This window comes from Mus caroli, unplaced genomic scaffold, assembly GCF_978045245.1.
Source record: "Mus caroli unplaced genomic scaffold, Mus_caroli_1 scaffold_1, whole genome shotgun sequence".
NCBI lineage: Eukaryota > Metazoa > Chordata > Mammalia > Rodentia > Muridae > Mus > Mus caroli.
In genome coordinates this window covers 33026429-33170292 of record NW_028227256.1, presented here as the reverse complement: position 1 = coordinate 33170292, position 143864 = coordinate 33026429, and the positions used below count along the sequence as shown (strand labels likewise).

Here is a 143864-nt window from a genome sequence, read left to right as displayed (position 1 = left end):
TTGGTTTTTTTTCTCGTCTGAAGGTTGGGTCTATGCCACCACCCTGCTGCCCTTTAGGACTCCAAATGTAGATATCTAAATAGTAATGAGATAAGTTTCTCTGAGACACCAGTACCTGTGGTCACGTGTCCCTTAGCAGAGGGGCCTGGTGAGTGAACAGGAGATAGCATGCCACCCCTTAGAACAGAGACCCGGACCAGGTACCCTAGACCTGCCCCCCAAGCCAATCAGTGCCCCTGTGTAGGGCCCATGGCAAGCACCCAAGGCTTGCTCACAGTGGGCAGCCACGCCCAGAGCCACCTCTGCTGTGGCAGCTGTGTTTGGATTCAAGGCAGGGCAGTAACAATGCCAAAAGGGATGGGGTGTAACAGGTACAGATGTGGGGAGGGGGAGAGGGAAAGGGAGAGGGGGGAGTGGGAGAGCGGGAGAGGGAGTGGGAGAGGGAGAGGGACTGAAACTGTGTAGCTGAGCCCACAGTCTCCTTGGGGCTGGGAGGACAGGAAGGGGCCTTTCTTGAGCTTCCCCAAGCTCTGCGTGCTTTTAAATGGGGTGCAGAGGGGAGAACAGGATACTGCAAAGGGCTGACTGGGTGCCTGGCATCCCAAAGACCTTGTTGCTGAAGGTGCTGGCAGTTGGGAGGCCATCACGGAGCAGGTGGCTGAGCATCCATCACTAAAATCCCCAGAGCCTTGCAGCAGAGACTATAATTTGTCTTCATCTGCCCAGGCCTGGAGATGACCCTACAGACATGGCTTGCCTGTCCCAACTTCCTAGCAGTCTAGATCTAGGCCAGCCTCCGTCAGTGGGTAGCACAAAGGTGGGGGTCGCTGGAGAAGGACTACCTCTCTATTGTATGGAACCTCAGGACCTGGCTTAAAAATGGGGTCTAGAACAGGAATTCTCTAGTTCTTGATAGACAGTACTCTGAACCCTGTGCCAACCCTGCCGACCAGGACACACCCAATTAGAGAGCCACGTTTAGCTTGTGCCCGCCTCTGCCATAGCCCAGCCCAGCAGTGGGGTCTGTCAGGTTGCTCAGTCAAAGGGCCAAGATTCCTGCAAGTCTCTGCAGGAGGAGGAAGGCAGAAGAAAAGTGTCCACCCCTTTCGTGCCACTGTGACCCAGCTCTAAAGCCAGGAAGCGGTGTTCAGTGTAAAGGGAAGGTGCGGCTTCTGTGGGGGACAAAGTCCTGCAGGCCTTTGAGAGACTGGCAGGGTAAGGGTGGCCTTCAGCTCTACTCCATCTGGGTCGTGTGCTCAGTGAATAACCAAACAAGCCATATGAGAGAGTGTGCGTAGCAAGGCCAGGCCTCAAGAGGCCCCTTGTGGCTTGCCAGTGGTGGTACCTCCTGGGAGCCACACCCAGAGAGGGACACAAGGCCTGAGCATGCAGAAGAGAGAAGGTGGTTTAAGTGCTCACCTAGGGACCCACGGGGGAGGGGGGGCAGCAGCGTGTCTCTTCAGCTTCTTCCCTGTGACACAGGACATGGCTCCCAAAGATCTCTGGGAAGGCTCCTAAGTGGGGATGGAGCTTTGCCCACGCAAGCTGCCAACCAGGCCAAGGCTTTCTTTTCCTGGGACTCTTGTACCCTCAGAGGCCATTCCTGGGGCAGTCCCCCTTCTTCTGAACTGATATCCATCAGCCACCCTCCTGCCTCTCTTCTGGGAAGTAGATGGGGGCAGTGAACTGAAGGTCTCTCTCTCCCAGAGCAATCCTTCCAGTCCTCTATCCTCCTGGAGATGGAACGCAGCCAGGTGAACACCCTGCCTGCAGCCAGGGAGGACTGGCCACCATTTTAAGATGAGCAGTCCAAAGCCTCCAGACCGGAAGGGGATTTGAACTCTTTCCGTGGAGGCTGTAGTGGCTGAGGCCCGGGGCTCCCGCTTGCTCCATTTCTGCTTTTGAGGTGGACCAGCAGGGTTGTGAGGGATTGTTTCCAGCATCTGCTCTTGTCCAGGATTATTGCTCAAGCCCCTAGCCCACAGCCTCACTTGAGACCTTCACATCAGTGATGGCTATGACCCAGCTGAGGGATGGGGAGGGCTCTGGCCAGTAGCACCAGGACCAGTCTTATGTTTGGCTCTGCAGGCAGGCCTGTGATCAGGGGTCAGTCAGCTGGTGGGGGTGGGGTTCCTCTGGAGTCTGGCTCAAGTTCAGCTTGAGTTCATCTTCCTTTTTCAGCCAGCTTCCTCTTCTAACCCTCCTCCCCACCCCCTTCTTAAAGAGGAAAGGCAAACACAGGTCTCTGGGATCTGATCAACCCAGCCTGGAAACTCCAGCTTTCTCCCAGCCCTGAGATGAAGGGCTGCCCAGCAGGGGACTTTCCCTCCTGGCTGCCAGGTGCCTTTCAGAAGTCCCTTGGTTCCAAAGCTCACTTGGGTCCTTGGGGGAACATAGGCATCTCCTGTTCTCAGCTTGCACTCCTGTCCTGTGGGAAACTGCTGTGTCCCCCTCTCTTCCAGGATCAGTGGGAGAGGGCTGATATAGCTCACCTATGGGAGAAGGAGGTCAGAGGAGCCGAGAGGAAAGCAGAGCTATTGTGGACCACCTGGGAGGCATGCACAGTCAGTAAAGGCCTGGCTCCTTCAGGCTAGGCACTACATCTAGGGGCTGGCGAAAGGGCTCAGTGAGTGAAGGTGCTTGCGGACAAGCTGGAGGGATAGATAGTTCAGACCCCCAAACCAGAAGGTAGAAGGAGAGAACTGACTCCTGTAAGTTGTCCTCTGACTTCCACCCATGCATCCCAGTACTTGTGCACTCAATAAAGAAGTGTTAAAAAAAAAAAATTCATCGGAGTTCACATGTCTAAGTCTTTGACTTCACATGTAGGTTCTTAAATTTTTCATGCTAGGCATCCCAGGGAACTGAGGTCAGGGGAGGTTAATAGACACAGCAGGTAGAGTGTGCTGCCCAACGGGGCTTTAAGCAGATCCCTGGGGCTTGTAAGACGAGGTCTGGTTTGGTTTGGGAACTGGGGGCGATGGAAATGGCAGTGGAGGAGACCAGGGTATGCTGGGCGTTTCCTGGAGAGCCGGTGGATTAGAATGGACCCTCACTGACTGCTCACCTCCCTGCTCTGCTCCATAGATGCCGAGGTGCCCCGCGAGGCCCTTAGTTTCCACGGGGACGCCACGGGCGCACAGGTGCATCTGGATGATCAGCGGAGCACAGCACGCAGGCGCTCGACGTTCCACGATGGTATCGTGTTCAGCCAGAGGCCCGTCTGGCCGGGTGAGCGTGTTGCTCTGCGCGTCCTGCGACGTGAAGAAGGTTGGTGCGGTGGCCTCCGCGTGGGCTTCACGCGCCTGGACCCTGCGCAAGTGACCGCGTCCTGCCTGCCACCCTTCGTGTGCCCGGACCTGGAGGAGCAGAGTCCCACGTGGGCAGCGTTGCTTCCAGAGGGCTTCGTTCGTGCGGGGAATGTGGTCTGCTTCTGGGTGAACCGTAGAGGGTGGCTCTTCGCCAAGGTCAACGCTGGCCGTCCCCTCTTGCTGCGCAAAGACGTGCTGGTCCAGGGCGCCCCGCTCTGGGCGGTGATGGATGTGTACGGGACCACGAAAGCCATTGAGCTGCTGGGTGAGACTCCTTGGGTTCCCCATACTGAGTGTGGCATGGAGACAAAGGTCCAAGTGACTTCATGTGCCTGACTAGAGGCCGTAATAGAACCGTTCATTTCTTTATTCTCAGTATGCCATCAGCCCCTGACCAGTCCTCTAAACGCTGTTAGAAGGCTGGTCACGGTTCACAAAGGAGGAAGCATTTGGATAGAACCTTGCACCTTAAGTAGTTCATCCATACTAAGGTGAAGAGAAAAAAAAAGTCAACAAAAACAAAAACAACCAAAACAAACAAAAACAAACCAAAACCTACAAAAATGTGAGAGCGCAAAAAGATTCTTAACACTACCAGGAGACCAGCCTTGAAGAAGGGAGAGTGATGCCTCAGGGTAGCAAGTGTGCATGTATGTGTGTGTGTGTGTGTGTGTGTGCGTGTGTGTACCTGCATGTACATACACGTGTGTGGATTCCTGGCCCTGAACTTCCCTTTCTGCCTTAGATCCCAAAGCCAACGCCTGGATTACTAGTGGTGAGCCTGTGCCAGAGTCTGAAGGTGAGTGCACACCCCGGGGACCCCATCACTCAGTGGCTGGGAAGTCTGGCTGTTCAAAGTCATCCTTCTAGGTCACACAGACAAGTCTCCCACAGTTTACTGACCACTAGAGATCCAGAAACAATGTAATGTTTCCTGCCTTCTAGAACATAGGACATTTTCCAAATTAGGAGAGTATATTCATGAACCACACCCCTCTCCCACAAGTCTCATATAGCCTAATCTACCCTCAAACTTATTCTAAACACTCTTCCAAATGCTGGGATTACAGCCTAGTTTAAGTTTTTTTCTTTAAAAACAAAAAAACAAAAAACAAAACATCATCTATGTGCCTGGAAGCTCTAAGAAGGAGTTAAGCTGCCACATGGTTGCTGGGAATCAAACTTGGTTCCTCCACCAAGAGTAAGCACCTGAAACCGCAGAGCCGACTCTTTCTGGCCCCTCTTTTGTTTTTCTTTTTAAAGCATAGTGATAGAGTGCCGGTTCCATTGGGGAAGCGCCTGCTTGGTCTGAACTGAGTCCTCAGAACCCACTTGGACAGACAGGTGCATGCTGGGAACAAGGAGATAAAGAATCCCTGAGACTCGATGTCCAGCCAGGCTAGCCAATTAATGAGCTCCAGGTTCAGTGAGAGAACCTGTATCCAAACCAAGGTGGAGCATGATGGAGGGAAGCTCCTGACATCTATTAGACAGATATGAACACACACACACACACAAACATGTACACATACAAAACACACATGCACATACAGATAAATGTGTACATATACAGACACATGTACACACACACTCACACACACATGCACAGTACATACACACACATACTGCATGGACACACATGCACACTCACACACATGCATACTCATGTACAAGTACACACACATGCATGCGCATACACAAACATGAACACACTCACACACACATGCACACATGCATACACACGCACATGCATGGATACATACACATGCACACACAAGGCATGCACACACAGGCTTGCATGCACACATACACATGCACACTAGGCTGATGATACAGTTCAGCTGGTAGAGTGTTTGCTTAGCGTGCACAAAGCTCTTGGTTTGACTCACAGCACTGAATAATATCATAGTGATAAGAGTGGGTGTGAGGGGATCAGAATTTCAAGGTTATCTTCAGTTACATATAGTGAGTGGGTTTGGGGCCAGCCTAGGCTAAATGAGTCCTTTGTCTCCAAAAAGAAAGAAAGAAAGAAGAAAGAAAGAAAGAAAGAAAGAAAGAAAGAAAGAAACAAACAAACAAAAAAGTCAAGTGGGTATACCGCTTAGATGTAGAGGCTTGCCTTGTGTATGCCAAGTCCTGGCTCTGGATTCGGTTCCCAGTATGAGGAAAAAAAAAAAAAAAAAGGCAAGACCAAACGAGACCAAAATCCACCCCTAATCACAAAGCTTCATAGGCAGTAGCCACACCTTTATCACAGCGTCTGGGAGGCAGAGGCGGGCACATCTGTATGAGTCTGAGTTGGCCAGCCAGTTCCAGGTCAGCCAGAGCTACACAAAGAAATCAAAATAAAATAAAAAATTAAATAAAATAAAGCTTCACCAGCTAAGCAGACTATAAGCATGTAAGCAAAGGGGGAAAAAAAAACTTGCTAGACTCACTTGTTATTTATGAGTGTGTATGAGCTTGTGTAGAGAAAATGTGTGGGCTTTATTTTTCTTGTATAGAAGCTAGAGCTTTGCTGGATCCCTGGACCTTCTGAGGATGTGTTCCGAGAGGCTAACAACGCCCAGATCTCAGTCTCCCGTGAGCTGTTGTTGAGGCTGAACTTGGATTTATAAATTCATCATAGGAATAGATCAGCAATAATAACTTGTCACAAAATAGAACCATAACAACTACAGTAAAGCAATTACTTAGTACTCTTGGTGTTTTTTTCTAGATCTTTCCATGTGATAGTTTCAGAAAACAGATGGGAAACTGGGAAGCAACAGCCTAGATTTGGGGCTGTGGGTATGTTGCCGATTTTCCTGCAGTTGCATTGAGTGGCTTGTCACAGGGTATCCTGTCCCTCGGGACACTGGGCTTTCCCACCCTGTGCTAAGAGATGAGACACACCCTCCATGTGTACCCCTGACCTATGCTTTCTTGTTTTCCAGTCATATCAGGAGAGGAGTGTGTCATCTGCTTTCACAACACTGCCAACACTCGCCTCATGCCCTGCGGCCACTCACACTTCTGTGGCTCCTGTGCCTGGCACGTCTTCAAAGACACGGCCAGGTGCCCCATATGTCGCTGGCAGATCGAGGAGGTGGCTGTAGTGTCTTCATTGAAGGCTGGGGAAGGCTCCTGAGAAGATGACTTCTTGGGCAGATGGGACCTGGCTCTGACCACACTGGTCTTACAGTAAGGACTGGATGGGGCTCTGGCAGGTCCCTGGACTCTAGTTACTGAACACGGCAGGGATTCAGTCAACACTCCCAGCTCTGAGTCTTAACAAGACTTTGCCCTTCCAGTTGAATTCTGGGGACTTCAGGAGGCTCTGACATGGGTGGAAGGCAGGTATTATAGTCAAGGAAGCCCCAACTTGGGGCTTTTCTATGTAGGAACCCCTATGCCCAACATATTTGTCAAATGTAATCAGTTTATAGTGTTTAAACTGAGACTGGGGAACCAAAAACCTTTATCCTTGATGTAGGTGATGGCTATGTTCCATTCTATTTGTGGGAGCTCAATCTCACAGTCCAACAAGATTGGTTCATTGGTGTGAAGGGGAAGGTCGGGGGCTGAGTCCTTGCCAGGCAAAGTGGTAGAACAAAAGCCTTGTGACAGAGCATGACCCCCACCTACGTCTAACTGGCAGAAGCTGAGAGTTTGCTGGCTATGGTTGGGGGTTCCTGGCCACTTGAAGAACTCTTTATACCCAGTTTTATAAACCTGTGGCCAGAGGAGGTCAGAGAATCTCCAGCCAAACAGTGAGTCCTGGAAGGGTCCCCCTGGGGGTGAGGGGCAGAGAACTTGGCCCAGAGAAGCAAGGCAAAGCTACCAGCCTGATGGAGGTTCGGAGCAGGAAGCCTCTGTATCCAGAAGCTGTGTGTGGCCGCCTTCACCCAGCAACCACTGTGGCGATTGGTGATTGGCTGCAATCATCAGCTTGCAGAATCTCGGATCACCTGGAAATGGATACTCAGTAAGGGAGTGTCTACTGCCGGTTGGCCTTTGGGGATGCCTATGAGGAATCTCCTGATTGGGTTAATTGAGTTGTAAACCCACCTTGAATGTGGCTGGCACCATTTCATGAGCTGGGCCTCTACCTTCTACTCACTGGTTCTCAACCTTCCTAATGCTGTGACCCTTTCATACAGTTCCTTATGTTGCGGTGACCCCCAACTATAAAATTATTTTGTTCCCTACTTCATAACTGTAATTTTGCTACTGTTATGAATCCTAATGTAAATATCTGATACTCAGGACAGCTGGTATGTGGCCCCTGTTGAGAAACACTGCTCTAGACTGAGAGGGACAGAGAGCCCAGGGCACAGGCATTCAGTGGTCTAGACAATGGGCACACTTTGATCAGTTTTGTCTCAAGCTCTGACTTCCTGGAAATGATGGACTGGAACTCGGAATTGTGGGGTAAAATAAGCTCTTGCTTCCTTAAGTTGCTTTGGTTGAGATATTTTGTCACAGGGTTAGGAATATTTCTGAGATCACAAAAAAGAGACCGCCATTATAATTGTGATGGTTTGTATATGCTCAGCCCAGGGAGTGGCACTATTAGAAGGTTTGGCCTCGTTGGAGTAGGTGTGGCCTTGTTGGAGTAGGTGTGACCTTGTTGGAATAGGTGTATCACTGTAGGTGTGGGCTATAAGACCCTCATCCTAACTGCCTGGAAGTCAGTCTTCCACTAGCCGACTTCAGATGAAGATGTAGAACTCTCAGCTCCCCCTGCACCATGCCTGCCTGGATGCTGTCGTTTTCCTGCTTTGATGATAATGGACTGAACCTCTCACCCTGTAAGCCAGCCCCAATTAAATGTTGGCCTTATAAGAGTTGCCTTGGTCATGGTGTCTGTTCACAGCAGTAAAATCCTAACTAAGGCAATAAGTAAAGTGTCTTATCTGTGTCCTTACTTTTGCACGAGTTGTTACCCACCTGCAAAAGAGGTGGCCTAAGCTCGGGGACGGGGACGTCCTTCTGGTTTTTATCCCTGATGCAAAAGGGAAGCTGAACTGTACTTCACTGATGGAGGCCCAGCCACAAGATCCAGTCTTTAATGTAAGGTGGGAAAAAAAATTAAAGCACAGTGGGGTTTTTTTTTTTTTTTTTCTTCTGTATGACTAAGGAGGAAGTAGGGTCAGGAAATGGTGGCTTAGAGCCAGACAGAAGCTGAAAAACAGCTTGCGGTTTGGTAAGGAGGAAGTGGGGCGTACTGTGAAAGAAAAGATAATTGTTTGTTGCATGTGAAAGGGCAACTGGAAAAGAAAATGAGCTGAACACTGCACCAGAGTGTAGCTACAAGTTTCCCTTTCCCATCTTGCGAGGAGTCCCCAGACTAACAAAGAATCTACCTCAGATGCAAGCATAAGCTCACAAACAGGAGAAGCCCAGAGTCTGGGAAACACGATGTCATGGGTGGAAAAGGCACTCAGTTACACAGAAGCCATGACTATCTGAAGAAACAGATAGCAGGGCAGACGGACCTGAGTGCTCCCACAGCTATGATCGCATACAGAGAGTGCTCTGAAAAATCTCGACGTCTTGGGAATTAAAGACATGATTACTGAAAATAGTGTAAATATCTGATTGTCTGATTGATATATATATCCATACACACACACATGTGTATATATATATATATATGATCAGTTGATGTGAGGAGCCGAGGGTCACAGCTGGATGATGGAACGGTCTGGAATCACCTAGATTGTCCTGTGGAGTTACTAGGAGATAAAAAATAGATCGAATGGGAGAATAATGCAGAAGTTCAAAAGCCTGTCCACCAGGAACCACAGAAGATAAAAAAAAGAAAGAAAGAAAGAAAGAAAGAAAGAAAGAAAGAAAGAAAGAAAGAAAGAAAGAAAGAAAGAAAGAAAGAAAGAAAGGGGGAGGGCTGCCCCGTGGAAGACTGGAGAAGCATGGCTCATCTGAGAGGCTAAAACAGAAGGTTGTTGGTTTGGAAGGTTCTAGTTGGACACAGAACATGTGTATAAGTCAGGGTTCATGCCTAAAATCTTAGGATTTGAGAAACTGAGGCAGGAGGATTGCTATAAGTTCAAAGAGAGTCTGGGGTACATAATGGGTACCAGGTCAGTCAGGGATATTTAACAAGATCTTGTCTCAAAAATGCCCAACTCTTTACTTGACTCTGATACGTGAATGAATAAATGAAGGAATAAAGGAGGAAGAGGAGGGATGGAACCTATATAAAGTCGTCAAATTGGTGAACTTATATATTGACTGTTGGGGCTCAGTCATTTTTCTTCCACCTTCTTCAGGCTGAGATGCCCAGTCTAAGGGCTGAAGAGATGGATCAGCAGTTAAGAGCATTTGCTGCTCTTGCAGAGGACCTGTGCTTGATACCTATCACCCTCATGGTGACACAACTGTCACTTATTGTCATTTGCAACTGCACACACCTACACACACACACAGTACATCCATGTAATCAAAACACTAATATAGATAAAATAAAATAAGCCTTTATAAAAAGACTTGGATGTCTGGCTGTAATTATAACCCTGAGTAGAAGACTGAAAGAGTATTTTCTAGAACCCAAGCAGTCTAAAAGAGACAATCTAAAGATGTTGACCCCTAGTCATTCCCAGAGACTGCCTAGCCGGCTCTCTTCAAGTCCTCTGCCTTGCTTCACAGGGCTTAGAGCTGAGGTGGCTTATGTATGCTTTAGTCTTACATCTGAACACATGTCTGAGACTTCCCAGACATCTCAGGAAACCTCTGAAAGAGAAGTAACAAAGTCTGAGTTGAAGCCAGTCGCTGTGGTGGCTCATACCAGGGATACCAACAAGGCTACAGTGGGAGGGTTGTGAGCTTGAGGCAAGCCTAGGCCGTGCAGTGAGCGCTTGTCTCAAAAACAGAAGTAAAACGAAGCAGGTTACAGTAGAAGAAAGAGGGAGAGAACAGACAGAGGACCTGGCCACCCAAGCCAGAGCTGATGTGTTCCCCTCGAGACGCTCCTTCACTGTGATGAGGCTTTCACCCAGTAACCCAGATTGGGTTAAAAACACTGTAAGTCAAAAATGCATTGAGTCTAGCTGGCCTACTAAACGTCCTAGCTTGCTACACAGTCTACAAGTGGGGACAGACTCTTATGAGAACCAATCTACCTCCCAAGGGAGGCATTAATTCATTCCCAGCCCCCATGGCCTAGCATCTCCCACAAGGCCCCACCTCCAGATGCCAATCTATTTCTTATGAGCGTTGGAGGGACAAACCACATTCACCCCATAGCAACCTACAAATGGCCCACAGGGATATGAAGGAGAGTTTAAACTTCACTAATGACAGGAAGATGCAAACCGAAACCACGAAACCAATTAAAGATGGCCATTATCAAAGACATCGAGGGAGGGGAGTTTATGAGGGCGTAAAGAAATGAGAATCTTCGTCATTGTCACTGGGGTGTAAATAGTGTAGGGGTCCTCAAAGGGTGGACAGTAAAGCCGCCACATGATCCAGCAGTTCTGTGGGGCTTGCATTCATTTCCCCCATCCTCCTCATTTACTTCGAGCATTCAGTAAGCCCAAGCCCCACCCCCCACCCCCATTGCCATGCTTGCCACAGCACCATTCATAGTAGCCAAAATCCAGGGACAACTTCAATGCCCAGGTAACAGGTGAGTGGATGAGCTAAATGTGAAGGGGGTGGAATGTTATTCAGCCTTGGTAAAGGAGTAATCCATTCGCACGCTAAGTGAAATAAGCCAGGCTGAGCAGAGTAACTCTGGAGCAAGAGGTCTCTGGAAGGCTGATGCCCAGCAGGAGACTACAGTCCGTAATGGGGGACTGTGTGATTGGGGTTTGCCAAGGGACTACAGATCCTCCATCTTCCCATTCCAACCACAAACTGGCAACTCTGAGAAACAAGAGAGATGCTGATTGGCTTGATATATCCACATTCCAAAACATCACACTGAGTAACTTAAACTTTTTGCCTGTCAATCATAGTTCAGTAAGCTTGAAACAAAATAAAGATACATAGTTTCAGTGGCTGAGTGAGGGGTCTGGCCTGAGACCCAAGATACTGTAGCCTGCTGGTCCTGGGGGGAGGGGTCAACATCTCAGGGCCTTGGTTAGTCAGTGTGGAGGTGGGGTTGGGCTAAGGTAACGAAGTACTATGAGGTGCCAGGATTAAAAAGATAATAGAAAAAAAAAAAAAAAAGGACAACAGCATCTGAAACCCAGTGTTAAAAACACAGAATTGCAGTAGTAATATTGAGTAATATTGATCATCTTTCCAGAAAGATGATCCCTAAGAACCTGAACCCCTCCATGGTTGGCTTCTTAGATAAGGATGAGGGCCAATTCCAGCACACTGCAGACAGTGGTGGTCCACTGAAGCAAGTTCATCACCCTCCCCAGAGATTTGTTATGGAAACAAAGCCCCTGGAAGTGGGGCCCGTGACAGGGAAAATAAAGACAGTGAATGGGCCTGTGCACTTGTGTGCCACAAGAAGGGTAGATGTGGCTAATTCCAGCCACTCCATTTCTTTCAGACAGAAACCCTGTCATAGAAACACTGGCTTTTCTTTCTGAGGCTTCTCAACTGTGAAACAAAGGCTCAAGTTTGGTTCAGTGGGAATGTGAGACTGAATGAAGCTTTAGCTGCCTGGAAAAGGAGGAATGGAAATGAGCTTATAGCTTGTTTGGCTTCAGGCTGCCTTTTTAATTGATAGTTTACAGGAAGAAAAATGATCTGTCTTGCTTGGCTACAGCAGAGACCTGGTACCTCTAATGATGTCATCACTGGAGAGCAGATCTGAAGATGATATATATTCATTGTTGTTTTGTGGTTCTTCAAGACAGATTTTTTCTGTGTAGCCCTGATTGTTCTGGAACTTGCTCTGTAGACCAGGCTGGCCTTGAACTCACAGAGAACCTGTCTCTGCCTCCTGAGTGCTGGTGTTAAAGGCATGTACCACCACTGCCCAGCATTTCTTTTGTTGCTGTTATTTTTGTTTGTTTGGTTTTAATGTTAACAGTTTAAACCAGAAGGCGATGTAATGACTTAAAATGGCTTCAAGCCTCAGCTTCCATAAGCATTACCGGATACACTACCACATTCAGGGTTGCTTGTGAGTATTTTCTTCTGGATTTCTATGTTTCCTTCGAGTTCTTATTTTCTCCTGTTGTTGTTGTTGTTGCTCTCCTCCTCCTCTTCCTCGTCTTCTTCTTCTTCCTTCTTCCTCTTCTTCCTTCTCTTCCTCTTCCTCCTCCTCCTCTTCTTCTTCCTCTTCCTCCTTCACAGTAAAAGTATTTCTTAAGAAAATGGAAGCCGAGGCAGTAAGGTGGAGTGGGTAAGAGCACTTGCCTTGAAGCCTGGTGACCTGAGATTGATCCCCAATTCCATGGTGGAAGGAAAGCACTGACTCATGAAAGTTGTCCTCAGACTTTCAAATGTCTACCATGACCCTCTCCCCTCCCACATGTGCACGCATGCACACACACACACAAACACACACACACACACACACTGACAATAAATAAAAGTTAGAAAGGACATTAATGGAACAAAGAAAAACTTGTAAACCTTACCCAATACAACACAAATTTAGCACGCACTGTGGCCTAGCAGATCTGGAGAGTTGCTATGGTGAGGAGGTTATGAGGGTAAAGCAAATGAGAGCATGCATAAGAATATCTGCTAGAATGTTCCAGAAGAGGCTCTTGTGACAGGGATGCACTTGGGAACAAACTGGTTATGCTCACCAGAAGGCAAATGCTGTTGATATAACTGCAGTTTCCTACAGTGTTCGTAGTGAAAATTTTGGTTTCTCTAAAGACCCAGTTATGTTATGAGAATGTGTTTTTGCTTTAACTCCGGGTGTGAGATGAGAGGCTGCTCACAGCAGGTGATTGTGATTTGCCTACAGCTCTAGCAGGGGCCTGTTTTTGCCAGCTGCAAAAAAATTAATTCTGGGGACTCTGGAGGGGGTGTATGTAATTGGGAAAATCCTGAGAGGGCCTGAGGAGGCTGCTGTTCCCTTTCTGCTCCCCCTGCTCCTCTTCCCTCTGCTCCTCCCCCTGCTCCTCTTCCCTCTGCTCCTCCCCCTGCTCCTCTTCTCTCTGCTCCTCCCCTTGCTGCCCCCTGCTGCTCCCCCTGCTCCTCCCCCTGCTGCTCTTCCTGTTCCTCCCCCTATTGCTCCCCCTGCTCCTCTTCCCTCTGCTCCTGCCCCTGCTGCTTCACCTGTTCCTCTTCCCTCTGCTCCTCTCCCTGTTGCCCCCTTACTGCTCCCCCTGCTCCTCCCCCTGCTCCTCCCCATTCCTGCTGTTGCAGTTTGTCAAGAGATGAGAAGAGGTTGTAGGAATCCTGATGCAGATTAGACTTGCCCCAAGAAACCCAATACCCTTCGTCAGCAGGAAGTAGTTTAAAGAGGTTTCTGCCTCTTCCCCCTCTAGCCTTCTTTCTCTCCTACTTAGTTTCTGCAGGTTGGAAGGGATCAGGGTGGAATAAGGTTTGGTAGGGAGATAGAAGTATAAGAACCTAATAAAACAGCTAAGCAGATGTTCCAAAAGTGTGCACGGTGCTTACAAGGACTAACATATCTCTCCCCTTCACCTCTTCCTTTCTCTGTTTTTGCTTCCTTCCTTTCTATTCTTTTTTCCCTCTGGCATTGATGATAAAGTCTTCATGTGCAAAGTCCTCTACTACTGAGCAAACCCCTGCTTTGATTTTTATAAGTCAGGGTCTTACTATGTAGCCCAGGATGGCCTTGAACTTTAAATCCTTTTGTCTTAGACTCCCAACTAGCGCCATGAGATCTGGCTTCCCTGTTTCAGGCATCCTGAATATGATATATAGTCAATGTCATGTAGATTAAGATACATAGAGTAATGCATGCAGGTACACTTGCAGGTACGTGTTAATGTGTGACAAAGTGAAAGGTGACACTGGGAAAAGAGAGGAGAGTGGCTGAATGGTCATGTGCATTTTACTGCAATGTCATTTTTCTTATGATGAGAATGCATTTATATTTTGTTTAAGAAATAAAATTATTCGCTCTGGAAGACACTCTGCTGATTCCTCAAAAAGTGTAGTTAGCATATACGCCAGCCGTTCTGCTCTTGGTGTATGCTAATCATTCTGAAACCACATACCCACGCAGAGCAGAGTTCAGAGAAGAACCATCCTCACAGTATCCCAGAGATGGAAACACCCAAATGTGAACCAGCTGATAAAGAGACGGTGGAGCAGTGCCGGATTCACAGCAGTGGGGTATTGCTTGACCAACACAACTGTGGGAACAACTGACTCGTGCTCTGAGGATAAGCCCTGGGCACACACTGAGAGAAGGAAGTCTGTCACCAAGGGCCACATGGGGGCTGGAGAGATGCAGCTGCAGTTTAAAGCACACTCAGTTCTCAGCACCTATGTCAAGTGGCTCATAACCGCTTTAACTTTTGCTCTAGGGGATTGACAGCTCCCTCTGGCACCCACATATGTGTCACACATAAGCAACAACAACAACAAAAATAAATGAGGCTGGAGAGATGGCTCCAAAGGTTGAGAACGTTTGCTCTTGCAGAGAGCCCACATTTGATTGGCAGAATTGACATGGTGGTACACATCCATCTGTAACTCCACATATAGAAGACAACTGACATCTTTGACCTCCTTGAGCACCAGGCAGGCACACACACACACACACACACACACACATACACACACACACACACACACACACACACGGTGTACATACATGCAGCAAAACACACAGAGAAATCTTAAAATATAGAAATAAAAAACAAAGGGTCAGGTGTTCCATGACTCCATGCACATAAATACCTATAATAGGAAGCACAGACACAGAAACTAGTGGTGGCCAGGGCTGGGTTTGAGGGAAACATGGGCAATAAAAACTAAACAGCATTCACTACGGCGCTTGCCTAGCATACATGAGGCTCTGGGTCCAGTCCTCAGCGCTATAGAATCCAGGCGTGGTGCTGCACTCCTGCAAACCCAGCAAGGGAGGTGGAGACAGGGGGACAAGAAGTTCACAGTCACGAAGTAAGTTGGAGATCCACATGGGTTAGAGACCTTGTCTCAAAAGAACAAAACCATGGGTTTAGGTCTCACAATGAGACAAGGAACAGTGGCGGTTCAAATTTAATGGCACTGAAGCCACTTAATTGTTACTTTAAAATTTTGTTTCTGTGGTCTGGAGGGATGGCTCAGAAGTTAAAAGCACTGGATGCACTTCCAGAGGTTCTGAGTTCAATTCCCAGCAACCATGTGGTGGCTCACAACCATCTGTAGTGTAATCTGGTGCCCTCTTCTGGCCACAAGCATACATTCAGGCAGAACACTATATAAATAAATAAATCTTTAAAATATTTTTGTTATTTTTTTGTTTTTGTTTTTGTTTTTTGTTTTTTGTTTTTTGTTTTTTTTTTTTTTGAGGCAGGGTCTTACTGTGTATCCTAGGCTGGCCTCAAACTTATGGCTATCCCCTTGCCTAAGCCTCCAAGTGCTGGGATCGCAAGTGCGAACCACCACAGTGAACTGCCATTGGCACATTTTTATGACGATGATTATGGTCTGTGAGTTATATCTCAAGGGAAAAAAATGTATCAACCAAACTAAAGCCTCCACATTACTCTGAAGAAAGAGCAAGGGGAGCAGAAACAAACGCGAGCCCGCGAACGAAATCAGGAAGGCAATACGGATCCCGGAGTGGGAGCAACGGAGTGGCGGTCCTGGCTGCCAGGAAGATGGAGAGGGGAGGAAAGGCTATCTCAGAGAGTCAGGGCAGGGCAGCAAGTGTGGAGATGGAGAGGGGCCATGTGGGAGTCGCAAGGCGGGAGGGAGGTCAGCCTGTAATCAGTGTGGCCGAAATGAAGGTATTTTAATTTTAAAGAGACCCTTGCGTCTCTGTGTCTGAGCATCAGAGTCTTGAAACAAAGGATCTGCAAGCTGGGAATTTCCTCAGGAAAGAGACAAGGGGCAGAGAGGTGGGGCTTTTATCCTAGAGATTCCACACAATTCTAACAATCTGTCAGACCATTATACAGAATGAGACCGAAGCCCAGACATGTTGGGGGTCGATGGTAGGCAGGACCACACTAAACTGCCTAGATATGTACACCCCTAGCCTTTTATTTAAACTTTAATAAAATTTCAGGACCCCCAAAATGGACCTGAGGCCCCTCTTCCCAGTGTGACTACGTTGAATAAATCTCCCTTTTCAGCCTTTTACTATTAATTTGGCTGTTCTAATTGCGTTCTTAAGGATAGGTGGCTGAACTTGGATTCTTGAAGTAAGGACTGTGGCCCCCAAATTCTGTAACAAACCTAACCAAAGCAGGACCAGGAGGCTCGCTGTTCTCTGTCTTCAGAAGAGCTTCGAGACTGTGCCTCAGTTGGGTGCTAATCCCATTCCAGGCCTGGTGTCTCATTGTGCGTGCTAGGTGACAGGCAAACCACTGGTTAAGGCTCATTTTCCTGAAAGCGGCTTGATTTCTAGGTTGCAGGGTTGGATGGGCAGCGGATCAAAGCAAACAGGGGTGTTTCGTTAATCATCCTTTAGAGGATACTTGGCAGGGAGAAAGGAAAGCAAAATCCCGGTGCAGGACTCTCAGTGTGGCGTGAACAGGAAACGGCCAGGTGGGGTCCGGGACTGCCGAGGGGCTTTCCTTGAGACTGAGGAAGTTCCCATGGCTTGATTAGGTGTCTGGCAGAGATGCTTGAAAACCCCTTCTCTCCTCACAACCTAGCCTCATGTGGTGTTCGGCGCCAGCTGGATCCCCGCACTACAGCGCGCGTTGGCATCCTGCTTCAGAGAAGCTGCTTGGAAATTTCAGCTCAGAAGTCCACAAGAAAAGGATAGACGCGGAAAGCCAGATTCCTGCGTCTGACTGAAGGGGACCACCGTCATGCTACTGTCGCATCCATTCCCAGTTCGTCACCACTGACCAGTGTCCCTGCACCTCCCTTTGAAGGAATGGGAGGAGTTCCCTCGTGAGCCAGGAGGCGGCGCCTTCTCTGTGCTCCTCTGCGGCAGAAGGAGCAGAGAAGGTCCCATTGGCTCAGAGGCTGTGTCTGACCTGCCTGAGGCCACACAGCCGTCCTCAGTACCTTTGAGATCTGGAGTCCCAGCTAAGACTCCAGACCCTTTGCCTCAGGATAAACCCGTTATAGTTTTGAGACAGGATGGATGATAGGCTGGGAACGTGGGAAGAGAAAGGAGGTGCTTCTGGGTGACCTTTCTCGCCACCTGAGAATCAAGGATTGCAGTATGCCTTACACCTTTCTCGTTCCTCACATGTAAACCTGGCAATTTCTAGGAATCCATCAGAAACCCCATTTGCAACAAAATACACATACCAACTTTTGTACCAACTTAGGTATCCTGATTTTATTTCATCAGATTGGAATCCTACCCAAGGTGCCTCCAGAGTCATCCTATAATCTTATTTATGAGAGGGGAGGGGATGATTCTGGCACTCAGGAGGCAGAAGCAGAGAGAGGTGAGTATCTGTGAGTTTGAGGCCAGCCTGGTCTACATAGTGAATTCCATGCTAGCCAAAGCTAACAGTAAGGCCCTGTCTCAAAAGTAAACCAAAGAAAAACAGGCTTAAAGATCTCCATGTGCCAGCATGTGGGCCTGAGTTCAATCCCCAGGATCCAGGTGAAAATCAAACATGGCTGCCCACACTTGTAATCCTGGTGCTGATGGGAGCAGGGAGCCAAGACAGGAGCATCAGTGAAGCTTGCCGGCCAGCCAGCCTAGCCAATATGGTAGCCCCTGGTTCAGTTAGAGACCCTCCCTATGAATACACACACACACACACACACACACACACACACACACACCTTTTAATAAACTTCAGCTCTGCTTCATGCTGTCTTGTCCTGAAGTTCTTCCCTGTGGTGACTCCGGGGATCCAATTTTAGTGGAGCTGAAGTCCCTAGAACTTCACGCTGCTGCAGTGTCAGAATGGAGCTGTGCCTCTGTCCCAGCCGCCACTGAGAGTTTGTCATGGATGTGGAGGCTGGGGAAATGCTCAGCGGGTAAAACACTTGTCTCCCTGTGATGACCTGAGTTCCTTTCCCTAGAATCTACATAAAGCTGGCTGCAGGAGCGCACTGCCCCATGGGAGAATGGGAGGTGGGCATGGAAGAATCCCCAGAAACTAATAAGCTGGCGAGCCTGGTCCACAAAGTGGAAAACAATAAAGACACTGTCTCAAAAAGTGTTAGTTGGCTGGTGAGATGGCTCAGTGGGTAAGAGCACCCAACTGCTCTTCTGAAGGTCCAGAGTTCAAATCCCAGCAACCACATGGTGGCTCACAACCATCCGTAATGAGATCTGGCGCCCTCTTCTGGAGTATCTGAATAAAATAAAAAGTGTTAGTTGAGTTGTCCACATGTGCACATCCTCTGACTTCTAGACACAGACAGACAGACAGACAGAGAGAGAGAGAGAGAGGGAGAGAGAGAGAGAGGGAGAGAGGGAGAGAGAGAGAGGGAGAGAGGGAGAGAGGGAGAGGGGGAGAGGGAGAGGGGGAGGGAGAGAGAGAGAATGAACGAATGTTTGAATGAATGAATGAATGAATGAATGAATGAATGTGAATTCTGGAATTCTGGCTCAGGAACAGACTCTGCAGTCTCACACAAAGTCCTCAATATAGAAGATACCTTTTCACCTTTCTAGTATCTACTTTGCCCTGTTGATGGCCACACAGAATCTCTCGTGTGCCACTGCACACCTATGCACACCCACTTGCCTTTCACACCAAAGATGGTCAGTTCTTTGACTTCCTCATGTACACAGTACTTTCCTTTAGGTACCTGAACACCTGGAGGAGTTACAAACTCTCATGAGAACAGAAAATATTGCTTTCAGGTGTCAGGGTAAGGACTACTACGAAATCTTCCCCAAACAACCCAACTCAGGGCTTAGCCAGGAAGAACCCCGTGCTGGGTTCTCCACTAGCCCTGTGTCAGTTACTCACTCTGGCCTCTAGGGGGCTCCCCAGGAACACAGACAAGAAGCCATCGTATCTGTTCCTTCAGACAAGATTCTAAATGTGAACGAAAGGACGTGGTTTGGTAACCCACAAAAGTAACACCACACATCATGGAGGAGGAGAAGCCGTATCTCATCAGAGGATGATAATCCGTGAGCCATGAGGATCAATGGGAACCCCCAGTGACCAGCAGTCCTTGAGAACAAGCTTCATACATCATCTCTGGTCACCTCTGGGTAAGACTGTCCATTTTAATTAATCAATCAATCAATCAATCAATCAATTTGGTTTGCACGTGGATATGTGCACACTGGTGTGGTCATGCATGTGTAGAGGCCGGGGGTGGACTTCAGGGCGTTGTCTTCACTCACTTTCCACTTCCATTTTTTATTTTATTTTATTATTTGAGACTGTCTCACTAAATCTAAAACGGGCTGTTTAGTTAGACTGACTGGCCAGCAAGTCCCCAGGAAATGCTTGTCTCTTCCCTTAGTGCTGGGGTTACAGGCATACAACATGCCTGACTCTTAACTGCGTGCTGGGACCCAAGCTCAGGACTCCACACTTGTGTGTCAAGCATCTTACACATGGAGCCATCTCCTAGCCGGGAAGACTGGGATGCAGGCCAACTGGACCCCTCAAGCTTCATCACCGCCAGTATTCATCTAGTTGATGGTCACAATCAGATAGACTTCTGACTGCTGAAACTGTATTTTTGCCCCACCCTAGAACCATCTCACCAATCACAGAGTCAGTAATTTAAAAACAGATTTTGCACGCCTGCTTTCTTTTCTTTTCCAATTGCTTTGTTAGTTCCATGACAGGGTCTGGCCTCATAGCACTATCTAAATTGGTCAGTCAGTCAGTCAGTCAGTCAGTCAGTCAATGGCTTAGGAAGTAAAGGCACTTGCCACCAAACCTGCTATCTGAGTTAGATCCCACTGACCAAATTAGGAGGTGGACAGCTGAGCCCCATGAGTGGTCCTCTGACCTCCACACATGTGCAGGTTGCATGGACAAGCACATACACAAAATAAAGAAAGAAATGTCAAAAGAAACCCTTGTATAACGTTTCATGCAAGTTAACAATTTTGTGTTGGATCAAATTCATAGCTCCCCTCAGCTGCTTCCGTTTTCCAGAGAAACCACACTTTACCGCCACCCATAGTACGGGGGGGGGGGGCTTCACGGAGGCTAAGCAAGCCCTGTGCTCTTTAGCTGTACCCAGAAGTCCAAACACACATAATTTTAATATCACTGAGTTGCTATAGCAAACTTTGGTGTCTCAGAGGACCTGGGTCCTTTGCTATTCAGTAACCACGCCCCCTGCTGTGGCTTTTCCCAGCAGACACAGCAATCTCTTCTGGCACCAGGTGTGAGGCCAACAGTTCCAGCTGTGTCCAAGGTCCAGCTGTGGAGCCTCCCTTCCCATAGCTTATTTAACAGGGCCGTATCCAAGTTCTAATTAGGAGGCCAGACAGCGAGCTCGTTTCCCAGGCAAGAATCCAGCTTCCCTGTGACTTTGTTTCCAATGTTGTTTCTTAGAATATGGCCCGTGTACTGGCTGGGTTTGTGTGTCAACTTGACACAAGCTAGAGTCAAGGAGAGGAAGGAGCCTCAGGTGACGAAAGGCCTCTATAAGTTCCAGCTATAAGGCATTTTCTCAATTAGTGATCAATGGGGGAGGGCCCAGGCCATGGTGGGTGGTGCCATCCCTGGGCTGGTGGTCCTGTGTTCTCTAAGAAAGCAGGCTGAGCAAGCTAGTAAGTAACACATGTGTGTGGCCCCTGCCTCAGCTCCTGCCTCTTGTCCTGTTTGAGTTTCTGTCCTGGCTTCCTTTGATGAGTGATATGGAAGTGTGAGTCAAATAAACTCTTTCCTCCCCAATTTGCTTTTTGGTCATGCTGTTTCATAGGAACCCTGACTAAGACAAGCTGCAGTCACCAATGTAAATAAAGCACAGAGTTGAGACTCCTGCCTCTCAGGGCTTCTGTTCTCTGTCATGAACGAGACCTTCTGTTTTACATCCAAGATTGCCCGAGTGTTTACAAAAGATGCACGAGGCACTCACTGTCCTGCCTGTTTCCATCCAAACTGCCCAGGCAGAACTAGACAGAAAACAGTGTCTTAATCCGGTAGCTGAGGTGGGCAAAGGTGTGCCTTCCTTCAATCACAGCTCTTGATGGGCTGCAGCAGGACTTTAAGTTTGACTTTGTGGGAAAAAAAGTAAGACAGTCTATAGGGCATAGTACTGACCTTCTCATTCCATTTATTATTTATTTATTTATTTAGAGACAGGGTTTCTCTGTGTCGAACTGGATGTCCTAGAACTTGCTCTGTAGACCAGAGATCTGCCTGCCTCTGACTCTCAGTCGCTGGGATTAAAGGAGTGTACCACCACCTCCTGGCTTCTTTTCATTGTTCTTAAGATTTATTTTTATTTTATGTGTTTTGTGTGCTTTGACTGGGTGGTTTGTATGTGAACCACTTGCATGTATGGTGCCTGCAAAACAAAACAAAACAAAACAAAACCCCCCAAAACAAAACAAAACAGAACAGATTAAAAACAACAACAACAACAACAACCCAGAAGAAGCCCTCAGATCTGCTCTCCAGGAAATGGACAGCTGTGAGCAGCCTTGGGTGCTGGGAAAACCTGTTCTTGCTGTGAGCATTGAACAGCGAGTGCTCTTCACTGCTTGAGCAGTCTCCCTAGCTCCCTATTTTAGTTTTTGAGACAAGGTCTCTTATGTATCAGGCTGACCTCAAACTCACTACATAACCAAGGCTGACTTTGAACTCCAATCCTCCTGCCTCCAGATCCGGAGTACTGTATTATACATAGCTTGTAGCACCAATCTGTTTAGGTGGTGGGTGGATCCTAGGCTTGGAGCTAAGGGCTGAAGAGCTAAAAGCCTCAGGTGAGCTTGGAAACTCTGATAACATCTGCAAACACTGTGCGTCAGGGAGCTCCTGATAAGAAGACAGCAGACCAACCTCCCATGGTATTTACAGCTTTGAAACCAGAGAAACAGACCTGCAGATGAAATCTCCTACCTCCAAAATTCCCCTTTCTGCCCTATAAAAACCCCAAGTCCTCTGCACCCTGGCACACACTCTCCACTCCCTTGAAGAGACTGGAGGACTCCATTGCTCTTTTCCTCTCTCTCTTTTTAAGGCAGCTGTGGTGGGGTGGGGTGGGTGTATCTGACTATGTATATCTGGCTGTCCTAGATCTCCCTGTGAGGCCAGGCTGGCCTTGAACTCAGGGAGATCTGCCTGCCTCTGCCTCCTAGGTGTTGGGATGAACCATCATCAATTCCACACTTTGCTCTCTATATTTCTAGCCTTTCTTAAAGTCTCCTATAATACATTTGAAGTCATCATTATAGAATTATCTCAACAGAGAATCCAGGACCCTTCAGGGCCCCACCCCCTTTTAAAAAATTTATGCATATGAGTAGAGACACACCAGAAGAGGGCATCAAAGCCCATTACAGATGGTTGTGAGCCACCATGTGGTTGCTGGAAATTAAACTCAGGACCTCTGGAAGAAGTTGGTGTTCTTAACCACTGAGCCATCTCTCCAGCCCCCAGGTCCCTTTGTTGAGTATAACTTCTGTTGTCATGACAAAATGTCCAGGACTAGGTATTTTATGAGAAAAGAGGCTTTTTTTTTTTTTTTTTTTTGCCAGTTTTGGAATTTGGAAGCAATCACATGGTGTGACAGGCAGCAGGCTTCGGGGGCCATGTTTACTCTTTTTATAACTCACTCTTGGCAGAACAAATACACTTTTCGAGGCAGTAAAAATTCTTTCCAAGGGCAGTGACTTCAAGGATCTAATCCTGCTTCACTAGGCGTCACGTCTCCAAAGTTAACCATCTCAAAATCACTGGCTTTGGCAGTGGGGGTGCTGGAGAGATGGCTCAGCAATCAAGAACACAACAGTCTAGACCTCTGGTGTGTGTGTGGTGTGTGACGACATCTAATCCCATCTTCTAACTGCCATGGGCACCTGTACACATGATGCATACACTCAGATGTAAAAGGAGCTTTTATTCATCTGAGGTAATTGTCGTCCTCAGGTTTAATGCCGCTGTCTGCTAACACAGGCCCATTACTGGAAGCTTCTACCCTCCGTGCAATTGTATGTAGTCTTAGAATGTTTCGGCCTCTGCAACTTGTTTCTGGCTAAGTTTATCGTTTCCTAATCCTTTCTCACCTTTGACTGGCTGGCTCAACTCAACTGTAATGGCTCAAACTCCTTTCCACACTGATTCAATCGAGCTTCTCTGGGCTTCTCCTGAATTTCTCTCTCTCTCTGTCTTTCTCTCTGTCTCTGTCTCTCTCTGACTCTCACTCTGTCTCTCTCTCTCTCTGTGTCTCTCTGTCTCTCTCTCTGTCTCTCTCTCTCAGATTATTTATTTTATGTATGAGTCTCCTATCTGCATGTACATTTGCACACCAGAAGAGGGCATCAGATAGATGACACTATAAATGGTTGTGAGCCACCATGTGGGTGATGGGAACTGAACTTAGGCCCTCTAGAAGAGCAGCCAGTGCTCTGGACCACTGACTCATCTCTCCAGCTCCCTGAATTGCTCCTTTCGACCTCCAACTTCTTCTGTCAATCTGTTCTAATCTCCTGGCTCCTCATTTTCTGGGTCATTCTGTCTTCACCTGTGTCTAGCTTGTTTTCTCTTGAACTTGTCTCTGGACCACTGTCCCAGTTAAAACCATCTCTTGCTCTCTGCACTGCCTCACACTCCTGCAAACAACCCTAATTAAGCTGGTCACAAAAAATACAAAACAAAGACAAGACTTGAAAATAGGAGGGGTGCTTGGTCATGGGAAGAGAAGGATGGAGGATAACAGAGGGTGAAGCAATGTATGTACATGAATGAAATTGCCAAAGAATAATAAATAAATAAATAAATAAATAGCCTCAACAGTCATGGCAGTATGCACCTTTTATCCCAACATTCAGGAGGTAGAAATAGCAGGTTTCTATGTTTGAAGCCAGCCAGGTTGACATAGCCAGTTCCAGGCCAGCCATAGTTACATAGTGAGACCCTTTCTCAATGAATGAACACATGAATGAAAATATATAAGAACCTAATTTCTGGTCTTAACATCTACCTGAGTATACCTCCCTTCTATTTTTCTAGAGTGTTCCTTTCTCCTCTCCTGTTTTCTTTTAGTACCAGCAATACCCTCTCCCCCTTTTCTGGGAGCCAGGATCTCACTATTGGCTTAGGCTCGTCCCCAACTCCTGTAGCTGAAGATGACCTTGAACTTGAAAAATAGCAATACAGCAGGTTGCAGAGTCTGGCTATTGAGCACTGAATCCTGGATCAGAGTTCAAATGTGTATAATGTGAGCACTAGATTTCAAACACACACACACACACACACACACACACACACACACACACACACATACAGAGAACTTGGAAGAAAGAATAAAATATCACAATGACATTTCATATTTACATTTAAAATTATATCGATTTTTAAATATTTTTATATGTATGTGTGTGATTGCATGCATTTATGTGCAGAAGCCCACAAAAGCTCCGAGAGGTTCTTATATTCTCCAGGACTGGAGTAATGGATGGCTATAAACTGTTAGGTCCTCTGCAAGAGCAACAAATGCTTTTAATCGCAGAGCCATTTCTCCAGCCCTGTCGTAATTACTTGTAGCTAGTAACTTTCTTAGTATACGCAGCAGAATAAATTATCAAAGTGAATTTTAACTTTTCTCTTGTACTTTGTGTGTTTGTTCACTATTGGGCAGGTGCATATACGAGTGTGTGTGTGTGAGTGTGTGTGTGTGTGTGTGTGTGTGTGTGTGTGTATGTGTGCATGTAGAGGCCAGAGGTCAAACTTTGTTGTTCCTTAGAAACTACCTACCTTGTTTTTTGAGACAGGATATCTCACTGGGACCTAAGACTTACCAATTAGTTTAAACTGGCTGGTCTGTGATTTCAGGGATCCTCCTGTGTCTGCCCTCTACACACCAGACTTCATATACATATATGTGGTGGTTTGAATAATAGGAATGGTCCCTGTAGATTCATGGGTTTGGATGCTTGGTCATAGGGAGTAGCGCAATTAGGAAGTGTGGCCTTGTTGGAGTAGGTGGAGTCACTGTGGAGGCAGGGCTTTGAGGTCTTAAGTGCTCAATCTATGCCCAGCATAAAACACAGCCAGTCTTCTGGCTGTCCTTGAAGATGTAGAACTCTTAGCTCCTCCAGCACCATGCCTGCATGTTGCCATGCTTTCTGCCATGATCTTAATAAACTAAACCTTTGAAACTGTCAGCCAGCCTCAATTAAACAATTTTCTTTATAAGAGTTGTCTTGGTCATGGTATCTCTTTGCAGCAATGGACATCCTAACTGAGATAATCTACAATACTTTTATTAAGTCTTTGAGAATTTCATATATGTATACAATGTATTCTGATCATATTCACCTCTACTCTTCCCAGACCCTCTTGCCTACCCTCTGCCTTCTCTTGATGACTTTTTGTGTTTTTTTTCTTTTAATAGTTCACTGATTTCATTTTGCATTGTCCATATAACCATACTGCGGCGGGGGGGGGGGGGGCTGCTCACTAAGACATAGTCAACGCACTAAGACCCACACCCTTAAAGAAAACTGACTCTCTCTTCCTCCAGAAGCCATCTGCTGTCAAATGCTCCTCAGCTAGGGTAGGGGGCCTGAGGTCTGCTCCCCACTCCAGGCCAGAACATCGTCTCACTTGATCTTGGGCATGCGACTGTATAATTCAATATTTAATAAACAATAAATCAATCCCAGTGGCACAGTCGCTATCTGCCCCACTGGTTTACATTCACGAATAAAGTACACACGCACAGCCTTTATATTTTATTTATTTATTTGTTTGTTTGTTTATTTATTTATTGATTGATTGTAAGTACACTGTAGCTGTCTTCAGACACTCCAGAAGAGGGCATCAGATCTCAGTACAGATGGTTGTGAGCCAGCTGGGATTTGAACTCAGGACCTTCAGAAGAGCAGTCAGTGCTCTTAACCGCTGAGCCATCTCTCCAGCCCCACCTTTATATTTTAATATGCCTTATGTAGCACAATAGCTGGGCCACTATCTAACCTCCACTGCTGATTGAATGTACCTCCTGCCGATAATTCCAAGTTACTACTTAATACCGTGTTCTATCTTTTGCTGCCCTGGACCCAGCTGGGCGCCCTCTTGGGCTGAGCGCTCTCCCGGCATCTTCACATGGTGGCCATGCCTCTCTGTCCTCCACTCTTCTCAGGCATGGCGGCTCTCCTCTCCTCCACACTCTCCCCACAAGGCAGATCTCCTTTCTCCTCCTCCTGGTCTCAAGCCCCGGAATCCTTAAGTTCCACTCTGTCTTCCCTGCCCAGCCATTAGCTGCCAGTATCTTTATTTACTATTCAGAACCAACTGGGGGCAGGCTCCCTCAAGGTCTTACGTGCAAACAATTTTGGGGACTCAAATTAACATTAGAATACAAGCAGCATTAGGCCAAACCCACTACATGCAACCACAGTTGCAATGAGCTCGTGGGGAGAGCATCCCTGCATGTCTGGAAGACAGTTTTGCTTCACTCTTCCTCACTGTCTGGCCCTTATAATCTGTCCCTTCTTCAATGGTTCCTAAGTCTTTAGGGGACAAGGTGTTATATGTATGTCCCGCTCATGGCTGAGTGTTACAGACATTTATTCTCTGTACTTTGACCAGCTGTGAGTTTCAGCATTAACCACTGTCCATTTGAGACAAAGCAAGTCCCAGATCCAGGCTTGGTGGTACACACCTTTAATCTGGGCCACACCTTCTGCTGGAGACTTACATAGGGACACGGGAAGAAGGAAGGTTCCCTATCTTTGCCTGCTTGCCTTGTGGGACTGAGAGGGACTGAGAAACTACTGGATCCTTGGACTTCCATTCACAGATGACCATTGTTGGGGAGTTGGGTTTCAGACTGTAAGTCATCATAATAGATTCCCTTACTGTATAGAGACTACCCGTAAGTTCTGTGGCTCTAGGGAACCCTGACTAAGACAGTGAGTGTTTTGCCTGCCTGCATGCATGTGGACCATATACATGCCTGGTGCCTGTGGAGGTCAGAAGAGGCTGCTAGGTCCTCTGGAACTGGAATTAAGGATGGGTATGAGCCACCATGTGGGTGCTGGGAACTGAATGTGGGTCTTCTGCAAGAGCGGCAAGTGCTCTCAGCTGCTGACCCATCTCTGTCAGCTCCTGGAGTATTTTAAATTTCACAAGAGCTAGGGCATAGTGACTCAGTGGTAAGGTGTATACATTGAATGCATGAAGCCATGGGTTTAATCACCACCATCAGGAAGTATACTGCTAACAAGGGGAAATGAAATTGCTTACGTAGCCCACACTTTACTTGTTTGTGGGTATGTGTGTAACTCCAGTCCATAGACTTGACTTGTTGCCAGCCACTCTTACCTGCTGAGCCATCTCACCTGCCCTGGCTGACACTTAATGTCTGTTGAACAGCGCTGGTCATGTAGAGACTTGAATCCTGCCACTAACTCACCTCAAGTGTTCCAAGTTGTAGACTCATTGTTTCTGTTCTACCTATAAGAGGCACAGATGTCGCTCCTGCCCTCACAACATTAAACAGATAAATAATAATAATAAAACCTACAGAGCACTGATTTCAGAGGACAAATGTGCCACTCCAAAAGTTGGAGAGACGATTCGGAGTAACGATCAGTGCTTGCGTTCTCTCTCTTTCTTCTTTGTGTGAGTATCTCCAGGTTGGCACACATGTGTGCAAGTCAGTGTCTCCAATTTGGCACACATGTGTGTGCATGGGTGTGCAAGTGCAAGCTAAAGATTAGTCTCAGCTGTCATTTCTCAGTTTGGTTTTCTGAGAGTGTCTCTCACTAGTCTGAACCACACCCATTTGGCTGGTAGCTTGCTGGCCAGTAAGCCCCAAAGTTCTGCCTGTCTCTACCTCCAGAGTTTACTTGGCTAGTGTGTTATGTGTGTATGTATGTGTGTGTGCATGTATGTGTGTGTATGTGTGTGAGTGCATGCACGTATGTGTGTGTATGAATATATATGTGTGCCTGCGCACAAGCTCAATTGACACTTCATATTTTCCCCAGTCACTAGGTATTTATTGAGGTAGAATTCTTTTTTTTTTTTTTTTTTTTTTTTTAAGATTTATTTATTTATTATATGTAAGTACACTGTAGCTGTCTTCAGACACTCCAGAAGAGGGCGCCAGATCTCGTTACAGATGGTTGTGAGCCACCATGTGGTTGCTGGGAATTGAACTCTGGACCTTCGGAAGAGCAGTCGGGTGCTCTTACCCACTGAGCCATCTGACCAGCCCCGAGGTAGAATTCTTGAGCTCAAGAATTCTGGCTAGTGTGGCTAGCCACTTTGCCAGAGGAATTGTCTCTGCCTTCTGAGAACTGAGATTACAGGCAGCTATTACTACAATTTCTACAAGGGTCCTGGAGATCTGAACTGTAGTCTTCACATCTGGGCAGCAAATACTTTGTTTACTGAGTCATCTCCGCAGCCCGTGCCTGGCGTTTGTGGTGTATTCTGGGAACTGAGCTTAGGTTTCCAGTTTAGCAGCAAGAACCTTTGTCTTTTCTGCTTTCTTTTCCCCTGATGCTGCTTGGGTCTTGGAGGTGGTGATATAGGTGTTTCAGTCAGAGCTGAGATCATTTAGTCTCAGCCAGTTTGACCAGTTATGGATCTCTGCATTAAACAACATCACATACTCTAAAACAAACTTATAACTTTTCCTTCCTTTTGAGATAGGGTCTTGAACTCACAGAGATTCTTCTGCTTTTTTTTTTTTTTTTTTTTTTTTTTTTTTTTTTCCGAGACAGGGTTTCTCTGTATAGCCCTGGCTGCCCTGGAACTCACTTTGTAGACCACACTGGCCTCGAACTTGGAAATCTGCCTGCCTCTGCCTCCCGAGTGCTGGGATTAAAGGTGTGTGACACCACGCCCAGCATGAGCTCCTTCTGCTTTTTGTGTATTGAGTTTGTGTACGTTTATTTAACTTGAGAGGAATAAATAATAAAAAGGGAGAAAAAGGTTGAAATAACTATCTGCCGGGCGGTTGGACTGCGCCTTGAAGCTCACCTGCTTGAACTGGGTCTTCTAGGATCTTAAATTCAGGAGGCGGGCTGGCTCGACCAGGAAAGGGGAGGAGCCGAGAGAGGGGCGGGGCTTATGCCGGTTTCAAGGCCGCTGCGGGACTCTCTGGCAAACCCCCGCCGCACTCGATAGCCGGAAGTCATCCTGCCTTCGCCTCTAGGAAGCGGAAGTGCAGGGGCAGCTGGCAACTGGGTTATTGCTTTGAGAAACCGGCTTGTGAGGAGCGGCGGGAAAGGCGCGTGTCGGCTTCTCACTGGCGCAGCCTCTCCGGCGATCGCCGGTGCCCCGCCCTGCCCAGGCGTCATTGCAGACACCGGAGTGGACGAAGTGCGGCCCGGGCATGTGCAGCCGGGGGGATGCGAACACTGCGGATGCCGCGGCTGCGCGGCGGGTGACAGGTACCTCGGGTGGCGTGGGGAGGCCTCGGGAACAGGAGAGGGGCCAGGGCGGGAGGCGACCGTGAGTCCGAGTCACCTTGGGCTTCCTCTTGTACTCTGACTCGGTTTTCCCTCCAGTGTTCTCTCCGCGAGCACCTCAAGATGTCCCCAGCGGTCTTCTGGGGACAGAGTGGCAGCGGGCTCACTCCAGCAGTCCTGACTCTGTTTGAAGTGTAGGAGGAGGAAGCGCCCCCAGGACTTTAGACCAAGTCTGACCCTAAGTAGGTTGAGAATCAGCATTTTGCATGACTCTGGAGAAACGAGTTGGCGTTTTTTATAGGTTTCTGACTTCAGGTGATACATCTGTGGGTGATAAGATCTCTTGGCGTGAAATTGGACGGTTCACTTCACTTTTAGCTTGTGATCTGCGTGCATCTCCAAAACATTGTGGTCGTGAGCTCTTCTTGCTGCTAGGCTGAAAGCTCTCTTGTTCTGCATTTGTTGCCAGGTTTGAGATGGAGAGTGTTTTGTTTGTTCTGAGACCTGTGATCTTGCCCTTGCAGTGCCTTGGAAACATCTGTGCCCGTGCAAGCTTATTGTATAAAGTTATTTATTTCCTAGTAATACCTTGTACACTGCCAAACGCATGAAGACATATTCATGCCTGTTTGTTTCCCCTACCCCTTTGGAGGTAGGGTCTCAGGATCATAGGCTACCCTTGGAATCCCGGCCACCACCAGATCTGCTTGGAGACATTTTAAAAAGCTAGTTAACACTACAAAACTGGAGCAGATTGTAGCCTTTCCACTTGACTTGCTTTTGGTAAACTTAGCTGAAACTTTTCTTTCTTAAATAAAAAATTTTATTTTGTTTACTTAGATTTTGTTGTGTATATACAGGACAACTTAGTGGAGTTAGCTTTCTCCATCCACCTCTGTGTGGCTTTTCAGGGCTCAATCTCAGGTCACCAGGCTTTCATGGCAAGAGCCTTTACCCACAGAGCCATCTTGCTAAAACTTTCTTTTTTGCTTTCTTGAGGGAGGAGGAGAAAGGGAGAGAGGATCTAGATATAAAGACACAAACTAAATGTCTGTCTGTCTTTCTGATTGTTTGTCTATCTATATCAAGAGGTGGGAGAGAGAATTTGAATTTGTCATGTAGAGACCAGAAGACAACTTTAAAGGATGGTTCTCTCCTTCCACCATGGGGGTCTGGGGATTGAATTCAAGTTTTCAGGCTTTGTAGCTATTGCCTTTATCCATTGAGCCATCTCCCCGGACCCAAAATTTTCTTAAAAGAGGTAAACAATACATTGTATAGTAGCACGGTATCTTAGTGTGCATTTAACTATTGGGGAATAGATGGAGCTAAGGAGAAACCTTAGTTAGAACGTCTCTGGTGGGAGCCAATCCTTTGCAGTCATATGAATAGTAACTTGTTGGAGTGGAAATCAAATGTATGTTTCACAGAGAAGAGCTATTAGGGATGAATGTATCAAGTTTAGCTAATTTCTTCTCACTTGGATTGGGTGTTTCCTGTTATTTTTCTTTGCTATACACCACACACACACACACACACACACACACACACACACACACATACACACATGTTGAAACTCAGTCTGGTAGATTTTATAGTTGCAGATTTGTTTTGTCTTTTTTTATTTTTTGCCTTTTTTCTTTTTAAGAGTTCTTTAACTTTTCTTTAAAAATAACAAGGCAGCTGGGTCTGTGGTGGTGCCTCCTGTAGCCCCAGCACTTGGGAGGGAGGTAGAGGCAGTAGGATTTGGAGTTCAAGGTTGTCCCGTGCTACATAACAAGGTGGCAGCATAGGTCATGACAAGAACCCGTTTTGAAAGAGAAAGGAGGAGTTTGGTGGTAACTTAAGAATCAGGGAGCCTGCTCTGCTTTCCGGAAAGTGAAAGCGTTTGTTGCACACACCTGTCATTTCGGTTTTAATATTTTATTGTGGATCAGCCAACGGGCCTTAGTTTAAATGCTCTAGGGGCTCATGGTTGGTTGCTCGTAGACTCGGGCCTAGAACTTGTTAGAATGCCCGCTGGTTGTCCGCCATGCTGGCCAGCATTGCCCTTTCAGTTGCTGTCAACTCAGAACATTTATCTTTATAAGCAGCACAAAAGGCCCACTCGAGTCAGAGTGCTAGTGGAGCTTATATAATGAAAGAGAGCATTCTCAAACAGCGCTCTCTGCTTCAGAGAGGGCCTTCCCTGGTTCTCTGGATAGGTCACTTAGGAGGTGGAGTGTGGGGTCTGATTTGAAAAGCTGCTCTTTACTGCATAGCTTTCATCTTGTTCCCATCTGCAGTGGTGCTGACATAGCATACTTTCTCTGTAAAATATTGCAAGGTGGGGCAGGAGACATGGTGCAGCTGTTGAGAGCGTGTACTGTTCTTGCAGGGAACTGATTTCTGTCCTCTGCACCCACAACAGATAGTTTACAGCTCCCGGAACTCTAACTCCAGGAGATCCAATGCTCTCGGCCTGTTTGGGTACCTGTACATACGTGGTGTATATAAATTCACTCAGCTTCACATACAGACATATTAGTAGTACTAATAAATAAATCTTTAAAATATTGCAAGAGTACCTCTTGGTATGTAGCTTCTCCCTTATATCCTTCTTACAGTATTAATCTTGTGTGTGAGTGTGTGCTTTTCCTTGTGTGTTCGGGAGGTGCATTCCTGGGTGTGTGAAGGCCTGAGGTCATTGTTGACAGTCCTCCTCATGGGCCTGGAGAGATGGCTCAGTGGTTAAGAGCACTGGCTGCTCTTCCATCCTTGATTCCCAGCATCCACAAGTCAGCTCACAACTGTCCATAACTTCAGTTTTGGGGGGACCTGACACCCTATTCTGGCCTCCACAGATTCAGATACAAATGGGGCACACATACCTACAGACAAGTAAAACAACAAAACACATAAGAAAAAACAAATCTTTAAAATAAAAATATTATTAGAAATCTATCTACCTACCTATTAAAAGAGTCTTCCTTACTCTCTACTTTATTTAATTACTTTTAAAGCGATGTTTTTGAGATAGGGTCTCACCATGTGTCCTTGGCTGGCCTTGGAACGCACCATGTAGTCCAGGTTATCTTTTTTTTTTTTTTAAAGATTTATTTATTATTATATGTAGTACACTGTAGCTGTCTTCAGACACCCCAGAAGAGGGAGTCAGATCTCGTTATGGATGGTTATGAGCCACCATGTGGTTGCTGGGATTTGAACTCCGGACCTTTGGAAGAGCAGTCGGGTGCTCTTACCCACTGAGCCATCTCTCCAGCCCCAGGTTATCTTTGAACTCATAGAGATCTTAGTGTACAACAAGAATGTTGTCAAGGGGATTTTCAGATTCATTTTCTGACATTAAGTGACCAAGTCTGGAGGAAAGTCACAGTAACCACTTTATTCCTTTGGGATGGGAGAGGCCCTAAGACTGAGGTCTGTTTGGTTACTGCTGGCTTAGGTATTTACAGGTCCCCTGGGTCCTCTTCTTTCTCTTATTGGTTCTCTTAAGATACCTGCCCCAATGCCTTCCAGCTGTTTCCCCCTGAAATGTCTTCCAGAAACCAGAAGCCACCATGCCAGTGGCTTCCCTCTGTTTCTTGCCCTGCCCATCTGTATACTGTCACACCCTTTGAGTGCTGCTGTGCACTAGCCCTGAGGTCCTGGTCTTTGTAAATCATAGTGAATCTTGGCCCACACTCCTTCTCTGTTGTCTTCTTAATCCCTTCATGAATGAGCCAGTGTCTATTCCATTGTTAGTGCCTCCTGTGTTCATCCTAGGCACGAAGCCCACAGCAGGCACAACTCCCTGCGCTTGAGGAGGTCATGCTTAGCTTCAGAAATCAGCCTAAGTGTGAACCTGTCAGGGGGGTTGGGTGGATTGCCCTGTGCCGGTTTTAGTGCCTGTTCCCTTCAGATTGACACAGTTCCTTCCAAGATATGCCCATAAAAAACCAAACCAAACCAAACAAAACCAAAAACTTCTTCTTGGGGGGAGGGGTTTGATTCAGGGACTCTCTACCATAGCCCTAGCTGTTCAGGAAGTCACTTTATAGAGCAGGCTGGCTTCTGACTCAGATCTACCTGTCTCTGCTGCCCTAGTGCTAGGACCAAGGGCATCCACCACACCTGACTCAGAAAAACCTGAACCTGCCTTTGTTCTTGAGAGAATGTAGTTTGCTCAGTTTGAGTCTGCAGAGAAAGCACCATCTCTTCCCCTAAAACGGATAGGAAATGGATAGCATGACACTGTAGACTATGAACACTGAGACATAGCGGTGTGCCCTTAAAATCAAATCCCAGGAAGCACCCCAGCTCCAAGCAGCCTGTGTTCCTGAGTAAGACTTAAAAAGCATACAAACCAGGGCCGGGCGTGGTGGCGCACACCTTTAATCCCAGCACTTGGGAGGCAGGGGCAGGTGGATTTCTGAGGTCAAGGCCAGCCTGGTCTACAAAGTGAGTTCCAGGACAGCCAGAGCTATACAGAGAAACCCTGTCTTGAAAAACCAAAAAAAAAAAAAAAAAGCATACAAACCTACTAATGGAACAAAGCAAGGCTCTGATCTCTGCCACTTAGTTCCCGAATCTTGAAGGTGAACTGCTCTGGACTTCCCTCGTCTTATTTCTCAAATGGGGATGGTGGTGTTTCCTTTGTAAGGCGCATCTGTGGGCTGACTACTGATGTGCCAAGTACCACGCTGTGTAACAAGCAGACACAGCTGCTCCCGTCCAAAGTTTTGACCCTTTGGTCATTGTGTAGAGAGAGGGACCAGGTAACAGGGTGCATGCGTGTGAGACGCTTGGACTTTTATACCCACGTCATAGCTCCTACCTGTGCCTGCACCGAGTCCTTCCTCACCCCAAAGCTTAGCCTTCCTTGTTCTCTGTCTACTGTTACACTATACCCACACGTGCATTTGTTGACAGATATACTCTAGTTTTTTGTCTAGGCTTTGCATATTAGAAAGACCATGCAGGTTGGTTTTTTTTTGTTTGTTTGTTTCTGTCTGATTGTGTGATCTTAGTTAATATTATACATCTAAGTCCACCTATTTTCCTGAAAATTGATTGTTTTTCTTTAGAGCTGAATAGTATTCGTGTATGTGTGTAAAATTTTCCTTTTCTGTGTATTGATGGACGACGAGGCCAATTCTAATACTTTGCTGTATGAACACTGCAGTAGTAATCATGGAGGCACATGCATTTCTATGCCAGGGTGTGGGGGTTTGTGGATATCTACCTAGGAGAGAGGTAGCTAGGCCATAGAGTGGCTCTGCTTTGAATTTATTGGGAGATCTCCCATGTCATCTCCACAATGGCTGTATTACAAAGGCTGTATTACTTTGTGTCCTCACCAACAGGGACTAAGAATTCCTCTCTCTGCACATCTCTGCAGCATTGGTTGTCAGTTTGGCTGCTGACAGTCATCCTGACTGGGGTGCGGTGTTACCTTAAAGGAGTTTTAATTTGCCTGATGGGCAGTAATATTGAAAGACTTACTGGCCATTTGTGTTTCTTCTTTTGAAGCCTATTCGTTTTATTGGCCCCTTTGTTGGTTGTCAGTTTTATGTCCTTGCTACTGAATTTCTGCAGTTCTTTCTGAATTCTAGATATTCTTCCCCTGCCTGCAGCATAGCTGAGACCATCTCCCATTCTGTGAGCTGGTTGCTCTGTTGATTGTTTCTGTTGCTGTACAGAAAGTCTTTGGTTTTGTCTCGTCCAATACTTGGGGTTAGTTTCTGTGCTACTGGTATTCCTTTAAAAAAGCTCTTGCCTATCAGTATCAAACAGTATCCTCTGTTTTCTTACAGGAGTTCCAGGCTTTATTTATTTATTTAAATTGTTTTTAAAAATTAATTAATTAATTAATTTTACATTTTTATTTATTAGTGTGCACCAGAAGTGGGCATCTGATCCCATCACAGATAGCTGTGAGCCACCACATAGTTGCTGGGAATTGAACTCAGGACCTCTGGAAGAACATCCAGTGCTCTCACCAGCTTACTTAGCCATCTTTCCAGCCCTGAAGTTTCAGGTTTTAAATTAAGGTCCTTAACGCATGTTGAATGGTTTTTGTACAAGATGAAAGGTAATCTGATGTCATCTTCTGCAGGTAGAAACTCAGCATTCCAGCGCTGTTCACTGAGTTCTTTTTCTCAGTATATGTCTTTGGCTCTTTGTAACTTTGTCATTTTGTGTCAGGGCCTCTGTTCTACTGATCTGCCTGTCTGTCCGTGTGGCAGGACCAGCCTCTCTTTTTTTTTTTTTTTTTTTTTTTTTTTGGTTTTTCGAGACAGGGTTTCTCTGTGTAGCCTTGGCTGTCCTGGAACTCACTTTGTAGACCAGGTTGGCCTCGAACTCAGAAATCCGCCTGCCTCTGCCTCCCGAGTGCTGGGATTAAAGGCGTGCACCACCACGCCCGGCTTAGGACCAGCCTCTCTTTATCACTGTAGCTCTGTGCTGTAATTTGAGGTTGGGTCTTATAAGACCTGTAGCCACGTTCTTTCCTCTTTTTTTGAAAAATATTTTTCCTACAGTATATTCTGATTATTCTTTTCTTCTCCCCAATTCCTCCCAGATACCCCCTACCTTCCTACCCACCCAACTCCATATCCTTTTTTTCTGACTCTCTTTAAAAAAAACAAAGCCGGGTGGTGGTGGCGCACACCTTTAATCCCAGCACTTGGGAGGCAGAGGCAGGCGGATTTCTGAGTTCAAGGCCTGCCTGGTCTACAGAGTGAGTTCCAGGACAGCCAGGGCTATACAGAGAAACCCTGTCTCGAAAAACCAAACCAAACCAAACCAAAACAAACCAAACCAAACCAAACCAAACCAAAAAAACCAAAAACCCAAAACCAAACAAACAAAGCCCCCCAAACGAGAAGCATACACTCCCCAACAGGCAAAACCTAAAAATGAAAGAAAATGGAAACCAAGTTATACAAGTAAAAGACCAATAAGACAGAAATGACCCACATAAAGCAGTTCGAAACAAACAAGCAAACAAACAATCTATAGAAATACAGTGCATTTGTATTGTGTTGGCCGTTTATTGCTGGGCGTGGGGCCTGCCCTGGCGTGGTTAATATGCCCAGGTAGGCTCCATGTTTTTCTTTGCAAGTGGGCACCAGGTGCAGGTAGCTTCTTGGTTAGGGATGAGAGCCTGTGTCCACTTCCCTTCTCGGTGCTGAGCCTGTACAGACCCATGCGTGCTGCTCTTGTCACTGAGTTCATATGTGCCTTAGTCCTGCTGTGTCTGGGGGACACTTTCTGAGGTGCCAGCCATCACCTCTGGCTCTTACAATCTCTACCAGGCTCTCTGAGCCTGAGGAGAGGATTTGATGAAGATGTCATATTTAGGACTGAGTGCTTCATTAACACATGAGTGTTCAGTGTTTGTTTGGTTTGTTTGTTTATTGTAGAGAAAGGTGGCTGGGCTTGAACTTAACAGTCTTCTAAAAGACATACTTTGTATTTCTTTTTTTCTTTTTAAAGATTTATTATATGTAAGTACACTGTAGCTGTCTTCAGACACTCCAGAAGAGGGCGCCAGATCTCGTTACGGATGGTTGTGAGCCACCATGTGGTTGCTGGGAGTTGAACTCTGGACCTTCAGAAGAGCAGTCGGGTGCTCTTACCCACTGAGCCATCTCACCAGCCCATACTTTGTATTTCTATACTTTATTTTGTTTCACTTATGTTTTAGACTTGTACATTGTATAAAGTAGGCTTTAAAAAAAAGATTTATTTATTTTATTTATATGATTACACTGTAGCTGCCTTCAGACAGACCAGAAGAGGGCATTAGATCCCATTACAGATGGTTGTGAGCCACCATGTGGTTGCTGGGAATTGAACTCAGGACCTCTGGAGAGCAGTCAGTGCTCTTAACCACTGAGCCATCTCCCCAGTCCTAAAGTAGGCTCTTAATATAAATAGTATCAGTTAAAAAAAAAGTAGATCCTAATTATCTCACGCAATATCTTTTTTTCCCCCCTTTGGCTTTTGAGAAAGGGTTTCTCTGTGTAGCCCTGGCTGTCCTGGAACTCTGTGGACCAGGCTGGCCTTGAACGCAGATCTGCCTGCCCCTGCCTCCGAGTGCTGGGCCTAAACATGTGCAGCTCGCTCAATGTCTTTTGTGTCTGTCTCCATTAGGAGGTTTTAACCTGTGTCAAGGAATGGATGTAGCCAGGAGGAACCCACCATAGCCTAACATAGCCTAACCAAGCACCAAATTGTTTAGTACTGGCATCTTCTCATCCTCACGGCCCCACCCAGAATTAAATGCTAACCTCCCCCCCCCCCCCCCGCACCCCCAAACAGGGTTTCTGTGTGTACCAGCACTGGCTGTCCTGGAACTGGCTTTGTAGGCCAGGTTGGCCTGGAACTTACTGAGACCCACCTCCCTTTGCCTCCTGAGTGCTGGGTTAAAGGTGTGCATCACCCTGGCCTTTTTATTATTTATTTTTTATTTTTGGTTGTCCAGGCTAGTAAATCTGCTTTCAGCCCAGCTTCCTAAGCAGCTAAGATTACAGGGTTGAGTCACCTGGCCTGAATTTCACTTTTCTTTGTGAGGCACTGGTGAGGAGTGGGCACGCTGCGGTAGGCAAGGGTTTCACCCCTGAGCCACTCTTAGATGGGCTCAGGATGCTGACTTGTATGTAGCTCTGTGGTGGGGGTGGGGTGGGGTGGGGTGGGGTATCTGATTTAGGAAGTTCTTTGACTTTGGACAGTGGTCTGGATGCAGATGTCAGTTTGCTTGGAGAGGCTGCGAATGGGAGGCTCTGTGCCACTTCCCAAGGAACTTGTATTCCCTCCTTTGTAGGTGGGGGCTGATGGCATGACAAACTACTGAACTCTTGGCAGATTGCAAATCCAGGCTTTGAGTTGTTACTCTTGAAACACACTACATTGTTTTCTAGAGCTTAAACTGCTGCGGCTTCTGACAGTTGAGTTCATTGTCTTCCAGTTTTTCGGCTACAAGTCCTCAGTTGAGGTGTGGCAGCTCTGTATTCCCCTCGCCTCCTGAAACTCCGAGGGAGGACTTAGGCTTGCATCTTTCAGTTTCTGATAGCATCAGAGCCCCAGGTACTCCTCGACTTGGGGTGTAGTTCAGTGTTTGCTTCTCTGCTCACAGGTACTCTCTCTGGGTCTGTTCACAATTTCTTTCTCCTTTTCTTAACACTAGTGGTACTGGATAACTGTCCCGATGACCAAAATGTTACCTATCACCTTGTAAACACTCTGTCTCCAAGTCTGTTTCCATTCTGAGGTAGCGGGATTATGACTGTAACGCACCCCTCCTCCACTGGAGAGCACGATTCAGCCTCCAGTATGACTAGTCATTTACAGTCAGTCTTGGTGTTGTTTACCCTCGGACTTTATGAAGTGGCATGCAGCCTGCTGTGTGACCAACATCACCCTTCAGAAAGGGAAGTGGTACCCTTGCAGGAAAGGCTGTAGCTGACCAGCCAGCTTTAACTCCCGATTTTCTGACTTTCCTCTGCACAGGCCATCCTGGTGTTACGTGCTGTTGGTCTCAGAAGTATATGTTTCTGTTACCCGTGTCTCTAAGTAACAACATTTTGTGCTTCCTCGTGGCATTTGAACGATACCTTCTTTTCTTTTTCCCTGTGTAGGGCTCGGTTACAACATGGGACTCCTGATTGCACTGGCCTTACTGTGCCTGTTTTCCTTAGCAGAAGCCAATTCAAAAGCCATTACCACCTCTCTCACCACAAAGTGGTTTTCTGCTCCACTGCTGCTGGAAGCCAGGTAAGGAGGATTCTTTTCTCAGGATGGAATTCTGTAGACCTTGGGTCTGCAGTAAAGGGATACTCTGTTCATTCGCATGTGTTAACTGTCCGTAACCGTACCCACTGTGCTCCGTACGTGCGCGAGGATGCAGACTCTGCCTGTCAGCTGCATAGGCAGGGTTAGGGACATTGCACACAAGAACAAGACTCTAGGAGAGGAAAATGGGGGTGGAGGAGGAAGGGGCTGAAGAACCCACCAGGTCTTCCTGTTTAAAGACGCTCCTGTTCTGCTTCGTAATCCCCCAAATCTGGACACTTCCTTAAGTTTAGAGGTTTTATTATTATTACTTTATTTTTTACTTATTTTTGTAGTAAGTCAGATCTTACTAATTTATATCAGCATATATATAAATTTTAGGTTTTTTTGTACCACATAGTATTCTATTCCCTTGCATAGCTATGTTTGTCCTTGACGCTACATAAGCCAATAGGGTGAAGATCACACGCCTGTAATCCCAGCACTTGAGATGTTGAGGTAGGAGGATCAGGGGTTCAGGGTCATCCTTTGATTATATATAGAGTTCAGAATCAGCCTGTGATACATGAGACAATGCTAAAAAAAAGTTACCATGAAGCTGGGAGTGGTAACGCATCTGTAGCAGCAGCTAAGATGGGAGGATGGGTAAGTTATGCAAGCACTATCTGAAGACATCAGCAGCACCCAGCAGCATGGCAGTGAGAAATCGGGGATATAACTCAGTGGTAGAATGCTTGCTTGCCTGCCAGGTGTGAGCCTGTGTTCAGTCCTGAATGCTGCCCTGCCCCCTCCTCCAAAGATAGATATAGCCACGAGTGATGGTATACACTTCTAAATCCAGCACATGGAGGGGCTTAGGTAGGAGAATTGTGTGCTTGAGGCTGGACTGGACCACATAGTGATCCTTTGACACAAACAAATAGGCTATAAATTAATTATATAAAATAATTAAGTCTTAAATTGATAAAATATGTGTTGAGTGATTTTTTTTTTTTTTTAATTCTTGGGTTTTTGTTTTCTTTTGTCTTTAAAGACCAGGGTCTCATGCATCACAGACTTGGCTCAAACTTACTTTGTAGCCAAGGATGACCTTGAACTTGTGATCGTCTTGCTCCTATCTACTCAGTGTTGGGATTGTAGCCATGTGCTATCAAGCCTGATCATGCCTGGTTTATGTGATATTGGGGATAGTGAACCCAGAATTTCAGCCATGCTAGGAAAGCACTCTTAACATCTGAGCTGCATCCCTGGCCTCTGGAGATATCTTAGGACAGACACACGCCCACAGAGTTGAGAAAGCACGTCTGAAACTGTCAGCTCTAATTTCTCAATTTTTTTCTCCGGTTTCTTTGATCACAATTGATTAAGTAGGCTATGATGTTTGCTTCACCAGGTTCCTTATTACAACATCTCCCCATTTCAGGGCATCTCTGGCAGTTTACCATTTTGAGCTGTTACTTTCAGGCCCCTTCTCCAGTAGGTGTTGGCAAACAGGTTGTCAAGGTGATGGCCCATCTGAAGGAGCTCCCTGTATTTGAAATCACTACAGTTACCGCTACAGTTTGCTGAGGGCACCGTTCTTCCCTCCTGTCTCTGATGGTGGATTCCACACTGTCTCTGTGGATGAGGATGTACCAGGGCATGTGGCTGTTCAAGATCTTGTTTTCCTTCTGTCTAGCCCTAAGGGACCTACAACATTCGTGTGTATAATTTTAGATGTGCCTGATAATTATGAAGGGATTTTAGCGTCATGATTGTTCATGAAATGATATATACATTTAGTTGAAGTAAAATCTTGAATATTTTGAGCAGCTATAGTTACTATTAGAAGTATGTAAATAAGTATTATTATTAAAATTGAGAGCAACAAACATTTATTGTCAGATATTATAATGGCCAAAGGCTATTGAATGATAGAGTTACTAATGAGTTACAAATCAAGTCTACTTGAATTTATATTGACTACTAGTCTAAGAAAATAAGCTTACCACCAGATTCACAGATTCTGGAGGACAATCAGGTTGCTTGTAGGAATACACAAGTCACCCTGCTCACAGCTCTCTCTCTCTCACTCCTCGCTCACAGTATGTGAGGGACAGAGTCTTGCTATATAGAGACTAGGCTAACCTCAAACTTGTGATCCTCCTGCCTCTGTCTCCTAATAATACTTATTGGGATTGTAGGCATGAGCTGCCAAGCCCAACTAGCTCCCTTTTTATTTTGTCCATAGATGAAGACTTTAGCAAGTTCCTAGCAGCTTGCTCATTTGGACCATGGTTGTAATCAGGGTGGTTGTGAGCAGATGGCTGTAGTCAGGGTGACTCTGATCAGGGTGGCTGTAGTCAGGGTGGCTGTGAGCAGGGTGGCTGTGAGCAGGGTGGCTGTGAGCAGGGTGGCTGTAATCAGGGTGGCTGTGAGCAGGGTGTCTGTAGTCAGGGTGGCTGTGACCAGGTTGGCTATGATCAGGGTGGCTGTGAGGACTTGCACCTGAGTAAGGGTTCTAGGTGCACTGAGAACAGACCCACTATGGGTGTCTTTCTTACTCTTCCATTCCTGTGTTAGACTCATCCTGATTGATCTCCACAATAGCAAAGGAGACAGAGAGGTTTGGGGTATTTTTTCCCCTTAGTTTTCTGTATATGAGGACTTTGTGTTATGATGTTTTAAAGGTATTTGTCAATAAAGAAATGGTGTGTGTTCTTTGCACGTCACTCTTGTAATTCATGATTAGGACTGGAGGTGGCTTTCTTTCCTAGGTGCTTCTGTAGATTGTTGGGGCCCTAAGGTGCACACCCAGTGCCAGAGAGCATTAAGGTCCCATCCTCTTCTTCTCCAACTGAAAAGCAAATCCACAGATACTTTTACTCACTGGCATAGGAATACAAAGCTAAATACAACAAAAGAAAAGGCAGATTTAATTGTACTACACAAAGGATACCATTATATGTAATAGCACCTTCTCTTCTTTTCTGGATTACTTCAATGGCTTTAACAGTATTAATGAGACGATTGCGATGTTAAACCTTTGCAGTGGGATAGAAAATGTGTTTCAGGAAGCTTGCTTGTGATTGTGTGAGAAGGGTTTAGCCCGTGTGAGTGCTTGCATTGTTTGTTTGTTTGTTTTTAAAGATTTATTTATTTTATGTATATGAATACACTGTAGCTATTATCAGACACACCAGAAGAGGGCACCAGACCCCATTACAGCAACCATGTGGTTGCTGGGAATTGAACTCAGGACCTCTGGAAGAGCAGACAGTGCTCTTAACCACTGAGCCACCTCTCCGCCCGAGTGCTTGCATTGTTATTGCTGTTGAGTATTGTATTTTTCTTTTAGCTCATGAGTTGGTGGCCATGTGCATATTGTGACTGACTTCTTATTATCTGTTTTTTTAGAGTATAAGCTATTCTAAGGCCACTCTGTTTATATCAGTTATCAGACAGCCTAGAAAAATATAAGTCTCATGGAGGCACTGAATTATCTGTTAATAATAATGGGCAAGTCTTGAAACCCATTTTCAGAGAAGCTGTGCATTGCCAGTAACTGTTTCTAACTTTCCCATATTTCTGTGGCTAGCCGTGGCTAGAGTGAGAGCTGTACATCCCGGTGTTGGGACGGGTTAATGGGCGGGCCTTGCTGTGGCTGGGGACACTGAGATCTAGGTCACCACCACACTGGGACTGGGCTTCAGAGTGATCTTCCCCAGTTTACAGGAGTAGTTCAGGCGTGATGTGCATTTCACTTCAGGAACTTGAAGCCTCTTGAAGGAAAGGAAAGTCAGAAACTTTAAGGTCATAGTGTAATAGTAAAAGAGGTTCTTACATTTGCTTTCGTTAGATGTGTACTGACTTTAAGCTAAAATTTGATGATCTTGAAAATTTGTTGTTTTAGATGTTAAAAGCTTAACAAACTGCCTTTATCCTTCCAGAAATTGTTCTGGGGTTCATGTTTGCTTGGGAGAACCTCTAGCTAACACATTTGTTCTTCATAAGATCTCTCAGAAAGGATGTGAGTGGAACTGCACTAGAATGGCCAGTTCCTAATTCTGCTGTCATGGCTGATGAGTTCTGCTAATGGCTTTCATATAAGTCATTTGTACATTAGGGCTTCCCTATTATCATAGCATTTTTATTGTTCTTAAGAAATAGCTACTGAGTGAACACATTATTATGCTGCTACTAATAGCTAAGGAAATAATGAAGCGTACTTCCCATTAAGAAAATTCACATTATGTATAAAGATGCATACTATATATATATATATATACACGTGTGTGTGTGTGTGTGTGTGTGTGTGTAAAAGCGAAAGTTCAGACATTTGGGAATGTAAATCTCCTTTTATTCTCTCTAGTAATATAGTTTGTGTTGAAAGATTTTATCGTTTCATTGCTGACATGTCCCACTTTTCTCCCAGTGAGTTCTTAGCAGAAGACAGTCAAGAGAAATTTTGGAGTTTTGTAGAAGCCACTCAAAACATTGGATCATCAGATCATCACGGTAAAATTGAAGCCAATACTTGTTTGACTTTGTGGTCTGGGGAAATGTTATAAGAAAATGGTTTTCTGTATATAATACATGTAACATGGCAGCTAATAGAACACTTTTTCTTTAATGACTACAGTTGCCATGGTAGGAAGATTGATTTTAGCCCAGTGCATGGGAAACCCATGCTTTGCCAGTGGGCTATTCCCAAACCCTCCTTCCTGATTTAGACCAACACATTATTTATTTTCCTTTTGAAGAGATGAGGTCTCGCTTTGTGAACTGGCTGATTATACAGTCTTACTGCTTCAACCTTTTGAATAGCTGGGGTTATTGGCAGATACCATTGTGTGAGCCACAAATCATTTTGTATGTGCACACAGTTTGTAACTGTGACTGCAAACCATTCTTTTTTTCCATTGCCTTTGCTCTGTTGTGCTCTTTTGTTAATGTGCTTTGGGACTACTTAATGGAAATACATTTTATTGTAGATCATTTAGTATTAAGTTTATCTGTCTGTTTTGGTATGAACTAATTACACAACTGGTCTGTTTGTGTTAAGTGTGTTATCACATGTTTTTTGAATGCCTCCCGGTCACTGAATACTGGAGAGTCAAGATATCAAATTAAGATGTATCTTATATTGCTCAGTTTTAGTTTATGGTGTGCTTTCTTGAACATTTCTAACACAAAAGATGTAGTGTAGGCTATAGACATTGCTAGCCAAAGATGCTGATAGAGGAGATATTCACACCACCTAATGGTGTTCTGGTCAGGGATGGGCCACGTACACGAGAGTGGTGCCATAAGATGCCACAAGATGCCACCCAGTGAGCTCTTAGTTGTCATGATTTGGGTAAGTGTACTTTATTGATTTACCTAGTACCAGAGTCACCTGATGGTGTATTGCTCTGAGCATATCTTCCTTCAGTGACATATGACTGTCATTAAAATATTGAACACCACACGGACAAGTCTTGCTTCTTACAGGATCAGAAATGGTTGGGAACTGACTACTGTTAAGTTAAGTGGAATGGGTTACTTTGACATTTTTGCTAAAATAGCATTTCAATAGCCATCTGAATTTTATAACAGGAGCACACACAGATTTTGATCAGCATTCGTAAGTTTTAGACACCTAGTCATGTAACTTAGAATGAACGAGAATTGTTTATAACAAATTATTTCACAGAGCTGGAAACACAGCTCAGTGGTGATGAGTGGGCGTGGTCTTCAAGTGACCTGAGTTTAATTCCCAGCTCTCATTTCCAGCAGCTTGCTGCTACCTGTGACTCCAGCTCCAAGGGGATTTGATGCCTCTGGTTCTGAGAGCAGTCATGTGCATGTTCCAACACACACACAGACAAACACATTACTAAAAACAATAAGACAAATCTAAAAACATATTTAACTTTTATGATTTCATGTAATAAATGGGTTAAAACCTCAAGTCTTAAAATGAAAAAAAAATTTTTTTTTAAGATTTATTTATTATTACACATAAGTACACTGTAGCTGTCTTTGAACACACCAGAAGAGGGCACCAGATGTCATTACAGGTGGTTGTGAGCCACCATGTGGTTGCTGGGATTTGAACTCAGGACCTTTGGAAGAACAGTCAGTGCTCTTAACCGCTGAGCCATCTCTCCAGCCCAAAAAAATTTTTTTAAAGATTTATTTATTATTATATCTAAGTACACTGGAGCTGACTTCAGATGCACCCGGAGAGGGCATCAGATCTCTTTACGGGTGGTTGTGGGCCACCATGTGGTTGCTAGGATTTGAACTCAGGACCTTTGGAAGAGCAGTCAGTGCTCTTACCTGCTGAGCCATCTCGCCAGCCCTAAAATGAAATTTTAGTATAAATATTCTGGATAATGTTACAGGGATGTGAATTGATAAGAGCACGTTCATTGTTTCATTATTCATAGTTCTACAATCTAAAGATTGACATTAATTTCTGTGAATATTTTGAGGTATTTCTTTTTCTTTTTTTCACATATGATGATGCTAATGTGATATGGAAACTTTTATATTCTGCTTTTAAAATGTAAATACTGGGTCTAGGAAGATAACTCAGAGACTTAGGCACTTGCTGTGTGAGTGAGCCTGATGGCCAGCGTTCAGATCCTGGATCCCTGCAGAGCCAGACAGACACGATAGCTACCTGTCACCTTAGCACTCGGGAGGCCTGAGAAAGGGATCACCAGAGCCAGCTGGCTGGCAGCTGCACTTGGCAAGTTCCCGGGGTCATGGAGAGAGCTTGCCTCAACACGTAGGTGAAGAGAGGTTGAGAAAGATGCTTGGTTTTGGGCCTGCATACACATGTAGACGTGTTCATGTCTCCTTGAAACAAGTGTGTCCATACACATACATGCGTGTACAGCACACTCAACATGCCAACTCAATGTTTTTCCAATTGAAGACTTTAATTATTTTAATTACTCATATAGCTCATACTGCAGTCAAAGCTATATAAAAACTTAGGTGTCTGTTTCTTGTATTTTCTTGCTTGCTTTTGAAAGCCATTTAAAACATTTTATTGTATTTATTTTTTTATACTACACTAACACCGCACATGTACACACATGCACACACATCTTTATGTCACAGTCTTGGCACAAATAACTACTTGTTATGTAACAAGTGTTGTACCTCTGCTTTTCATTTACTGGAGGATTCATGTTTGCACACAGGTGTCTTTTTCTTCTAAACAACTTTGCCTAGCTTTTTTGATTAAATGCTTACTATCATTTTATGACACTATCGATATCTTATAAATCTTGTTGGGCTCCTTAGTGTTTCAGAGCACAGATAGATGTCGTCGCCCCTGCCCATGGCGTTCAGTCAGTAATAGGCACTTTGATAAATGATGTGGTAGACAAAGACATATTCTGGGATCCGAGCAGTGATGTAGCTGGTCTGTGCAGGCCGAGTAGAGAAGTCTACTTTCTCGAGTGAGCGATCTCACAGCTGAGCTCTTCACAGGACTAGGTCATCTCCGTGAGTAGGGAAACAGCAGTCCAGGAAGACAGCTTAACACAGAGGGAAGAAAGAAGTGTCTGTCTGTTCTGGGCCTCAGTGAATTCTTGTCACTTGACACAAGTTCATGGTGGTACACTGAAAACAGTTCACCCTCTGCGCCTTCACAGCACTGGCTTGTGCTTTATGGCTGTGGTGGTCATGCCTGTCTTCCGGTCGCTGTGCTTCTTCCACAGATACTGATCATTCCTATTACGATGCCGTGTTGGAAGCTGCGTTTCGCTTCCTGTCCCCTCTGCAGCAGAATTTGTTGAAGTTTTGTCTCTCTCTCCGTTCCTACTCAGCCTCAATTCAAGCCTTCCAGCAGGTAAGAAGACCTCACGTGTCTAGGGGACAGTCTTGTAGGGGCTTGGCATGGTGATTTCGTTGCGTGTCAGACATTTTTTTTTAAATAATGAGCAAAACTGATGTTTTTAAAACATTAAAGTCAACCGGGTGGTGGTGGCGCACACCTTTAATCCCAGCACTTGGGAGGCAGAAGCAGGTGGATTTCTGAGTTCGAGGCCAGCCTGGTCTACAAAGTGAGTTCCAGGACAGCCAGGGCTACACAGAGAAACCCTGTCTTGAAAAACCAAACCAAACCAAACCAAACCAAACCCAAAAACATTAAAGTCTTTAAATCTTAGATGTTTCCTTCCCTCTCTGGTTTGGGGATGGAACACAGGCCCTTGGACATGTAGACAAATTAAGAAATCTGACTACTGAGTCACATCTCCTCATCAATCACAATCACAGGTAAATAAATTTTATTTGACTTTTCTTGCTTTGGGACTGGACTTGGATATAAAATTTTTAAGGAATGATTTATACTTATTTTTATGTAAGAAATGAAAAGAAAATTGTTACAAGAAGGACAACCAAGTACTGTTAGGCAAGACTGTCTTGAAGATGTAATCTTGCTAGACGGTGAACCTGAATCTAGTCAGAGCCTCTGGATGTAAAAGCAGAAGTTTCAAGAGATAGGAAGTATTAGGCAATGTCAAGGGGATGTAGTACAAACATGTAGGATCAGAGAGCCATTTTAGTAAAGTGATCTGGTTTACTCTGGATAAATGAAAAGGCAAAAGAAAAAGACTTCAAAATGTCAGTGCAAGGATCTTGTTTGAAGAGAGGGGCAGGAGAGGACCAGATGTATATATATTAACTAGATATTTGTATGAAAGAAATGTGGATTTTTTAAAGCTATCCTATATTATAAAGCAAAACAGGGAGAGAAGCCCACTCAGGGCACACAGAGCGCATCACTGTGAGGTGAGCACCTTTGTATCGTTCACCAGGCTAAGATGTGCATCGGCTGCTGCCGTTTACGCCCTCCATGTACACTGTCAGAGCCACTGTTGGCCTCCAAAAGGAGCCATGTGGCCATTTCCTGTCAGAATCACCTCTTAGAGTTTTGTTTTTATATTGTTTTATTGTCCAAGAATTTACTATATAGACCAGGCTGGCCTTGAACTCACAGAGATCCGCCTGCATCTGTCTCCTGAGTGCTAGGATTAAAGGCATGCACCACTGTTTTTAAACTGGGTTATTTGTTTTCTTGATGCCCAGTTTTTTTAGTTCTTCTATATTGTAGTTTCTGTTCTCTACCAGGTTATATACTTGGTAAAGACTTTGCCCATTGTGTAGGCTGCCACGTTGCTCTCGGTTGATGCTGTCTCTCTGTTTCTGCTTGTGGATCAAGATGTGAGCTCACAGCCGTTCCTGCCACTGTACCTTTGCTTCTCCATCACAGGCTCTCAGTCTAAGCCCAGTGAGACACTTCCTTCATAAGTTGCATTGGTTGTGGTAGTTTGTCACAGAAATACAAAAGTAACGAATTCACTGGCCCTGACCTTGGTCGGCTGTGTAGCTGCTGCTGACCTTGCCTATGCTAAGCAGTACTCCATGCTTGAGCTACATCCTTGGGCTCCTATATTAATATTATAGGGAACCACAAACTGCTTTGCATAGTGACTGCCCCATTTTTACTTTACACCCACAAAGTTCTAGTTTCTCTGTCTTCCTCACTACTTCCTTAGTTTTTATCTTGGACACTAAGGGTGAGATGTGTAGTCACATCTTGGTTCTTCTATTTCTTTCCCTTTTTTCCTTTCTCCTCTTTCTTTTTAAACAGGTTCGCTTATACAGCCCAAACCATCCCAGAATGGTAGATGTCGTGCCTCAGCCACTAAAACCTGGGTCCTCTGCAAGAGCAGTAAACTCTTTTGACTCCAGTGACCCATCTTTCCAGCCCACAGATTGCATTTTTTCTCTTTACTCCGGCTGTATATTTATGAAATGGTTTCATTGACTGTAGCAGTATGCTTTACTGTGTTAGTAAGTATTAGCCTCCTGGAGAGGTGAGGCTATTTAGATTTAAGTCAAATCAAGCTAAAGACAGACTTTACTCCCTCATTTGCACCGGCCATGTTCACCTGCCCAGAAGCCACATGTGGCACGTGGCTGTGAATTTCCGCAGTTGATGCAGGTGACTTCTGTGCCTAAAGTAACCACCTGGATGTGCAGTTGGTGTGAGCTCCCTTTTATTTCTTATAGTAATTAGTTGGTTTAGTCTGGGCTTTGAATTAGAGACACGTGTGTGTATGTGTGTGTGTGTGTGTGTGTGTGTCTAAAGCAGATGTCAGGTGTCCTTAGACCTTCTGTATAGAAGTAGACAGTCTTCCTGACCTTGGAGCTGGCCTTTTGGCTAGTCTGATTGGCTGGCTTGTTCTGGGGCTCTCCTACTGTGTTGGGCTTAGGTGGGGGCCGTGCTCACATGGCTTGTTAGCCATGTTGTTGTTTTGGAATCTCAACTCTGGCCCTCATGTTTTACTCACTGAGACATTTGTTCGCCCTATAGAGATTTACATTCATTTTGATGTGTGCTTAATTTTTCTTACCTTTTAGAGATTAGCCTAGCTCCCTCTTCGGTTGGATTTCTGTAGTGCTAAGGAAATACCTTAGTGTGTTCCTGAGAGTTCCTGCTTGTTCTCTTGCATCTAAAAGTGGTGTTAGTGGCACACGTCTCGACACTCTTAACCCCAGAGCTGCCTCTCCAGCTCCAGCCTTCTGTGCTTTTGTGTGGATTTTTCTCCATTACCTCTGTCCTGCTGAATTTTCTACTTCAGAAGTTTCTCCTTAACATGGGGCCGTGTCTTAGAAGGGAGTCCTGGCTTGGGATTTCTGTAAGAAACTGAACAAGTTTACTGTCTCAGCACCTCTGACCTTTCTGTGGGAGCCTGCTCCCTGCCTGATGCTAAGAGTGGACAGAAGGTGTTGGCCTTCAGTGAAAACTGTTGTCTCTTCTTTGGCTTGGCTGTTTCAGGATCCTTACCTCTTGGTTTCTGTGCTAGTCCTAGACTGGCAATATTCTCTCCTCTGCCTTCTGATTATTGAAGTTACAGGTGTGATGAGCCACTGCGCCTGGCTTGTCTCTCTCTCTATAGAATTTGTACTTAAATCAGGAGCTTCCTATTATTTTGTATTTCACCTTTAATTAGGACAGCATAGTTTTACCTTGGCATTTTACTTTTGACATTTATTTTATATATATGAGTGTTTTGCTCATTTCTGTGTCTGTGTACCATGTGTGTCAGGGTCCTGTAGATGTCAGAGGAGCTGTCAGGTTTCCTGGAACTTAATTTGTGCATGGTTATGGACTGCCATGTGGGTCCTGAGAGTTGAGCCTGAGTGTTCTGCAGGTGTAAGAGCTCTTAACCTCTGAACTGTCTCTCAGGCACCAGTTTCATACTTTTATTATGAATTTTAGGTTTTTTTTTTTTTAACCTTCATTTCCCCTTTTTGTCCTCTTCTCTTCATGGAACACTTTTCAACAAATCTCTGCTACTTCTGTGTCTCTTTGAGTGTGGTGCACTGAGTTCTATTAGAGCTTCTTCCCAGAGCGTAGGTAGGAAGTGATTTATTGGAGCAGGGAAACTTCATAGTCCGTCCATCATTAAAGAAAATGTCACCCCTCCACCAGCAGCCCCTAACTGCCAGTAGTCCTGGGAGTTGGGGGTGAGACCTTGTGGCTCTTCCTTTGTCCATGACAAAGTCTGAAGGATGTAATCATGTATAGATGTGTGCAGACAGCCACAGCTGCAGTTAGTTTGAAACTGCCGTCTGTCCAGAAGAAAGACTTCTTTTTCTGCACATTCCCTGACTTCTGGCTCTGACATTCTTTCCGCCCTTCTGCTTCAGTGTTCTCTGACCCTTGGGAGAGGTGGTAATAGTTGTCCCATTTTGGGCTGAGTCCTCTGACATCACCTATCTTTGGCACTTTTGCCAGTGATGGGTTTCTGTGGGAAGTGCTACTCACTGCAGTCAGAAGCATCTCCAGCGATGGCATGCGCACACACTGACCTGCGGCTATAAACATGCATGAATATTTAGAATGTAGTCTGATCCCACAAAGTAGTAATAGTAGGTTGGCTCCTAGGATTCTCCCAGATTTACAGAACCAGACACAAGTTACTTTAACCTTTGGAGTGGCCTCAGGTCCAGTCATTGAGAAAGTGGTTGGTCACTGCCGTGACATCCATGTCACTAGTAGGACATCTTGCCCCACAGGTCATCATTGTAGCCAAAAAAATTCACATCTGAGCAAGACTGTTGATAATTTTCTTTCTCAGTAGGCTGCATAGCATATTCTAGCAGTGTGAAGGCTAGCCTGTAGGGAGAAAGCTGCTAGCTTAGCTCCAGTTTGATTCTCTTTGTCCTGTGATCAACATGTGTAGTACCTGTAGAAATAGAATTTTTTTTTTTATAATTTTAAATTATATGTGCATACATGCATGTGTACGTGTGTGTGTGTGTGTGTGTGTGTGTGTGTGTGTGCGCGCGCGCGCATGCACATGAATATAGGTTTCCACAGTGGCCACAGTTGTCAGATCCTTGTGCTTAGAAATTGAACTTGAATCCTCGGCAAGAGCAGTATGTCTGTCCTAACCATGGAGCCATCTTTTTAGCCCCAGCAATGGGATGCTACCATCAAGACCTGGTGGCACCACGCTCAATGGCAGTAGCTTCTATTGTTTTGAGGGAGAGACTCTTATGCTTCTCTGCTCGGCAGTTCAGAGGGAAACAGTCCACAACCTGCACTGGAATTTTTCTTTAATAACCCAAGACTTCTGGTAGAACTGCCCGACTCTTTCAAAAAGAAATGCAGTTTTTAAATAAGCTTGTATGATCATAGGTTTCCATTCTCCTTTCCTGCCCGCCTCCCTGTGTAGATCTCTCTCCCCAGGGTCTCAACCCTGCCCCTTCACCTCTGACCCATCCTACTATCTCACCTCTCTCTCTTGGCCCCTTCCATTGCTCTGCCATTTCTCAACACTCACTGTCAAACAGAACTTTTTTTTTTAAGATTTATTTATTTATTATATGTAAGTACACTGTAGCTGTCCTCAGATACTCCAGATTTTGTTACGGATGGTCGTGAGCCACCATGTGGTTGCTGGGATTTGAACTTGGGACCTTTGGAAGAGCAGTCGGCGCTCTTAACCACTGAGCCATCTTGCCAGCCCCCAAACAGAACTTTTAACAATTGACATTGAAAATTTTATTATGTATTTACTTATTATTTATTTAGTGTACATGTGTGTGTGTGTGTGTGTGTGTGTGTATGTATGTATGTATGTGTGTGTGCTCGCGCATACACTGTGGAGGTCAGAAGACAGCTTGTAGCAGTCAGGGGACCCCTTCTTCCATGTGGATCCCAGGGATTGAACTTAGGTGGTTAGTTGGCATTTTAAGGGGCTGAAGAGATAGTTTAGTTGGCAAAATGCCTTTATATTGGGGTATAGTGGCCTACACTTGTAACCCCAGGGCTAGGAGTTAGGGGGACAAACAGGGAGATCCCTGAAGTTCATCATCTGTTCATTTTAGATGAGCTGGTTCAGCTGAGCTTCAGGTTCAGTGAAGGAGGGTATCTCAAAAATGAAGTTGAAGAATTAATCTAGAAAAGATACTCCAGGTTAACTTCTGACCTCAGCATGCATATCCACATAGACAGGTGCACACACAGACAGACAGACAGACAGACACACACACACACACCCTGACATTTTGAGCCAAGGGTTTTTGAAGGTACAAGCTGGATTCCTAGATGTCTTTTGATAAGTGTGAGAAAAGATTGACATGTAACCTTGTCTTGCGGGATTTTAACACTAGTACTGAGCTGGGGTGATACAGGAGGAACTGAGTAACAACTGGAGCTCTGGCTTGGAATGCCCTCACCACCTTGGCCCACAGTGGGAGTTCAGCAGGTGATCGTTTCTGCTTTATCGATGGTGGACTGTCATTTAACTGCATGTTCATTACAGCATACATTCTGTCTTGTCTTTGATTAGAATGTGTCGTATTTGTCTTCCTGACAGATAGCAGCTGGCGAGCCTCCACCAGAAGGATGCAAGTCGTTTCTCTCAGTGCACGGAAAGCAGACTTGTGATCTGGACGCTCTGGAGAGCCTTCTGCTGACCGCCCCTGACAGGTCGGTTGTGTTCTTCATCTCAATGTGCTCTATCACATGCACTCTGAGTTGAGTTTTGTTTTGTTTTCTTCCTTGTTTGTTTGTGTGTTTCAGATACTCTCACTTGGTAGTCCTGGCCTAGAACTAGAACAGACCAGGCTGGCCTCAAACTCATAAAGATTGGCCTGCCTTTCCTCCGCGGTGCTGGGATAAAAGGCATATGTCTCTATTGACGCCTGGCTGATTTTTGTTGTTTGTCGAGAAAAGGCATTGATTTGTGGTCCAAGCTCATCTTGAACTCAGTCTTCCTGCCTCAGCCTCCCAAGTGCTAGGCCCATGAACATGTGATACATGCCTGGTCCTCTGAGTTATTTTACTTTACCATCTGCATGTATTTGAGAATGGCTACTAGCTAGAGACTAACCAGATGTGAACACCAGCTCCATTACTTAAAGTCGTTTGTAAAATGATGAAAATTAGTTTGTTTTCTCATGTTTCAAAATTAGAAGTACTTGATATTCCTGTTTTATCGCGTGATTTTTTTTTTTCTGAGAGATTTAATGGCTTTGTTGTTAGCTTATCAAAGAATACTGTCTGTACAAAAAGCTGGCACATGAAGTAGCAGAGATTAATAATAATGATATTATTTTAGGATATTATGACCAACAACAGACAGTATTTAAGCGATATTACAAACTTGATTTGAATAATGAAAGTACAGTTTTCTTTGTGTGAGGAGGCTGAGGTTTCCAACAGTGGACACTTAGCACAAGTATGCATCTGGCTGGCTGGAGTAGCAGCCTCTCTGTACCTGCTCTAGGCCATGTGATGATGGCTCGCTCTACCAAAAACGTTAATGGGATTTTTGGTTGTGGAAGTCTTGTGTAATGATATTGTCAGACCCATAACAAATTCTCTGCCCAACACATGGCACTAGTGTCTCTCTCTCTCTCTCTCTTTTGAGACAGAGTTTCTCTGGGCACTAGTGTCTCTAACTCAGAATGACAATAGTAAAGTCACTGTATTTTCAGATAGCTCAGTGTCAGTGTGTGGGTGGATATTTGAGAATGGCAGCATGGTAGAGCAATGCTTTCCTGGGTGGAATGTAATTGGAGGCCTGGCAGTGGTGGCACACGCCTTTAATCCCAGCACTTGGGAGGCAGAGGCAGTCGGATTTCTGAGTTAAAGGCTAGCCTGGTCCAATTTGTCTTAGGGTTTCTATTCCTGCACAAACATCATGACCAAGAAACAAGTTGGGTAGGAAAGGGTTTACTCAGCTTACACTTCCATACTGCTGTTCATCACCAAGGAAGTCAGGACTGGAACTCAAGCAGGTCAGAAAGCAGGAGCTGATGCAGAGGCCATGGAGGGATGTTTCTTTACTGGCTTGCTTCCCCTGGCTTGCTCAGCCTGCTCTCTTATAGAACCAAGACTACCAGCCCAGAGATGGCACCACCCACAAGGGGACCTCTCCCCTTGATCACTAATTGAGAAAATGCCTTGCAGCTGGATCTTGTGGAGGCATTTCCCGAACTGAAGCTCCTTTCTCTGTGTTAACTCCAGCCTGTGTCAAGTTGACACAAAACTAGCCAGTACAATTGACCCCTTGTCAACTTGACACACAAACACATCACTAGTAAGCCTCAACCCTTACATTCTTATTCATCCTCCAGATCTTAAATAACTTTAAAAGTCCCACAGTCTTTACATATTAAAAGTTCAATCCTTTTAAAATATCCAATATCTTTTAAAATCCAAAGTCTTTTACAATTAAAAGTCTCTTTTTTTTTTTTTTTTTTTTTTGTGGTTTTTCGAGACAGGGTTTCTCTGTGTAGCTCTGGCTGTCCTGGAACTCACTTTGTAGACCAAGCTGGCCTCGAACTCAGAAATCCGCCTGCCTCTGCCTCCCGAGTGCTGGGATTAAAGGCGTGCGCCACCACGCCTGGCTAATTAAAAGTCTCTTAACTGTGGGATCCACTAGAATATTTTCTTCCTTCAAGAGGAAAAAATATCAGGGCACAGTCATAATCAAAAGCAAAAATTAAACTCCAACTGTCCAATGTCTGGGATCCAACTCACGATCTTCTGGGCTCCTCCAAGGGCTTGCGTGACTTCTCCAGCTATGCCCTTTGTAGCACACACGTTGTATTCTAGGTTCCAGCTGCCTGTACTCCAATGATGCTGCGGTTCTTGGTAGTCATCTCATGGTACTGGCATCTCCAAAATGCTGCTGTCTTCCACTGTAACTAGGCTTCACCAATAGCCTCTCATAGGCTCTCTTCATGGTGCCAAGCCTTAACTCCTTTGCATGACCCCTTCAGTCCTGGGCCCTCAATTGCAACTGAGGCTGCACCTTCACCAATGGCCTTCCATGGCCCCTCACAGTGCCGAGCCTCAGCTGCTCTGCCTGACCCCTTTATGCCTTCAAAACAAGTACCTCCTGGGTAACTCTTATACATTACCAAGTCCAGCCACAGCACAAGGTACAACCTTGGTTATCTCTGGAACACAGAGCCTCTGTGCTTTCAGAAAACACTTCCCAGAAGATGTCACCTCAATGATGCTGGTCTCTTCTTAATCATCGCTAATTTCTTAGCTCCAGCTAACCAGCATCAATAGTCCCAGTAATTCACAGTTTTTGCTTTAGTAGTTCTGGTATCTTGTTAATCACAGCTGATTTTTCAGCCCCAGCTAACCAGAACCACAGAATCTTCACAATCAAAACAGCAATGGCCCTGAAAAGAGTCTTTAATCTTCCCTCTGAAATTTCACAAGCCAGGCCTCCATTTTCTGCACTGTTCTCAACATTATCTTCCAAGCTCCTACACAACATCTCACAGAGCTCTTAATGCCGAATGGATCTTCTGGCCCAAAGTTCCAAAGTCCTTCCACAGTCCTCCCCAAAACATGGTCAGGTTGTCACAGGAATACCCCACTCTGCTGGTACCAATTTGTCTTAGTCAGGGTTTCTATTCCTGGGCAAAACATCGTGACCAAGAAGCAAGTTGGGGAGGAAAGGGTTTATTCAGCTTACACTTCCACATTGCTGTTCATCACCAAGGATGTCAGGACTGGAACTCAGGCAGGTCAGGAAGCAGGAGCTGATGCAGAGGCCATGGAGGAATGTTCTTTACTGGCTTGGCCAGTGAGTTCCAGGACAGCCAGGGCTACACAGAGAAACCCTGTCTTGAAAAACCAAAAAAAAAAAAAAAAAAAAAGAAAGAAAAGCAACGTAATGAGACACTATGGTTCTTTTAAAACTGTATTGAGTTTGTTAGAGCAACTGTGTAGACCTGTGTGGAGTGGTGTCTCCTCTTCTGAGGGTGGAACTGCTTTTAATAGTCTACTGTGTATCATCTTTATGGCTTTAAGTTTGCACAAGTAGGTAGGTCTATATCTGTTGAGAGACATCTTCCCACTTTATGCATGTAGGTGTGCTTCAGTATTTTTAACACCTGCATAAAAATGTCCTGCTGCAGGTTTTTAGAGTTGTCTTGGATTTTGGAACTTTGCCGTTATGAAGAATATATTTTTCATGTCATTGCCCTCTGTTGCGTGGTTTATTAGAACAGGGATGGGTGGATGTGTTAGTCCCTTTCTTTTGTTGCTGTTACTGAATAACATGGTGACAGGCCACTTAACTTACTTTACTGTAAGATTTCCATCTGTCTTTCTGTTTATTGTGTGATAACACACTACGATTAAAAGCAATTTTGGGAAGGAAGGGCTTATTTGGATTATAATCTGTCCTCAGGGGAAAGCAAGGCAGCAGTCTGGAAGCAGGGGCTGGAGTAGAAACCATGGAGGCACGTTGCATGCTAGCTTGTTCAGCCTGCTCTCTTGTAGAACCCAGACCATCTATCCTCGGGTGGCCTCGCCCACAGTGGACTCGGCTTTCTCCCATCAATCAATAGTCAAGGAAATACTCTACAGACTCACCATGGGGGCATTTTCTCAGTTGAGGTTCCCCTTTTCCAGATAGCTCTGATTTCTGTCATGCTGAAATCCTGAGCAGCTCAGTTTCAGGAGGCTAGATGCCCACCATGGCAGAGCAAGCACGTAGGAGGGAACAGGGAGCTGAGATCACGCCTCATTCTCACATAGGGAGCAGAAGGAGGAAGAACTGGAGTACGCCGAGGCTATGAAAGCCTGTCCCCAGTGAGCTCTTCCTCTGTGTCCCAGAGTTTCATAGCCTCCCTCCAAACAGCACCACAGCTGGGGACCAAGTGTTCAGATACAGGAGCCTGTAGGGGACATTTTCCATCAGACCACCACAGTAGATCATATTTTAAGAACTTTTAATGTCTTGATGCTGATTTTAGAAAGTATGGTGGTTTTTTACTCTTTTGAGAAGATTAAAAAAATTAAGGGGCGGTGGCGGCACGGCACACTCCTTTAATCCTAGTGCTTACAAGGCAGAAGCAGGCTGATCTCATGAGTTCCAGGCCAGCCAGCCCATACAAAGAAACCCTCTATCAGAAAACAGACAAACAAACAGACAGACAAAAAGCATTGTAGGAAGATCACAGTAGCAAGCATGGCAGAGAGGGAGGCTTGCTGTAGCTCACAAGTTACTTGCTTAAAGTTTTATCTGCTGCTCGAATTATTTGGCCTTAATTTCAGATAAAATTACAATCACACTCCACACAGTACAAAAATATGCTGTAGATTTAGTGCTGTGGGATTTGGTACGCATCCTGGCTTCCCTTCTGTTCTTTTTAAAGAATTGATGATATTTACTTTAACTTAGTATTTTATAATTAATATTCATGTAGTATACTTCATTTATATAGCCATGAATGAGTAAAACTCATCCTTGACAGTATTCTAAATGCAAACTGTTTAAGATTGTGCTGCTCACGAAGATACCTAAAACCTTTGCTAAGTTTTTAAAGTTGTTGTCAACCAGTGTCCTGGTTTTCTTTAAAATTTTTCTTAATTGAATATTTACTTCCAGACCGAAACCATTATTGTTCAAAGGAGACCACAGATATCCCTCATCAAATCCTGAGAGTCCAGTGGTCATTTTTTATTCTGAAATTGGCCATGAAGAATTTTCTAATATTCACCACCAACTTATATCAAAAAGCAACGAAGGCAAAATTAATTATGTATTCCGACATTATATATCTGTAAGTATTGACTTATTTTACAATTTCTTGAATATTAATTTGTTTAAAATGACTTTTACAAATAACTTAATTGGAAATTCTTTTTTTTTTTTTTTGAGAAATCCAATACTTTTATCAGATCTCTCTCTCTGTACTTTCTTTCACTTGTTTCTTTCTCCCCTCCATCTCCCTTCCTCTCTCTTTAATTTTTTTTTTTTTTTTTTTTTTGAGACAGGGTCTCACTGTGTCACCCTGGCTAGCCTTGAACTCACTCTGTAAAGCAGACTGACCTCAAAGTCATAGAGATTCCCCTGCTTCCCAAGTGCTGGGATCAAAGGTGGTTACCCAGAACATTCTTAAATTAATTAATGTTCTTACTTTCTCTTTTTAAGAGTACATATGCCCAGTGTGTATGTCTGTGTGTGTGTGTGTGTGTTTGTATGTGTGTGCATGTGTGTGTATGCGCGCGCGCGTGTGTGTGCGCGTGTGGAGGTCTGAAGTTGTGTAATGGCTGCTTGATTGCTCTCCCCTCACTCTTCTCCATTCACTGAGCAGTCTCTCAGTTGAAGTGAACAAGCTGCACCCAGCTAGCCCGCTTGCTCAGGGTTTCCTTGTTCCCACCTTGCACAGGTTAGAATTCCAAGCAAGCTGCCACAGCAGTCTGGGTGCTAAGGATCTGAGCGTTGGTCTCTTGCCTGCTAAGGCCCTTGCTTGGTCTGCATCAGATCTCTTACTTGCACATGGGTGGTGCCTTCCTTGCTTGCTTTTCCAAAGAAACGTCAAACAATTACACTTAAAAACATGGGATAATCGTTTTGATTTTAAAATGAACTGCAATGAGCTAAGTATGATGAGTGATTCCTATAATCTCAGCACTTGAAAGTTTGAAGCAGGAGGATTACTGTGAATTCAAGGCTATCTGGAGCTACATACTGAGATCCTATGTCTTTTAAAAATAAACCAAAAAACAGAAACTAGGAATTGTGCAAACTTGTACGTTAACATTTAAGATAGTCATCCAACTGTCCATGAACCTTAGGCTATTGAGTGTTGAGCCCTCATATCTCCTGGTAAGTGAGCTCTTAGCCTCCTGAGCTGTGTCCCCTAGGCTTTCCCCTAGGGGACCTGTTTGGAAGCACAGTCTTGTTGAGTTGTCTAGGTATTGTTGAGTTATCTGGGTGGCTTTGGAATCCTCCAGGAAGACTTTGAACTTGCAGTCCCCCTGCCTCAGCTGTGACCACAGGTCCAATTCACCAGGCCTAGCTAGAAGTGATTATTGAGATCTCTGTGTGTATTTGAGCTTATGCGTTTGTGGGGTGTGCATGGGCAGCTGTGTTCTCTTCTGGGGTCCACATTTCCACATTCCCACATTTTCTTTTTTTTTTTTAATTTATTTATTTATTATGTGTAAGTACAGTGTAGATGTCTTCAGACACTCCAGAAGAGGGAGTCAGATCCAGATGGTTGTGAGCCACCATGTGGTTGCTGGGATTTGAACTCCGGACCTTCGGAAGAGCAATCGGGTGCTCTTACCCACTGAGCCATCTCACCAGCCCCCACATTTTCTTTTTGAGATCTTTTTTTTCCTTTAAAGTGTCTTGACAAGAAGGTTTTGACTCTTGTTCAGGAGCAGGTGTGCTCCTCACAAGCAGAAGAGCAGCGCTCTGGGGGCAGGAGATGCACCGGATTCTAATGCACTCATGACGGTGTCTGTTCCCATTGCCTGGGCTGCCTTGCCGTCTGTCACAGGCGACTTTAAGTGTTTTAATAGAATCAGGGCAAAGAGAAGTGGAAAGGGAAAGCAGGTCGGCCACTTTTAGTCACTTAAGTTCCAAGACAGCAGGGCTGATCTGTAAGCATGATTGGGGTGGAGGGGAAGCAAATTCAAACATTTGCCTCAGAGTCTTACAAAGTGGGAAGATACTGGTATCTTCTCCCAGACACAGTGCAGTGTCTGATAGCAGAGACTAATACTTACTCTCTTACAAGTCCCTCCCCTTATTGTACGTTGTTTACATTCATTAGGAAGATGTTGGCTCTCTCTCCATCCTTTCTTAGAGTAAGAAACTGCTATAGGAAGGGGTCCTTCTTTAGTGATAGCTGACCCAGTAAGTCTGAGTCAGGATTCTAATACAAAAAAGTAATTATTCCAACTCTTTCATTGGCATGGCCTCCCTGGGGGTATTTGGCCAGAGGTTGACCTGTCGCATTGGAGTGTTAAGCCTCCACCCAGGCTGCTTCATGACCAGGAAGAATTTTTCCTAGCAGGCCTTCATTATTACTTTAATATCTACACCCCAAGAGGTAACCTAAGAATCATTTAGGAACTAGATGGAAGGTCAGAGCCCCAGACACTTGGCCTTTCTAGTCTCTAGCAGGGATGAGGCTTCCAGGGCTCCCAAGGATGTTTCTGGATTTTTGCTAAGAGAGAAACTAGTTCTCATTGAGGGCTTTTACCCTAAACTGTGCAGCCAGTTCTCTATCTCTTGTTCTCATCATCCCTTCGCTCTGACGAGGTAACTCTAATGCCATCGTAGGGTTGGGCCAATGACCCATCTCAGCTAGCTGAATTTGGGGTGTCAGAGTCACAGTTTTGGGGTACCCCTCCAGGGAGCCTACCTAAAAAACCTCAACTGTTAGATGTAGGGAGGAAAGAATCATTGACTGCTGTCTGGAAAGATGTGAGGGAGATGTGTTATCCTAGGCAGGGAGAAGCCAGAGACATTGGGCTCACAAGAGCATCCGTCTGCTGGGTCCTTCTCATGGTTCTCTTGGCCTCCACGGCTGACTGGACATCGATGAAACTAAGATCTGTTTTCATGCACTTTGAAAGCTGTTGGATAGACTAGAAACAGTGCAGAGGGACAGAGAGAAGACATTTAGCTAGCATTTGATTTTCTTTTCTTTTTTTTTAAAGGTTAAAACAATACTGAGCCTTCCTTACTCGGATAGTCATTGAAGTGTTTAATTGAGCCAAAATCTGAGGTCTTATATCTGGGTAGCATTTTTTTTTTTTTTTTTTTAATTAAGAAGAAAATCTCTGGGCTGGAGAGATGGCTCAGTGGTTAAGAGCACTGACTGCTCTTCTGGAGGTCCTGGGTTCAATTCCCAGCACCCACATGGTGGCTCACAACCATCTGTAACAAGATCTGGCGCCCTCTTCTGGAGTGTCTGAAGACAAGTACAGTGTACTTACATATAATAAATAAATCTTTAAAAAAAAGAAGAAGAAGAAAATCACCAGTGAGACTTAATCTAGGTAACAACCCAGATAGTTTTAAGTCTTACATCTGGGAACTGTGAGCCTCTGGATAGTTACAAAACCTAACAAACACACCCATCATTTTAGTTTGGGGTTGTACTTTTGGGATGGGTGTTTAAGACAATGCAGGTGGCCAGAATTATTTTTTTCTTCTTTTTTTTATTTTTAGTTTTTAGTTTTTTTCTTCTTTATACTGTCAAGTTGAGGGTCTAGTTCTTGGGTCACTTGTGCTTGAGAGAACTGGTTCCTTCTTTGCCAGTTTATCTGTGTGAGCGTCAGCCAGAGGCCAGCGTGACCTTGCCTCTGCTTGGAAGCAGTGAGGAAATCCTTTACATTGACTCTCCTCTTCGTAGATTGGACACTGGTTGGTGTCTCTTCGGTCTCCTTGAACAAGGGAACAGGAAGTTCTCCATGTAGTTACAGGCCATTTTGAAAGCTGCCCCATAATTCCCTGGGAGCTAGTTGTTGGTTGATCTTGGAGGGCGAGGGGAGTACCTTCTCCCTGTTAGTCTGTCTGGCCACATTAGTGTAGCTTCTGAGTATGGCTATTAAATATGCAGAGGATTAGCTGCATATTTAACTTTTAACTACTGGATAGTAGTTCAGAAACTAGGCATGTCTAAATAAATGTTGATGAGACATTCTTTTTAATGTGCTTGTTGAACTTTGACCTTATTCTTTTTGGTATCTTTTTATTTAGTGGAAGCGGAGAGTTTCTAAAGAGGTAGAATAAAGCAGAATTAATATAAAATTAAACGTGTATCATTGAGTATTTAAAATATGGAAGTCTTTAAAGTTTGTGTGTCATATTGTTCAGTAATGGTAATTGTTAAGTATGTGCTAAGAGAATAAAAATTCCAAAAGAAAATTTGATGGAGCAGAGACAGATGTATTTATCAGTCCCCCCTTTTTTTGTTCTTTTATATTTTTGAGAGCATTTTCAATATAGTCTAGACTGGTCTAGAAGTCCAAATTCTTCTGCCCTGCTCCCCCCTAACCCCCTGTTAGAATTAAAGCTTTGTGCTACCACATCTGGCCAAAGTCCAGTTTTTGACTCCTCCTCTCCTGCTGACATTGCCAGGCCTTGGATTATGACCAGGTTCATAGGGATCAATTGCTCCCCCTGTGGAGCAAGCCGTTTGAGTGCATGTCTGAGAAAGCAGGCGATTAGCCCTTTGTAATAGTCATGCTATCTATTATAGCACCAGTGGTGTCTTGCCTCTCGATCAGTGCTGAGTATATAGCTAATAACATTATATATATATATAAATATTAAAACAATTAAAAAGTGTTTACAGTGGAATTACATCATTCCCTTTTCTCCCTCCAGCCCCTCCTATGTACTCCGACTTGACTTCATTTAAATTTATTCCATTTTTCTTGTGTTGTTAAACACACGCATGCATATAAACACATACATATGAACACACACAACCTGCTCAGTCCATATGATGTTACTTGCACATACGTATTTCAGGGCTGACCATTTAGTATTGGACAGCCAATTGGTGTGTGCTTCTCACCAGTGTGGCTGCCTGCACTGAGCAGGGGCGGCCCCGATAGCCAGTAAGGAAGGGCTGCTGTGCCTCATGCTGGGCCAGGTGGGGATGGTGGAACTCTTGCTCTATTTGCAGAATCCCAGGAAGGAGCCGGTTTACCTTTCTGGCTATGGAGTGGAACTGGCGATCAAGAGCACGGAGTACAAGGCCAAGGATGATACTCAGGTGAAAGGTGAATTTGTAAAAATAAGACCATGCTTTCTCTTGCCTTTATGTATGAGTTCATGGGGAATTGGCTTGTCACGTCTGGGTGGGAACCTTCAGCACATTTTCTAGGCCTGTATTTTTGTCCTCTGTAACGTATGGGCAGTGATAAGTTCTTTTTCAAGGAAGATAATGTAAGTCGAGAATTTGGGGTGGATATTGTGGTGTGTGCTTAACAATCTCAGTGCTGAAGCAGGAGGATTATAGTTCAAGGCTGCCTGTCCTGTCCTGTCCCCAAACAGTGAAAACAAGGAAGGGTACACGGAAACAAAGCGAAGCCCACGAGGCTGCCTGTGGTGTTTTACCCAGGTGATGTGATCAGCAGCAGCTGTTGTTGATGTTTTATTTTTACATTTTAGTTTTTTTCGTCTTTATTCTGTCAAGTTGAGGGTCTAGTTCTTGGGTCACTTGTGCTTGAGAGAACTGGTTCCTTCTTTGCCAGTTTATCTGTGTGAGCGTCAGCCAGAGGCCAGCGTGACCTTGCCTCTGCTTGGAAGCAGTGAGGAAATCCTTTACATTGACTCTCCTCTTCGTAGATTGGACACTGGTTGGTGTCTCTTTGTTCTCCTTGAACAAGGGAACAGGAAGTTCTTCGTGTAGTTACAGGCCATTTTGAAAGCTGCCCCATAATCCCCTGGGAGCTAGTTGTTGGTTGTGCATGTCACAGACAGGCCTTGCTGTGATTCTGGCATAAAAATCTAAATATCCTAGGCCTCATGGGTCATTTTTGTTTTTATTATTTTTGTACTTGGAACAGTTTTCTTTGGGTTCTTCCTCCCATAATACGATGTGTTTTTTTGTTTTTGTTTTGTTGAGACAGATTTTTTTTTCCATGTAGCCCTGGCTGTCCTGGAGCTCACTCTGTAGACCAGGCTGGCCTTAACTCACTGAGATCCTCCTGCCTCTGCTTCCCAAGTACTGAGACTAAAGGGATGAGCTGTCATACCCAACCCTGAAGTAATTTTTTTTAACCACAAGTTTTACTTGCTGTCTTTTTTTTTTTTCTTTAAAAATCACTTTATTATATCTTTTTGTACTGTGTGGTACTGAGTTCAGAGCCTTGTGTGTGATGATGCATGTCCTCCGTTATCTCACCATTGAGCTGCATCCACATTCTTTTTAATGTTTTTGTTTGTTTGTTTGCTTTTCATTAAGTTATCCAGGCACACTAAACTATCTAGGCCAGTCTTGAACGTGAGCCTCCTGTCTCAGCTGGAATTATGGTGCATGCCATTATATTCTCTAAGCTGCTTTTAAACATGAAATGATGGATTTGAATAGTGAAGCAAATGGAAAATGGTGTGCTGCTCTCTCAGTGATGTTTAGGATTTTTTAAACTGTAAATTCTTTAGAATTTAACTGTGAAAAAATATTTCATAATATTTAAATCTATTAATTTCAACATTTTTAATGTAAAATTTTCTAAGGCTTGAAAGAAAATTTATTCTTATTTTGTTCAGAAACACAAGAAATATCAAAACTCCATCGGTTTACTATCCAGACTGTGGTGGAACCGTTTCACTTCTATTCTGAGCTACTAGACATGCCTCTAATTTGTCTTTATAGGAACTGAGGTAAATGCCACGGTCATTGGGGAGAACGACCCTATTGATGAAGTGCAGGGATTCCTCTTTGGAAAATTAAGGTATGTTGATTCATGTTGCTGTACACCGTCCTTTGTTCCTGTGTCTTTCCCGTTGCTGTCTGAGTTGCAGCTCTACAGAATCCACCGCAGAGAAACCCTCTCACTTGCAGTCAGCGTGGCTGTTTTGTTCTAGTGAAACGCACTGCTCTTGGATGGCACTGGAGTTACCTGCCCACGCTGAAGTGGGTTTCTTTTCCTCTCAGTTGATAGCATACAGTTACAGATCCTTGTTTTGAGTAGCGGAAAAGATCACATTCTATTCTTCACATGGTTGGAAGTAGTGAATGGGGTTAATTTCTTATGCTGAGCAGAATCTGAAAAAAGAAGACAAAGTGTATAGTAAGTAGACTTAAAATCATGCAATAGAGATAGTGTTCCGCTAGCCAATGGGAAGTTTTTTCTTTAATATATATTTGTTTGTCTGTTTAGTTTCTTTGAGGCAGGGTTTTTCTGTGTAGCCCTAGTTGTCCTGGAACTTGATTGTAGACCAGGTTGGCCTCGAACTCACAGAGATCCACCTGTCTCTTGAGTTCTGGGATTAAAGGCATGCAACACCATGCCTGGCCTATGTTATTGGTATTGTTTGAGTGAGGTCTTCCTTTGTAGTCCTGGTTGTTCTGGAATTCTCTATGTAGACCAGGCTACCCTCAGTCATGCAGAGGTCTGCCTGCTGCTGCTTCCTAGACGCAGATCAAAGACATGGGCGATCATACCTGGCAGAAAATGATTTTTTTACTTAATTAACCTACCTTTTACTTATTCACTTTACATCCCACTCACTGTCCCCCTCCTGATAATCTTCTCCCACAACTCTTTCCCATGCCTGCTCCCCTCTCTGAGTGGGTGGGGCTCCCCTGTATCCCCTGACCCTGGCACTTCAGGTCTCTGCGAGGCTAGGCGCCTTCTCTCCCACTGAGGCCAGAAAAGGCAGCCCATCTAGAAGAGCATATCCCACAGACAGGAAACAGCTTTTAGGATAGCCCTGGTTCCAGTTGCTTGGGACTCATGAAGACCAAGCTGCACATCTGCTGCATATGTGCAGAGAGGCCTAGGTCCAGCCTGTGTATGTTCTTTGGTTGGTAGTTCAGACTCTGAGACTCCCAAGGGTCCAGGTTAGTTGATTTTGTTGGTCTTCTTGTGAATTTCCTATTCCCCTAGGGCCTGCAATCCTACAGAAGATGATTTTAATGATGGAATTCGTTTCATAATTACACAGATCATTTGTGACAACATCATAATTTATAGCTGAACATTATTCTTGACTGTGGTGACTTGATAAATTTTTTAGTCTCAAATTCTGCTGTGTGGGAATTTCAGTTAGAAATTTTGCAGTGTGTTGTCCTTTTAAAAAAATAAAATATGATGGTAAATAACATGCTAGGCTCACTCTCATATCTGTCAGCTATGGTGACGCTTGGCTGAAAGAAACAGTGTAAGGAGGTTTCCAGTTCCGGCTGCAATGTCTTCTTCCCTTTTGGGTGGATTACTGTTGGTTGACTCCCTACCGTGGACACTTGCCTGTCATCTCTTTTTAGCTCTGGCTAGTCAGGTGCCACTTTTATTTGATCAAGATTTCCAGAGTCTCTTTTAGTACTCTTTCTATGCTTTTAATTATATTTATTTATTTCGTGTGTGTCATGGGAACGGGGCCTGAGTCCAGGGTATGCACACGGACCTAGTTCTCTGATTCCTGCACCCAGTCCTGGGGATCTGAGTCAGGTTGTCAGGGTTGGTGGCAAGCCTTCACTGCTGAGCCCTTTTGTTGTTCTCTGGGTGATGCTGTGGTTTTATGCGTTCGTAGCACAAAAGCTTCATGTAGAATATACAACATTAATGTACTTTTAGAGGACAGCTGTTGTGCTTTAAAATCTTTTGCCCATATTGAGGAAAGTTTCTTAGGTTTGGGAGAGGAAAATTATGAAGATTAAATTGGAGTCCTTTGCTAAGTGTACTATGAGGGATCACAGTGAAAAGAGTCGGTTCTGTTTCTGTCAGAGAACTGTACCCCGCCTTGGAAGGACAGCTGAAAGAGTTCCGGAAGCACCTCGTGGAGAGCACCAATGAGATGGCCCCCTTGAAAGTCTGGCAGCTGCAAGGTAATGGACGCTCAGCTCACTTGAGCTGTGGTGCTGTGCTCTGTGGTGTTAAAGGAACGCAGAACTCGGGCTGGGGATGTAGCTCAGTTGTTAGAGTGCTTGCCTAGCCGCCCGCACAGAGCCCTAGATGTGCCTCTCAGCACCACACTAACCGGGATTTGTACTGGATGCCTGTAATCCCAGCACTGTGGCTAAGGCAGGATGAGTGCCATGAGTTCCAGACCAACTTGTGCTATAGAATGAAACCTTGTCTAGGGGCAGGGGCAGGGGGATTAGGGAGTGCAGAGCTTGAATAAAATCTACTAGATTCTAAGAGTACCATAGATCATGACATGCACACCCCTACACACACACACACACACACACACACACACACACTTAAAATTGAAATATATTTACCCTCTCCCCTTATACCTTCTCAAATTCATGGTCTCTTTTCTTTTTAATTATTATTCATATATATAATATATATAATACATACATTCATACATATATATGTGTATATATATGTACGTATATATACATATGTGTGTATATATATGTGTGTGTGTGTATATATATATATATATATATATATATATATATATATATATGTATGTATGTATGAATAGATAATGTGCTGAATTGTGTAGTGTTGCTTGTGTATGTATGCCTTCAGGGCTGACTACCTAGTATTGGATAACCAATGAGGGGCTCACCCCCTGGTAAGCCCAAATCTTTACTTTTTAACATGTTTGTTGTTGGTGTATAAAATCTATTGATTTTTCTAAATTGATTTCGTATCCTGCCATTTTGCTGAAATTGTTGACCAATTTCTGAAGTTTTCTGGTGGACTTTGGGATTTCTAATGCGTCATATCATGTCATCTGCAAATAGTTTGGCCTCTTTTCTTATCTTGTCTCCTTAATTTCTTACCCTTACCTTATTGCTCCAGCTAGTGTTGTGAGTCCTTTATTGAAAAGGTGTGGGGATAAAGGACAGCCATGCTCCTTTCCTAATTTTAATGTGATTTAAGTTTTTCTTCATTTAGGATAATGTGGGTTTGTCGTATATAGTCTTCATTGTGGTGAGGCATGGTCCCTCTAGGGTTACTGTCTCTAGACTTTTATCATGAAGCCATGTTGGAGTTTTTTTCTAAATATATTGAGATGATCGTATGATTTTTTTTTTTTTTTAATTTGTTTTGAGACAAGGTCTTATCATGTCCTGGCTAGCTTGGAACTCACTATATAGATCAGGCTGACCTCGAACTCAGAAATCTGCCTGCCTCTCTTTCTGAGTGCTGGGATTAAAGGCATGCGCCACCATGCGTGCCTGGCTAGCAATGGTTATATGATTCTTTGTCTATTTATGATTTATTACATTACCTACTTATTTATGTTGAACTATCCCTGTAACATGGGGATAAAGTTAACTTTGTCATGGTAGGTAATTTTTTTGCTATCTGCCTTTATGGGATTGCAAGTAAGTAAGTAAGGACTTATGAATATATTTTCATCATGGATATTGGCCTGGAGTGTTCTTTTTTTGTTGTGTTTTCATTTTGATATTGAAGTACTGGCTTAGTAGAAGTTTGGACATACTCCTTCTGTTTCTATTGTTTTAAAATAAATTTAAGAAATATTGGCTCTAGATCTTTGAAAGTCGCATAGAATTCTGTGTGACTCCATCTGGGCCAGAACTCTCTTTCATTGGAAGGCTTTACTTGCTGTTTGAAATCTTCTCACTTGTTACAGGTGTTGATTTTTTTTTTTTTTTTTTTTGGTTTAACTTTGGTGTTTTGCATGGATCTAGAAATTTGTCCATTTCTTTTATATTTTCCAGCTTAGAGGAATTCAGGTTTGTCTTAGTTAGGGTTTTACTGCTGTGAACAGACACCATGACCAAGGCAAGTCTTATAAAAAACAACATTTAATTGGGGCTGGCTTACAGGTTCAGGGGTTCAGTCCATTATCATCAAGGTGGGAGCATGGCAGTATCCAGGCAGGCATGGCACAGCAGGAGCTGAGAGTTCTATGTCTTCATCCAAAGGCTGCTAGTGGAAGACTGACTTCCAGGCAATTAGGGTGAGGATTTTATACCCACACCCACAGTGACACACCCATTCCAACCAGGTCACACCTATTCTAACAAGGCCACACCTTCAGATGGTGCCACTCCCTGGTCCAAGGATATACAAACCATCACATTCCACTCCCTGGTCCCCATAGACTTGTTCAAAAACATGAGTCTATGGGGGCCACACTTAAACATAGCATAATGCAAAATGCATTTAGTCCAACTTTCAAAGTCCTCATAGTCTATAGCAGTCACAACAATGTTAAAAGTTCAAAGTTCAAGGTCTCTTCTGAGATTCATCCAACTTAATTAACTGTAATCTCCAGAGCAAGGCAGGAAACCAGCTGGGCAAACTCCAAACTCTGCATCTCCATGGCTGATGTCAAAGCGGTCTTCAGATCTCCACTCCTTTTTCATCTTTGTTGACTGCAACAAACTGCTTTCTCCTAGGCTGGTTCCACTCCCTGTTAGCAGCTTTCCTCAGCATGTATCCCATGGCTCTGGCATCTTTAATACCTTTGAGTCTCCAAGGCAATTTCAATGTTACAGCTTCTTGTTTTAGTGTCTGGGATTCCACTTGATCTTTTGGACTCCTCCTAAGGGCTAGCATCACTTTTCCAGCTCTGCTCTCTAAGCTCAGGTTGATCCACTCCACTACGGCTGCAGTTCTTGGTGATCACTCCATGGTACTGACATCTCCAATACACTGGGGTATTCCACACCAACTAGGCTTCACAATAGCCTCTCATAGGCTCTCTTCAGGGTTCCAAGCCTCAAATCCTTTGCATGACCCCTTCAGTCCTAAGCCATCAACTACAGCTGAGGCTTCACCTTCTCCAATGGCCTTCCCTGGCCTCTCACAGTGCTAAGCCTCAGCTTCTCTCCATGATCCCTTCATTCCTTCACAAAGCAGTACCACCTGAGTGTCTCTTACACATTACCAAGTCCAGCCGCAGCATGAGGTACAACCTTGGGTATCTCTGGAACACAGCTTCTTTGTGCTCCCAGAAAACAATTTCCAGAAGATTTCACCTCAACAATGCTGGCCTCTTCTTAATCACCGCTAATTCCTTAGCTCCAGCTAACCAGCATCAATTTTCCCAGTAGTTCCTTCCATTCTTAACTCTAGAGCCAGAGGCACATGGCTGAAGCTGCCGAGTTCTGCTGCTTACAGGAACTAGAACATGATCCCCTTGTCCTATTACATTATCACTAGCTTTATGTTTTCTAAATCCTTCACTGCCTAAGCTTGGCTATCCTGGATCTTGCTCTGTAGATTGACCTTGAATGCAGAGATCAGCATGCCTGTCTCCTGAGATTAAAGGTGTGTACCACCATGCCTGGATTTAATTTAGCTGGGTAGGATCTTGCCCCAAGGTCCCACTCCCTTAATCTGTTATCTCCTAGAACACAGGATTTTGCTCCACTTCACTTCCTGGTATGCCTTTAATACTCAAACCATATATTTTAAATTTGGCCTTTCTAAGCTTGCTATGCTTGTTCAAACTTCTCTTTGTGAGACTTAACCAGAGAACAGAGTCTCTGCTGGGCTTTTTTGAAACTTCCTTTGTTAATTCAATTAATCCAAGTCTCTTCACCTTAGCCTCAGGCAAACTTTTCAGACAAGGGTAAAAAGTAGCCACATTCTTCACCAAAATACCACAAAACCAGTCCTTATGCCACATTTTGAAATTCTTCTCCTTTGAAATCTCTTGGGCCAGGTCAACACAGTTCAAATCACTCCCAGCAACAAAATCTTCCATATTCCTACTAGGATGACCCATTAAGCCCCATTTAAAGCATTCCACTGCTTTCCAAATCCAAAGTCCCAAAATCCACATTCTTTCAAATAAAAGCATGGTCAGGCCTATCACAGCAATACCCCACTCCTGGTACCAACTTCTGTCTTAGTTAGGGTTTTACTGCTGTGAACAGACACCATGACCAAGGCAAGTCTTATAAAAAACAACATTTAATTGGGGCTGGCTTACAGGTTCAGGGGTTCAGTCCATTATCATCAAGGTGGGAGCATGGCAGTATCCAGGCAGGCATGGCACAGCAGGAGCTGAGAGTTCTATGTCTTCATCCAAAGGCTGCTAGTGGAAGACTGACTTCCAGGCAATTAGGGTGAGGATTTTATACCCACACCCACAGTGACACACCCATTCCAACCAGGTCACACCTATTCTAACAAGGCCACACCTTCAGATGGTGCCACTCCCTGGTCCAAGGATATACAAACCATCACAAGGTTTTTAAAGAATTTCCTTATGTGGATCTGAATTTCTTCGGTTGTAATGTTTCACTGTTCATTTCTGATTCTGTTCATTTTGGCTATCTCATTCTTTCTTTTGGTTAGGTGGGCCAAGGGTTTGTCAGCCTTGTTTAATTTCTCAAAGAACCAGCTCTTAAGATTCGCTGGTTCTTTGTATTATTTTCTTCATTTCTATTTCATTACATTCTGCTCTGAATTTTAACATTTTTTTTTTTTTTGCCATCTTCTGGACATGGGTTTCACTTTGTTCTTGTTTCTCTTGAGTTATACCATTAAGCCATTTATCTGTACTCTTTCTAATGTTTTTTAAAGATTTATTTATTTATTTTATGTATGTGAGTACACTGTAGCTGTACAGATGGTTGTGAGCCTTCATGTGGTTGCTGGGAATTGAATTTAGGACCTTGGCTCACTCCGGTCAATCCTGCTTGTTTGGTCCCTGCTTGCTCCAGTCCAAAGATTTACTTATTATTATAAATAAGTACACTATTGCCATCTTCAGACACACCAGAAGAGGGTGTCAGATCTCATTACAGGTGGTTGTGATTTGAACTCAGGACCTTCAGAGGAGCAGTCAGTGCTCTTACCCGCTGAGCCATCTCGCCAGCTCGTCTTTCTAATTTTTAATGTAAGCACCTAGAGCTCTTAAGTCTGATTGATCTTAATGTGCCACAGGGGTTTATTGTACTATATTTTCATTTTTATTTAGTTCCAGGAACTTCTTGAGGTCTTCTTTGATTCATTCATCTTTCGGTAATGTGTCTTTGAATCTCCATGAGTTTGTGTACTCACTAGAGATTTGTCGGCTGTTCATTTTAACTTTCATTGCATTGTGGTCAGATAGGATACGTGGTGGTGTTTCTGTTTTTCTGAGTTTGTTAAGATTTGTTTTGTGTCCTAGGATGTGGTCTGTTTTTGCAAAGCTCCCATGGGCTCATAATAGAATGTATATTATATTCTCTGGTGTTTATGTGGAATAGTTTACAATCTGTTAAGATCACTTGATATATGACACTATTAAATTCTCTTGCTTCTCTGCTAGGTTTTGTCATTTTGAGAGAGTACTATTACTATCATTAGGTTGATGCTACTCTTTGTCTAAGATTTGTTTATGAAATTGGGTGTACCAGAATGTCATGTGTGTTTGCTTAGTTACAATGTCCTCTCTGTTCGGTTTCCCTGGAGTAGGGGGAATCCCCTCCTGCTTTCGGTTAGTTTAGTCTGGAGTCTCGGAGAGCCGTGGCTGCTTGCTTCTCGGTGCTTCTGTCTGCAGTGCTTCTCCTCATCCTCTCTTGTTGAGATGGTACCTGTGTTTAAAGCTGAGGTGACTTTAGACACAGCACAGATATGGATTTTGCTTTTTCATCCATTCAGCCAGTCTGTGTCTTTTGACTGGGCAATTGAGGCCATTACTATTTAAGGTTACTATTGAAAGGTGTGTGTTGATTGCAATCTTTTTTCCTCTGAAAGTTTTGTTCTCAGTTGTGCTTTTTGTTTCATTGATTATAACATCATTTGTTCTTTCTACAGACTCGCAGATATCAGTAGTCACCCTTTCAGTCTGACATTACTGCTTGTAGTAGATATTATCTTGAGGGTTGATTTTGTAAATAGGAAAATTCTTTTAATCCTTTTATGTCACAGACAGTTTTGCTCTTTCCTTCAATCATGGCAGATACTTTTGCTGGACATAGTCGTCTAGCTTGGCATCCAGGGCCTCTTAGAACTTAGTGGGCGTCATTCCAGGGTCTTCTGGCTTTCAAAGTTTCTACTGAGAAGTCAGCTGTTACTCTTCTGTGGGTTTCCCTTTATTTGTCTTGTATTTTTTTCTCTTGTAGCTTCATACTGTGGGAGCGTTTTCTGGTCTTGTCTTTGGTGTTCTGTGTACTTCTTATATCCGTGTCTATTTCTTTCCTTAGTTTGGGGAAGTTTTCTTCTGTGATCTTGTTGAAGATCATCTGGTCTATGCCTTTGATCTGGGATTCTTCTCCGTCATCTATGCCTATGATTTGAAGATTCCAGTACCTCAGATTTTAAAGCCAGAATGGCTGAGGGAAGACAGGAAATCCCCTGTAAACACACAGTATTAGGTAGGCTGCAGTGATACACACACCTCTTTTGGGATCAGATACATAACCTTACAATACGAGAAATATGTAGCTGTTTTTATGTTCCTCTTTGCATACGTTTTAAAAACCCAAGTGACAGGTTTTAATTTTAGGTTTATATATTTTTTAAAAATAGTGTTGAGGGTTAGATCTAGGCCCTCACATTGGGCATACACTCTACCACTGAGCTATAACCATGGTCTTGCATGCATTTTACAATTTATTATCATTGTGTTTATGTAGGCTGGTGTGCTATAATGCCCATGTGGTTTGTCCATCTTTGTTTTGGTTCCAAGAAATTGAACTCAGTCAATGAGGCTTGCATTATATGTAGCAAGCACCTGTACTCACTGAGCCTTCTAGCTGGTCTCCTGTACGCATTTGTACACGTCTTCATTGTGCATTTGTAGAATGTTAAAGGCACAGAAGGGCAGAATATATGTGCACTTTCCTTTTCTAAAGGATATTCCAAATTTTTCTCAAGCTATTTCCCCTGAGGTCACTGGGTAAATAATCTTAATGCTCTATTTTATAATACATTGTGAATCTAGACAACAGCAGGGTTTGGGCTCAGGCTCTCCTGCTAGGTGTTAGTTACTACACAGCGTAGGACTTCATGGATGGAGTCATGGATAACGTAGTAAGAGCTCCAGGGTCCACCTGACGAGGTCTGAGCTAAGCCTGGGACACCGTCGGGAATAGTTCCATTCTATGGCGTCTTCACCCTCAATGGATTGTGGGTAGTGTTGGGGACATTGTCTACCATCATTGCCATGGATTCCTCTGCTCTAATGTCACACGTGCTGTTGTGCAGATCTCAGCTTCCAGACTGCTGCCCGAATCTTGGCTGCTTCTGGGGCGTTATCTCTGGTGGTGATGAAGGACATTAGTCAGAACTTTCCTACCAAAGCCAGGTAGGTGCTAAGGTTTGGTACATCCCTCTCCTTCACGTTGTTCCCTGATGTTTTCATGTTTGCACAGAACATGATGTGACTACAATGTAAAAATGCTTCGATGTGAAACCTATTTGTAAGTACTGTTGTGATCAGTGTCTTCTTTCTAACACGTGACAACTGTTGGTTGTGTGGTTGAAGAGAGAGGGATTTAGACGCTCTTGGCACTGCTCCACTTAGGCCCATACTGCCATTTTAGAATCCTGATGAAGAGGGGCTTTGCCTAGGGCTCAGTGACAGAACACTTGCCTCGTGCACAGGGCTCTGGGCTTAATCCTCAGTTCTTCTGAAAGGAGGAGGAAGAGAGAAGAGGGATTCAGGGTCCTGACTTAGAAACAGACTCAGGGAGACTGACTTGTTCATAGTAACAGAATGAATTTCCTGACATTGCCGTCTATTCTGTAATGTTACTCTCTGTTCTATGAATGTGAGGCAAAATTGTCTAAAAGCCAAATTCTTAGAAACTTTTCCAGATGTTGTCTCAAATAACTAAGATTAAATTCTTGGCTAAGAGTTTCCTAAGTAAGCCCCCCTTTCACCGTGGAGTGCCCACGGAAGATTTCTTCAGCCATTACGCTTCTGGAAGACACACACACAGCGTTCAGCCTCCACGAGAGGATTTAATAGGACTAGCAGTCAGCCAGAGTGCGTTTCTGCTGGCTAGTTATCCGAGCAGCAAATGTCACATCAGTAGTAGGGCCACATAGTCAAGAAATCGGCAGCCACCAGACTTGTCACGTCCTGCCACCATGCGGCTTTCTGCATCTGCAGGGTGAACACGTTTGCCAGTTCTGCAGCTGTGAGGTTTACTTAGTTCTTATTTTATGATTTATTGAGTCATATGTTTCATGTATAAAAACAGGAAAATTGGAGACCTTTATATGGAATGCTAAGCTAAACACTGATCACACTTTTATCCTTTTTTAGAGCAATAACGAAAACGGCTGTGAGCGCGCAGCTTAGAGCGGAGGTGGAGGAGAACCAGAAGGTATTGCTGACTGTTAGAAAATACTCCACTGTTGTAGAAGACACTCCTGTGCTGTAGCTTTAAAAAATGGAGAGACTTGAATTAAGTTAGTAGCATTTAGTAGTATTCCTCTTAGTAATACTATTACCATACAGTACTTTTTATCAGATTTGTAGCATTTTGTTTAAGGAGAGGCTCCTGACTGGAGGTTGGGGGTGCGGTCAACAGGGAGTGTGGGCCTCCTAAGTCTTTTTCCTTTAAGCCTTTCGTTCCTGCCTTTGGTGCATTCCACGTGGAAGCTGGGCTCTTGTCATCCTTTCCCGTCAGCCCCACATGTAGTTCCTGGAGGCTGCCAGGATGCTCACTGCTCCCTCCTATCCCTTTTGTTCCAGAATCCATCCATTGGCCTAGAGCTGTGGGTGTGTTCAGCTTATCCATCTATCTTCCTGTCTGTCCATCCATCCGTCCATTCATCCATCCATCCATCCATCCATCCATCCATCCATCCATCCATCCATCCATCCACTTACGGTTTTTCAAGGCAGGGCTTCTGTGTTGCTGATGCTCTTAGAACTCTGTAGATCAGATTGGCCCTGAGATTGACCTCCCTCTGCCTCCCAAGTGCTGAGATTAAAGGCGTGTGCCACCACACCTGGCCTCAATTATCTGTTTTTACTCCTAGATTTCATTATATGTAGGACGTTAGTTAATTAAGTAGATTTGAGAAAGAAAGAAACCAAGTACTTCACACATATTTACTAAATTAAAAACATCACCGTGGGTGGTGGTAACTACACCAGCAACCTCCCAAGTGTGAGAGTAGAGATAGGAGAACTGGAACTTCTTGGTCCATCCATTCTTGGCTATGTAGTGAGTTTGAAGCCAGCTTGGGGCACATGAGTCTCTGTTTCAAAAAAAAACAAAAACAAAAACAAATAAAAACACTCAATTTAGTAATTGCATTACGTTTATTTTCCAGAATAGCAGTGTTAACTATACCTTTGAATTTACGATCCCCTGTTTACTGCACTAAGGGTGGTGGGGTCTGGGAGAATAAAGCCTGAAAATGAAGTGGACTAAAGTCTCATGCTAAGCCAGCCTTACTCAGAACGTCAGACAGTTTGTACTCTGAGGGTTAAGAAGAGTCACGGAGTAAAGTATCCAGTCATAAGGGCAAACCACATGTGGCAAAGCCATGTTTTTCTAGAGAGGTGAGTAAACAGATAACAATAGCCAGCTGTAATGAGCAGCCTGATGTAACTCACTCCTACCCACCACACCTCGGAGGAGCACAGAAACAAGAACAATCCTGTATTTTCCAAGGAACGGAGGTCACAAGACTCTTGTCTTGTTTTCTTAGAGTTTTCTCACAAGCACTTGGAATTTCCCTCACATGACTCCATTCATTCTTGGTCCATGTTCTGACAGTTCCACATGCCAGGGAGGCAGAATATTAACTTATGTGAGCTATATTGGTATTTCTTGGATTTTTAATGTTTTTGAGTAAAGCATGTTATTTAAAAATGCTTAAATACATGCATACAAAATTCTTAAAGATGAAACACAAGTGTGCATGAAATCTTAAATCCAGTGTGATGAGTTTTCCCACTGTGAAATCTCCTCTGTGTTTCAGATCTTGATCTACATTGGGTTACATGTACAAGCTCAGAATTAGTCTTTCTTACCATCTCAGGGGCCCAGGCGAGCAGATTTGAAACTGTCCCATGGAGAAAATTCCAATTGTTTTCTATTTTATTTTATTTTATTTTATTTTATTTTATTTTAAGTGTGTGTGTGTGTGCGTGCAAATGTAAGTATATCATGGCTCACTATTGAGGTCAGAGGACACTTTGAGGAGACATTCTTGTCTTTTCCCTTGCTGAGGCAGGCTCTGCTTGTTTCTGACGCTGTACTGTATGCTCCAGGCTGGTTGTGCTGTAGGAGGATGGGTTAACAGATGTATGTACACTGCCACATCTGGTGTCTCACATGCACTCTGGGAAATGACTTGAGCTGGCTTGAAGGCTAGTGCTTCTGCCTGCTTGCCCTTCCCTGGTTTGGAGTTCTAATCCTTAGCTGCTTCAGCTCTCCATCATTTCTTGGGTTTTGTTGTTTTTGTTTTTAAGCGAATTTTGTTGTAGTTCATATTTAAAACCTTTTATATATTTTTGAGGTTATAATATAATTACATCTTTCTCTTCCTTCCTCCTCCCCCTCTTTATTCTTTCAGATTTATAGCCTCTTTTGTCGTTGCTGTATATGTAGATGTGTGTTTTCTATATTTTTGTGTTTTCATATTGTTTTCTGATTGATGCTGCCATGTCTGTGAAGCATGAGACACAGCTTCTCACTGTTCGGTTTTCCCATGAAGTGCTAGAATTCAGAAGTATACCTTTTCCTAATCCTCTGAGTACTGGGAAGTGAAGGTGTTCCTCAGAGTTCATCCAACATTCTGTTGTTGGTATCTGGTAACTCCCTTTGCACGGCACTCTACTGTCTAGCAATATTTTATCACTGTACTGTCTCGTGTACTGTACCTCTGTCCTGTCTAGAGAACTGTATCACTGAACTGCCTAGAGAACTGTATCACTGCACTGCCTAGAGAACTGCACCACTGCACTGTCTAGAGTACTTCTTCCAGTCCTCGACTTAATTAAGGGGCCTTTGTGTTGCTTGCCAGCTCAGTTTTGATTGGCATCACAATCAGGAAAAGCAACAGAAGCATAAAAAAGCAAAGCTTATGCACTGTAGTATAGCACTTGGAGACAGAGGTAAGGGGAATTCCAGAGCCCATGTGACTTGATAGAAGTGAGAATCCTCCTGAGTAGACGCTGTAGATAGCGTCTGCCTTCAGTATTAAGGAGATAATTGTAAAGGGCTTTCTAAGGCAGTGAACAAACATGTACATTCCATTGGTGTCCCGCATAAGGCAGAACTGTAAGATTTAGTTCTTTGTAGTCCAGAGAATTATTGGAAAAGGAACTCAAAAGAATAAATATCTTACTTATTGTGGGCCAAGAAGAAACATGTTATTTTAAAAATTAAATAGAGGTAATATTTGTTCAGTTAGTCCTATTTGTATTATGTTGTGTGTGAGGGATGCATGTATGTATGTACGTGTTTGAGTGTTTGTGGAACACATTTTTGTGGGTACGTATGCATTTGGGTGTATGTGTACAGAGGCTGGGGGTTGATGTTGGGGGTCTTTCTGATTTGTGCCCTACTTTATTTACTAAGGCACCTAGGACTCACACATTCAGCTTATCTAGCTAGCCAGCTTGTTTTTGGGGGTCCCATCTCTCCCACAGTGCTGAGGTTATGGATGGATCTCCATGCCTGCCTACCTGGCCTTCCCATGGGTAGCTCTGGGGATTTGAACCCCAGGCCTCCCTCTTGCATGGGAAGCATTTTCTTTATCCACTGAGCCACTCCCTGGCCTCTCTGTTTTCTTTCCTTCCTGATATGTGACCCTTGGTGTTTCCTGCTCCGAGTGCCCAATGTTATAGAAATCATCCTGTCATTATCAGGATGGAGGGAGGAGGGGAAGATGCAAGATGGAGGCCCAGTAAGGCGGTGTCTTTGCTCATTGCAGTGGGTGCTCAGGAGGGGAGGATGTGTGGAGAATATAGAAGCCAGTTTTTATTTGTTTGTTTGTTTCGTTTTGTTTTTGAGACAGGGTTTCTCTGTATAGCCCTGGCTGTCCTGGAACTCACTTTGTAGACCAGGCTGGCCTTGAACTCAGAAATCCGCCTGCCTCTGCCTCCCAAGTGCTGGGATTAAAGGCGTACGCCACCAACGCCCGGCTAGAAGACAGTCTTAACCTAGCCTAGGAATGTCAAGATTTATGTGGGCAGTAAAGCCCAGGAAGAGCAAGCTTTGCTAAATGTGCTCTCCCTGCCTTTGTGTGTGCTTTCAGTATTTCAAGGGAACTATAGGATTACAGCCTGGAGACTCAGCGCTCTTCATCAATGGACTTCATATTGATTTAGACACCCAGGATATTTTCAGGTATGGAAAATGTTTCTATTCTCTCCCTCTCTCCCTCCCCCTCCCTCCCTCCCCCTTTCCCTCTCCTCCCTCCCTCCCTCTCCTCTCCCCTCCTTCCCTTAGGTTTTATAACTGATGTGCTCAGGTTCATGTTTCTGCTCAGAGTGGCATGAGGGAAGGCTCATAGCTCATGATGCTCGCCGGAGCTGGGCTCATGCTCTGATGGGGTGGGCAGCATGATTCTTCCTGTCTTGTGGATCAGGGCATGTGCAAGGCTTGTGTGTTTTTAAGGATATATCTTTGGAGTTGTACTTATCTGATGTGAACCTCTATTCTTCGCCCACATATGCATGCATTTGCAAACATGTAAACTACATATGTACACATACATGTACTGCACACAATATGAAGTATAAATAACAAAGGCCTGTGAAATATTTCAGCAGGTGACATCACATGACATCAGGCATGCAAGCCTGACAGCCTGAGTTCAGTTCCTGGAACCCACATATAGGTGGAAGGAGAGAACTGAATCCACGCACATGCAGACATACTCTTTTTTTTTTTTTTTTTTTAAAGATTTATTTATTTATTTTATGTATATGAGTACACTGTAACTGAACAGATTGTTGTGAGCCTTCGTGTGGTTGTTGGGAATTGAATTTCAGGATCTCTGCTCGCTCTCATCAACCCTGCTTGCTCAGTCCCTGCTCTCTCTGTCCCAAAGATTTTATTTATTATTATACATAAGTACACTGTAGCTGTTTTCAGACATGCCAGAAGAGCGTCAGATCTCATTATGGATGGTTGTGAGCCACCATGTGATTGCTGAGATTTGAACTCAGGACCTTTGTAAGAGCAGTCAGTGCTCTTACCCGCTGAGCCATCTCACCAGTCCCGCAGACATACTCTTACACATCCTACACAAAGTACATGCAATAATTAGTAAATAAGTACATTTACTAAAACACAAACAAAACGTGGTGTAGGGCTAGGAGATGGCTTAGTCAGAGAAATGCTTAGGCCTGCGATCCTACTTATAAAGTCTAGGCTTTGTGGTATACACCTGTAATTCTGCTGCTGGGGAGGTGAGACAGGGATCCATGGGGCATTCTGACCAGCTAGTCGTGATGGACCAGTAAACTCCAGGGTCAGTGAGAGACTGCCTCAGAAAATAAGGTGGAGAGCAATGAAGATCCTGTCACTGACTGCTGGCCTCCATGCTTACACACAGGGGTACACGTGAACACATGCATGGGCACACACTCCTCCACTCACATACCATGCAGTATAAGTTGAGGGCTATTTCATTACTCATACAGAGATAATCTAAGTTTATACTGAGAGATGCTCTGCATGTCCACTGAGGATTTAAATGAGCAGGACCAGGAAAGCACATGAAGCCACTGACCTGCAGCCTCTGACCAGATGAAACAAGGGAAGAAGAACTCCGTGTGTGTGTGTGTGTGTGTGTGTGTGTGTGTGTGTGTGTGTGTGTATGTGTATGTGTTGACTGTTGTGAATTGAATCCATGGCCTCATATGCTAGGCAAGTGTTCTACCCTTGACTAGAAACCTTGCTTTTCCTGCAGTCTATTTGATACATTGAGGAATGAAGCCCGGGTAATGGAGGGTCTGCACAGACTGGGAATAGAAGGCCTTTCTCTACATAATATTTTGAAGCTGAACATCCAGCCCTCTGAGACTGACTACGCAGTAGACATCAGGAGTCCTGCTATTTCCGTGAGTATTCATTCTGAGTGATCCTGAGGCATTCTGGTCAGGCACTTTACAGCTTTTTAATTTGTGTTTTATCAAAGATTTATAAGTGCTTATTATGTGAGACTGTATCTCTGCAATAAGATAGGCATGTGCTTTCCTGTCTGTCTGCCTCTCTGTCTGTCTCTCTGTCTGTCTGTCTGTCTCTGGGTTTAAAGGCATGCACTGCCACTCTGGGCAGAAGGTAGGTTTTCACATGCCCTCAGAAGTTGTCTTCCAAGCACTGTGAGGGAGAAGCGTTCTTTCCAGGGCTGGAGAGGCGCTCAGTAGTTAAACCGCACACTGCTCTAGCAGAGAACCCGAGTTCAGCTCCCAGCATCCGCATCTGGGGTTTTACAGTCACCTGTGACTTCAGGTCTGGGATGATCAGATAACTAACCCCAGGCTGGCCCTCATGTGCACATACCCACACAAAAAGTCAAATAATTAAAAAACCATGAAAATAAATCTTTAAAAAAACGAAAAGGAAAGCATTCTCTGTGTTGTGTATTCATAGGATTTGCATGAACATCTTGGGAAGAGTGTGTACTTTCCCAATTGTGACTCAGTTTTCTGTGACTCTGTGACAACACGCATAGTTTAAACTTATTAGTACAGCAAATATTTCCAGTTAGTAGCCTTATTTAAAAGGACCTTATTATCTGCTGTGTGATCTCGATGTCATCGGTAAAAAGAACGGGGCTAGAGGTGCTTTGTCTCCCTCCTTGGCTTCTGTCTGCATTTATTCTGGAGGCATTTTATAAAAAGAAAGATGCTATACTGTGCATCAGACATGCCCATCCTACAGCCTTTCAGCCGCATGTATCCCAGGACAGCCACCGCTGCAGCCCAGTGTATGCATAGATGTTAGCACTTGGGCTGCATATGGGTAAACTCCTTGTCTGCATTCTGTCTCGGTGATAGAACCATTGCATAGTCTGATGCACACATACGGTTTGATTTGTGACTAAAAGGTTTTGCTTATAAAGGATAAGGAAAATAACATACTATGGAGATCAATGACCACATGACTCATTGCCATTGTTACGGACCACTCTCTGTGTAATCATTGCTGTTTCTGTTGAAGCTCTCTCTCTCTCTCTCTCTCTCTCTCTCTCTCTCTCTCTCTCTCTCTCTGTGCTCCTTCCTAGTTACCTCCTCCCCCTTCAGGCAGTGCCTTCCTCCAGAGGCTGGGGTGTGTTCCTCTGTCTCTAATTGTATACCTTTATTTCTTTTTAAGGGTTTTAAAAGTATTTTTGACAGTCTGGTGCTTCTGTGGGTGTCTCATTCCATAACCCCAATTTTATTTTTGTAACCACGCGTAGGGTCTGTTCTCCACACTCTCTTTATAGATGCCAAGGGCCCAGCATGTAGCAAGTAATAATTAAAGTCTTCTTAAATCAGGTAATTAAGACCATTTTAATGGTGGTTTTCAATTATTCATATTGCTGGGTGTGGAAGCCCACACCTTTATTAATCACAGCACTCAAAAGGCAGAGAGAGGCAAGTAGATCTCTGTGAGTTTAAAGCCATCCTGACCTGCATAGTGAGTTCCAGACCAGGCAAAGCTACATAGTGAGACCCTGTCTCAAAAAATAAACAATCAAATTCACATGGGTAGGTAATCTTTTTACTTAACAAGCCTTCTCTCTAAGGACTTAGTGAGGATGTTATCATCAGCGCTGGAGGACTTGGTGGTTTGGGAGGTCTTCAGCTGTGTTAGGTTAATTAGACTACACTAAGAGCTCTAGACACTGACATTGTAGGAGCATTCCTGGTCCTTTGTTTTTTAACATTTTACTTATTTTTTTAAAAAAAAACATCATTTAGGGGGCTGAAGAGATGGCTCAGTGGTTAAGAGCACTGACTGCTCTTCCAGAGGTCTTGAGTTCAATTCTCAGCAACCACATGGTGGCTCACAACCATCTGTAGTGGGATCCGATGCCCTCTTCTGGTGTGTCTGAAGACAGCTACAGTGTACTCACATAGATAAAGTCAATACATCTTTTTCAAAAACAAAAAGCATCACTCATACTTTTACAGATGAAAATTGAAGTTATACAGAGGTGTTTTAGGTATGATTTCTATTCTGAGATGAAACACCATGACTAAAAGCAAGCTAGGGGGAAAAGGGTTTATTTGGCTTATGTTTCCGTAACATTGTTTGTCACTGAAGGAAGTCAGGACAGGAACTCAAACAGGACAGGAACCTGGAGGCAGGAGCTGATGCAGAGGCCATGGAGGGGTGCTGCTTACTGGCTTGCTCTCCCTGGCTTGCTCAGCCTCTCTTATAGAACCCAGGACCACTAGCCTAAGGATGGCCACACCTACAATGGGATGGACCCTTCCCCACTGATCACTAATTAAGAAAATGCCTACAGCTGGATCTAATGGAGGCATTTTCTCAATTGAGGTTCCTTCCTTTCAGATAACTCTAGCTTGTATCAAGTTGACCTAAAACTAGCCAGCACAGGAGGCATATGGTAATAGTCTCCTCACCAGCCATCTTTCCTCTCAGAGTGGTGAGCAGGATTGCTGTGTGTCCTTCCAGAGCCCTCTGCTCACATAAGCAGGAGCATGTCTTGATTTTCCCTGCTCTCCCTCATCCACATGACAGGTGCTTATTGTCTCTGTGCCTTCTTTTCTGCCTTCCTGCTGTTGGAGATTCTTCCATGTTGGGTCTCTGTGACCTGTCTTCCTGCACACATGTGAGAGGTCGGTTGGGATGGATGCCTGGATGTGGAGTACTTAGTGGTTCTAGTTAGGGCTTAATGAGTATTGCAGACACTTAGTGGCTGGAGGGCTCCTGTGTGCTCTGTATTTTTGCCCAGTCTTAGGCATTGACAAACTGTTAACTTTTTCCAGTTTAATGAATGTGTAGTTTCCTTGTGTATCTGTTTATATTTCACAAATTGTATAGTTGTATGTCTTGTGTTTCCTGGCTGCTTATGATTCCTATATAGACTTACTATGCTTATTCCTGTCTAATTTCCTGTGGATTTCCTTATTTTTTTAAATTGTATTTGTTGCTAATGGTCTTTAGTTGCTTGTGTTGATTGCAGCTAAGCTCCCCTAGTTCTTGACCATGCTATAGTTACTCATTTTTCTATTCCACCTTTGTGTATTTGAGAACAGTCTCGCCTTGTGTGCGTGTGTGTTTTCTGGACACAAGGTCTTGTATAGCTAGTGTTGGCATCAGTCTCAGTGTGGTCATGACAGATGGTTGGATACCCGATTCTCCTGTCTCTGCCTCCCAAGTGTGGCATTAAAGGCCTGTGCCACCATGCCCAAAACTGTGTGATTCTTAGTCTCATTAGTTACCGTTTTTCATCAGTGACTAATGTGTATGTATCATGTTGTGTGTTTTGTTTTTGTTTTTGCTTTTTATCATTCAAGTGGGTCAACAACCTAGAGGTCGATAGCCGATATAACTCATGGCCTTCAAGCTTACAGGAGTTACTCCGCCCCACGTTTCCTGGTGTCATACGGCAGATCAGAAAGAACCTGCATAACATGGTAAGTAGGGCGCTTGCTGCTGTCCTGTAGCACTGACCGGTAGTTGGCTTCCAGTAGCCGCCATTCTGTGACTGTCGCTCCCTACAACCCTCTCTCTTCCATCACAAGTAGCATGTTGCTATTTCTCTCTATCTGTGCACAGAGTTCAAGCACAAAGGGCTTTGGAATGTGCTCATGTTTCAGCACCGTGACAGCGAAGCTCCCAGGCGAGGATTACAGAGATGCAGCACCAAGCCTGGTTTTATGTAGTGCTGGAGATTGAATCCAGAGCGTCTTGTGTACTTGGTGAACATTTCACCAAATGAGTCACAGCCCCAGTCCTGAGCGACTTGATTATGTGAGAGAATGTATACAAGCTGGGTAGCATATAGTGAGGATTTAATACATGAGCACCATTGCTACGACTTAAGAGATGAGTTCTAAATTGACTGTTAATTCAGGGAGCCTTAGGAACAAACACAACTAAAAGGCAGGCTCCGTGTCCCACGGTGGGAGAACTGATAACTCAGACATTTGTTGGTTATTGTAGAACAGGCATCAGCAGTTGGGAACACCAGTGAAATCCATGAGAGGAAACGTCACATCTCTTCCCACCACCACGGTCTTTGCATGTTGTGGGTGGCAGCTGCTGTTTTTATTTATAACCCCCTTATTTGTGGTTCAGTGGTATTTTGAGAAAGATTCGCTTCATGTGTGACGATTCCTGTCATCTCTCTTGGCCTAAGAATACTTGAATGTCATTTTATGGGTTCTTTTTCCTTTTCCTCTGACAGGTTTTCATTATTGATCCTGTACATGAGACCACTGCCGAGTTGATTAGCATCGCCGAGATGTTCCTCAGCAATCACATACCGCTAAGGTGACACTGCGCTCATTAGCTGAGGGTTGGCTTGTTGCTTGGATTACATGTCTGGTTGCATCGAATTGTGTAATTAATAGTCAGACTCACTGATGGCAGTTTTATCGTCTTCGTGGTAAGACGCCTATGTCTTTTGGCACTGAGAATTTAATTCAAACACATAGAAGCTTACCGCCATTGAATTATTAACAACTGGCTGTGTGAAAATAGTTCGTGGTTTTCACTTGCTTCCTATTGGAAGGGAGCATTTCTAGATACGTGCCCACATAGCCAGGCCAGTTTCTAATTTCAGCAGGTAGTGCTTTGCTAGGTTTTCAAGAACTAAATGCTTTAGAATGTTACAGACAGATACATCTACATTAGTTGTATTGGCAGGTCTACTCACTGGGCACCAGGTAGCTAAGTTTCCCTGTTCATTTCATAGACAATAATATATGATAATATATATATAAAACAATAATACATATACAGGGCTCTGGAAGGCCTATACAAACTAGGCTGGCCTTGAACTCAGAGATCCACTTGCCTCTGCCTCCCAAGAGCTGGGCTCAAATGGGTGTGACTCTATACCAGCTAAATCTTGAGTTTGTAAAAGTGAAGAAATGAGGGGTCGGAGAGATGGCTCAGTGGTTAATAGCACCTGCTACTCTTCCAGAGGATCTGAGTTCAAGTCCCAGCACTCATGTCAGGTGTCTCTCTTCTGCCTGAACTCCAGTAGGAGGCCGGGTAGGAATCCCCCCTCCCTGGTCTGTCATCCACCACCACATATAGATGGCATAGACTCATAAGACACACGGCATATGACTGGATAAATAAAAAATAAGGGTCTGTTTTAAAAAGTGAAGAAACTAAAGGACAAAAGAGCTCCTAGTAAGGAAACATTGCTCAGTGTTCACTGCTCAGCCCTGACTGAGTTGTGGTCGGCTTGTATGAACGCTCTGTCCTATTTGTTGCCTCTTGGAACAGCTTTTGCAAAACTTTAATGGCTGTAAGAATGTGTGACTGAGTGCTTTAGGAAACTGGGTGCTCTGTGGGGATGACCCAGGTTTCCCAGGGGCTTTGAAGAAAAGGATTATCAAGATCAGAAAAAGCAGAGAGCAGTGAAATCTTCATTTAAACACAGCATGCCATCTGTATTTAAACACATCTTTTAACACAACTTTCCCCATCTGCTGTGTTTAAAGTGAATCTGAGAACATGTGAGCTGGTTCACAGTACACAGTGGACACTAACGATGCTTTTGTGTTGTACTGAGGGCCAGGAAGATGGAAGACATAGGGAAAGAAGGCACCTGAGCTGGGCATTGAAGGGGAGCCTAGAAGATAGGCTGGCATTTCACTCTTGGTGAGGGCGATCTGATCCTGCCCTGTGGAAACTATTTACATTATAGTGTCCTACCAAATAAAACTCTCCTCTGCCTCCTGTTTGCCCTTCCCTCCATTAACTTGAACCTTTGGACACTCCTGACTTTTAACTATGATTATAGGTTTTTATCCTTTTCAGGATGTCATATAATTGTAGCTGTATACTATATAGCACTTTAGAAGGACTTGTTTCAGTTAGCAGTGTGATACCTAGGTTATTAAGTTGTGAGAGTTGACACATAATAAGTCCATCTATTCCTGCATCCATCCATGTAATCTAGGCTGGTTTAGAGCTCCTGCCTCTCCTGCCTCAGCTTCCTAGATATAGAGATTATAGTTGTGTGCCACTACTGCAGCCTCCTAATTTCTTTTAATCAATAGGTAGTATTTCACTACGTGATTATACTGCAGATTGTTTATCCTTCACCTATGAAGGACATTGTTTTAGTCTACTTCCTTTTGCTGTGATTAAACAGCATGGCAGAAGCAACTTGGGCAGAAAGGAGTTGATTTCATGTCACAGTTCCCAGTTCATCATGAAACTGAAGTCAGGGCAGGAACTCCAGGCAGGTATCTGGAGGAGGGGACTGAGAAAAGCCATGGAGGAATTTTTTCTGGCTTGCTCCTGGAGTCTTGCTCAGCTTGCTTTCTTATACACCCAGGATAACCCACCAAGGGGTGGTGCTGCCTAGGCTGGGCTCTCCATATCAGTGAAGAATCAAGGCTGTGCCCACAGACATGCTCACAGGACAGTCTGATGGAGCTACTTCTTCAACTGAGATTCTCTCTTCCCAGGTCTAACTAGATTTCTGGCAAGGTGACAGAAACTTACTGGCCTAACTGATGTTTAGCTTAACACACAAATATGTCACTATTAAGTCAAAATCTTCCCTCTTTTGTCCCCAAGATCTCATGTTAATATTAATATTACATTATAAAGCACAGTCTAACTTTTAAAAATTCCAGTCTTTGAAAATTCTGTTATTTAAAAATTCAGCCTCAGTATTTTCTATGCCGTGTGTGTGTGTGTGTGTGTGTGTGTGTGTTATTTTCTTTTGGGGGCAGTTTTCAAGGGTGGAGAGTGAGTGTGAGGGGATGGGGAGATGATCAAGACTGGGGTGCATGACATAAAACTCACAAAGAATCAATAAAAGGTTAAAAAAATGATAAAAAGTTCACTCTCAGGATCTAGAGAGATGTGTCAGCAGTTAGGACCTTTTTCTTCTCTGCCAAAGCATCCGAGTGTGATTGGCAGCATCAGAACAGGTAGCTCACAGCCACAGCCCAGAGCTCCAGGCAATCCAACACCTCTAATCCCTGCAGGCACCTGCATTCTTGTGCGCGCATGCACACACACACACACACACACACACACACACACACATTCTTGTAATTAAAAATAAATATTTTTAAAAATTCATTCACTTTAGAACATCTAGCATCTTTTTAAAAATCCAGCCTCTCAACTGTGAGCTTTGTAAAATAAAGTACATATTTTGCATTCCAAGAAGGAAGAACCAGGAAACAGTTACAGTCAGATCAAAATAAAACTAAAATCCCACAATGTAAGTAGCCCAGTATCTTATCCAGGACTCATGATTTTCTGGCTCCACCTCTTCATGCCTGCCATTCACAGCAACCAGACTCAGGTGAGCTTCCTTCTTGTCATCCTCAGACCTGACAGCTCCAGTAAGCTGGGCTCTCTACTGCAGCTGAGGGTGCTGCACCTTAAAGAAAATCTTTTTATTGATTCTGAGTTTTACACAATGCATCCCAGTCCTGTTCATCTCTCCCACTCTCTAACTACCCTTTGCTCTTGGAACCTCTCCCAAAGTGTAACACACACACACACACACACACACACACACACACACACACTACTATGATGGAGGCAGTTCCTCATTTGGGGCTCTGTTCCCAGATATGTTTAGTTTTGTGTCAAGTGATGAAACGTTAACCGGAGCCTGCGTGCTGCTTTCTTCCGAATGTGAGCAGTCACTCCTGAAGCTTATACATGCCCAGTACAGATGTTTGTGTGGGCAAAATTCTGTTGACAAGATTTGTAGATTGTACAATGAGTATATGCCTGGTTTGTAAGGAATAGCCACAGTGACTCACAGGGTGTTGAACCATTTTGCTTCTTCACTGACAGTGACTTGGGGACCCCTGTTCCTTGTCAGCATCACTTGGTTTTCCTCTGGCCATCCAGTAGATGTGCAGCCACAGGTCATGTGCAACTCATGATTCTAAAATGCCATAGGGTCTTAGCATTTTATTTTGTGAGTGTCTATTCAGAAATTGTTTATATGGACTTTTTTAAACTGAACCTTGCTGTGTAGCCCAGGCTACCTAAAACTCAATATGTAGCCTGGGGTAGCCTCAAACACACTGTCCTGCCTCAGTACTCCCAAGTGCTGGGAGTATAAGTGTGTGCTACCATTCCCAGCATCTTCAGCCCGTTTAAAACCCTTGTTGTTAGATGAATACTGAGTTTTAAGAGTCATTGTTATTTCTCAGATGGGCGTTTTTCACTAGTCTGCCATTTTTCCTTTCCTTCATTGGTAGTCCCCCCCCACCAAAGCAGGTATTTCTTGGTTTTGTTTTGTGTAGGTCTTTGGGTTTTTTCAAGATAGGTTATCTCTATATAGCTCTGCATATCTTGGAACTATGTGTAGATTAGGCTGGCCAAGAACTCACAGAGATCCACCTGCCTCTGCCCAGACTGCTCAGTGAACGTCTTCATACTAACCTATCTGAGTGATATAAGACAATTGTTTTTCATTTTGCTTTCCATTTATTATTGTTATTATTATGTGTTTATGTATTTATTTTTTGTTTTTCAAAGTAGGATTTGCCTTAATTTGGTTTTATTGCTATGAAGAGACACCATGACCAAGGCAACTGTTATAATAAAGGACAATATTTAATTGGGGCTGGCTTACAGTTTCAGAGGTTCAGTCCATTATCATGGTGGGAAGCATGGCAGTAAGCAGACATGGGGCTGGAGGAGTGAGAGTTCTACATGTTGATTTAAAAGCAGCCAGGAGACTTACTTTCTTCATTGGGCAGAGCTTGAGTATATATGAAACCCCAAAGCCCTGCCTCCACAGTGACACACTTCCTTCAACAAGGCCACATCTCCAATAAGGCCATACCTCTGAATAGTGCTATTCCCTATGTCCAAGCATTCAAATATATAAGTCTGTGGGGGCCAAATCTATTCAAACTTACAGGGTTTCTCTGTGTAATAGCTTTGGCTGTCCTGGAACTCACTTTGTAGATCAGGCTGACTTTGAACTAACAAAAATCCACATGCTCTGTCTCCTGAATGCTGGGATTAAAGGTGTGTAGCACCATTCCTGGTTCACTTTTGTATTGCTTTAGTTATAGTTCACTTTTCTGCAGTTTCTAGGTTTTTTTGTTTTGTTTTGTTGTTTTGTTTTTCGAGACAGTGTTTCTCTGTATAGCCCTGGCTGTCCTGGAACTCACTTTGTAGACCAGGCTGGCCTCGAACTCAGAAATCTGCCTGCCTCTGCCTTCCAAGTCCTGGGATTAAAGGCGTGCGCCACCACCCCGGCAGTTTCTAGGTTTTTAAAATGAATTTATTTATTCTCAGTGTGATTGTTCCTGCTTGTCTTTATGTGTACCACCTATGTACAATATGTACAAAGGCTGGAGTTGGACATCACGTGCCCTAAAACTGGAGTTAGAGGTGCTGCTGAGCCATTGTTGTGGATGCTAGGAATAGATCCCAGGTGCTCTGCAAGAGCAGGCAGCACTCCTAATAAATAGTTGAGATCTTTCTCCAGCCCTCCAATTTTAAAGTAGAACAGAATTACTACCTACAATAGTGGTATTCTTTGTGTCAGTAAAGAAATCTATTCAAGATTCTGAAACAGACATAAACTGTGGAAAAGCCTAACCTGTCCTGTGACCTGAATCTTGTGTTCTGTAAACAAAGCCTGTGTACCGTTGCTGGCCCTGCTTAGAGTGGGAAGTGAGCTGTGCTTCTTGGTTGGGGATGGACACTGGGGCTCTGCCCACCCCAAGCTGGTTGCCTTCTAAGATGCCCCTTTTTCTGCTCCCCTCTGCAGGATTGGTTTTATCTTTGTGGTCAGTGATTCTGAAGATGTTGATGGGATGCAAGATGCTGGAGTCGCTGTTCTGCGAGCGTATAATTATGTGGTTCAGGAAGTGGATGGCTATCACGCCTTCCAGACTCTCACACAGGTAGGTTTTTACCCAAAATGGCAAATGCTTAGTTTAACTTACTCTAGTTTGTGGTAGGAGAAGAAGTAGATTCTCATATATACTCTGGTGTTTTAGATTTCAGGGTTCCTTATACTTTATTGTGTCACTGATGAGAATGTATAGATTGCTATGGTTTTCTTTTTCTTTTTTATGCTTAGAATTTATTATTATGTGGGGCCTGGGGGGAGGGTCAGGGGTGTGGAGGCAGGGAGGCTACAGTACTGGTGAGAGGTTGAGTACAACCTTCGGAATGGGTCCTCTCCTTCTGTCACAGGATCTGGGGATCAAGCTTGGCTATTAGGCTTGCTGAGTCATAATGCTGGCCGTTAGATGCTGTTCTTTAGGGGCCTTCTGGGATATTATAGAATGCCCTCTGCTTATATGAAATCACCAGTTAATGCCTTTGGGCAATGTGATGCTCTCTCCTTGTTTTTAAAACTACCCAGTCTTTTCTTTTATGAAACTACCTTACAGTTTCTTTTCTCCCTTCCCCCTCTTCTTTTCCTTCTCTCTCTCTTTTGAAGACAGTCAGTCTCCTATAGCCAGGGCTAACCTTGAGCTCTTGACTCTCCTGTCTTCTCCCCAGGGCTGGCCTGTCAGGTGTGCAGCACCACACCTGCTGGCTTGGTTTTTTGTTTTTGTTTTCCTTTTGAGATAATAAGGTCTTTCTGTATCTGTGCCGGCTGTCTCAGACATGTTTCTAGTACACCTGGCTTCTATTCTTAAAGCATTGTTAGCCCCTGCACTTAGGGTCTAAAGTGTTTATGAACTGGTGGGGTCATTTCAAGAAATCTTTAGTTCCCGAAATTAGGTGGAGTGGCATCTCTGTGAGTTCAAGGCCAGTTTCATCTATATAGCATGTTCCAGGCGAGCCAGGGCTTCATGGTGAGACACTGTCATGAAAAAGGAAGGAAGGAAGGAAGGAAGGAAGGAAGGAAGGAAGGAAGGAAGGAAGGTCTTCAGTTTCTAATTATAGGCATCTTGTGAGAGATATTGAAATTGTAATGTTGCTAAGAAGTTTCCATTTGATTTTTAAGAAAAATGGTCTTATTTTTCTAATGTGTTTAGAGATTTCATCACAGTTTAAATGTGGATTTGACGGTGTGGTTGGTTCCCTGCTTTTCTTTCCTTAGATCTACAACAAGGTGAGGACTGGAGAGACAGTGAAAGTGGAGCACGTGGTCAGTGTCTTGGAGAAGAAGTACCCGTACGTGGAAGTGAATAGCATTCTGGGAATTGATTCTGCTTACGATCAGAATCGGAAGGTAACACGTTCTTTGGAGCTTCTTATAGCCGTGGTATTGTTAACTTGACTGCAGCCTCAGACTCTCCTTCTTGGGCTATGTGGTGTCTATACTGGGGTGTTGATGCAACAGGCCACTTTTAATCTTGGAGACAGGATGTCCCTGTGCAGCCCTTGGCTTGCCTTGAGCTGGCAGAGATCAGCTGTCTCTACCTGTGCGTGCTGGGATTAAAGGCAAGCTGCTACCACACCTGGCCTCACTTGTCAGTCTTTGGAAAGTGAGTCTATTTCAGAAAATAGTACTTAACAACTTGTATGTTAACTTTAAATCAGAAAACAATTACTTTTTCATAAATTATAATTGTACATGTATAATGTGTGTTCTGGACAAAACCTATTGGAAGTATAGAGCCAGGAGGTGGTGCAGGGAATCATATGTATTGTAGTAATTTTACATCATTGCTCAGCCTTCAGATGGGTATGTTCTAAGAAATGTAATAACTAGCCAGATGTGGTGAACGCCTTCAATCCCAGCACTTGGAGGCCAAGGCAGAAGAGAAGCCTTCAACTTTTTGTGAGGTGACAGAAACCCAAGTACTTTGTGACCAGTTAGTACATATTTACATACCTATAATGAAAAAGACATTTATTTTTACATCGTGAGAGGCGTTAGAAAACACTTTGCTGTCTTTTGGCTTTAGAAAACAGTAATTATAACTACAAAAGGTCTTGGAGGTTGGCAAGCCCTACAAGAATCAGTCCCCTTTAGCAGCCTGCCTGGTGTGGAAGAGTCTCTCTGCACACCTACTGCTGGTCGCTGACGCCGAAGAGGCCCATTTCACTCAGCCCTTGGAGTTTATTTTCTTTTTCAACTGCTACTGTGTTACACTTCTCTGGGGACCCCTTTTCCCTCTTGACTTGACCTCACTGGCTGTCAGTAAGCTTTGTATTGTAAAGAGGAATGTACTTTCAACAATTGCAAATACAGTTTTAGAAGCTCGGAGGGACCTTCCTCTCATATAGATAAACATATACACACTCCATAGTCTGTAAAGTTTTTGCTTATTACAATTTAGTCATTTAATTTCACACTTATCAAGTAAGGTATTAACTATGATACCACTTTTTAAATAATTAACTTACAAAGTAGAAGGCTTCCCTACCACTTAAAAAAATAAGAAATAACTTTAGTCATTTCTTTTTGTTATGTTTCTGTTTTTTGTTGGTGGTGGCTTTTTAAAAACATATTTATTTATTGTGTGTATATTGGTGAGTACATGTGTTCCATTTGTGTGCCAGGGGTCCCTGCGCTAATAGAGGGTTTCTGATGCACAGGAGCTACAGTTCTAGGTAGTGAGCCACCGCGTGTGTGCTGGGGACAGAAGAGGGGCTCTGCAGGACCAGCAAGTGCACCTAATGATTGGGTTGTCTCTCTAGCCCTTCTTTTGTTCTTTTTTCAAGTTCATTTTTATTTATTAGTATTGTGCGCATATGGACGTTAGATGACAGCTTTGTAGTGACTGTTACATGAGTTCTGGAGGTCAAATTCAATCTGTGGGCTTACACCAGAAGAGTCTTTACCTACTAAGTTATCTTAATCACCCTGCTAATTTTATTTTTTTTAAATCTAAGATGGCATGTAAGAAAATATGTTTTTGTTCTATGTGTGTCATGAGGGGGAAAATATGTGCTCTCTCTTTTTCTTGTCCTTTGTTTTCTAGGAAGCAAGAGGCTACTATGAGCAGACTGGAGTAGGCCCCCTGCCTGTTGTCCTGTTCAATGGAATGCCCTTTGAAAAGGAGCAGTTAGACCCGGATGAGCTGGAGACCATCACAATGCACAAGATCTTGGAGACAACCACCTTCTTCCAAAGAGCTGTGTACTTGGTGAGTGATATTCTCACACGCGCTGTGAAAGCCAGTGGCTTATGCTAGCTTATGTAGCAGGCAGTAAAATTCTGTATGATGACGAGGGTTCATTTCATTCATGTATTTACTTGCCGTGCTGGGAATGGAACTCAGGGCCTCATGCACACTAGTTTAGTTAAGTCTACCACTGATACCGCCCAAGCTCTAGGTTAACTTCTTGAGATGTGTAAGCTGGTGATTCTGACAACATACACAGTCGTCACCATCACCTCTGATTACAGATGACATCACCAGTGCCAGAAGCATCCTCTCCCAGAAGGAGCCACAGCACATTTTGTCCCTCTCTTTGCCACTGGCATTTGACTTGCTACATCTGTGGGCTTTCTCTTTCGACCGTTTCTGTAGATGGAAGTGCAGGGGTCTGACTGCTCCTAGATTGCTACGATGCTCCTTCACATTCCAGTCCTCCATCTCAAACCCGAGTTACTGTGTTAGCGTAAACTAAGGCTGGCTGTGCATTCCCTTATGTTTGGTGTGATCTGAGAGGCCCCTGAGTAGCAAGGATGCTTCTGTCACTGCCTGAGAGTTACATCCCAGGTTCTAGGGACTAAAATCACCCAGATTATTTGCTATCTATTATCCTCTTTCTTAGGGAGGGCTGGACGGGGACACACACACACACACACACACACACACACACAATTGAATCAGAGAGAGAAAAAGACCCTCATAGGATGCATTCCTTAGTTAAATAATCTTACTGGAGCATGGTTATACATACTTTTAATTCTATCACTTAGGAGGCAGAGTCATATGCAGGCAGATGAGTTTGGGAATAGCCTGGTCCACATAGTGACTTTCAGGCTAGTTGGGCTCATATAGTAAGACCCAATATCTGTCCATCCATCTATCCACCCATCCATCTGTGTATCTATATACATACATGCAGGTGGTGGTGGCCCACACCTTTGGTCCCAGCACTCGGGAGGCCGAGGCAGACAGATCTCTGAGTTCGAAGCCAACCTGGTCTACAGAGAGAGTTGCAGTATAGCCAGGGCTACACAGAGAAACCCTGTATCAAAGAAAAAAGAGGAGGGGGAAAAAAAACCATAAAAACAAAAGCTAAAACCTTACTTGAAGTATCTTTGTGTTCATTGTTTGTTTGTTTTTATTCTGTTAGCTAACATCTGCTAATGAACTCTTCGGGGACTGTGTCAGTTATTATGTGTATTTTCTTTCCTTGCCTCCTTTCTACCCTCCTTGACTGCCCACCTATACCCCCATCAATCATTTTGTGTGTATGTGTGTGCACATGTTTGTGTGCATGCATGTGTGTGTACGCACTGTATGTGTGTATGTTGATAGAGCTTTTGTGTTAGGTTAAGCTGGGCTCCACTTGCCAGTCTTCAGCCTCAGTCTTCTGAGGACCACTAGATCTGCTTTTTTTTTTTGTTTGAGACCAAGTCTCTACATGTACTCCAGACTGTCTTTGAACTGGCAATCCTCCTGCTTCTGCTGCCAGAGAGTAATAGGATTATAGGGTGTGCCACCAGCTATTTTTAACTCCAATTTTTTAATTGGTTCTTTTACTTATTTTATGTTTTTATTGAATGTATTTATTTGGCAATCTTGATTTTCACACTTAGTTCATAGCCATGGCTGCTGTTGTTGTTGGAGTATACTAATACAGATTTTTTAAGTTCTTTGTGTTTTAGGTCTACTGTTTGGGTTTTTCCAAGAATGGTATATATTGGCCACTTGGTTTTTGTTGATATTTTGATTTTGTGTGTATTTTTTTTCTTTGATTGTTGTAGTATTTTTCTTGTTATAATTGGACATGTCAGTTATAATAACTCTTTGAATCTGAGCCTTCACCCTATGAGGGAGACGTTCATTCTTGTGCTGTTCGTTGTTGTTACAGCTGTTGCTTGGTTTATAATGACTTTCTTAAATAGATTCTTTGTTGTGTGTGAACTCTGCCAATATCTACTTAGCATATTAATTTGCTAGTAAGCGAACACATTTTTCACTTATTAGATGGAAAATATTTCCCCAAGTATCTCTGTTGGTTCACATTGGGACGTGACTTGAATCCTCAACTGATCTTAATGGCCTTTTGCGTCTGTGTTTGGTGGTAGGGGTTGAATCCTGGGCCTTGTGTATGCTAAGGAAACACTCACTGTGCCACACCCCAGCGGCAGCCTTCGGTTACTGTTTGTCTAAGTTAGTTATCAGAGTCGAGGGCTCCCTGTAGGTTTTCCTGGCCATTTGTGGTCCCCTGGATATCGTGCTTGAGATCTGGAGAACATCAGAAAATGGAACTTCCCTTTTTCCAGCTGTTTATTTGACCAGCTTCATTTTAGCCCATCTGATGTGTACTAATTTCTCCTAATTGTGTTTGCAAATATCCCAGGGAAAAGCTATTGAGACATTACTCAGCTCAAATAAAGAGAACCCTGGGATTTCCCAGAACCTATGTAAAGGTGGAAAGAGAGAAGTGACTCCACACAGTGTCTGTGTGCCTCCCACCATGGGAAAGCTGGCCTAGCCATCTTGTTCTGAGCCTTCTGGCACCCCAGTGTTTCAATAGAGTTAGAGGCACTATGTGTGTGCATCCATACTCTGCTTGTTCCTGGGCTCACATGAACATCTGTCCTTGACTGTTAACATGTAGCCAGCTGTTAGAAAGCTACTAACTTTCTATTTCTAGTGAATTTCATTAAACACTTCTGCCCCTTTTCTTTTTTCATACAGGGTGAGCTGTCACATGATCAAGATGTGGTAGAGTACATCATGAATCAGCCAAATGTTGTTCCAAGAATCAACTCTAGGATTTTGACAGCTAAGCGAGAGTATCTGGACCTAACAGCAAGCAGTAAGGAACATTTCAGTAACAACTCTTGGCTTTTGGATTTGTGCTTCACATTCTTAAATTTATTAGATTATAATATTAAGAAGATAGCTCAAAATTATGGCCTGTGCTTCTAAACTCACAAGCATTTCCTTCTAGAAAAGATACATTTGGGGGCTGAAGAGATGGCTCGGTAGTGAGGAGTCCTTGTTGCTTTTGCAGAGCACTTGGGTATGGGGTCCAGCTCCCTCTCTGGTCTCCAGAAGCACCAGACTCAAACATACATACATGCAGTCAAACCACTCATACACATAAAATAAAAATCTTAAAATGGCACTCTAGCTGGGTATAGTATATGATGGTCTGTCCCCAGTGGGAAGGCTACAGCTGTGCAGGTGGCTGTAGGAGCTAGAGCCTGGGTGACACTCTCAGGAGTTTAAGGTGGGGTGGGAGGCTGCCAGAGGAGCAGTGTAATGGCTGGGATGGCCGGCATGGGCTTGTGACGCTTGCTGAGATGGAGATCTGGGTGCTGGAGACTACTTACAGAGCCATGAGAATTTAATTCCTCATTGACCTTCAATTCAGTTTCAAGGACTTCAAAGATACTTCTGCCTTTCCAACATTTTAGTCTGTCAAAATTCCCATAAAACAGTCCCTCACTCAGCAAAGTCTCTAAGTTTAACTTCTCCCTGTCACATGTGAGCTTAGCTCGGAGTGCAGCTTTGATGGAAGTCTCCAGCCCTGGAGCCACCCAGCTCAACTGCCTCACACTTACACAGGATAAATTCCCTGTACAAGAAACGACTCCCATGTGATGACACAAGAAAGAATGGCCCGGGCACAGGAGAATCCCATTGTCAGAGCACAAGCACCACCAACCGTCTGGACTGTATGCAGGGAAAGTTGCTCAAGCCGTCTCAGATGCCGTGCCCAAGAGGAAAATGTCAGTCCCATGAGGCCTGCAAATACAATTCAAAAGATACAAACTTGTTGGCAACAGTGCTTCTCAGTGCTGTTTAGGGACAGGGTCACTCACTTACTGGAGCTAAAGGCTTACAACAAAGCCGAGCTGCTTGCTCAGCTTTGGAAAAATGGTGTCAATCAAAAACCCAGCTCCTTTGGAGCAGTTCTGCAACAGGTGGCTGCTCTGCATCCTAAGGCCCTCCTCCCTTCCCCTATGCCTTCAAGGATCATGTGTTTAAGGAGCTTCAGTGAAACTGACCAGGATGCAGTGAGGCAGACAGACAGGCAGACAGACAGACAGTCATTGAGCTGATGCCCTGTAGAAAGCTTAGAGCTCTGGCATAAGCCTTTCAGAATCTCCTGTGTGCTCCAGCAGAGATGCTGCTGCGCCTTATCCTGGAAATGCGTCTTTGCATTCAGATTTCATTGATGATTTATTGAACAAAAAAGCTTGACTATCTTATGTGACAAAAGAGTCCCACCAACATTAAGTGGCCATTTGAATCCCACCAGTGAAAAATCTTTGCAGGCTTCCACTGTTCCCTGCAGCTGCTGCTGTCCCCACGCACCTGACCCAGGCCTTCAGTCCCCCTGCCTGCCTCAGATCCGCCTCAGACTATACAGTACAGCTCCTGTTCCCCAAGCACTCCTGACGGTCAGGGCACAAGACCTTCCGGTTGACAGTTTTAGTCAAAGTGGCAGCATCTTTGAGGGCCAGCGAGACCAATAGACCTCTAGGACTTGTCTGGAACCTGCCGTTGTTAATTATCTGTCAGTTTCAGTTTTTCCTGTTTTTCCACCAGATAATTTTTATGTGGATGACTTTGCCAGATTTTCTGCCTTGGACTCTCGGGGCAAGACGGCTGCTATTGCCAACAGTATGAACTATCTGACGAAAAAAGGTAACCCACTTGGGCTTGATTTGGTCCCTCATGTTTAGTCTTTATTTAGTATTTACAAATAAACTCCATCTGCAACTGTAGAAAAAACATTTAAAATATAATTCTATATATGTCTCTAAAAATTCAACTATTTTCTTTAAATTTTATGCTTATCATTAAAATTGATAGGAAAAGCCCTTCATGATTTAAAATGGAGAACATTATATCAAAATGGTTTTGCCTGACTTCAATATCATCCTAGGGTTACTTTTATTGTAGAACTTAAAAACTGGATTCTAGAAAGCCTTGTGTGACTCGTTAGAGTGATTTTATGCAGAGTTACTTAGTTAAGCTAACCTTGTCCAAAGTCACTGTTTTCATCTGCAACAGGTCCTTCCCTCGAGGGTAGGGGGGTGATTGACAATTATTATCTGTCCAGAGTGGTTCTAGGAAAGCTTGCTGCTCTCCAAAGCACCAGCTGTCATTAAGATAGTTTTGTCCAGCTGTGTTCTTCCTTCCCTCAGAGCATTTGGTTTCCTGAGGATTTATAAGCTTATGCAATTAGTCCACTGTGCTTTTCAAAGGTTTTGTCTCCAAGGGGTTCTAGAGTAGCTTGAACATGGTGGGAGCCAGAGCAGAAAGCAGCACAGTCCTCTAGCTGCCTTGATTGCTAAGTATACAAATGACCTTCTCTTTTCTTCTGCTTTTTTTTTTTTTTTTTTTTTGGCCTTTGTCCAGGAATGTCCTCCAAGGAAATCTATGGTAACTCACAACTCCAGAATGTTCCCTTCATTTTCATAATTAATTTATATGGTTTCAGGACCAGTGTTATTCAGAATGTATTGACATTCATTGTGTTGTTTCTGAAACCTGTGGGTAACAGTAGATAAACAATGTGACTGTTTGCAGACCTTTCTGAAAGTTGTAAACTAACCCGATTGGAGACTACATTGCGTTGCCCACATGTTTCACTGTATATGCTAACAGAGCACAGGGCAGTTAATCAATGCATGCTCCTAGTTTCTCACCGAGCTGCTTCATGTTAGTAGAGACATTTTGCTATTTTTTGTTTTCTGTCTCTATCTACCAGTCATTTTCATGTTTCTCTTTATGCATGTTTTTCAGAAATCCTCTGGCCTAATTTTAATGTTTCGACATAGACTATCTTCTTTTCCTTCTAGTGAGTTTGTTGTCCTTGTTTCTCCACAGATGATTCCTTTATTAGACCAGTGACTTTTTGGATTGTTGGAGATTTTGATAGCCCTTCGGGGCGGCAGCTACTATATGATGCCATTAAACATCAGGCAAGTGTCTCAGATTTCATTCTGGGAGGGAAACCCCTGTGCTAGTGTGGTTATTTTAGTGTTTCTAGTATTTCTTTGTGTGCTGAGGAAAAGGAACATAGGAAAAGGAAGAGTCTTCAGAGGGTGTCAGCTCCTAAGAAAAGACGTCTAAGCCCGGAGAGCCCAGCTCCACTTGAGGGGAATAGATCCTTTAAGAGCAAACATAATGAAATCCTTAATGTAGAATTTTCTGCATGACTGCATGTTCCTGCTGCAGGGATCTTGCCATGTACTGTGACATGAAGAGAGGCTCACGTGTGAGACTGAGCCACCCTGTAGCTCCAGATCTGTTTCTTCTCTCATACATGCTTGCTTGCATACATACATACTTACATACATACATACATACATACACACATTTATTTATGGGAAAAGACATGTACATGGTACGGTGCATATATGGAGGTCAGAAGACATCCTAGGGAAAGTACTTCCCTTCCACCCTATGGGTCATAGGGATTGAACTCAGGTCTCAATTGGTGACAAGCAGTGCCTTTACTGGCTGAGCCTTCTCACTGTCCAGCTTATATTCTCAATATAAGTCCTCCATCTTCTTCTCTGTAGAGTCTGTTTTGTTAGATAGTTGGCCTCTACCCAGGCATTGCTGCCGGCGTGTGGAAAGACCATGTGAATGAAGGTGGATGCACAGGAACCTGAAGAAAAGACGGAATACAGAGTATTAAATGTGCTGAGGAAAGACTAACTCTTGTTAGTCTCTGGTGTCTGCTGTATTTATAGGAATGAAGCTGGAAAAGAAGACTGGGGCCAGTTTATACAGGATTTAGCAGACTTGACCATATATATCATCTGAATTTTATTTTGAATACAGACAACTACTGAAGATGTTTAGAAGAGACATTACTATTATGGAACATAACTAATGTAAATTCGGTCTGGTTGTGTAGCCCAGCCATCTGCCTGCCTCTGCCTCCTGAGTGCTAAGATGAAGATGTGCACCAGCATGCCTGGTCAGTGTTACCTTTAAGGTTATACCATATAGCATTTAATTCTTATCTCTTCTGTTTTAAATAGAAAACCAGTAACAATGTTAGGATAAGTATGATCAACAATCCCAGCCAAGAGATCAGTGACTCAAGCACCCCCATCTTCAGAGCCATCTGGGCAGCTCTCCAAACACAGACCTCCAACTCTGCTAAGAACTTTATCACCAAGATGGCCAAAGAGGAGACGGCAGAGGCCCTGGGCGCAGGAGTGGACATTGCGGAATTCTCTGTCGGGGTAAGGCTCGCAGGTTCCAAGGCTAGCCTGGTCATTCACGTTTCTCCCTTGGGCTGGTAGATCCTCTTCATAATTGGGTTTCTAATAGCTTCTGCGTCTCAGGGTATTTTTGTTGTTGTTGAATTAGAGTCTTAGTAAGAAATAATTTTGTCCTGTTACAGTTTACTTTTAAACTTGCTTTGGTTTCAGTATGCCCGTTAAAAATGTTTGTTCCATTTTGTCTAGTCTTTAAAGACAATGATATGTTTATAAAGTAAAAAGCAGGTTTAAGATGCAATGAGTTAGAAAGTCAGCTGTTCCTTTTTCCATTATCCATTGGTTTAATGTTACTTAATTTTTTTTACTTTTTATAGTTTGAAATTATCTGATGAAATCACAAATATATTGAGTTTCAGTTAGAGGAAATGACTGTCACCTCAAGTTAACAGATTTAAAAATGAAAAAAAAAGTTGCTGAGAGTAGACTAGCAGGTAAACAGATCCGCAGAAACACAGGAAACGGGATGAGCAGTTTATGAGGAGGGAGGAAAGGCGAGCAAATGAAGAACTAAGGTGTTGCATTAATCGGGGGACTTGGCTCTTACTCTTCACCAAAGCACATTGCAGTTTACTCATTGTTAGCACCTGGCCATGTGGTTTGCTTAATAACAGTGACTTTCCTTAAAAATGATTGCTTCCTAGGGCATGGATGTCAGTCTTTTTAAAGAGGTCTTTGAGTCTTCCAGAATGGATTTCATTTTGTCTCATGCCCTGTACTGCAGGGATGTTCTGAAGCTGAAGAAGGGACAGCGAGTGGTGATCAGCAACGGAAGGGTGAGCACTTGCTGGGCTGTGAGCCTGCCTTCACAGGTCTCTGCCTCTTGGGCGCCTCTGAGCCTCCCTCGGGCTGCACTAGAGCTGCCCTGCTCTGATGGCTGAAGAGGCCTCTCGAGGCCTCTCAGTCCCGGCACAGAGTTGTGTTCTGTCCCCCAAGAAAGAGTTTCTGATGCAGCGGCGTGGGCTTCTGCCTGATGTTTATTTGTGTTTAGACACTGGGAGATAGTGAATGTGGGGCTCTCAGATCAGGAGTCAGGATGGCTGCTTACAAAGTAGGTCTCACTGCTGTTTGCTGAGAACTGATGCAGACAATACTGTACCTCATGTCAGCCTGCTTAGAAAGGTAACGTGAAACACACAGGCTCTGGGGTCTGAGGGATTTTAGGTGAACATTAACCGCATCTCCTTAGGCCTTATTTTTCATCTTAGTTATTTTCCTAAGGATATGCTTCAGGGCAGGAGTCATAAGGTGCTTGCTGGCTTAGGTCCCAGCCTGGCAGAGGCTTTCCGGCAGCCAGCGACCGCTGCCCTGCAGCTCTGCCCTCCCCCTCCTTACCTCACAGATCATTGGGCCTCTGGAGGACAATGAGCTCTTCAACCAAGATGATTTCCACCTCCTGGAAAATATCATCCTGAAAACATCGGGACAGAAAATAAAGTCTCATATCCAACAGCTTCGAGTAGAAGAAGACGTGTAAGTTTTTTATACATAGTGACGAGTTAGATAATAAATGATAAAACTGGTGTTCCAATTAGAAGCTAGTTCATGTCACAGGGTTTTTATTCATTTTTCTTCATTGGTCAAAGTGAGGGTTACATATTGTCAATTATATGTCCAAGTCAGTGGGTTTATTTCATGTTTTACTTAATATTGCTCACGTCACTTGGGTTTCTGAATTATTTCTCCACTTGAAATCTGGAAACGTTGAAACATCTGCAGAAGCAGAAGGCTGAGTGCTTCCTGCTAGATGCGTGTGTAGAGACAGTCTGCTGGTCTGCTGGTTCACAGTCTCGTTGTGGTAGGGGAGGAAATGCATGCCGAGAGCTTCTTCCCTCTGTCTGTCTGTCTGTCTGTCTGTCTGTAATACAGAGTTGGTTCTCTTGCAGGGGATGATGAGATGGATGTGGCTGGATTATGATTTTCAGTACTTTAGTATGCTTATCAACTGCTGCCTTGTAATATGTTTCACTTCTGTGTATTTGCTACATAACAAAAGCCATACTTATGTGTCCTCGTTTCTGCATTAGACGTCACACAGATGTGTCCTTTAGGATGCCCCTGTGTAATGTTTAAGGACCTGCTGTGGTATTGTCCACGGAGGCTGCAACATCTCCATTCTTACCAACATGGCTCCTGGGTTCAGTCTCTCTCCTCCCACCAGCCCTACTGGTTTGTAGGTTTGCTTGTTTCTGTCTTTACACAGTAGCCATCCATCCTCACATGAGTGAAGTGGTATCTCCTTTCAGTTCAGTGGTGCCCCAGAGGCTGTTCTTATGTACAGCATCGGCCACTGTATGTCTGGGAAATGGCTACTCTAGTCTTTTCATCATTTTAATCAGGTTGTTGGGTTTTTTTGTTTAATTGTGGGCACTCCTTATAGTCTGGATGTTAGTCCCTTGTCAGATGTTTGACAGTGTTTTTTCCCTATTACCTTAGTTTCTGGTTTGCTCTGTGCAATAGTACAGAGTACTTGGACAATATAAAAAATTCAATTTCTTTTTTCCCTTTATTTTTTCACATGTTGTCGTACTACATCTTTTGTAATGTGTTATCTTTGATAGCTGTCACAGTAGCCCTTTTGCCATGTGATATCGGAAGATTTGGGGGCCATGGCTGGTGGTGCTATAAATGGCGGAACCTATATCCTCACCATACTAGGAAAGTTTTCTACCACTGAGCTGCTTCTCTACACTGAGAGAATGTTCTTTTCATTTGACTCAGTGCTGAGAACAAGATAAAGTGGCCTCCTTTTCCTTCAGCAGCTCATGAGTGGTGCCCCTTTGCCTGCCTGTGAAACATTTCCAGTGTCCCCAGGGCCGCTGTATTTGGAGTAGTCCCCTGTTCCGGTTGTAGCTTTCTGAGGGTTGGCTGTATACTCTTTGATCTTAGTGCTTGGTGATGTACTGGAAATTTCATGTTCTGTGTGCCACAAGCATTCACTGTTGATACTGGGAAGTTGAAAAGATGGTTAACGATGGGATTATTTGGTTCAAAGAGGAAATGTGCAACCTTGGTTGTAGTTAAGTCTAGCACAGCTGCTTTTGAATGGCTTACCTGGCAGGCCAGTGAGATAGTCCCTGAATACAGGTAACTGCTGCCAAGCCTGACAACCTTAGTTGACTCCTGGGACCCATATGGTTGAAAGGGAGAATGGGCTTATGGAGTTGTTCTCTGACCTCTGCACACATGCGAGAGCCCATGAACATGCATACAAATAAATGTAATTAAATTTTTTTTTTTTTTTTTTTGGTTTTTTCGAGACAGGGTTTCTCTGTGTAGCCCTGGCTGTCCTGGCACTCACTTTGTAGACCAGGCTGGCCTCGAACTCAGAAATCCGCCTGCCTCTGCCTCCCGAGTGCTGGGATTAAAGGCGTGCGCCACCACGCCCGGCTAAATTTTTTAAATAGAAGGGTTAGGTAAAACAGGGAGTGTTGTTTCGTTTTGTTTTATGTCTTTTAACACATTAAAGAACCTCAGAGGCACCAAAATGGATGGATGTTACACTAAGGGATGAAAGCAAAGCACTTCTTCTTGGATTAATTTGACTAAGGGTGAGCCTAAGTTTGAATTCTCTATTTCTTTTCCTGTATCTTCCATCTCTCTGTAGTTTGTGGTTCCTGGCCCATCTGTAGTGTGTCTGGTGTGTGTGTGTATGTGTTGTGTGTATGTCTGGCCTCTATCAGTCCCTTTGTCTGCCTTCCCATAACAAAAGACTTTGCTCTGTATTTATTAAGCCACACAGAAAGTATTGCATGGGAAAGAATGAAAGCTTCTTTACAGAGTTTTACAAGGGAAGAAGTAACTTTCCTGACCCAGGGTAGAAAACTACAACTAGGTGTTATCAACCTATAGCCACATGTTGCTTCCAACAGTTATGGTGGGTACTTGTAATATAAAGTTGCTTCCAATCTGTTAGGTGTTTCAGCAAACACACACACACACACACACACACACACACACACACACACACACATACTCTCTCTCACATCTATTTACCTACCTACCTTTGGGTCAGGGGCACAGAAGGGTAAAGTCATATATTAGCTATATAAAAGCTGCTTGCATAGGAAATCCAAGGCAGTTAAGATTACACTGTTCTCTTACAGGCAGGTTAAACTTAAAGGGCTGAGTGCATAGTTGAATGGCAGCGTAAGCACCTCTTCATAGATGATCTCAAGGGGTATTGTTAACTTTGCTGTGAGGTTTGCCAAAAGTTCAGTCTTGGAGGTCAAGAGATAAAAACATATCACTACAGTTTTTGTTTCTTCCCCTGCTAAGAACAAACCCAAAAATACTAGATAGGCACTCACAAATACTAGACAGCTGCTGTCAACCTCAGCTCACAGGTTTGTTTTGTTTTGTTTTTTAATTAGACACTGTAATGGTGCTTCTGATATTGAAGTCATAACCAACATAGATGTTGGATGGCTGGTTAGATTAGTGGATTTTGACGCAGCAGCCCTGAGGGCAATAGTATTCTTTAAGCTAGGCCCTGAGCCGGGTGCCTGCAAGGTTAGCCAGTACAGTGCTTACAACAGCCTTGCAGAGTAGGCTGTTCCTGTCTTCACCCACAGAGAAAAGTGCCATCCCAGAGATGATCAAGCTAACCACAGAGTCATGCCTTTTGGAACTCAGTTCATGCCTCTTTGAAACCACCTTGTTGGCATGATGCTATTCTGTGTTTAGGCTGATGCTATTCAGCAATGATTAGAAAATCTGCAAATAAAGTCATGCTAAAATTTCATAACTTCATCTTTTAGGGCCAGTGATTTGGTAATGAAGGTGGATGCTCTCCTGTCAGCACAACCCAAAGGAGAGGCGAGGATCGAGTACCAGTTCTTTGAGGATAAACACAGGTACAGTTGTTGCTGCACTAACGCACAGTCCTGAACTCTTAGGCTTTCATTCTTTGTCTCACAGCCTTTACCTCCCCAGATAAGGTTTCTATGCACGTTGTTAGAAAAATGAAATGAAGTTTCATATATAAAATTACATTTTGTGAGCGTTGGTATTTCTAAATAAACCTGAAGTAATTGTATATATACCCTTTCAGTGAAAATAGCATTTAATGAAATAGACCAGATATAATTTTCTGATATTCAGGAATAATTGGATTGCTTGAATATACCACTTAAATACTGGTTTCTTGTTTATTATTATTATTATTATTATTTTAAAAAACTACTGTTTCCAAAGGGAAAAATACATTTAAGATATGAAAATGTCTTTGCGTCTTTATCCTTCAGTTTTTTGTTTTGAAGTTTGAACACAGATGAAGTTGCAAGACTCACAAAGAATAACCATGTGTCTGTAACTATATTCACCATTATTGGAGTGCCTCTTGTCTGTAACCTACAAGTCTATAGCCCAGATTTACCAGCTATTGCTGTGTCATGTTCAGTATTTTCTATCTGTGTGTGCAATGTGCATATGCACACTGCATCTATTTATCTGTATATTTGTACACACATATGTACTCACATCTCTTTTTCTAGCATTTGAAAATTCATTGCTAACATGTTATAAACTCTCTAAAGTGTTAGCATGTGGAGACTTGGTCCCCACTACTGTGATCATATGTGATCTTCATCCACTAGTGGTAATACAAACCTCTGCTCGAATTCTCTGATGTCCCAGACCACACATTCCAGTTATTCATATGTCTTGAATCTCCTTTAATCTACAAGATTAAAGGTGTGCCCCCACCCCTTTCTCTTACCATACTGGCTATTTAAAGAGCCCAGGCAGATTGTCTTTGGATCCCCACAGTGTGGGTTATTCCCTTAATAGTGGACGAGTTTGTTTTTCTAGAGTTCTGGCTCCTCGTTTAAAATATTTACTCGTATTATAATTTTTAATTATGTGGATATGTGCACGTGTGTGCACTGCCTGTTGGAGGCCCAGGCAGTTAGTTCTCCCTGGTCCTGGCATAATAGGTGGTTGTGAGACAGCTGATATAGCGGCTAGGAACTGAACTCAGGTCCTCTGCAAAAGCAGGATGCACTCTTAACTGTGGAGCCATCACTCCAAGCCTGTATCTCCTCGCTTGTTAATATCTTGCTGTCTCTTTCTTTACCCTCTCACCCCTTCCCTGCTTTTTAGTCTAGGGCCTGTGTATCATAAGCAGCCGCTCTCACTGTGCTGTCACCAGTAGGCAGAGCCTCTGTGGCCCAGGATATCCCTTCTGGTAGCTTGCCGTGGGCACTGTGCTGCTCACATGCTCGTCTTCTCTTTCAGCATTACGCTGGGTAAGAAGTAACTCGTTATCTCGGTAGCAGCACAGGACACAGTGACTGACCTGCTCTCCTTTCTGCCTTCGTAGCCAACACAGTAGGTCCTCCGTGAAGACTGAGTCCTCCAGAGCATCCTTTCGCTATGAGCTTGTGAATTGTGCAGAGTTAAAATAGCCCTAGTTACAAACTCTGTTACTATACAATAGAAATTCTTACTGGAGTGCTGTTAGCCAAGGATTTGATACAAGGATTTCTCATTTCTGTTTTTTTAAAAAAGTTTTATCCATTTAGTTCATCATATGGATCTTTTTTGTTTCCAGTTTTTCAATATGCCTGAAATTTGCTTTAATCAAATAGATCCCATTTAATTATTACATAAAAATAGTTATTATTTCTGCTTCAAATAAAAATAAGCACACCATCAGTTCTGTGAGTCCTTGGTGTGAGACTTAGGCCAGCCAGCAGCAGGTTGTCGCCTGGGAACCTGCTTCATTGTCCTTGGCCTAGAGCACCAGTGTCTGCCTTTCAGCAGGATTCCTCAGTGATCCCCTGAACGTAATTTGGGAGAGCAGTGTTCTTGGACTTTTGCTATATTCATCTAAAGGGAATATATGATCGTCTGTCCTGTTTGGGACATTCTAGAATTTTCTCTCACCAGTACATCAAGTGCCTTTCTCTGTGACTTACTTCCTTGAGTCTTTTGTCCCTCACTATAGAATGTAGGTGTGATTATTGTTTTGAAAAATCTTAATTTAAATTTTTGAGTTGTTTCGCCATGTGTATGCCTGAGCACCCATGTTCAGTGTCCCTGGAGAGCAGGTAACTTCTTGTTCTTGCTCTGTAAAATTTTCATCAGATCAAAAAAGCAATATATGATTTTGGACAAGGAGGTGACGTTTTAAGCCTTTGAGAGTCACTACTTTTCTTCGCTTTGCCTTTTTGTTTGTAAGAGTGTTCACTGGGCGCACTGCTGCAACACTAGTGGTGGTGAGCAGGAGAGGTCTTTTCCAGACTCACCTCAGAAGGTGGCAGGGTGTGCGTATAAGTTCAGATGGGAGCTCTGGCTTGCTTGTGCTCGTGGCTTCCAGTTCCACCAGCCACAAACCTCACTTGGGTATAGTTCCTTGTGCCCATCAGTAACTTTTTTGCCGATTCCTTATTCTTAGTGCCGTAGAAGATCCTGAGTCACTGAGATTCAGAGAGAGGCACTGTACCAGGAAGCCTTATGGGAGTAAACAGATGCTGGTCCTCACTTGTGAAGAGCAGGTGCAACATCTGCCATTCAGAAGTACTGGCTGCACAGCAAGCCTGTCTCAATAAGTAAAATGAAAAGGAAACCGGTTAGCAGGTTAACTTGGCAGATTAAAGTGGTTGGCATGTAAACTTGGTGACTGAAATTTGATCCTAGAACCCATGGGAAGATGGAGAGAATTGACTCCACCAAGTCATCCAATGAACTGCACACATATGCCATGGTGCATACACACTGTGGCTTCTAAGTGACCCATAATACTAATAGGATAGAATTAAAATGAATAAAAATTTGAAATATATATAACTGAATCCTCTCAGTGATAAGGCAGAATTCTGTATGCCCTTCTCATCTGTAAATTGTTTTAGGTTCTGAGGAAATTGAATTGACAGTGCATACCAGCCCCAACAATTCTCTACTCTCATGCCTAACTCTTCTGAGATTTTAAAGAGACCGTGTATGGAGAAGGCTGGATGCACAAACTGTTTAAAGGTCAAAAGCCATCAAAATGTCTAGCAGTAAAAGATAATTTCAGTAATAGATTTATAGATAGATTATAACAGATTTCCTTGGTAAACATAAGACATTTCTTATTCACGATGCTGGGTGTATAGGAACATGTATACATGTTTATATTGAAATAGTGAGAGAAGCCGTACGTGATTTATTTTTTTCATGCAGATGGTGGTGGTAGGGCCATGTGTAGGTGATGCACATGTGAAGGTCAGAGGACAACTTGGAGGAATTGGTCCTCTCCTACCGTGGGGGAGCCAGGGATCAAACTCAGTTTACCATGTTCTGTAACAAAGTTCTTTTATCCTCTGAGACATCTTGTGGCCCAAGAAATTGTTTTTAAGAATAACTAACTTTTATACAGCATCTAAAAAGAATCATATGTATACAGTGAAGTTACTGTAATAGTGAGATTGTTTTAGATGCTTTCTTTTTTCTGTTTTACAGGTTTTCTAGGTTGTTATGTTTGGTTAATTGATGGTTGGTTGATTACACTCTTAAAGATTGAACCCAGAGCATTCTACCACTGAGCTACATCCTAGACACGTTATCATTAATTTAATGATTGGTTTTTGTTTTGTGCTTTTCTTGCCTGGAAATAAAATTAGCATCATGTTCAGTAAACATGAGAAGTAAACATCCAGTATATTTAGTAGTTGGCTTTGTGGTGCAAGAATGTACTAGATACTTGGGAGGCCGAGGCAAGAAAATTGCAGGTTCAAGGCCAGCCTGGGCAACATAGTAAGAGCGTCTCAAATAAAAAGTCAAATAGAACTGGTGATGTGGCTTGGTAGTGGCGCTCTTGCCTAGGAAAGGAGCAAAAAGAAAGCAAAAACACAAAGCAGAACTCTGCAGTGTTTGTGCAATGTGATCTAGCTTTCCTGTCTTCACACAGGGTTCCGATCCCTCGTGTTCAAGGATTTGCAGCGTAGGCTGTAGCTTTAGTCTCATGGTTGAATAGCATTTAAGCTTGTTGGTTCTCATTGACAGATTTGGAATGCTAAGATGTCTGAATTGTTGATAACCTATGCTGGTATCCTCCACCCCAACCTTACTGTTTTCCTGTTTTCTCCGTGCTAATGTTTGGTTCTTTTGATTTTTTTTTCTCAGTGCAATTAAGCTGAAGCCCAAAGAAGGAGAGACATACTATGATGTGGTAGCCGTTGTTGACCCTGTCACACGAGAAGCACAGAGGCTCGCCCCCTTGCTCTTGGTAGGCCTGCTGTGGAGGTAGTTCGCATCTTTAACCAAACTACTCATGGGTCCTACGATTTTCTGGGCATTTCCTTTGTCCCTTTGACATCTTCTAGAGGAGATGGACAACAGTGTTTTCATAGGGATTGATTAAGGCTCGTTTTTCTTTATGAATTGTGTCATGGCTTTAAATATGTATAAGATTCTACACTTTTATATATGCTTAAAAAAAAACCCAACTAAGCAATACAGTACCCTATTTTTTAGGACAGTAAGATCATCTAATCTTCTCTGTAAATGTCAGTCCACGTGCTTTTTACTGTGGACTGAAGCAGTGAGCTCTTGTTTTCCTTTGTAGCTAAATTCTCATTGTTTACCTTCTGTTTCCTTACAAGAGAGTTTTAAACTTTGTGTGAGGAGCACTGACCTGCAATAGCCTTTTAAAAAAGGATACATATATTCATTCATTCATTCATTCATTCATTCATTTACTCATTCATTCATTCATTCTGTCTGTCTGTCTGTCTGTCTGTGAGCACACATGTCACAGTATGTGGGTAGAGATCAGAGGGCATCTTGCAAGAGTCAGTTCTTGCCGTTTGAGTCCTGGGGATCACACTTGGGTTGTAAGGCTTGGCAGCAAGCACCTTGACTTCCTGAGCTGTTTCATTGCCTCTCCTGCCCCTCTTTGGAACCAGGCCTTCTATCTGTGGTCGACTCTACGTTGGAGCTCTGATGCCCAAAACTTCTTTAATGATGATGCTGCAACAGCTGTTTTGTTTATGTATGTTCCTGAGATGTTAAAAGTGCTTTGTCTCCTAAGTAACTGTGAAACAGTTCTGAAGAGAAAACCTAAACATTTTGTCATCTGGTTTGCTTTTTTAGGTTTTGACTCAGCTGATAAACATGAATCTAAGAGTATTTATGAATTGCCAATCCAAGCTTTCCGACATGCCTTTAAAAAGGTAAAATGCCATTTAAGGAACACTGTTCCATAGCGGTACTAAACCTAAAAGTTATCCCTGCGTGGGAAGACTCGGGTACGTGGGTGGGCTCAGTGTGTGTGAAAGGATGTGTACTGACAGTCCCCGCTCTGCTTTGGTTAGCTGTTCTGAGAACATAGCAGGGCTTAGCACTTAGACGACATCAGTACCAGCTGCTGGCACATTTACAGCTCACTTTAAAAGAACGGTAGCTATTAGGTCTCATGTAGGAAGCTTACTCTACTTATTCTTGTGCATCCTGGGGAAGGGACAGACTTGGCTGTGGGATGGCTGTTTGTGGAAGTCACAGTGACCATAGTAGCTTAGCACATGCTCTGGCCATGGGTGATGTCTTCCTTGGTGAGGGGCAGAGTTCTACACTTAGATTCTTAATGGATTCCAACAGTCTTGCTGAGGACTGAGCGAGCTGCAGCTCCCACTGTTAACTGCATGTTTATCACACACCGTGTTCTCAGTGCACAAGCATCACTTAGGGCTCACTCATATTGTAAGACAAAGGTTTCTCCTCAGAGGCCAGTGCTCAGGATAAAGTGCTTGTGACACCGATGGCCACAGTGTGAAGGGGTGGTCTCCTGCATGCCTCCCTCTCTCCTTTCCCTTGACTTTACAGCAGCCCTGGGAGGCAGCATTAGACCAGCAGATGGCTTGGCTTATTGTCCTGATTTGGAAGGCTACTGTCCAAGCCTAGGTTTTTGTTCACTGTGTGGATGCTGAGACTGCGTCAAGAAATGCCTAACACTTGTGTTTCTTTTCAGCTTTTACCGTTACGTCTTAGAGCCGGAGATTTCTTTCACTGCAGACAGCAGCTTTGCTAAGGGACCCATAGCAAAGTTTCTGGATATGCCACAGTCTCCACTGTTTACTTTGAATCTGAACACACCTGAAAGTTGGATGGTAGAATCTGTCAGAACACCATATGATCTGGATAATATTTATCTAGAAGAGGTAGGGATGTAATTGTTCTCGACTATCGCATCATGTATAAATTAAATCTATCCATCATTCAGTCAGTGGCGATTCCTGAACTGAGTGGTGGAGATGGCGCTCACATCACACGTCAGTGCTCCCTTACGTTGATGCTCCCTTACGGCAGCTGCTTTATTCAGATGCCGTCCTGCTCAGCTCTCGAGTTAGAAGTGTGTGCCTGGACTGCTGCTCCCACCCTTGCTCTCTCAGCTTAGTCAGCTTTGGTTGTCCTCAGAGTTGGTCAGCTCCACATTAGTGTCAGTCACTCCTCTTATCCTCTCATGATTGACAGAAAGCAGTGTGAGGGAGGGGCATTCATTTGGGCTCCTAAGAATGCAGCCTGTGGTGCTAGGGAGGAAGTGGCCTGATCTGGGTGTCACCAGGAAGCAAAGAGAGGAGAGTCCCAAGGGCTTCCCCCCGTTTCCTGTCTTACTCATTTCAGGATCCCCAGCCCACGGAGCAGTGCTGCACATTTAGTGTGGGTTTTTCCTCCTGAACTGATCCTCTCTGGAAAGGCCCTCACACATGCCCAGAGGTGTGCTTCCAAGCCTAGTCAGATCTGGTCATCACAGTTCTCAAATACCCACTCCCGATCGTCCCCGGCAGTTAGGAACTGTTTCTGATCTGACACTGTGTCTAAGTCGTTACCCAACGGGTGGTCTTCGTGTTTGTAGTGGGTGGTTTGTGACACATTCCTTCTGTCATAGAATCCAGGATGGAGCTCCAGCCCTGAGCCTCGGTGGCAGCCAGTGCTTTTACCCTCGTGATTGTTGCCCTGACCTGGCAGATTGCATGTGTAACAGTCATATGCTTTAACTCTGGTCTTTCAGGTGGACAGTATAGTGGCTGCTGAGTATGAGTTGGAATATCTGTTACTAGAAGGTCATTGTTACGACATCACCACAGGCCAGCCCCCTCGAGGACTACAATTCACTTTAGGAACTTCAGCCAACCCAACAATTGTGGACACAATTGTGATGGCCAATCTGGTAAGTAATCAGTTAATCAGATAGTACAACTTCCGTGATGGTTATTTAGATGCCGTAATTTATGGCAGAACAGTTAGCATTCTGAACCATGGTGTGAAATAGAACTAACAATGGACTGCAGTGTGAAGTCCTTGCTTGCTCTCCGTGGAGCACTGCAGCCTCCACTGCACCGCCCTGCTGAGGCTCTTTGCCTCTTAACTTATTGGTTGGTAGTTTTTTGGTTTGTTTTGTTTTACTTACCCCTGATTTGTTAATTATCTTTTAAATTTTCTTTAATTATCATGGTAATAAGACCCTGAGTTCAGTACCTAGTTGACCGAGAGGGGATGGGGTAGATAGGTTGTCATATACACACACATGATCTGGCATGTAAATGAAAATGTAAGCATTCATTGGAAACATTTAAATTTAAAGAGAACTGAGCCTGTACTTTGTTTGTGTCCTAGGGATATTTTCAGCTCAAAGCCAATCCGGGAGCCTGGATTCTGAGACTGAGGAAGGGGCGCTCAGATGACATTTATAGGATCTACAGGTAGGACAAGGAGACGGCTTCATTGTAGAGACTGGGCTTTAATTGCGCATTATCTGGGCTTACCCCAGGCATCGTGCGTTAGAGTCGAGTTCATGATAAAGCCAAGCTTCTCAGGATAGTAAGGGTGGGAGAAGTTGTAGGGGATGAGTTGGATAGCAAGGGGTCTAAGTGCTGATTAGATGGAGGTCTGTTCTCCATTGCTTTCCCTGTCAGCTCTATCTATCAGAAGGATGCAGACAGCAGGCGGGAGCTCTGACTACTTGATGGTATCTGACTGGAAACAGCAGGGTTGGTCCTGTTTAGTAGCTGATGGGAGGTGTTTATCATGACCCTGGGTGTTTTGTACATGCACAGAACACATGCGCTTTGACTGTGTAGTCTGACTGTCGGTCCTGGTCCCTGGGCTGCAGTTGTGTAGGTGTACTCCTACACCAATTGTCTTGAAGTTCAAGTGAACCCCAGAACACCATTTTTAAAATGTGGTCTCTATCCTGTTTAACACAGTTTAAACTCGTCCTTAGTTCTGTGCCAGTTTGTGTAGGGAATGCTTTTCATTATGGTTTCTGTGAACACCTAATGTGTGTATTTGCTTTAGCTTCATGGCCTCTTACTTGACATGGAGAAGCAGTGTGGCTTAGTGGTTTGGGTTTTGGTTTTTCTCTCACCCACGCTTGAACTGGACTCAAGTGAGTCTTCTGCCTTAGTCTCCTGTAGTTGAGACTACAGGCGTGTGCCTCCATACCTAGCTTGTGCAGATTTCTTATTCAATAACTTAGAATTTTGTGCTATAGTAATGTCCTTATTGTAAATAGTAGGCTTTTCCCTGATTCAGTTATTTTCCCAAGAAGGCTTCACAGAATGTTTCTTCTATGGGCCCTGTCCATCTTTCTCCTGGCCTGGGGCTGTGATGCCGTCCTCTCTGCTGTCTAGGGTTCCTGTCTTCCGAGGCTTCCCAAGTGGACAGCCTGTGATTCTGGAATCTTCTTTGCGCCAGCTTTCTCCTCTCCTTTTGCTGCCTGCTGAGTGACAGCACATGCAGTGGCTTCCTCACATTGCTGCTTAGAGAGTGAGATGAGGAGGAAGCGAGTCGTCCTGCTCACAGTCGTCCTGCTCTGCCTCGTGTGCCTCGGACCAGAGCAGCTGCACTGTGGACTTCCTACCAGACACAGAATTGAGTCTGTGCTCTAAACTTGGCTAGTTGTGCCACCTCTCACACTGTAGCCTAGGCTGGCTTTGATCGCAGTTGATCTCCCTGCTGCTTCCTGTTGGGGTTACAGGTGTGAGTCACCACACTCAGCCGAGAGTTAAACAGCAGAAGCGGCTCCAGGGATGGGCCTGAGTGTGCAGACCTGTGAGCGGACAAGCTTTGCCATGATCTGACCGGTGCTTGTCCTGCCTGAGAGCCCATTGATGTTTGCCTGCTGTAGGAAGGAAGTCAGCTCACGTCTCTAGCCTAGAGATGGAGATTTCTGGGAATACTTCTTTGTCCTGTAAAGGTGTTTCTTTCAGACTGTGAGTTGGTTTTAAAAAGTGTTTCTACAATGAAGTTGGGCAAGCACAGCCCATCTTGTTGTCTGAGTATTTACTGCATTTTGGGATTGTGATTTCTTTCTTCTGTCTTACTTGTCTCTAAGCCATGATGGTACAGATTCCCCTCCTGATGCAAATGATGTTGTTGTCATCCTCAATAACTTCAAGAGCAAGATCATCAAAGTGAAGGTGAGTCTGCTCGGCTTTGGCAGCCACTGTCAGGGAACAGACAGCAGTCCCCCCTGTGGCTAGCCACTGTGGGAACAGACAGCAGTCCCTCCTGTGGCCAGCTACTGTCGGAAGTACTAACACTTGTGACCGTGCTAGGAGAGCCCTCTCGTGGTAGTTCATTAAGACACTGTTTTAATGTTTCGTTTTGTGTTAATTACTGTTGTGATTTTTACCTTGCCTAATTTACCAATTAAGCATTAGTACAAATAGAGTGAACAAAGCTGTAATATATATGCAGGGTTCTCTACTCTCTTAGATTTCATGCATCCACTAGGGGCTTGGAATATTTCCATTAGATGAAGTAGGACTGCTGCATTTGGAAGTCATTTTGGTATTCCATTTGGAAGTGGCTTTTGTTTGTTTGTTTGACTTTTGGGTTTTGTTGTTGTTTGTTTTAATAGTTCTAGGGATGCTGCTTAAGAAAAAATGTCTTAGTGAAGATTAGCTTCTAGCTTTCTTCAGCCAACAGATTGTCACTTTTGGTAATCTCAGAGTACCATTTTGTGCAAAATGTCCCCACAGAGACTTTGTGTACTCCCCTCCCCATTCTGGTTGAGACAGGGTCTCACTATTTAGCCCTGAAGCCCTGATTGACCTGGGACTTGCTTATGTAGACCAGGTTGGCCTCGAACTCACAGATATGTTCGACTGCCTCCCAAGGATCAGGATTAAAGGCATTGTACCTGGCTCAGCTTTGCCATTTTTTTTTAAGTTTTATTTATTTATACACATGTAAATGTGTTTATGTGAATATATGACACTCATATACCTGTGAAGGGCACAAGAGAGCATTGGTATCTCTTAGAAATGGAGTTACAGGTTGTTGCAAACTATCCAGTATAGTTGCTGGGAACTGAACTCAGGTCCTCTGGGAGAGCTGTATGTGTGTGCTCTGAACCACTGAGCCATCTCTCCAGCTCTGGCTTGGGTGCTTTCATACCCACAATTCATAGTGTTAGTATTTTAGTCTCAGAAGACTGGGAAATTCCAGTGGCAGCTCAACAGTAAGATTATAGTTTTTATAGGCAGGATAGTGCACACCTATCGTATCAGAACTGGGGAGTTAGAGGCAGGAGGATCAGGAATTTAAGGTCAGCCTAGACTGCATAGTGAGTTTGAGGCCATCTTGAATGATATGAGACACTGCCTACAAAACTGAACACAGAATACAAACATAGGTGATTTTATTTAAAGTCTTCTCTTACTCTCTTTCTCCTCAGCATTTTGAAATCCTAAAGTAAAATGATTGTAGGATAAGTAACTGTTACACATGGTAAAACCTAAAGTCAGCCATTGCGAGGCTGAACAGGAGGGTGATTGCCACAGGGAATCTTTTGTGGTAGAAGTCCTGAGCATGGACCACGGCCTGATGTGCCTCTCTCAACAGTTCCTGTAGGCCGCGTTCTTCCCTTGAAGTTGTCAGCTAGGAACGTTGTCTTCTGGGTTACTCCCTCTGCTTCTATGAGCTTGGTCTTTGGCTCTTTGTACAATTCAAAGAGATTGCTGGCTTGCCCCTGAAGGCTTTAACTTGAGTGTTCTGATAAACGCACACACGGCCACAGTCCTGAGAGTCTGGGTGGAGTCGCCTTTAGGAGAATTGGTTGATTGTTTGCTGTTGCCAGTGCACATCAGGTTTGCGCCTGTCAGACCTGTCATGTACAATTGCAGGTTCAGAAGAAGGCAGACATGGCTAATGAAGACTTGCTGAGTGACGGGACGAATGAGAACGAGTCTGGATTCTGGGACTCATTCAAGTGGTAAGTCGGCATCATGGTGGACAGCTTACATGTACAGGGAGGGCCAGAGGCGTGAACCATGCATCCTTTGCAATATGGTAATTTTTTCTGGGCTTCCAACCCACTTCATGCAGCTAGATTATGCCCTTTCAGTTGGAGAAGAGGAATGCTTCCCTTTCGGTTAAGAGAAGGAAAGTGTTCTTCCGAGGAGGGAGCTTCTGGTGTGCACCCTTCCCTCTCGGTTGGTGGGTGGGGCCCACTGCTGGCAGAGGTGACGGTCATTGGACAGCTGTGTTCTTTGGAGTAGCCCTTATTACCTCCTTTTCCCTGGTGCTCCCACCAAGTCTTACCTCTGGAGCAGGAAGGCTCAGGCACTGTCCCTTTCCTCTCCTGAAAGGTTGTGTCAGCCCTACATATAAGTGCTGTTTTTAATTATGTCATCACAGGGGCTTCTCAGGACAGAAGGCTGAAGAAGTGAAGCAAGATAAAGATGACATAATCAATATTTTCTCTGTTGCGTCTGGTCATCTCTACGAAAGGTTTCTTCGGTTAGTTTTCACTATTTGTGATGTAAATGGATTTGTTATAGTATTCTTTGATTGCAAGGATTTGCTTGCTATGTTATGTGTGTACACACACACACACGTACACACATACAAAGTACTCTGAGGGCTGTGGGTAGCTTGCCACATACAGTTCTATTTGTTTTGATCTGGTTCATCTATAGACTTTAGTATCCTATGCACACCTTATAGACTGTTGTTGGTTTTTTTGGCCATCAAATATTGCATAAACCAGAAGCTAGAGAGTTGGCATAGAAAGTACAGAAACTGGGTAACACTTGGCCATCTTCTGTAGAGCCACGGGCCTTTAAAGCCAGACCTTGGGTTTATGTGAGAATAGCTTTGCTTGCAAACTGAGATTAAAATAGAAGGAGTTTGTCTAGGTCATGCAGCTGGAAGCAGGACAGATCATTGCTTGACATTGTTGATGTAGTTAAGAGGGGAGGGCTTTCGGGATCCGTTTGTGGAATCCTGAGGTCTCAGGGTGTCTGGGCGCTCAGCGTTGAAGACATATTACTTGAAAGTCATTGTCCCAATTTCACAGCTGTTTGTCCTTTTAGTTTTCATTATAAATCTGATATAGAAAATAATAAAAACAATGTCATTTGGTCAATTTCTAGTCCTTCTTCCAATAAATATCTGCTCTAAACTAATGACAGTGACAATGACTTTCCTGAGCCCGTGCCCTCCCCTGTACTGACTCCTGTCTCTCCAGGCTGACAGAGGCTGTGCGTGTGTGCACCGTTTGCTCAGTACCAGATGCTGCTGTGCCTGAGCACCGGTTTGGAGCGTGGTGTAGTCCTGACTATGATCTCCAGTGCTAGCTAACTCACCGTCAGTTGATGAGATGGGTCATTTAAATGTACAGCATAATTAGAGTTTGCCTCTATCTGTTGGAGTATACTTACAGGGAATTCCTTGTCCCTCTCCCTTCCGGGGACATCCTTATGTACGTATATGTATACTTTCCCATTAGTGAAGGTCTCTGCCTAACTGAACAATGGGTTGGCTCTGCTGTCAGTCTTGTGAGTTCTTTCTGCTTAATGTTGCTGAGGTTAAAAAACATTGAGAAATAATTACTTGTTTTGTTTGGCAGCATCATGATGCTCTCAGTCCTGAAGAATACCAAGACTCCTGTGAAGTTCTGGTTCTTGAAGAACTACTTGTCCCCCACATTTAAGGTTTGTTCATAGGGAAAAGGAAAACCTTATTAAGGGAATATTTACACTGTAATATATTCTTTTCTACCTTTGTTTTATCTATACTCTTAGTTTTTTTCCCTTTCATTAGGATACCTTAATTTCATTGTCTATTTCTATATTGGTTTTTTTTTTTTCCCAGGTTGCTCTATTTGGGGTAATAGTTTTTATGAATCTAAACTCAAAATTATGACCTGTTTGAAGCTGGGTGACATAGGAGGAAAGTCTTTGTCTTTTCTGAGAGACAGTGTTGTAGCAAACTAACAGTCCTTGCCCTGGAGGCTTGCCTATCTCCCCTTAGCTTAGGAAGCACAGTGATGTGGGTTTGAGAATGAATACTCTTCTCATGAGGAAGGTGAGGGGCTGCTTCCCCTGTGTGTCTCGTAGTGGGTTGGCCCGACTTTCCTGCATTCACTTTTCCTGTAGTATTTACAAGACAACTCTGTAATCAGTGTGACTCATCTCAGATGAGGGGTTACCTTACTTCTGATCTCCTGAGAGCTGGTGTTTGAACACAGAAGGCTACTTGTCAACACCAAGAGCCTGCTCAGAGTTCTGGCTCTGCTGTGTGATAGCCTGGGTTAGACTCAGCCTTGAGAAGACCTTAATATCAAGCTCAAGAGGGCTTTACTAAAATTAAATGTAGATAAGTAAACCTGGAGCTTGTGTGCCTTATACACACACATGCACAAGTTATATAAAGTTGTAAATCTAAAAGCCTTCACCTGTAGATTGCCTTCATTTCTTGTGGTGAGTAGATGTCATCAAATCTCATAATCAGCCTCCAAACGCTGACACCATTGCATACACAAGCAAGATTTTGCTGATATAGCTGTCTCTTGTGAGACTAGGCTGGGGCCTAACAAACACAGAAGTGGATGCTCACAGTCAGCTATTGGATGGATCACAGGGCCCCCAATGGAGGAGCTAGAGAAAGTACCCAAGGAGCTAAAGGGATCTACAACCCTATAGGTAGAACAACAATATGAACTAACCAGTACCCACCGGAGCTCGTGTCTCTAGCTGCATATGTATCAGAAGATAGCCTAGTCGGCCATCAGTGGAAAGAGAGGCCCATTGGTCGTGCAAACTTTATATGCCCCAGTACAGGGGAACGCCAGGGCCAAGAAGTGGGAGTGGGTGGGTGGGGGAGTGGGCGGGGGAGTGTGTGGGGGACTTTTGGGATAGCATTGGAAATGTAAATGAAATAAATACCTAATTAAAAAAAAAAGTAGGGATTGGACCAGAGTTTAGATGTGTCTTACGTTGAGTCAGGTGAACTAAACCAGATTGTTCTAGACCTTGTTTCAGTGCGAGTGTTTTAGTTGTACTGTAATATTGACTAACTTACAGTAAGGAGTCAGTCTTTTTAATTAGAGTGAATGATTGTTTTTCCCTGTGTCTAAAACTAGGAATTTATACCTTACATGGCCAAAAAATACAATTTCCAGTATGAGCTTGTTCAGTACAAATGGCCGCGATGGCTTCACCAGCAGACGGAGAAGCAGCGAATCATCTGGGGCTACAAAATCCTCTTTCTGGATGTGCTTTTCCCGCTGGTTGTTGACAAGTTCCTCTTTGTGGATGCTGATCAGGTGAGCTCGCTCAGGCGCGGGTAACGTGAGTCTCAGATGGCAGAGCACCTGTGTTTGCATCAGTAGTTCAGGAACATGAGAAGAGATCACCCAGATGTCATCACCTTTTATATTTAAGTTTCATCAACACATCTCCTTTTCTGTAAAAGTTTTTTTGAGAGCTTTATGCTTGTATACGATACAATGAATAACCCACTGCGTCCAGTTGGAGCAGCCTGTGGGCGCATGGGCACAGAGCCATCCACTGGAGCGTGGGATCCTATTGGTGCTTATGAATCTCCTTCCCGGAGAGTCTCCACTGCCAGTGATGCCTCGGTAACGGGGGTCCAGTCATCTGCACAGCGCCTGGTTGGTCTTGGATGGTCTTGTTTAGGTGCCCACAGCTGCTCTGAGTTTAGGAGTGAGATGAGATGAGCAGTCATGTCACAGCATTCCACAGCATTCCTCCCCATCCTTCCCCGCTCATTGTCCTCAGTGTTCCCCGAGGCTTGGGATGCAGATCCCCATTCAGCCCTGAGCATCAGTCTCTTCCTCTTTTTGTTTTGACTAGTTTGTGTCTCTGCTTCACACTGCACCAAGAAGCTTCTCTGACCAGGGCTGAGGGCAGCGCGGGTCAGAAGTAATCAGAAGGTCTTAACATGATTATTCAGAAGGTACCTTGAGAGTATCACTATTTCAGAAAATAAAATAGCAGCTTCTGCTCTGTGGCCAGGACCTCCGCAGTCCTGGGCTTTTGGCCATGATTTCAATACTAGGCATGAAGTTTCCCTCCTGTGGAGCAAGCCTCAGATCCAATCAAAAGCCACTCGTCATCCCATAATAGTCATCCTACTGCACTAGTGCCAGCGCTTTTCTCCTACTCTGTGCGCTGTTTACACACACACCTTTTTCTCTAGATTTGGGAAATTTTCTTTTATAATTTTATTTAAAATACTGTCTGTTCTGTGCCTTTGGAGTAGGCTTCTTACCTGCTAAAATGAGAAGATTCAGTAGTTTGGTCTGTCCATGGTGTCCCACCTCTCTTCCATGTGCCCATGCCCTCTCCTCCAGCCGCTTCTTGTTGCCCTTCTCTGTATGATTCGAATCCCTTGTCCTCCTGCCCTGATACTCTGTTTTTCACATGATTCATTCTGTGTACGAGCTTTCCAACTGAGCTTTAATTTGGCTACCTGAATTTTTCTTTCCAGCATCATCTCTGTTTGGTTTTTCTTCAGTTTTTTTTTTTTTCTCTCGAATTTAATTTTTATATCATGGGTTGATTTCTGTATTCATCCAGCTCTTGTTTTGTTTTGCTCTCAGGATATACTCATGCTTTTAAGTTGTTGAACACAGTTATAATTATTCTTTTAAGTTCTCTGGCTGCAAGTTCTTCCAAGCCATTTTCCTTAGGAGCCAGAGTAATGGCGTTAGTCGTCTCTGAAGGAGACATGTTACCATCTTTTGGTTTTGTTTCTGCTCTGAACTTGCACATCTGGAGTTAGTTTATTGGTTGAGTTTTTCTTTTTTTTGTACTTTTCATTTTTTTTAATCCAAATCATCTCTTCTTGTCTTTTAGTGGTGGTGGTTGCAGTGTTCAGGAGAGGACTAAATTGTAATCGAGTTGAGGTGCTATTTGTTCTGTGGGACTGGTTTGTAGGGACAAGATCTCTCCCTCATGCCTTCCTTTGAGGGAAGGAAGTGTGTCTTGTGCAAGTGTGGTTGTCCCGCTTGGGTCTGCAGCTTTCTCTGAGTTGTGGAACTTCCCATACCTGTGGGTCTTAACCAGAGTCAAATTGAGTTCCTGTTGTGGGTCCATGGCTATCATGGAAGCCACTCCAGGATGTGGAACTGTGTAATCCTCAGACAGTCCATCCCTACCCTGGGTCTGCAGCTTCTTCAGAAGCTGGAGGCGTTGTTGATCCAATCTCCGTGCCTCTGATTTACTTTTTGCATCTCTATACAATAAAGCTATCTCATAAGAAGTATGCACTGACCCCTCACAGTTTGACCAGATAGCGCTCAGATTCTACTTTGAGGAGGTAGCTTATTGACAGGGAAAGCGCTTGTTTATTGCAGTCATGAGAAAAGCCTTAGGCATTTAGATTTTTTTTTCCTACTATAGGGAAGCCTCAACCATCATTGGGACATTATAGAGTCCCAAGGATACCAACATGAAGTATCAGCTATCAGACTCTTTACCAGACGCCAAAAAAAAAGTTGTCTAAAAAAAAGTTTTTCATTTTCTCATTTTAAATCAGTTAAATATTCTGGGTGAAACAAATCACTCACGTGCCTCTGACCTTTTAGAAAAAAAAATGCTGTGTTGAAATACTGTATGCAGGCTCAGTCTGAATTTGCATGGACTATGCTTCAGTATATTTATAAATGACGAACTTGGATTCTGAAATTAAACTTTTTATTTGCAATATTCAAAAAAAAAACCCCAAACAAACAAACAAAAGAAGCTGGAAGCATGAGCCTCCCTATACACCAATAGGGCTCACAAAATTCAGGGTTGACCCTGGGTCTGCAGCAGCTCTACAGTGTGTGCACTCCTATATCTTAGTATTAATTCACTTACCATAAATACCTAAGTTACAAAATAAATGCTTAATATTACTTGGTCACTGTGTCCACTATCTGCCCAAATGTTAGCTACTTCATTGTTCATTTTATTACAGTTCATTCATTGATTTTTGAAACAAAGCCTTTCTCTGTCATCCAGATTGTTCTTTTGTCTCTGTCTCTAGAATACTAGGACTCCAGGCCCAGCCAGGACAGGTGTTGCTGGCATGGGGGGGGGGGGTATTTGATATTCAGGGGCACGCTTGGTTCTGATGACAAGGAATGCTGCAGACCGCTCTGCCAGTCGGTGCAGAGTGCATACCTTCTCCACAGTGATGGTCTTCTCTAATAGTGCAGCTGCTGTCTTCACACGACTAAACTGTGTGCTTTTTGATATCCTGTTCACTGTACATATTAAGCATGGAGCTTATTAAACATGATAATAAGGCAGTCTTGAAATTTCCCTGTTAAAATCAGTTCAATACTTTTGAATCAAACAGTCTTCAGAATAGCACCCCTCAGTGAAAAACATGAGTGTGTGGGATCATTTCAGGTTATGTGCAACACTGGGGGAACTCGGCTTGTGTTCTAGAGCCTGTGCTGTCACCCAGTGTGCTGCCCTTCCTCCTGCCTGGTGAAGGATCATGCTACAGGGAAACTACCTGTACACTGGTTAAGAAACCGTTTGTTTTCTTTACTGCAGATTGTACGGACAGATCTGAAGGAGTTAAGAGATTTCAATTTGGATGGTGCTCCTTATGGTTACACGCCCTTCTGCGACAGCAGGAGAGAGATGGATGGCTACCGCTTCTGGAAGTCAGGGTACTGGGCCAGTCATTTGGCTGGACGAAAGTATCACATCAGGTACTGAGAAGGTGTCCTGCTTGTGCCTCTTATACTGCATATAAAGAGCGACTTAGTTTATTTGTTTAGCTGCATATACTGCAGTATGTTCTTCATAGTTTTCCTGTGAGTATGTCCTGATGTATAATCTATTAAATACATTGTTTTGCCTATTTCAAGCATATTCGTAACCTTTGGGTGGTACATGCCTTTAATCCCAGCACTTGGGAGACAGAGGCCAGGGATCTCTGTGAGTTTAAAGCTAGCATGGTCTACAAAGTGAGACCCTGTCTAAAAAACAAAAAAACACCAAACAAACAAAACCCACCACCAGTATACCAGTATATGCATTTATTACTTCAAATGGATACTCCAAGTCTTCTGGAAGAAGGTGATTTGGAGGCTAGGACACATACAAGAAATATTATCGAGCTGGAGAGATGTTCTCTGAGATGAGGACCACTGGTTCCTTTTCCGTAGCACCAACACCCACATGGGTGCTCACACCTGCCTATAAGCCCAGGTCCAGGGCACCTTTTGGCCTGTGTAGGCACTGTTTGCATGTGATATACAGGCATAGATGGAGGTAAAACACCCATACACATTTACAAAAAAAACCCAAAAAACAAAAAACACCTCTTTTTTAAAAAAAAAAAAAAAGAAAAGAAAAGATTGACTTACTTTATGTGTATGAGTATCTTGCCTGCATGAAGGCCAGAAGAGGTCAGAGTCCCTGAAACTGGAGTTTACAGAAGATGGTGAGCCACTGTGTGCATGAAGGGAACCAAACTTTGGTCCTCTAGAAGAGTAGCCAGGGCTCCTAACCTCTGACACAATCTTCAGGACCCTAAATAACTCCTTGTTAAAATGAACACATATAGAGATGAATGATGACGTATGGTGATTTCAGTTTTATACTTTGTTTCTTGGCTGGAGAGAATTGTACCCCTGCCTGCTCCTCTCCTATTATCTTAAGATGACATCAGGATAGTGGTGGCAAATTGTTATCATTTATCAGTTTCAATGATCTTTATCACTGGATCTTTTGAGTTAGTTAGATTTCTTTTTGTCTTCTTATATTTATTTTATGTGTGTGAATACACCGTAACTGTCTTCGGACACACCAGAAGAGGGCATCAGATCCCATTACAGATGGTTGTGAGCCACCATGTGGTTGCTGGGAATTGAACTCAGGTTCTCTGGAAGAGCAGTCAGTGCTCCTAACCACCAAGCCATCTCTCCAGCCCCTAGCTAGAAATCTTGCCTTAGAAATTAGTTTCCTTGTAAGACAGCAAAATAAAAAGCTGGCCAAAGTGAGCCGTCAGAGCAGGCCGTAGCCTGTAGGTGTGTGATCCTCTTGGCCATGTGTATGCGCCCTCTGCGGCATCTTCCACTCTCAGGGACACTGGCCTGTTCCATCCATGACCTCTCCCACCATTCAGTTGGGTTCATTGTTGACATTGATTGATGGTTTGTCTGTAACAAGTGTCTCCTCTCTGCTCAGTGCGCTGTATGTTGTGGATCTGAAGAAGTTTAGGAAAATAGCTGCTGGAGACAGACTCAGGGGACAGTACCAAGGTCTGAGCCAGGATCCCAACAGTCTTTCAAATCTTGATCAAGTAAGTGACTGTTGACACATACAAGTATGCCATTTGTGTCTGAAAATGAAGTAGTGTTTGTGTGCTTTCTCAGAACTGAAATATTTCTTCATGGAAAGTGTGTGTGTGGGGGGGGGGTGAGAGAGAGAGAGAGAGAGAGAGAGAGAGAGAGAGAGAGAGAGAGAGAGGCTTGTCTGATCCCAAAGGCTCTGAGACTGTCAAAAAGCTCAGAAGTTACACAAAAAAAGCAGTAAAATTTTCTAGCCCTGACTGCCCTCCATGTCAGAACTTTCAGGAAGGCTTGCTGAATAACTTTTCCAATAGCAAGCATTTTCAGAAGTAAAATTACAGGTTTGTTTCGTTTGGGTTTGTGCTCTGTTTATTTGTCTTTATGTGCATGGGTGTTTTGCCTGCATGTAGGTCTATGCACTGTATGTGCAGTGCTCCCAGAGACCAGAAGAGGGAGTCTCAATCACCCTGAGCTGGAGTGACAGACGGTGTTAGATGCTGTTCTGGGTCCTGTGACAGAGCAGCCAGGGCTCCTACCCTCACCCTTCTCCTCAGCCCCAGTCGTAGCTTTAGGTGTTTTAGCTATCTTCTGTCAATCTGCTGCTGCAGCTGCTGTTTTGAGACCAGGTAGCACTTAGTAGCCTTGGTTGGCCTGGAACTCTCTTTGTAGACAGGGCTGGTCTAGAGATCCACCAGCCTCTGTCTGAGTGCTGAGATTAAAGGCATGAGCCACCATACTCAGCTTGATCTCATGTATTTTAAGCATTTTGTTTAAAGTCTTTCTTAAAATATGTTGTTGTTCATTGTCATATGTAGCATCCATTAAAAGAATCCATTTTCGGGTGTATCAAGGAGTCACTACAAAGCCAAGGCTATAACCAAGGCATGTCACTCCTGATAGCAGACTGCTGCCCTGCACCCTGACTGTGGCGGGCGGGAGGCAGCCCACTTGCCGCTCTGTAGACTCTACTGAGCCTGCTGTCTAGCCTGGGCACCATGCTTCTTTTTAGCCTCTTGGCCTCCTCTGACCTGGGGATGTGTTTCCTCTGCTCACTTCCCTTTGTAGTTTTGTGCCCTTCCCCATTTGCCGTTCCCCATTTGCATCTATCTCTTCCTTCCTATAGAGCTTCCTGCAGCTAACCACCTTCACTCAGCTCAATCTTAGTATTTTATTATTTTAGTCTTTTGTTCTTTGTGTTTCCTGTCTAATTAGTTTAGTCTTCTGTTTGTCCTTAATTTTAATTAACATATTTGCTTCCATTTTAGTATTTTTTGTTTTCAGTCTGTGCTGGAATCCTCTGTCCTTTATCTTTAGCAGCTGTCTCATGCACAGCGACAGTTTGCACCGCCAGGTCTTTGACCCACCTGCTGGCTCTCATCTCATGACCTCTGAGCATATGACTGTTTTTGTTCATGTTTTCTCTCAGCTGTTTCTTTTCTTTATTTTTTCCTTTTATTGAAAATAAATTTTTCCCCCTCACATAATATATCCCGATTCCACTTTCCCGTTCCTCCCCCTCCTCACATTGGATTCACTTGCTTTCTGTCTCTCAGTAGAAAATAGCATCTGAGGGATAATAATAGAATACAGAATAAAAAGATAAAACAAAAGCTAACACATTCAGAATTGAACAAAACAAACAGGAGGAAAAGAAAAGGCACAAGAATCAGAAACCCAGTCATTTATTTGCACACTCAGGAATCGCATAAAGACCCTAAAGTGGGAGCCATGGTATGTATGGCTGTAGGGATGTGTTATATTATAAAGTCTATTATATATAATTATTATCTTCCCGCAGAGTGGAAAGTTAATTGACACTCTGTTCTTTGTATTGCAGTAGGGCAGGTTCAGCAGTATCTAAGGTTTATTCTGCTGACGGTTTGATGAAGGAAATTGTCTCAGTTTCTTTCTCTCCTAGTTCTGAGATAAAACACTATGACCAAGGCCACTGATGAAGCCTTTAACCGCACCTATGGTTTCAGAGAGTTAGAGGCCTTGATGGCCGGGCAAAAAAACCACGGCAGCAGAAACAGCTGAGCGCTCACGTCTTTACTACAAGTGGGAGATGGAGAGAGATACCAGGAATGGTGTAGGTCTTTTGAAATGTCGCAGCCTGTCCCCAGTGACACCCTTCCTCCAACTAGGCCATACCTCCTAACCTGTCCCCACACAGACGGTTGTGAGCTGCTCTGTGGTTGATGGGAATAGTTTCATCAACTGGGGATCAAGTGTTCAAACCTATGACCTGTTCTCATTCAGACCACCATTGTGCACAAGGCTGGAGTGATTGTTGCTTGCATAACTGACCTGGTCATGGTTCTCAGACAGGATCTCACATCGCCACGCTGGCCTGGAACTCAGTGACTATGAACACTCCTGCCTTTGCTCCCAGAGTGCTGGGATTGCAGTGCATGGCGCTATACTCGGCTGACTACACTATACCATTTTTACAAGCGTCACAGTCAGTCAGTTCTGTTTATTTATATTGTTTTTTTTCTCCCCAGAGTGTTAGGACAATGGAACATTTTATTGTGAGGGCTCCATCATTTGGGAGCGGGAGAGCCGGTGCTTCTCCTCTGGAAAACTATAGAGTGTTAAGGCCCACCTCTTCTCCCTGCAGAAGTGAGCAGAGGCTGCATGGTGACTCCTCTGGAGTCTCAGCACGGGTGTGTGAGGCCAGGCAGGAGGACAGGTCCCAGGCCAGCGTCGGCAACAGTCTCAACAGAGCAAAAGACAACAACGGGAAGTTTTAGAATTTACTTTCATGCAGTGAAATGTAGTTGAATCTTGTTTGTGTTGGTTTTGTCTCTTTTTATATGTATATGTGTTTGCCTGTGTGTGTGTGTGTGTGTGTGTGTGTGTGTATGTGTGTGTGTGTGCGCGCGCGCGCGCGCATGCCCAGTGCTGGAGGAGCCCATAAAAGGGCACCAGACCCCCTGGCACTGGAGATAAAGATGGTTGTGAGCTGCCGTATGGTGGGGACCTACTGGGTTCCCTGTAAGAGGTGCTAATGCCCTTAACTTCAAAGTCACCCCCTTGGGCCACCAGTTGAGGGAGTATTGTTGTTTGGTTTTCTAAGTTTTGAATATGTGTACACATGCCTATGTGTGGGTATGTGCACATGTGTGTAGGTGTCTGCAGAGGCCAGAAAGGGGCATCAGATCCCTGGAGTTGCAGTTGCAGGTGTTTGTGATCTGCCCATGTGGGTTACATGGCTTCTGGGGACGGAACTCAGGTCCTCTGGGAGAACAATATATGCTCTTAAATGCTGGGCTGCCTCTCCAGCACTCTAGGTGAATTGTAAGCCAACACTGATTGCTTATTTAAATTTCTTTCTGAGTTTTAAATCCTTGTGTTTCATTTTCTTTACCAAACAGGATTTGCCCAATAACATGATCCATCAGGTGCCAATCAAATCGCTCCCTCAGGAATGGCTTTGGTGTGAAACGTGGTGTGATGACGCCTCTAAGAAGCGGGCAAAGACCATTGACCTGGTGAGCTGCCCTCCCTGCCCTGGGACCTGACAGAGCCTGGTAGCCCTCCCTGCCCTGGGACAGAGAGCCTGGTGGCTGCTGGTGCTGTTCAAATTGGCTTTCTCTGAATTGTGGTTGGAGCTGCAGAGCATGTCCTGGTCACTTCAGCAGGGCTCTTCCTCACTTGCGCAGGACGCCAGATCACATGCAGCGGTCTGCAGAGTTGATTTCTGCTGTGTCACCCTTGTCTTCCACTTCACCCCTGTGCCTGGACAGGGCTCTGCTTAGCCTGTAACTTTGCTTCCTTTGGTTTTGAGAGGTTTACTGTGTAACCCAGGCTAGCCCTGAAATCCCGATCTCCCATACTTAGTCTCACACATGCCTGCTGGAGGCCTGTGGCAGTCTGTACATAGGGTGTACCTTTCTTATAGCTCCACTGAGGTGTGCTTGTGTGTTTGCAGTGTAATAATCCCATGACTAAGGAGCCCAAACTGGAGGCTGCTGTGCGGATCGTCCCTGAGTGGCAAGACTACGACCAGGAGATCAAGCAGCTGCAGACCCTCTTCCAAGAGGAGAAGGAGCTGGGGACCCTGCATACAGAGGAGACGCAGGAAGGTCAGTGCAAGGCTGACTGAGGATAAGTCAGTCCTGGCTACTAATTTGTTGCTGAGACAATGGAGGGGTCCATTTCCCTAGATCTTGATCTCATCCAGGGTCTGTTTCCCATTGTGCCCTTTAGCCAGTCTTCTAAATAGCACATTCAATGTAGTTTTGTAGACCTCCCCGCAACACTTGCTTGTTTAGTCAGAAGAAGAAGAGATGTGTGTGTGTGTGTGTGTTTGTGTGTGTGTGTGGTAGGGTGCACACAAGTGTTCATGTGTACCACCGCATGCCTGTAGACGTCAGGACAGCTGGCTTTCAGCAGCCAGTGCTCTCCTCCTACCATGGGGGTCTGGATACTTACAGTAACCTTACAAATTAGGCGATTTGTGGTTTTTTATTTTCAAAGCCACTAAAGCTTACAAATAAATGTCTAATATCTTTGTCTGTCCATGAAAGTCTGGACGGCTCATGCCAGGCTGGGAATCGAGAGGACCAGGAGTTAAACACTTCCACCTACAGAGTGCATTTGAGACCAGCCTACAAGAACAGTGAATAAATTGGAGTCTCGATTAAATATTTCTCCTTTAAACTCATCCTAAGAAGCAAGTGCAGGGACCTGGAGTGACTTGAGAGTCTGTTCTGGAGACTGCAGGATAGAAAGTGTCATAGCTAGTAGGTTATAGTCACACACTCACTAAAGATTTGGAGCAGGAGAGCCGGCTTAGCTTTAAAAGCACTGTCTATAACTCCAGTTCCAGGGGATCTGATGCCCTCTTCTGGCCTCTGTGTGCTTAGCATGCATGTGACATTCAGAGACATAAGGGCAAAATGCCCATACACATAAAATAATGAAAATAAATACTGTTTTAAGAAGTTAAATTCATTATAGATAAATGGACAAAGAATATGAACAGACTATTCAAAAGAAGAGCCATATATGAGGAATAAGGATACAGTGATGAAATTAGAGTCACCATTAATATCTGATATATCAAAAAATGCAGATGGAGTGGTAGTGCCATGCATTAGGGGACAGGGATGAGCCTTGCCGAAGTTGTCCATGTGTCTGGAAAGCCTTGCTTTAAAAGCAGCAGGTCTCTTACAAGGAGCCTTTAAAATGCTGCACCAATGGGCCAGAGAGGTGGCTCAGCAGGACAAGTGCTTGCTTCATGACACAAGTCCTCATTCCCACGTCTCTTGTCAGAGCGAAGGAGAGAACTCACTCCACAGAGCTGCTGTGAGCACGCATGTGCACCATAGCATGTGCACACAGTCATGGTAAAGTACAAGTGCATTGTGCAAGAATGCCTCTGCTGAGACTGCATCTTAGATAACTCCGGGAAAAGCAATACACACGGAGAGACGTACTTTACTGTTACGTATCAATCAGCAACCTTAAAACAGTTTAAGGATCAAAGAACAGCTGCCCTGGCTCACAGAAAGAACGTGTAAGTGCAGAAGATCTCTGCACACAGCAGTGTGTGGCCCAGAGCCAGCGCTGCCCTGCTGGAGACCCCGAGAGCCAGTGCTGCCCTGCTGGAGGCCGTGTATAGCCCAAGGGCGTGTCAGTTCTTAGAGCTAAAAATGTCTTCTTCTCTTAGGTTCGCTTTCAACCCTTAATACAGAAATAGCAAACACCGAGCTTCTACAGACCATCTGAAGCTACAGTGCTGTGCTGGGGGCAGTGCCACACACTGTTTTATGACTTAAGTCTCACGCTCTGTTGTTCTTTCCCCAGGCTCTCAGAAGCATGAGGAATTGTGATCTCTGGAGGAAGATGGGAACCCACCTTGACAGTTTGTACTAACTGCTGTTTTCTCTGATCTTTCCATACGACTGCTGATGAACGGATTGGGCAGGTGTACCACACCTATTGATCTGAGCATTGATTTAGACTACTGCACCCCAGTGGGTGCTAGATCCTTGGGGCTAAGGCTCTGTTGGATTTGTACCTCAGAGGAAGACAAGTGGCTGGTCTTCTGGGACTCTTTTTCTCACCAGAGGGAGAAATGCCGGCAGCAACTGCAAGAAGCCCAGTCCTTCGGTGCCCACGGCCCAGAGCACACACTGCTGTGCTGGCCCAGAAGCTGGGCAGAAAGGTCACCATGTTCTTCCTTACCTCAGTTTACCTGCAGCCCTTGCTGCAGTGCAGATGCCCACCCTGTACCAGGTCAGGCCGGCAGATGCTTCATCCACGCCTCAAGGTCTACGCCAACATGCTTCTCATGTCTCTTCCCCTCCCCACCCCCCTTCCCAAGCACTAGGCTCGTTGTTTAATGGAGCCCAACCAATAATCATGTGTCTTCAGGGTTGGCTCAGTGCAGTTGCTAAGCAAATCAGTCTTCAGGAGAACCGGGGTGGTGTGGATAAGGCTGGAAGAAACGGCAGGTAGCGGAGAGTGTTGGGGTGTTCGATGGAAGACAAAAACATGGGCCGTTCTCTTCAGTCTAGTACCCAGTGAACTGTCCAGGTAATTGTTTTGTAAACAATTTTTCTATTTATGAAAATGTGTGCTTTTTCTTCTTACTTTCTAAAAAGCTGTTGGTTATCAGTTTCCTGGCTGGGCACAGGCGTCCTGAGTCGCTCGGTGACCGCTCTCAGCGTGCTCAGCCTCCGTCTGGATGCACCATACTGCCTGCCCTTTCCCTTGTAGAGTTTTCTCTCAGACCCAGGAGGGGATGACTTTGGGTGTTTTTCCCCCAAATGCTCTCAGACCTGTGACCAGGAATGACTCTGTCTCTGGAACTCGCTTTCCTACACTCTGTCTTTCCCTTGTGCTTTGGCTCTGAGGCTCCCCTTTGGCTTTCGAGACTTGCCAAGGTCTGGTCCAGTTCTAAGGTACTGCTGCTGTCTGAAGCAGCACCCTTCATTGCTTTATGTTCACAACCACAGCCCAGCATCACCTCAGGAGCAGCCTGGGCTGAGGAGCCTTCCACGTGTTGTTAGCCTGGCTGGACAGGTGTGGGTGTGTGGTGTCATCTCTGCCCAGGACTCAGGGATCTACAGCAGAGAGTTAGTGTTGCTGGGCACAGGGTGTGGCTCAGTGGCAGACAGAGTGCTAGCAAGCCCAAGGCCTTGCCTTCTGTCTGGTACTGCATCTCCCCAGCGCCACCCCCCCCCCCCAAAAAAAAAAGACTGACTATGAGGAATGAGTACTGTGGGTAACTAAGTTCTTGCCTGTCCAAGCTAGGTAATATGTGTGTTACCAAGGAAGAATGACCTACAGGAGCCATGGTTGGGGATTTCAGTGGGCAATTGTTAAGTAATAAGTAGAGACAGAAAAATGGATTGGGAATTCAGAGAACCAGCATTAACCCCCTTACCTCCGTCAGCTGGAGCTCCCCGCTGAGAGTCCTGGGCAGAGCACAAGTGTCCCCTCAGGTGAGGAGTCCACATAAGAGAACCAAGAGCAGCACTAAAAACAACATCGTTTAGCTTGGTGCTCACGACACCCCAGAAACCAGCTGGGGGCTGCTACCATCAGTCAGTCAGCAGAGTCCTCTCCCTCCCCCTCTCCCTCCCCCTCTGCAGGCGCTGGGTAGCAAGGACAGGCTGTAGCGAGTCCTCTGACCTTGGAAAGGCGTCTGGGAATAAAGTACTTCCCAGCTGTTTCAAGCGATGCATTTTGACTCTTGGATTATCAAAGTGTTTTGTCATTTGTCATAAAGTCAGGGAAGGGGCACACATCCCCAGACAAAGGGCCATGGAGGATACGTTGAGACAAACATGTTCCATAGCTTCTTAGCTTAACTAGCACTTGACATTTATTGATACAGTGTGTATTACAACATGAATTTCAAAAATAAAAAAAATTACCACACATATATCAAGTAATTTTCCCCCCATTTTCAAATCTAAAAGTTAGCTTAAGAGCCAGCCTTTGCTCAGGCTTCATGTCCACCCTGGATTGAGCTCTCAGGGCTGCTGCGCCCGACTGTGAGCAGAAGCCATCTTCCCAGTATCCTGGGAGCCTGGAGTGTTGAGCAGGAATAGTCAGTGCTCTGAGATGCTGGCCCGGTGGCCAGGGTCCTTCTCTTACCAAATTATGTGTGCCTCCTCTGAGGAAGAGGAAGGCCTGGGTCTTCTATGGCCCTTTAGTCCCTCGTGGGTCACTACACTGACATAAGTCATATTCAGAGCTAATGCTGGCTAGGCTAGACCCAGCCTCCTTCTAAAGCTGCCCAGGCCCCCCCTTTACTGGTCCTTCCTCACTTCCTGTGGATTAAATCATCTCTACAAACCAAGCAACTGCCACAAATGGGCTGCTGCGTCAAGTGCCCCCGGAAGGGTGTCCCTGTCAGATTTCACCTGACATCCTCACCACGCAAAAGCATGTTGTGACTGAAAAGAGAGATGAACTATTCTCCAAGAAGCAGGAAGTGACTGAGCAGACAGATTATTCAGGCTCCTGGAGAGTTCACCGTCATTCTTGGCCTGCGAATAAATGGTTCTTTGACCTCCTGTCATATAGCAGTAGAGTGTTTCCTTTCTGAATCACTAGGGTAGTGTGACCTGTGACAAGTAAGACTCAACACGTGCCAATGTGAGTTGGCTGCTGTGTTCCATGAAAAGCGGCCCTTGACTGGACCTGGGGCTGTGGGGCACAGTTCTCCAGAGTCCTGGGTTAGAAGTATACTGGATGCACCCATGTCGAGAGCGGTAATGTGTTGGTTTCATAAGATGGTTGATGTTGTTACCCGGGCAGAAGCTGCATTTCTGGTTGAGCATGGTCGTCTCGGGGCGTGCATGCACCGTGCAGGGCCTGTCTGGTCAGGAGCAGACTTCATGGCGGGTATGTTACCTGGCTCTAGTCTGAGTTGCTGAAAGATGAGCTGAGAGCCCAGTGCTAAAGAAGGAAGAAAAGAAAAAACAAACAAACAAAAAACAGGAAACAAACTTGACTGGCATAGTTTAGGACTGGTCAGATTTGGTCACCAGTATGAAGTCAACTCCTTTTGTCCGCGTGTCCTCCATTAAATTACCCTTCCTAGTTAGACCCGCGTGCTTCAAGGAAATGATGCACCTGAGGCGTTGGGAAGGCGCTTACTCCTGTGCACTTTTCTAGGGAGAGTTCATGGAAGGCTGCCTAGAGGGACACGTGCTGGCAGTACGGAGCATGACTTCTTAAGAGAGTTGTTGAGCCCGTGGCTTTATGGGATATTGTATGATGACCAGAGTCAATCAAACGGCTCATCACGTTCTTGTTTACTAAGTAGGGGAGCTGTTTTCTGTTGAAATTTCATGAACTCCCATTTTCTCTGCCTTAAGGTAATGAGGACTTCTCAAATGCTGGATCAAGCTCAAGCACATTAAACATTGTCACTCAGGAAGTCACTAAAATTTCCAAGTGTCTGGAAGGGTCTCACCCCTCCCTCATTGCTGGTGTTTTGTGTCTCCGTGTAATAACAGAAAGCTCTTCTGTGTTACATAGCCGTGGTGGGTTGGCGGATCCTTCTCGTGGAGTCATTGCATGCTGACTGCCAAGAGCAGCTGAGCGTCGGTGCCAGGCGTCAGCATGGCACAGGGAAGTCCATCAGTTCGGGGACAGAAAGTGGGAGGCCTCTCTCTAGTCTCCCGGGTCCTTAGCAATGTGGAGGGTCTGTGACCGACCGTATGAGCAGGGCATGGAGCCGTGGGCTTTCCCAGCCTGTGCTTTCTGCTCTGCCTTACTTGACCCCGTTGGGCTCAACAAAGAAGTGGGCACCATTCCCTTAGCCAGATGCAAACTATACTCACCCAAGGTCGGCAATGCAACAGAGACTACCAAGCACTCTGTTTTCCTATCCAAAAAAAGGGAAAATGGAGAGAGAGCTTAGGGTTTTTAAAGGAACTGTGTCCTACTCTGTCCATTCAAACCAATACCTCACTTGGCAATGAGGTTAACTCTGTGGATGTCTTAGTCCATGCGGGTTTCACCATGAGAGTAAGGTCTGTCCAACACAATAAAATTCCTCCTCTCTTCTTACAGCTGTCTGCTCATTCTGTATGTGTGTGTGTGTGTGTGTGTGTGTGTGTGTGTGTGTGTGTGTGAAGGGCAGACTGATAGAGGATAGTCTAACCCTTCACCTCTCAGAAGTCACGAAGCCTGAGAGGTTGGGAGGTCTCAGGGTCTGGCCACAGTGAGTCCTACAGATCTTGGGCCAACAGCCAGGTCCCCAACTCTGGGACCCGCCCCCAACTGAGCCTGGGTGACCAACGTGGTGATGACCTTGAGAGGCAGCAGAGCAAAGCCTCCAAGTGTGCTGCAGACCCCTCACGGGGTTCCTCTGGAGGCCTGCAGGTTCTGCCCTCCCCTTCTCTGAGCTGCAGGAGTGGAGCTGAACAGTTTGGCCGCTCCAGGATCAGTGCACACTTGAGACTGATGTGCCCTTGCTGAGGTGGCAGTCAAGGCCTGGTGCCTGTGGGGTGGAGGAGTTTAGTGGGCAGCAGAAGCTTCTACAGGGACATGGAGCTTAAATACAACCTGGCAAAGAAGCGGGAGCTCTGTGTCGCTGTGTGTTTGGCTTTGTTTAGGGGGGACTGGTGTGTGTGTGTGTGTGTGTGTGTGTGTGTGTGTGTGTGTGTGTGTATACACCTACTCTTCAGGAGTCATCTCCTCTGAGACAAGTCTTCTATGATAGAACCCAGCAAATAAACTAACGAGCAATCCCAGGGAATCTCCCGTCTCTGGCTCTTAAATTTCACTTGTTAATTCCTTATTGCTCTTAATGTGTCCTGCATTATATCTTTATTTTCAAGTTTTAATTATAAATGTATGAGCACTCAAGGCTCACAGCATGAAAGCTTATATAAATCTCTCGGTGATGATCACAATGAGTATACCATACCTGTCATCTTAGACATCAGAGATGGTTTTCTAGCTGGAAGGTCATTTTGGGCGGTGTCTACCATTACCCCAATTCAGCTCTAGCTCAGAGCTTCTCAAACCTTTCTCATCCTAGGCTCCTTCTGCCTGAAGAATTGTTTTTTTAAGATTTATTTATTTCATGTATGTATGTGCACTGTCACCGTCTTCGGGCACACCTGAAGAGGGCATCCGGTCCCCATTACAGATGGTTGTGAGCCACCATGTGGTTGCTGGGAATTGAACTCAGGACCTCTGGAAGAACATTCAGTGCTCTTAACCACTGAGCCATCTCTCCAGCCCCTGAGGAATTTTTATGTGTCCCTGAGTATAGAAAATAGGTACACACATTAGACATTTATTGATAGTAAATCATTGTATTTTAAAACATTGTCTGGTATAAACATAATTTTATCATTTGTATTAGTTACCTTTATATTGCTGGGATAAAACACGATGACCAGGCCAGCCTGGTCTACAGGGTGAGTTCCAGGACAGCCAGGGCCACACAGAGAAACCCTGTCTTGAAACAAAACAACCCACAATGACCGAGGCAGCTTATTAAAAAAAAAAAAAAAAGGCTTATTTGCCCTTATGGTTCCAGAGGAGTCAGAGCCTGTCATGAGAGGGAAGCATGGCAGCAGCCTGGAGCAGAAGCCGAGGGCTCACATTTTGAACTGCAGACAGGAAACAGAGAAAACTAGCAATGGGGCAAGTGAAACCCAGAAACCTCCCTTCAGTGACAGGCAGGTGCTCCAACATGACCACATACCCTACGACTCCTCACACAGCATCGCCAACTGCAGAAAAAGCAATCAAATGTGTCAGGTTGTCAGCGATGTCTCATTCCAACACGCACATTCCATTCCCTGGCCTCCCCGTAGTCTTGTGACCACATAAAAATGCAAAGTGCGTGAAGTTGAACATCAAATGTCTCTTCTGAGACTCAAGGCAATGTGTAAAACCGAAAAGCAAATAACAGACTTACCCCATACAGTGGTACAGGTCATACATCACTGTTCTGAAAGGAAGGAGTCCGCACAGAGAACATACTGAACCAGAAAGGAAGACCGAAGCCCAGCAGGACGAACTCAGTTCTCTAGCTCCATGTCCTGTGTCAAAGGGCTTAGGTGACTTTGCCCCTCCAGCCTTGCTGTCTGCAACATACATGCATCTGGTGGGCTGGCTCCACTTCGTGTGTGCATCTCTTTTAGACAGACATTTCACAGCTCTGACATCTTCCAACATCTCATCAAGCCACCACAGCACTCATTTAAGACAAGCAAAGTTGTGTACTAATAAGGACCATGTGCTAATTTATCTAGTTAAATGTTAGCTAAATATTTGATGCTATGGGCAGAACGTAGCTGTCGGTATTCACTTCACATAATGCATAATACAAGTGGTAGATGTGTTAGAGCCACTTTCAGAAACTCCTGGAAATTCTGTTCTTATTTTGTGCGTCTCTGTCTCTCTGTCTCTGTCTCTGTCTCTCTCTCTCTCTCTGTGTGTGTGTGTGTGAGACTCTCAGTACACAATGTGGAAGTCAGTGGGTAACCGGTTGACGGTCCTCACCTTCCACTTTGAGATTGGGTCTCATTCTCCACTGCGTTTGCCAGGCTCGATTGGGAGCTGCTGGAGATTCTCCTGTTCCCCATTCCCCTGTAAATGCTGGGGTAACAGATAGATACCCTTTGACATCTCCCTTTTCTGTAATGTGGCTTATAGAGATCTTAACTAGGTTACCCGTCCTGTGCAAGAAGTACTTTAACCATTGAGCCAGTTCCCAAGCCCCATCTTTTTTTTTTTTTCTGAATTTTAAAAGATGCAACTTGAGCAGCAGTTTTAAAATATTTTTAAGCTTGTGTATATGTGTGTGTTGTGAGCCTGTGTGAGTTTATGTGTACTGTGTGTGTAGGTACAACCAGAGGAGGGTAGATCCCCTGTACTGCAGTTACAAGCAATTGCAAGCCACCTGATATGAGTGCTGGGTCCTCTACCAGAGGAGGCACTGTTAAGCAAAGAACCAACATATCCAACCAATACAATACAAAGATGGGTTGATGCATGCTGGGAAATAGGGGTAGAAATGTGTTAAAGGTGCATTTTCTGTACGTAAATCATTAAGTTTCATAGGCAGTGTTCATTGGCTCTGTTCGGTGTCACCAGTGCACCGTTCGATTGTTGTGTAGAACTAAGGCTGCAGTGAGCAGAGGCCATGTCACCTGAGACATCCTGAATTCATCACACTGGTTTGAGAATGCCTTATAGGAGTTAGTTTTCCTCTCAGAAATTGAACTCAAGTCATTAGGCCTAACGACAGCTCTGTGATAGCTTTTCTTTTTAACGCCCATTTGATTCAAACAGGAGGCTCTGACTAGAGGTCTGCCCTCTAGGGTAGCCTGTTAAGGTCAAATTAATCCCTCGGCCACTTCTCTCTTGGGCTCACACTCCAGACCACCGGCCATATCACCCTTGAGCCTTGTCTGGACACCAAATGGCAACTAACGTCCTGTGTTTGCTGAAACCATTCAAATGATGTCAGGTTAAACCTGCCCACCCTGCCTCACCTCCTCCTTCCCGAGAGCCTCAGTGGAGAGGTCTGCCCCACCCCGTTTACTGCAGCTTAGTCAGCTGTTCCTCCCAAAACAGTAATACAAAACTAGATTCTCTGTCTCTGTGTCTCCCCATCCCACCCCAGACTAACCTCAGATTCTTTGTCGCCCGGATGGCCTTAAACTCTTTTTTTTTTTTAAAAACTAAAACCAGAAGTATATTTTATTTTCAGAGAAAAGAAATTTGCAGAATAAACACCAAGATAATCAGTATAAAAATCATTAAATTATAGAAGAGATAGAATCTATGAAGTAATTCAAGATCTTAAAAATGTTTGTTTTCAAATTCAAAGTATTTTCCTATCAATCCTATAGCATATCATCTCAAATTTGCATAGATTAAACTCTTAATCTTGTTCCCTTACTCCTCAAGTGCTGGAACCCAGGGCTCCACACATGCTAAGCAAGCTTAGTTCTCCCCAGGACCCACACCCATCCCTAATCCTGGTTTTGCTTTTTCTGGGGTTTCCCCCCACAGTGCTGGGACTTGAACTCAGAACCTCTGCCATGCCAAGAACATGCCCTGCCATGACCTATGCCCCCAGCACACTGTCTTTTTAGAAACATATAAAGAAGGTCATAGCCACACACTAACACTTTTCTCATCGCTGCAACAAATGACAAGAGCAACCTAAGGCTTTTCTTTGGCTCCCAGTTGTGCATCCACGGTAGGCAGTGAGGTTGTGCAGACAGGAGCTTGCCGCAGCTAGTTACATTGTAGTTTGATAGAGTACGTCATACTGAGTGCCTCTTCACATAGTGCATCTTAATCATATTTACAGGCAAAACTATACATAGGCAGAAGATGGTAAAGGTCTACCTCCGAGTTCTCTCTACAGACACAATGTGCCTCCATGTGTATGCCCCAGAAACCAGCGCGTCTCTTCTTCCTACTGGATACATTGGGAGGAAAGTTAAATAGAAACGGCCTAATGTGATTGTCATTAGGAGTGAGATTAGGAGTGAGAAATCTGTACTACTGTTCAGAGAGTACACACAGTGCTTGGAAGGCAGGGGTTTGAGGAGGTTCTGAGGAAGCCAGACCCACTGTTTGGAGAGGGATGAGTGTGCGCGTAGTCAGTACAGAAGGCAGTAGGCTACTGTGCATTGTCAGAAGGGGAGTGGGTCTTACTCAGTCCGAGCGAAGCTGGGTTACCTAGTCTCTGTGTGTCCTCGTGGTAGGCCTCTTCCCTCAGTTTCCTCAGCAACTGGGTCTTCAGGATACTGAAGTGCCTGGATGGCAACATCAAATTCTTCTCCAATGAATCAAAGAAAAAAATCAAAAGGGAAATTTGGAAATACTTTGGTATATTTAAAGGGAAAATACACCACGTGAAACTCCTGAAATGTAACTGGGAAATGTCTAGCTGTAAATGGCCATGTTATAAACCAAGAGGGCTGTGAGCATCCGAGTGGTAGAGCATAAGTCTCTGGAGTCAGTCCTCAGCATGGAAGAGAAAGCCTCAAGTTCACTGCCAGCTGAATGTCTTAATGAAATGCAAGAGTGTGCTAATTATTAAATGCCAAAAGGGAGGGATAAGTATCAATGAAACTGAAATTACTTCCTAGAAAATGTCAACAAAATTGAGAAGCCCTCAGTAGACTGATTGGGGGGGGTGACAAGAGAGGGAGGAAGGGAGAGAATGAAAATATTCAAATAATCAAAAGTAGAAAAAGTTATTGCTACCTATTCCTCAAAGAGCTATGGTAGTGGATGTGTTGCAGTACCGGTGAAATCCACAAGAGGGCATCAGATCCCCTGAAACCAGCGCTATAAGGAGTGTCTCAGCTACTGCGCAGCATAGATGCTGGGAACCGAACTCTAGACCCGTGGAAGTTGCAGCAAGTGCTCTTCATTGAGCCACTCTCCAGCCCCTACCACCTGCTTTTGAAAGAAGTGTATACACTGACAATTGCAGGGCCTGTAAATGTGAAAACTATCAAAGCTGACAAAAAGCGACACAAATAAAATCATGCAGGACCTAGAACAAAGAAGGAGATTGAAGCAGAGCTTGCTTATAACAATGCAAAAGCCCACAGCAAAGTGAATGCCTTTGCAGAGGTTAATTTTGTCGCCTTGATTAAGAAGCATGCAGGAGGGTCCGTGAGTTGGCTCAGTGAGGGACACACTGTTAGGCGAGCCTGACTCCTGAGTTTGGTCCCATGGAAAGATGAAAGACCCTTTCCTTTATGACTGGCTTCATAAAACTGTTCTCTGATGCCCCTTTCCCTGTAACACACTTGAGTCTCCATATGTGCACATGTGCAAACACACATGCACACATTTTTAAAAAGCACCTAGTATGTGGTTAGTTTTAATAGTCTACTTGACACAACCAGGAATACCTGGGAGGGGCTTCTCAAGGGATTCTGGGTGATTGCGTAGCTTACATTAGCCGATGGGCATGCTTGTGAGGGAGTTTCTTAATTCAGTGAACTGAGGTGGAAAGGCCACCCTGAATGTGGGGGACAACTACAAAAATAATAATTTCAGGGCTGAGGTGGAGGCCCTCCACTGAATGAGACAGAGTGAGCTCAGAACAGGCATGGGTGGGCTACTTACTCTCTACCCCTGCCACCTCGATGGGCTGTGACCTGGGGTTTTGAGCCAAATAAGCATTTTCTTCCTTAAGTTGCTTTTGACAGGGTGTTTTTATCACAGCAACAGGAAAAGAAACCAAGAGTCCTGGGAGATTAGTGAAGCACGGATTTGGGGGCCCGTTGGAGGAAGGTCACTAGAGGTCACTAGAGGTATATCCTTGGCTATATCTTCCCATGACCCCTTTTGATTCTCCTGTCTTTTCCTGGTAAGAAATAGAGAATCACAAAGTAAACTCTGAAATTCATAATTAGTTGATATGTGTTTTGTATGTGGGTGCGCATATGTGTGGGAATGCATTGTCTCATGGTCTGTGTGTCACCAGGACAACCTGTGGGGGTCAGTTCTCCCCTGATATGGGCTCTGGGCATTAAAGTCCAGTTGTCAGGCTGCTGTGCGACAGACTTTTCCTGGGGAGGCACAACATATGCACGTCCACCCATCCCAGAAAGGGAGCCAACAACAACAACAACGGCAAAACCCAAAGACATAAAGTACACACCAAAGGGTATCAACTCAGAGTGACAATGGATCAGAAGAAACATTTATGGTCCTGTAGGTGATACAGCTGTCAAGGCTGATGTCCCTTCTTTGCCGTTTCTATTGTGTGCACATGTGGTGAGCGTGTGAACACAGGCACACAGTGCCACCCACGGGAGGGGAAGCGTGTGGAGAGCAGCTGTCTGAAGTGGTTCTTTCCTTCCACTGCGACATCAGGGATCAGTCAGCTTGTCAGTCTTGTCCAGGAAGCTCTTCACCTGCTGAGGATCCAGCTGGTCCCCTTCCAGGCATCCACCATTGCCCCCTACTAGAACTTAGTTTAATGCAGACAATTACAAAAATAATAAACTAGAGGTCTGGAGAGCCAGATCAGTGGTTTAGAGTGCTGGCTACTCTCCCAAAGGACTAGGGTTCAAATCCCAGCACCCACGAGGTGGCTCACCACTGTCTGCAACTTCAGTTCCAGGGGATCAGACACCCTCTCTGGCATCCATGGACACTGCACACAAGTAGTACACAGGCATGCCTGCAAACAGAAGATTCATAACGTAAGATAAAAATGTACGAAATCAATTTAAAGTTTAAGTGACATTTCTGTGAGGGGTAGCGTGTGTCCCCACCATTCATCCCGGCGTGCATGTAAAGGTCAGAGAACAGCTTGCCAAAGCT

General features: G+C 44.4%; 2 protein-coding genes across 4 annotated transcripts in view; both read left to right on the top strand.

Annotated features, from left to right (window-relative positions):
* Positions 1 to 9741, top strand: part of Neurl3 (neuralized E3 ubiquitin protein ligase 3) — a 10982-nt gene extending 1241 nt beyond the window's left edge. Inside the window, exons 3-6 of one of the 2 annotated variants that reach the window (XR_015046851.1) lie at positions 3088 to 3576; positions 4057 to 4110; positions 6248 to 8371; positions 9587 to 9741. Coding sequence is in view for 1 of the 2 variants with exons in the window: in XM_021170599.3 (XP_021026258.1) it covers positions 3088 to 3576; positions 4057 to 4110; positions 6248 to 6441 (737 nt within the window). In the remaining variant the exon portion in view is untranslated. Of the gene's footprint in view, positions 1 to 3087; positions 3577 to 4056; positions 4111 to 6247; positions 8881 to 9586 lie in introns of those variants that run through there. The other variant, XM_021170599.3, reaches the window with a different exon arrangement.
* Positions 9742 to 29637: 19896 nt separating this feature from the next.
* Positions 29638 to 134251, top strand: Uggt1 (UDP-glucose glycoprotein glucosyltransferase 1). 2 transcript variants are annotated; one of them, XM_021176550.2, is made up of 41 exons: positions 29638 to 29865; positions 39507 to 39642; positions 44075 to 44157; positions 47361 to 47491; positions 53541 to 53653; positions 58590 to 58764; positions 63640 to 63736; positions 65335 to 65413; positions 67409 to 67509; positions 74765 to 74864; positions 75831 to 75891; positions 79787 to 79878; positions 81449 to 81599; positions 85011 to 85130; positions 85904 to 85989; positions 91448 to 91583; positions 92738 to 92869; positions 94569 to 94733; positions 97470 to 97590; positions 99333 to 99431; positions 100149 to 100172; positions 100620 to 100714; positions 101786 to 101992; positions 102673 to 102804; positions 103371 to 103501; positions 106789 to 106884; positions 111137 to 111239; positions 112106 to 112185; positions 112980 to 113169; positions 114021 to 114179; positions 114626 to 114711; positions 116346 to 116430; positions 118141 to 118229; positions 118655 to 118756; positions 119868 to 119952; positions 121383 to 121565; positions 124813 to 124973; positions 126457 to 126571; positions 129938 to 130054; positions 130495 to 130648; positions 132375 to 134251. In XM_021176550.2, exons 1-41 carry the CDS (start codon positions 29808 to 29810, stop codon positions 132398 to 132400), a joined length of 4656 nt encoding a protein of 1551 aa, XP_021032209.1. In that variant the 5' UTR covers positions 29638 to 29807; the 3' UTR covers positions 132401 to 134251. The 2 variants fall into 2 exon arrangements, with proteins under 2 accessions (XP_021032209.1, XP_021032218.1); XM_021176559.2 differs by lacking the exon at positions 100149 to 100172.
* Positions 134252 to 143864: the final 9613 nt, after the last annotated feature.

Excerpts from the sequence above, each read along its gene's own strand:
- Uggt1 (XM_021176550.2), top strand. The coding sequence starts at position 29,808 with ATGTGCAGCCGGGGGGATGCGAACACTGCGGATGCCGCGGCTGCGCGG. Across the intron at positions 79,879-81,448 it reads GACACCCAGGATATTTTCAG|TCTATTTGATACATTGAGGA; the intron begins GTATGGAAAATG and ends CTTTTCCTGCAG. Across the intron at positions 99,432-100,148 it reads GAACTATCTGACGAAAAAAG|GAATGTCCTCCAAGGAAATC; the intron begins GTAACCCACTTG and ends GCCTTTGTCCAG.